The following is a 137500-nucleotide window of genomic DNA, read 5'->3' on the forward strand; positions in this document are numbered from 1 at the left end:
TATCACAGAAAAATCCTAGACTTCCACCCTCACCGTAACGGCTCCTCTCCTCCTGGGCTGGTGTCAGGGAGGCTGAGGGGGGTCAGACTTCTCTCCACTCCCAGGATAATCCACACACACCCCTCCCACACATCAGCAGAGGCCCATGGGGAGCAGGAACTCACACCTCCACCCAGGAGTGATGAAGAAACACCTCATTTCTTCTACTGGATCAGTGTTGAAGTAAATCTGCCAAAGCAGAACATTTAAATAATATCCAGGATACCATAACAGAATTTCCAGAAGAACCACAGGAAATTTTAGAACTAAAAATCTGATATAAACTTTAAAAACTCTGTGGATAAGCTCGACAAAAGAGTAGAAATGATAGAAGAAAGAATAAGTGAACTGGAAGGTAGAAAAAGAGAAATTACACCATAGGAGCAACAGAGAGAAAATAAGCTAGGGAAAAGTGTGTAGCACTCAGGCACCCATGGGGCAATAGCAGGAGATCTAACACGCCTACCGTGAGTCATAGGGGCTGGGAGTGGGCTGAAAAAGCATTTGAAGAAATGGCTTAAAGTTCCCAAAGTTTGAAAAAGACATAGACCTACATATTCAAAATGATGAACAAACCACAAACAAGAAAAACCGAAAGAAACACATGCCAAGACATATGATAATCAAGCTCCTGGAAGCTATGGATGAAAAGGCTTTCTACTGATGCCACATGTCACCTTCCTTCTACAGCCAAGCCCAAGCTAAATGGCAGAGTTAATGCTTGGTCACAGGAGGGGTCTCCCAAAGCCTCATTTTCCCCCTCTTTGAATTAGGACCTCCACAGTTATGGGGATTCAGTAAATCCACGTCAATAAAGAACCTAACCCAGCGCCTGACACATTGTAAACACGGAGAAAACACTGGCTATATTTAAAAATCAAATTTTCCTTCCTGAATTAGCCTATGGGCCACTGTTTTTCCACCACAGCTCATAGAAGTGAAGGCAGCTCAGTACTCACATGGGACACCTTCTCATGTCCACACTGAATCCACACCACGTGTCGTTCTTTCCCACAGATAACGGGGCAGGTATCCACTGAATCCCACGGGGTCTAATTCTTCAACAGCAACAACAAAACCAAAAAGCTAGAAGAATTTTTAGTGATTAAATAATGATGTTAAAAAGAATACTGTGCTCAGAAGAGCCATATCCTTGAATTATACTGTGCTATTTAATTATTGGTGAATTATCATAATATCGATAAAGCATGTAAAACATGATATTGCTGCTGTCTTAGAAATATTTGTGCATTGTTTGGATCTTTCTCCCTTTACAGCTCCAGAGCATGCTGCATGACTAACCTCTGTCTACTTTTTTCAGAATAAGCACATTCAGTTACCGAATCTATGGTTTACGCATTTGAAAAGTGACAGGAAAGTGCACACTACTTTGGAGTTTTCTAAGCAGTGCTCCAGTGAGGAGGGCATTGTACCTGCAAACTGGTAGAATATTGTACTCAACCCTGAAAACCCGGCTGGGAGCCCATGTATGAACTTGGAACATTCTGGAGAGTCAGTACATCACTCTTCATGCCTCTCGTACCTATGAGAGAGCTAAAGGAAAACAAGGATACAATCCTCAGAGAAAACGAGTAAAATCCTGAACTTACATTCCCATATTTCTTTCTCAAGTCTGACAGCATTAGCAGGGCTATTTCCTTTCCTGCCTCAGTGATATGATTATGCAATGTTGGTGCTGACATTGTTTCCAAAACATGGAAAGGAAATTTGAAATAAAATGTAGAGACTGAATATAGATGATACATAAAGCTTATGGAAGCATGGGCTTAGAAATTCTTGTCTATATTTGAGAGAAGAAAGTGAGAGAGGGATTTAGAGTAGTTTACTATTTTGTTTTTAATCTTGCCAGTTTTATGCCCTTAAATAATTTTAGGATTCTATGTGACATGGGCATTTCTTCAACACTACCTAAGAATGAAAGGTACCTTTTTAAATCACTTGAGAGAAACTGACCTCCCCAACAGAGCTCTCAGAGTTTTTATAGATTAAAATTAAAAATTGTTTGTATATATTTAATTTAAAAATGTGAGAAGAGCTAGTACCAATCTTGAAAGAAAGCCATGATCCGTGATGTCTATAGACACATCAACACTTTTTGGATTGAAGTACGACCAGAAGTCTTATTTTTCTTACATATACAATAAGATTTTTATTTAAAGATTGGAAATCTCAAGTGTTGCCTTGCTTTGAACTGGATATTTTGAGTTTCAGTATCCTTTTCCTTCATGTCATATATGTGTATGTGTGTGTGTAAAACACATACGTGTCTGTGTCCATGTATGTGCATGATGAGATTTGAGTTGGTTCTGGGTTTTCATTATGCAGTTTGTTTCATGGACTCATAGACAGTGTGTAATAGGATAATTCATTTTCCTTTTTAGAAATATTTCCATGCCATGTTAGCCATATTTATAAACCTATTAATGAAACAAAATTAATGTGATCATGTTCAGCTTTCAAGAACATATACAAAATCGCTTCCTCCAAGAGGAAAGGCTAATAGAGACTTGAATCTTTCCTTCTAAGGGAAATATTATGGACTTCCATATGGATAGAGGAAAATACTCCAATCATACAATGTTGGAATGCTTTTGAAACTAGAAAAAACAGATATAATATTCATTACACACTTATTGAAAGCATCCTATGTGCCAGGAGTTATGCTGAGTTCTGAGAAAACAGCAATAAATTAACTTAAAAACACATCTATAATGACCTGAAAGACTTCTTGGTCTGATGGAGGTGGGTAATCCTTAATTATAATCTGGAAAGAATGGAAATAAGGTATGACCAAGACATGGAGAAAACTTAGAGAAGAGAGTAATTGGCTTTATATGCTGTGTAAGGGAAGGAGTTAGAGAGGAGGATGCCCTGGGGCTGAAGGATGGAGGGCTGGACAGGTGGATGTCAGGAAAATGGACAGGAAGCCATGGCAGGAAGAAAGAATGTGAGGGCATGAAGGAGCTTGACCTGTTCTGTGCATCTTTCTCCACATTTGCTAAATCATAAACCAGGGAAGGACCACTGGGGATGAGACTGGAAGCCGGCAGGATTCAGATCAGTGTGGGGTGAGTAGGCTGGGCTTTGGAGCCGAGTGGCCATGGTTTGAGACTTCACCAACTTTCCAAGACTCAACGTCCAAACTCTAGTGAGGGAACTCACAATAGGACTTACCTCATAAAGCAATCCATCATTTATCTTTATAATCACTATGATTATTAGGGATCTGGTGGGTCAGACTAAGAAACTTCAAGCTTCATTCTTTAGGCGATAGAGACCCAAAGAATCTAAGAGCCAGGCAGTGGCATGCTCCAGTTCACGTGTTGGAAGCCTCAGCTGGGGAGATGCTGGAGGCATGAAGACCAGCGAGGCCATGCGGGAGCCCAGAGACGGGCGTGAGGAGCCCAGGGCACCACACACGCCGATTGCTCTGCAGCCAGGTTGACTCAAAGCTATGGATCTGAAATTTTTTCAATGTCCACAGTGTCCAGGAATTACATCAGAATTCTCACCTTAACTATTTCTGACATTTCTCAAAGGATCCTGTCACAAAACAACTGTTTTCTCTAACATTCAATTAACTGTAAATGTCCCATCAAAGATGGGGAGAAAGTTTGAAAGTCACTAATTTACTCTTTTAAAGTTTGAATGACATTCTATAAAAGTAATAAAACACCAAAAACAAGGTACATGTAAAAATATAACTTCATTTACTTTGACTATGAAAGAATATAGTGTTTTAAAACAGATTTATTGAGGTATCTTTGACATATAAAAATTATATATTTAAAGTGTACAAAGTAAGGTTTCAATATACATATATGTTGTGAGATGATCAACACGATCAACTAATTAACATATCCAGGTTACATAGTTACCATTGTGTGTGTGTGTGTGTGTGTGTGTGTGTGTTTGTGTGTAGGAAGAATATAGACATTTTTCTTTTAGGAAGATTAGCCCTGAGCTAACATCCCTGCCCATCTTCCACTATTTTATATGTGGGAAGCCTGCCACAGCATGTCTTGACAAGCAGTGCATGGATCTGCACCTGGGATCTGAACCAGCAAACCCCGGGCCACTGAAGTGCAACGTGTGAACTTAACTGCTGTGCCACCGGGCCAGCCCCAAGAATATAAACTTTTAAATAAAAGAATAAAAGAGGTATTTGTGTATTGGTAGACTTATTACTCTAGGCTAGATTCTCTTATTTTTAACCTAGGTGGTCTGTTCTCTCTCTGTCTCTATCTCACACACACACACAGAAACACACACAGAAACACAAACCATCTTGGGTATACCCATTGGGCGTATCTTTGCAAACTTAATCCTAACATTGCTAATCTATTTATCTGAGAGCAGGAAAAGGAATAAATGTTACAACAGATTGGAATTTCTGCTCTCTCAGCGTTTAACTCGGAACCAAATTACTGCAAATCAGGTAGAGTAAATTCGGTACCTCAACAGAGTTGTGCAAGTTTTCTTGTAACAAAGGGCACTGGGAGGTTATTTGGGACAAATACGACGTACAGAATCCTGAAGTGTAGGGAGAAGATATATTTATTATAACCTCTTTTCCTTAGAATAAACAGAAGGAGGTAAGACATTGTGTACTTACTGAAAGCTAGCACTGTGCCTCGTGTTTACACGTGCAATCTCATGTTTTAAAATATCTCTAATCTACATGGACCCCGATGAGATATTTCCATCCCTATTTTACAGTTAGGAAGAGACTTAGAAGAATGGGGATCCACATAGGCAGCAACTGTGGAGCTGGTGGCCAAGGCCACGTCTGGATGCACGTCCTGTGGTGGTGCACCCATCAGAAGTGAGAGTGGATGTTAGTTACAAACAGGGTCTTTGGTTCTGATACGACTGAGTTTAAACCCATTCACAAGCTCTAACACCTCGATATAGTTACTTATGCTCTCAAGACCCATTTTCTTCATGTTCAAGGTGTGAATAGCTGAGATTTATCACAAGGATTAATAAATATGCATGGAAAACATGCAGTGCAGTTCCCAACAGAGTAAGTACTGTTATCAAGATAAGTGCTTGATGTTTATTATGATTTCACTGTTGTTCTGAGCTGCATCCTTTTTGTGGATGTTTTGTTTCTTCTGCAACAAAAGCCGCATTTTACAGCACTGGCCTCTGAGATTTCTGATTTAAGGCCTAGGTCCAGCGAGAGGGCAATAAAGAGACTTTAGTGGCCCAAGAATCTAGGAAAGAAAAAGTGTGGCCAGCCCCATGTTCTCCGTGACATATGTGAGCACTCTCAAACTCATCTCCACTCGAAGCTATCTGAATTGAAGATTTGTGTGTATTCCAACGTGCATACCAGTAACGTGTGGTGCAGTTCTATTTGATCAGAGGCAAAGAAGAAATAAAACAAGGGAGAAGACATAACAAACGTTTATTCTACAACTAAAACCTCAACAGAAGTAGCCTAAGCTAATTTTTCTTCTTTGTTTAATGATATTCTAAACCTATATGTTGAATAAGATCATTACATCTTTACATTAATACCCGTTTGATTTTCCACGCACTTTTTGTTTCAAAGCAAAAACCTGAAAATAGGATCAGGTCTTCAGAAATGACTCTTTGTTCTACTTCTGAAGTGTAGAGAACAACTCGACGCTGCCAGGGCCAGAGGTAGCTCGTATGCTGTCTGTCTTGTCACATGATCAATTTTTCTGTTGGCCTAGCTCAACATCTGGTGATACTTATTTTAATAAATTAGTACACTGCAGCCAAGTTAACAATAATGAAAATTCTGTACAAGAACTCCAATAGCAGATGATTTCCAGTGCACATCTGCCATTAGAGAACAGGACGGTGGAATGGGGGTGGGAATAACCCTGAAGTGGCACTAGCTTCAGTCCCCCGCCTGGGCCTCCTCGGGACCCGATATCAGTAAGTTTCTCACGGCTTTAGTTTCCTCATCTTTAGAATGATGAGGGTATAATTCCTACCTTGTCGGGTCCCTAATAGTGTCAGGGATAGACAAAGAATGGGTACGGGGTCTGACGTCCCAGACCCCACTACACGAGCACTTCTCCATGCTAGTGATCATGTACCAGGCAAGGACAGCTCCCCTCCAGGAGGCCTCTTCCACCTCGTGTTTGGAGAGGGAGCTCCCTCAGGCAGAAAGTCCTCTCTGCCTCCATCTCCAGCTTGTACCTCTCCTGGACATTCAAGTCTCCCTTACTATGCCTGAAAAGAAAGGCAACTGTGGTTCTTTCTGATACACCAACCACAGCCACCCAATACAGCGCTTTTCTGCAACGTTGTCAGGGAAAATGGACCTGCCATTTAACTCTACGTAATTTAAATCAAGTTGAATAGAATGACTCTTGGAAAAGAAGTTTGAAACCTGAAATTTTAATGTCTGCATTTGGACAAGCACTTCCAGGTTATCCTTCATACTCATTAATACTTGAGAAGTGATAGATTGTATAATATCAGTATGACACTAACGCAGTTCCTGGCATGTAGGAAGCCCTCGGTAAATCATTTGAGTGAATGACATCACAAAACCGGAACCTGTGAGACTGTGTTGTTTTCCATCGTAGTTTAACATTGTGTTGCACGCCGCCTTGCATGCTTCCATTTCTCCTGAGCCTCGCTAATGCCTCCTGCCCTCCAGCCTGTCACATCATCTCCTCCTTGAACCAGCCTGCTTGGTCTCATGCACAGGTTCCAGATGGAAGACGGAGCTGCCTGATGAAGACAGACCATCCCTGGTAAAGTGCAGCCAGCACCTCGAGCCAGTAACACAGGCTTCTCCACATGACGCTTGGTTGTGATGCCGTTTCCTGTGTGCCTGGGAAGCATGGGTCTTAGATGCGTTTCCATGTCATTTCTGTAGCTCACTTTTAATTCATGTCCCAGGAGGACTTGAGGGCTTGGGAGGCAGGTGGGGCTGAGCGGTAATTGGTGATGGGAGGGGGTAGAAGAAAGAGGAGTGGCGATGGACCAGCATCCATGGCTCCTGCCAGGCTGTGAGGAGTGGAGATGACAGCAAACAAGAGCGTGTGTTCCCCTTGTGGGGCTGACCTAACTAAGGTTTTGTGTGGCACTCTCCACACGTGGCAGAGTTCCCGCAGACCGCTGTGGTGGGTCCACAAACAGCTCACTACTTTCAGAAGCCGCTGCTCCTGGGTAAACTGTTGGCAGCTGAAGAGTTTAACCCAAAATGAACAAACAAACGTTTGTGTGTGTTTCTTGTTGAGGAGATAATTTAAATCTATTTGTAAGGCCTGTTCAGAATTCAGAGACCCGATGTGGCTTATTTATACAACATATGTTTACACGCACTCGTACAGTTGCACATGTCACTATCTGCAGGTCACTCTACCTGCCCCAGTGCGATTCTACAGAGAGGGCTGGTCATTTACAGCAAGTGTGAACAGCGTGTAATCTCCGTTCCTCACCACTTCCACCTGTGGGTTGATTCATCGTATTTTCTATAAGCTTAAAATCATAGTAATCAGAAATAAACAGTTTCAGATTCTGGTTAAAATTCAGGCATTTATCCAAGCCCTCATGCATTCGTTTTCAACAAGCGTTCTGGATGCTGAGGGCTGTGCTGGGCAGTGGGTGCAGCAGATCGGAGAGAGCATCTGTACACACATGCATGCATGAGGCTTCGGAGGTGCTTGCAGCAGAGCAGTCAGGAAAGGCCTCACGAAGGGATGCTTGGGGACAAGAGTTTGGTCGTGCATGAATCAGGACAGAGGTGACGGGAAGTAGCTGGAGACATCCATTTCCATGGGGTGTGAGGAGGACGGCATGTAGACGAGTATGGTTAGTGCGTTTAGGGAAAGGAAGGACACGAGAGGAAAGAGGAGGCAGGCAGAGACGGTGATGGAAGCTTTGTAAGCTGTGTGCAGCAGCGAGGCCTCTATTATACGAGGGTTCAGCAGGGCCCTAATGACACCTGCTCATCAGACAGACCGGCGGAGCACGGGGCATCTCAGCCCTGCTCACCCAGAGAATCACCCTCCAGCTCCTTAATAGGTACCATTCTCTGGTGAGTGTAGTAGTCCGCCTGGTGCTGAGGGATTTGTAGATGTTTAAGGAATGGCTTCTGTTGTGTGAAACTCATAAACTGTTCTTTAATTTATGTCAACCTTGGAAGAATTAACTAATACAGTGGTTTAAGAGATTTGTGGGGAAATACTAATATAAATCCATTTGATGAATTCCGCAGGAATTGTGAATATCAGAACAGTAGACTTTCTTTCTATCTACTTGCTCTAGCAAGCAGCATTTAAAGTTGAGTGTTAATTGTTTGGCTTAAAAGTGTAATTTATTTTTCAGTGCTGAATTAGCAATACTTAGGCATATGATGCATGCTTTAGTAAAGAGAGCAGATTAGTTAAGCTTTAGCACATGATTATGAGAGGTTTGTGTTTGAAATTTAATGTAAACAGCACAAGCCAGCCAACCTGTGACAAAGACAGGAGTTGTCATTACACAAATCAAGCATCTGTTTGTGCATTGCTGAAATTATTGAGTTTTATTCATAAAATATTTAGACACTATATTTATAGCTGTGATTGTGCAGTGCCAACTGAATGAATTTTCTATCTCAAGAAGCAAGTGAATTCTCAACTTGTTAAACTTAACCCTCAACGTCCATATGTTCCCTTTAATTTTGAGTGGTTCATGAATATGAAGTAATTTTCACTTTTTTATAGTCATCATTTAAGGATCAATGTGACTATATATGGAAAGATGGGTAAATTTAAGAATATGGTTTATTCATTTTTGGTAAAAGTATTAGAGGGAGTATTAGAGCAAAGGTTACTTGTGAAATCTGAAGATTTTTTTAGTGACTTTCAGGAAATCCAAGAACCTCCAGAAAATATGTACTCAATCATGCATTATAAATGCTCAAGCATATTTCAGAAATTCTAGGGGGCTAGATATGTAAAAAAGTCTTCACATTCTCAAGGAGCTATCTGATAAAGAAAAAGGGTGGTTAAGAACCACTTATCTCTTTGGTTGGAATGTGCATAATGCTAGGAAATGAAGATAAATTTGTAAAAATAAATCAGCAATCCAAGAAAATAGCACACCCTGATCGCAGCTCCACCGCTGATGCTCCATGAGTGTCCACACCTTCCCGGTGACTCACCACTGTTGGAAGTCTGGCCAGGAATCAGGTCTGGCAGGTACACAGGTTCCCAGCTGCGAATGATCACCTCATTATTATAACAGTGGGGAAATTAGGATAAACCTTAATATCCCTCAACAGGGGCCAGCAAATAAACCAGGACACTCCAGGAAGAACAGAGTAAGTGTGTTTATCGGTGGTAAGTTCCCTGAGACATAATGATCATTGAAAGAAGAAACTCCACAGCATTGCATGTGGTATAATCCCATTTATGCAGAAACAAGGAAATAAGCTCTTTGGTTTTATAATGTTTTCCATATTAAAATTTCTGAAAGGATAGATCCCAATATTGTAAAGGTTTTTACTGAGGAGGAGAGTTGAGTTTGACTGGGAGGATATTTTCAGTTTTTACTCTATAAATTTTGGATTTTACAAGGAACATGGATTCAGTGTTACTATTGTGATACAAAAATGAGAAAAGAAAAATCGAGGAAGACCGTTCTGGGCTTGATACAAACAGGTGATTTGAGTTTTAATATTTGTCCTATGAAACAATGCCAAAATGGCTGTTTTGCTATGTCAAAATGCAATACTATCAAGTGCCTCATATGACAAGTAGTTTATGTTTGATTTTAAGATTAGAGACGATTCGATTTATCTCCAAAACTCGGTCACATTTCGATAAGATTACTTGCATGAAGATGAAGACGTGGACCACAGCCCAGCAATCTGGAAATGGGCCATCCCTCCCACTCTTGGGAGTGCTGGGCACTAGAAGTCAGCTGTCACATTCTGGGAACGGGGTGAAAGACTGATGACCACAGGCAGCGAAGTTAACGCTTAGCAAGACACGCTTGTCCTCCAACCTGGAGAGGACACCCCACCCTTCTTCTCGGGCCAGAATCTTTCACTCCTCTTTCTAGTCCCCAGTTCAAACACTGTCTCTGTCATGCCATTCTCATTTCTTTCAGCAAAATCATTCAATAAGCCTCATTCTTTCCAAAGCATAGCATGGACTTTTTCATCCATATTTGTTTACAATATCTGTGTCTCTCTACTAAACCGTGAGCTCTTAAAAATGTGAATGGAATTTTTTCATCATCTTATGATCTTATTCTTCATCCTATTCCTTAAAAGGAGTTTGATAGCATATAATTAATAATTTTTTTAAACTTTTGTGTCTTCATGAAATACAAAATTCACTACAGAAATAAACTATTACTTCTTTAATAGAGCATTACGTGGAAAGATCAAATTCACCTGAAAAAGAATACATCAGTTTGATTGTAGTTGACTCTAACCTTATTGAGTATATTAATAGATCAACAGAAAAAATTCTTCATTCTGAGTGTACTCTGGTCAGCCATAAAAGCAGAGTTTAGAAGTAAACTGTGGCGTTAGTTGTTATAGAACTGTGCACTAGAGTGCTCTTCCACACCCTTTACAAGCCCTTGAGATAGATATGGTTCTCTTTATAACGTAACATACTGACATTCTGGTGGCAATCTCAGTTTCGTGTGCATCATAGCTGGAGTTAGTTCTCAGGATCTAACTGATCAAATCTGGATCCTGGCCAGAGCACGTCTCTAGGGCTTCATGTCGGGAAAATGTAAATCCCACCTGTGTCCCCCTAACCAGCAGAGTTCCCCATGGTGTGTCAGAGGGCCCTGGGGAGAAGGCCACGCACAGTTCTCTGGAGGTGTTCAGATGTGTTCCTGAGCATCAACACTGAAGTTTTCCCTTTATTTGTTGTTTTACTAATTTAGGTTTCCACATAGGAGAGATATTCAAAAGATTTGACAGCATGGGAATGAGTGCTGATCAGAGTCATTCATACGGGCATGTGCTGGATGAATTTTACCTTTGGTTCCACACGCAATTTCTCAGGGGCAAGGTGGGGTAGAGAGAAGGGAATGATTAACTGCTTAGAAATTTTGGAAAATCTTTGCTTTAGAATATTCTATGATTTTATTTATAGCTTTAATTCCTCTACCAATTTCTATGCTACAAAAATGTAAATTTGAATAATACAACTGACATTAGATGACTACTATAAAATTTAGGAAGACAGAATGTTACTACTGACTGAGTTGTTAAAAAAGGAAGTGGAGTGGATTTGAATCGTTTTTTTAAGGACAGACAGACTTGGAACAGTTAAATGTAGGGACTACGATACATTAAGCAGAAAGGAAGGAAATGTTGCCTCATGATTCTGGCATCAGCCTCTGGAGTGAGACTGTAAAGATTTTAATTCTGATTTTAATACCAACTGTAATTTTGGTAAGTTACACATTCCTCCTAAGTCTCCATTGATTCATCTCTACAATGGGAATATTTATAATTGCCTAATAGAACTACTGTGAGTGAAAATAGCTTGGACTTTATTCAATATCTAATGAGAAGTCTTGGGAATACTTTCAGTGAATGACACAGCAAAGGCAAGCTTGATAAGATACACAAACAAACACACAAACATACACACACACATATACACCAAAGTCTGTCTTACCCCAATTTTTGTAGAAAATATCTTCCAAAAATATATGAAATCAGCACCAAGCTACAGATGCCCTAGACACACCTTACATCACCTTCTTCTACATCTGCTCATCACAACTCCGACGTGTGCTTGGGCAGGAGACAAAGAGTATGGCCAAAGGCTCAATACGGTCACAAGAGCCACGTCAGATCAAGGGAAGCATCAGATGCTGAGGTGTGGACATCAACTGGGATGGATGTGTGCAGACTTCAGGAGTGTAGTCGTTTATTCGTTCTTCATAAAGTAGACTGTAAACTGTACTTGATTCTCTAAACACTACAGCTACGTCAGGAGATTTCCAGCTTCCAGCGGTAGCAAAGCAGATGGTATCAGATTAACTCCTTTGTTAACTGCAGTGATAAACTCTGTGCAAAATATTTAAAAATAATTATTTAAGGCACGTAAGAGTTACCAAAAACATGGGGCTGACCTTCTGGCCTAGTGGTTAAGTTCATGCTCCACTTCAGTAGTCCAGGGTTTGCCAGTTCAGATCCAGGGTGCAGACCTAGCACCACTCATCAAGCCATGCCGTGGTGATGTCCCACATAGAAGAACTGGAATGACTTACAGCTAGTATATATAACTACGTACTGGGGCTTTGGGGAGAAAAAAAATCAAAAGAAGATTGGCAATAGAAGTTAACTCAGTGCCAATCTTCCTCACCAAAAAAAAAAGTTACCCCAAACAGCAGAAATTGAAGAGAATTTTCACATTGAAAGAAGAGAACCACAGAAAAGAGAGATCTACATTTTTCTGTCTTTTCCCCCAGGCCACTTTCTAGTTTTTCTGGGTCATGGGGGATAGAGCTCAAGCAGGAGTCATCAGTATTCTTGGGCTTAGGAGGCAGAATTCAGATGCGGGGGGAGCCAGAACTGCTGAAATTGAGAGGAAGAATCCCAGAAAGGTGAGAGAGGCCAACCCCTAAGTCTGAGTGCAAACTCCCCTCAAATCACTGCTGACTCCCGACTACATATGCAAGGGATAAAACTTTAAGGATCCCACGTCAGTACATCAGCTGAAAGACTCAAAAATCTGAGGAGAAATCTTTCAGGATCCACCTGTCGCTGGGGAGCCATAGCTTTAAGTGCTTGACAAATTACAGGGACTTGCTGAATATTTCAGGCTTCCCATTAGATCCCAAAGAGAATTAAGTCTTATGAGTAAGGACCATGCTCTGGGACTAAGACCTATGTGTTAGGACTAGAGGATAAACCAAAATAGATCTACTGAAATAAACTGCAATACCAATCCACTTGTAAGGGATAGGCAAGTCACTGGTTATTTAACTGCCTGCTAGAAAAATAACAACAACTTTTAAAGAAAGAAAACAGAAATGCAGAATCCCTAGAAAGGATCATTCACAATAGCTAGTACACAGTAAAAACAAACAAACTAAACTAAACAGACAAATAAGCAAGAATATGAAATTTGCAGTCAAGGGAAAAAGCAGCCAATATCAACAGACCTACAAATAGTGCAGATTTTGTAATTGGTGAATAATGACTTTCAAATACTTATGACAGATATATTAAGGAGTCTACAGCATAGGAGGATAAAAAGATAAAATAAGTATAATAATGGAGAATTTAAGGAGAGATATGAGAGCTTTACAAAATTGCAAGTTGAGAAAAGGGAAATTCCAGAACTGAAAAATACAATACCTAAAATACACAATTTATTAGATGGGGTCAACAGAAGATAAAACACAGCAGAATGTGGAATCAGTGAACTGGAAGACAGATCAGTAGAAATTATCCAACCTAGTCACAGGGAGAAAAGTGCATTAAAACAAAACAAATGAACAATGACAGCAATGAAAAAGCCTCAGAGCTTAATGACCTTTGGGCAGTATCAAGTAGACAAACATATCAGGAACTTGAGTCCTAGAAGGAAAATCAAGAAAGAAGGATGGGGCAGAAAAATATACATATTTGAATAAATTATGACCAGAATTTTCCAAATTTCACCAAAAACATCAACCCACAGTTATGATAAACCCCTGCCACAAAAAATGTTAAAAAAAAATCTGCACTTAGGTACATCATAGCCAAACGCCTAAAAAATAGGCTAAAATACCTTATAAGCAGCCAGAGGGAAAAAGACACATTACATCCAAAAGAACAGAGATGTTTGTCATTAGATACAATTCAAACCAGAAGACAATGGAGGAACCTCTTTCAAAAGTTGAAAGAAAGAGAAAGAACACTGCCAATCTAGAATATAATATCTAGTAAATACGATTTTCAAAAATTCAGAAAAAATAAGAACATTTCCAGATAAGCAAAACTTAGAGAACTTGTTGTCAGTGGTCTTGAAGTAAAAGAAATGCTAAAGAAAATTCTTCTAGCAGGAGCAAAATGATGTCATATTGAAATAATGAGCTACAGGAATGAATGTAGATCACTGGACATTGTGAAAATGTGGGTAAGTATAATGGAATATTTTCTTAAGTATTGCTTGCTTTTTAAATGTTACTTAAAAGTAAAATTATTGTTTAAGCAAATAATAAAAACGAAAACAATGTAGTTTGGAGTTTATAACAATTTAAAAGTGAAATATATGACAATATTGGTACAGAAAGTGGGAGATATTGTGAAATTCTTACATTAAACATGCAGTGACATAATGTTAATTTAGTGATGACCATAACAAGTTAAGTTTCATCCCAAGTGCAACCACTTAAAAAAGGACAAAAATAGTTAAAAACCAATAGAGAGACAGAATTTAGTACTAAAAATTACTTGATTATCTGGAAGAAGGCAGGAAAAAAGAAACACAGCACTAGGGGACAAATAGCAAGAAAACAAATAGCAAGTGGTAAGCTTAAATCCAATCCTCTCAAGGATTACATTAAATGTTAATGGATTTGACACTACCATTAAAAGGAAGAGATTGTTGGAATGGACAAAAAAGGAAGACGAAAGTATGCATTATTTACAAAAAGACATTTAAATATAAAGACACAGCAATGTCAAGAGTAAAAATATGAAAAACACTCAGGGATAATGAATTTGGAATAGCTACATTAATATCCAGAAAAAAATATCACCCCAGGTAAATAGACTCATTTTATAAAGATAAAAGGTGAATACGTGAAGAAGATATAATAATATAATATCAGAGCTTTAATTTATTTGAAGCAAAATACAATCAAAGGAAGAAATAGACAAATCCTCAATCACAGTTGGAGATGTTAATACCCCTCTTCCTAGTTAAAACAGGTAAATAATTAAACATCAATAAGGATACAGAAGACATCACTGTGAACTGGCCTGACCGAATTGATGCATACAGAATCCTACGCAGCAATGGCGAGTACATAGCATTTTCAAGTGCAAATGGAACATACACCAGTATGGACCATATGTGGTGCCATAAAGCAAGTCTCCATCAACTGAAAAGGATTGAAGTCATACAGTCTGATCATAATAGAATTACATTAGAATCAATAAGAATAAAATATTTTTAAAATCACTAACATTTAAAAATCAAGGAAGATGCTTCTAAGAAATGCACAAATCCAACAGAAATCTCAAGGAATTAGAACGTATTTTGAGCTAAATGATATTGAAAAACAGCATATCAAAATTTTCAGGATGCAGCAACAGCAGTTCTTAAAGGAAAATGAGTAGCTTTAAATTTTTATATTATAAAGAACAGACTTAAAATATAAGATGTGAGGCTGGCCCCGTGGCTGAGTGGTTAAGTTCATGCACTCTGCTGCAGTGGCCCAGGGTTCAGATCCTGGTCATGGACATGGCACCACCTGTCAGGCCACGTTGAGGCAGCGTCCCATATGCCACAACCAGAGGGACCTGCAACTAGGATATACAACTGTGTACCAGGGGGGATTTGGGGAGATAAATGCAGGAAAAAAAAAAAAAGGATTGGCCACAGTTGTTAGCTCAGGTGCCAATCTTTAAAAAAAAATAAAATAAAAAAATAAGATGCATTATTAAAATGGTAAAAATAGAAGGAAAATTAAACCAAAACAAACAAAAGAAAGGAAGCAATAATAAAGTGGAAGATAATGAAGTGAAAAACAAAGAATAGAGAAAAAATAAAGGAAAGAGTTGGTTTTCAAAAGCAATTGATATAAGTCTAGTTAGAGTAAGACTAAAGAGGATACACAGATTACAGATATCAGGAATAAGAGAGATGATATCACTACATATCCTACAAATATTAAAAGGATAATGGAAATATAATGGAAATATACAAATATAAAGGTTAATGGAAATATATTAAAAGGCGATATAATGGGGAACTTGACAATTAATTAAACAACTTTGATGAAATGGCAAAATTCCTTGTAAAACATGGCAACAAAATTAACATTAATTGGAATATCAGCTGATCCAAGTTCAGCACAGTATACTTTCATCCTTTGTGGTCTAAATACACACATATAATTTTGAGATAAGAGGTCAAAAATCCAGGTTTTAAGTTTTACCTCACTCTTGAGAGCCTAACCCCACATATCAATGGCCTTATCAAGTTCCTAACCAGGAAATATAAACTGACCACTTAGAAATGTTCACATCAAATTTATTTCTTGAATCTGCTAACAAAATCATGGCAAAAAGCTTCTGGTAGCTCTGGAAGGCCCTCAAAGAGAGGATACCACTGCTAAAACGTGCAAATAGGAACAGATTGCATAGAAGGGAACACCTCTGTAAGTGCTCAATCCACGTTAGATGTTAAGCCTCCCAAAGTAGGCTAACTCTGTGGCAGCAAATGTAAGACAAAAATAAGAACTTCTCACCAATACATTATCAGAAAATTGAGTCAGTGCATTGGAGCAAAAATTTGAAACCCTTCTGAAGATGCACACAAAAATGAGACAGAAGACTAAACGTGATGAAAAGGTAAAGAATGGGCTACGAAACTTGCCCAAGATCACAAATAAAATAAGGAAAAAGAGTCTTCTGAAATCCAATTTGAGGAACTTTCAACTTCACAAATAGCCAATATTTAAACTTCTGCAGGGGTTGGGTTATTCTCTATCTTCCTGAAGAAGTTGGAGGCTCAAGAATTTATGTTCCGAGCCAAACCTGAGGATCTAGTGGTCAAAGTTTGGTGCTCTGACTATTTGGGCAGCCCAGGTTCATTTCCTGGTTGCACAACCACACCACCGGTCTGTCAGTAGCCATGCTGTGGCAGCAGCTCACACAGAAGAACTAGAAGGACTTGCAACTAGGATGTACATCCATGCACCAGGGCTTTGGGGAGGGAAAAACAGAGGTGGATTGGCAACAGATGTTAGCTTAGGGAGAATCCTTCCCTGCAAAAAAAAAATCTATTTTCTATTTTGTTTCTAGTTTTAAATTCATTATCAGACGTTTTATTAAAAAGTTGTTTTTATGTCTGAAAATTACTTAATAGTTTTCTTGAGGAATAATTTCTATACTAAAATATTCAACCACTATATGTGTACAACTCAATGATTTTCTGTGAATTTTTCAGAGTTGTGCAATCACCACCATAATACAATTTTACAGCATTTCAGTTACCCCAAAAAGATCCCCCATACTTACTTACAAGTCAGTCCCCATTCCTATCGCCCAAGTCCAGCCTAACACTTCTTCTTTCAGAATCTGTAGATTTGCCATTTTTAGAAATTTCGTAGAAATGGAAACATGCAACATGTGGTATTTTATGTCTGGCTCCTTCGACACAGTCTGATATTTTTTCAGTTCATCCATGTTGTAGCATGTGTCTTCCTTAACTACTTGAAGCATTATTTGGGTTTAATGGATATCGAGCACATTTGAAACTTTCACCATTAGATTCCTTAAAATGCTGTATGTCAAAGTCTTTTACTACAAAAACACACTAAGTTCCAGAGCAAAGCTGGAATGTCTGTTCCACCACTTTTATTGAACATTTTACTGGAGGTTCTAGCCAGCGCAATAAAGCAAGAAAAATAAATACCATATGGATAATACTTTATGAAATAGGAGTTTATATCATTTTCAAATATTTTTAAATGGAGATTTTAAAAAGCAATCGTTCGATTTTGTTAAAGTATCATTTTTCTTTTGTTGAGAAGTAACCATCCACATTTATTCCCAAATACAATGTCTTCAGAGTTGCCAATTTTATTTATTATTTATTTATTTATTTATTTTTGAGGAAGATTTGTCTTGAGCTAACGTCTGCTGCCAATCTTCTTTTTTTTTTTTGTATGTGAGCCACCACCACAGCAAGGCCACTGACAGACAAGTGGTGTAGGTCTGCACCCATGAACCAAATCCGGGCTGCCAAAGTGGAGCAAGACACAGTGAACCACCAGGTCGCCAGGGCTGGCCCCAGAGTTGCCAATTTTAGAACAAAATCTTATAGACTAAGTGTTATCTAAATACATACGCCCATGGTTATTATTTATGGCAGGAGTTTGAGTAAAGACATATGCTTTCAGGGTAATCACATTGATTTGCTAAGTATTAGCTTCGCAGCCTGATGGGGATCATTCTGAGCTCACCATCAGAACAGCCCTCCCTCCTGTACTGTGGAAGCTGCAGGTGCTCATCTCCAAGAGTGACCTTAAGACGGAAGTTGAGAATGACCTTCTGTGTCCCTGCCCTTCTCTGGGCCCCTGTACTCACCCTCAGGCCACCCCTGACCAGCCAGGGTTCCTCTGGATCTGTGGGGCCTCTGGAATGAGGAGGGGTTGAAATAAAGCTCCTTTGAGTCCATGTGTCTCAAACTGTGTTCATAAAACACTGGGTTTGCAAGAAGTTGACATATTTTTCCTGAATAAAAGGACTGTTTAACCTAGAAACGCTGGTTAAATAACTTAAGGAGATTCCTCTACCATAGGGTCTCTCAGCTTCTCTAATTTCCAAAAGTGCCCTATATGTCCCCAAGGCCTTCTGTACAGATGACTTCTTACTCTAATTTAACCATAAACATTATCCTCCCGTAGAAAATCTTCTGAAATTTACTCAAAGAGTACATTGCAGTTTGGGAAGTACGGCTGTATTGTTTTCCTTGAAGTATTGGGTTAGCTGTTGGCTTATGGTGTTTCTCACAGGGTGAAGGAAGCATCCAAGAAGCAGCTCTTTGAAGCAACTTATTCAAATATTTCTAGTGTTGGATTGAAGAAGCAGCTCCTTAAGTCGTCCTTGGTGTCTAAGGCAGCTTTTCTCTCTTCTGCTGTCCCCAGGGATTCCTCTCCTTGTCCCATAGGGTCCAAGTGATGCCCCAGGACAATAGACACTAGAGTTCACTGCCTCTTTCTGGAAGGAGCTAACCCGAGCAGTTGGCAGCTTGGCAACAGCCCCAGATGTCTCTCTGTAGGGCACTGCATCAGCTTAGGGGTCCACATGCAAATTAAGTAACTGCAAGAGCTCTGCAGAACATTGAAATATTTTCCATACGACAGCTCCACATAACACCCAAGGGTTGCAGAGACATATTTTTGCTCATACATGCACTGACTCTGCTCCCTCCACCTACCCCCTTCCTTGTTTCTCTGAGCATAGAACTGCAAGTTCATTTGCATTCCCTTTTATTAAGGCGGTGTGTTATGACATAAGATCAGAGAAAGGCTTTTCTCCCCTAGAACACCTCATGTATTCCGCACTCAAGAGCCTTAATTTCAAGACTTAATTCAGCAATTTTATTTGGAATTCATATACTCTTTGTTTTGCTACAGCTGCCTCCATTCCCCCTGCTGGGTAAGAAACCTGTGCTTGTTATTGCTGGAGAGAGCAGAGCGTCTCAGGCGCTCAGACAAAGACATGGTGACGGGCTTTCGTAAACAAGTGAAAACTTTCCAGACTCCATGCATACTTTTATTAGTCTTATTCCTCCATGGGTGACCTGCAAACTCTACCTTAACAGTCACCCACTTTACTTTCTCATTTCAGATTATTTCTTACACCAGGAAAATGGGAAAGTAGCTGCTTTCTGGGCTGCATGAGATGTCCCCAGTTTTCAGGTTCTGAAAAATGACCATGTCTGCTAGATCACAGCAGGTCAATTTCACTAGAAAGCAATTGATGGGGTAAAGAATGTGAAGGAGTTCCTGAAAAGACGTGATAGGCTCAGATCATTTCTCAGAAAAAGAATCTCACTCTGCTTAATTTCAAATTAAATTCTTGATGATTTTTATTCTTTTAATAAATTGAACATAAACTCTCACAGTAGTTTCCCTAAGTCCTTGAAGACTATTTCAAACAGTTTATTAAAAAAATAACAATAGTCTGTATTTGAATCATCTTATTGAAAAATCATACTCCTAGGATTTATGCAGATGTACAAAATTCTTATTGGGTGGGCCACTTTATGAATGAGATTTCAGCGTAATTTTCAAAGTCCTATGACGTTATATAACCAGTAGAACAGAATAGCTAAAGATGAATTTTCATTTGTTGATGCAATCATTTATGCATTGGGTTATTTGTTCATTGAAAATAATTTGTTTAGTTTGGAGTTTAACAATTTGCAACGGGTCTAGCATGCTGGGGAAGAAAGATGTGGGTGCAAACACGCACATCAGGATTCCAGCGTAAGTGGGTGTGGTTCTGGGACTCCAGAGGCTAAATAACTAATGTGGTCGTTGATCTTTCTAATCAAAAACAATTTTCCTGGTGTGGTAACTGGACAACTCTTCGGCAAATATTCACTTTGTTGTTCCTTCCTTCAAGGCTGAGGGCGCTTCACCACCTGCCAACAGTCAGCCGTCCACGTGACTTGTTCCGGCCATTGGAACTGGAGCAGACACAAGAGCGGAGGCAGTAGATGTGCCATCCTGGTCTGAGGCTCTTGCACTTCATTCATCTGCTGTGAGAAAAACATGCCCAGGGAGCCTTCGGTCCCAGAAAGGGAAATACATCGAACTGATCTGACCCGGGATGCGACATGAGGCAGAACATCCTCGCCAGGCAGCCTGCAGACTATGGGCAAGGAATGAACGCTTGTTCTGAGCCACAGAATAACTAACTAATGCGGCTGATGTCACGACATTGGCCAGGGTCACAGAGGTGGTTGTAGTCTGTATTGGGAGATAGAAATAGACACAAAAACTATGATGATACCAATAATATAAGGTAACACGCGTTCGGGGCTCACTGTACTCCAGGCACTGTTCTAAGCTGACTTCAACCTCAAGTACCACTATTCCCATCCTGATTTTAGTGAGGCCAAACTGAGGGCAATGGGACTTGCGTAAGGCCACACAGCAGGACAGGCCTGGAACCAGGAGGTTCAAGCCCCAAGCTGTACCTCATCAGCACTAGAACGTGCTGTGTGTGTCACCTTACCTGCAAAGAACGGTCACTGCTACAGGAGGGGCCCTGCTTTCTACTGCCTGGTTCCATCAAGGACGGGATGCGAGGTTTCTGTTGCACACACACACATAGCCTCTACATTTGATATGTATTATCTACAATGTGGGCCTATGTGTGTGCGTGTGAACTTATATTTGTATCAATTTATCTATCTGTACAGAAATAGACAGTCTCTCCTCAGCGGGCGTGAAAAGGAACAAGTCATTTCTTACTGCCAAAACAAATTACATTTTAAGCCGATTCTGTCACTTTGTCCTCCAGTGGCGGTTATGTTTCTTAGACATCGGATAATTGAACGCATCTGTAATGAGTATTGGTCCTATCTGAAATGTTTGTATTTGTCTATGACATACTATTATTTCCGTCCGCGACTCCATAGGTATCGCCCCTTTCTAAAGAGAACACAAAAGCTCCCAGGACAAGGGATGATGTGCCTTGCTATTAAATCTGTGTCTAAATATCCAAAATGCAAGGAGCAAGTGAGATGGTTCGCCACAAACTTAAAAATAATTATTTTGGCCTCAGTTTCAAGGATACTTCTATTTGTCTGGTTTAGGATCCTCTGCATAATTGCCCTAATTCTGCCTTTCACTTGACTTCTGTGGTCTTAGCCCGAACAATATACCTTCATCATTTTGTGTTTTGCAACTTCTCTTGACACTGCAGTGCAGACTCGAGTCTGTCTCTGAAATGCAGCTACGCTATTTGTTATACTTTGGGATCCAGTGTGAATTAAAACCATCCCTGGAAGGTTGTGCATCGAACCAGGAAGGAATGAATAACTTCCATCAGACATCCCTATATTTTATGTCAAGGCTTTGCCATGTCGTCTGAGGGAAAATCCATTTAATGAACGCGGCCCTCAGAATCTAGGAGAGTGGCAGAGGGGTGACGGGCTCCTGTGCAGGACATGGTTTGATACGTGGTGTTGGGCCACAGCTGAAAACATGGCTGGTGTACAGACCTCAGTGGAGCGGGGGGGGGAAGTGGGGACACCATGCACAGCTCCGGTTCATTAGGAGTGATGACAAAGGATCGCAGTGGCGAGCATCACGCTACAATTTCACCTGCTGCTGATGGAGTCACTTCTGAGTTCAGTCGGTTTCCACTGTCTCTATGAAGTTCCTTGCTCTCTGATTCCTGCAGACAGTCCATATTTAGCACACCGAGAAAGGATGAGGCTCAGAATGACCTCACACCCACACCCTCCGGGTTTTACAGAACCAGGGCTTCTGCCCTCTTTCCACTTCGCTGCCATTACTTGCAAACCCCCCTTGTCCTTTTTAATTTTTAATTACCATTGTCTGTTCACCTTTGTTTTACCCATGACATCTTCAATTTAAACAGTATCAGAGAGGTTGATGCGAACAGTTTTCTTTCTGGCTTAAGTGACTGCAGCTCGTTGAGTTGTTAATTATGCAGAGGGTTTGCATGGCTGAGGCTGGTAATTTGAATATGCTCTGATGTCAGGTCTGTGTCTGGGCGGCAGAGCTTGTAAAAGGATTATGATGATGTATATATGGTTCATGGCTAAGTGGGCTAATGAAAGGACCTCATTTAATCAAACACAATTAATTAAATTAACTTATGATATTAACCCATCTTTCTGTGCATGTATAATTTATATTAATTGATTTGCTGCATTCAAATTGACCAATCAGGTGGGTTGCTGACAGCCTAAGGAAGAAGGAGGTGTCATTAGCATTACTTTGATGCAAACCATAATTGATGGGTCAGTGTGTTTTAGGGATGTAGCAAAAGCTTTGCTAATTGTCATAAGAAGTTGAAATTGATTGTGTCTGCATTAGTACATAAATTTAAATTGATTAATGTTTTGTTCTAAAATTAATGTCCATTCTGGATTGGTGATACAATGCTTTATTTATTGGATTCATTAATGCAGTCTAAGGAAAAAATAGTGTTGAAGTTAGGTAACTGAGCAGAGATCATTAAGACGAGTTCAATGGAACCATCTAGAATCACCAGCATTCCCACACATGGCCTGCTCTTTAAAAACCTTTGAGCACAAAGCCCCAAGTGAGACCATCCAGGTCCAGCATTTAATTAAAGCTCTTTTACAGACAATTACGATGGAAAGCACCCTCAACGTGGTGAACAGCGTGGGGCACTGGAGGAGCCAGGGGAACAACTTCTAGAAACGTGATCACTTCCCAGCAGAGGCTTAGATGTTGAACGCCATCGCAGTTTATACCAACCTCTTCTACAAAAAAAGAAAATGCTCTCAAACTTGCTTGAATTGCAATTTATTCTTTACAGCCAATTGACAGAGATCATGAAATCTAAAATCACAGACGCTTTATTAGAGCATAGAATTTAAGCCTAGGCTGCATTTTTCATAGATGCTCTTACGTGGTGATTTTTATTCTGAAGATTCTCTAGTAAATGTGATTTGGAACCAAGTGGGTCTATGTCTTTAAAACCAGCATTGAATTTGGTGGACTTTCCTAACCTGGCCTCTGCTAAAGAAGAGCTGCCACAGTCATTTACATTAATAACAGGACTTTGAATTTCAGTTATTCCTAAAAACACAAATGCAGCGAGAACGAAGGGAGAGTAAGAGATCTACTGAAAAATCAGTTTAATTCATTTATAACTCCTTTTTTTCTTCTCAAGGAAAGCTTAACATCTGCTTCTTATAAACTGATTTAAATAGAAAATGTGTAATGCATCCTTTTACCAAATGGCTCTTTTTTTATGGACGGAATAAAGCGGTTTGCCTCTTCTGTTTTCACTACAGTGCATTCAAGCTCTCAGAAATGGGACATCTCTGTTTTCACAAGGAAACATTTTGAACTTCACACGCCAGAGAGAAGATTAGATATCTCTGTTTGCTGCCTTACTGAAGTATGCAAAGTATTATTTACAGACAGCTTCTTGAGTCTAAAACAGTTGAATTATATTCAAATATCACTCCATGTGGTGGCACTCTCGAGTAACAATAGTCGGTTCTGTGAAAGTAACTTCTTTTCAACTTTCGGGTAAGGGATGCCAAAGACTAGTTTTCTATTGTCAGATTTTAAGGACAGCAATTCCAAAAGAAGTCATATCATTCTGAGACAGCAGTGATGAGCTTTGTCATAGCTGCAATCGTATGTTCTGTGCGGGGAAATGAAGTTCTTATTACTTGTTTAAATTATGTTTAGTGCGCCTGCTATATTCCCGAGATTTATACATGCCTAGTATGCAACCACATAAAATATATCTGTATATGTGTCAGCTTGTGAAAAACTCAGGAAAAACTAACTTGGATTTGAATATTCCCACGTTCTGATTTTCTCTTCAAAATGAAAATGAGAAAGAGTTCATCGCTTATTCCATTGGTAATGTACAAATTAAATCTCTTCTATTTCTCACAAAAATGGTTTCTTGAAGACACACAATATAGGAAAAGAGTTATTTGCCCTAATATGGGATTCTTTGTCGATGCTTAACAGAATTGAAACCAACTGGAGATCCTGAAAGCCAGCCAGGAGAGAAGCGGAGGGCGGTGTGGTGTCACGGAGACTAATGATTTAAGAAAATGACCCCACAGATGGCTGTAGTTTTGCAACGTAAAAGTTTGCAGCATAACCACTTAAAATGTTAACCATTTATTAAAATTATTATTGTACTGTTGTTCTTTTGACGTTCCTTGAAAGCACACAAGGAGAAAAACCTACCGTAGACATCTTGCACGTCTGCAGGCGGAATTCAAATGAATACCTTGGGATTCATGGTCATGGATTTAAATATTTGCTGGCATGTCTTAAGGTTGGGAAGGTAAGGAAGAGGATGATTTAAAATAATATTGTCTTAATTTCGTAGTTTTGTGAATGGGTCACAGATGTTCTAAGAGAAAATTAACAACATTTTGTTAAAAAAAAACAAACCTGTAGCTCTATGCAGAATGTGGTGGCAGTTGGAATAATTATTTTCCTAATCAGGTGGTGGTTCGTCCTGCAGCAGAGCAGGGCTCTTTACGGATCACCGCTGCAGGGAGCTGGTGGCGTGGCTGAGGACGGCTGGAGGGGAGGAGAAACAGGGGCTTCTGAACGTGTCGCAGTTCCTTTGTTGGAGGGGATGGGGATCCAGGGTCCTCAGTCAAATGCCGTGATTTAGGTGTAACGTGCTTCCTTCCCACTTCAGAACTGTCCCCGGAACAAGCACTAGCTTTTCGGAGGAATTGCCTTTCAGACTCATAATTATCAGTTCATCTTCACATCCCTGACCGACATTCTGCGCTTCTGTCTCCAACCCCAGGGAGAACAATGCTGCCAGCAGTAGGTGTCACTGCAGGCAGTAAGAATTATGTTGGAGAGTTGCTACAGAAAAGGAAGTGATTTCCAAAGTCCAAAAAAAGAAATTATCATAAAATACTGGCAAAGGAGAATGGGAGTATCCTTTAACACATTGTCTTGAATATTGAGTTATTACAGTTTTATGATCAAGTGGAAATAAAACCACTCTTGAGATCCTTTTCTTGTGGCTTGAAGCCTGATATGCACAAACAGTGCATCCTGCCTGCATCCTGGGGGCAGGCGGGCTCCGCATCCTGCAGGATCAGGCATTCCTGGCATCCACTTTCTCCTTTCTTTCTGAAAGTGTCCAATGTAGTAGGACAAACAAGGGGATCACTTATGGAAGCATAACCTATAATGGAATACTGTCAAATGAAATCGGGCTTTTGGTTAGATATTTTTCAATGCACCCATGGAGCACAGCCGCACAGTAACTTTATTATACATCTACATAAAAACTTTTCAGAAAGAGAGAACACATCTCTTCTAAAGGATGGATATTCCATTATTACATGTTTATTTTTAGGGACACTTTACGAATGTACAAGAAATTAGATGGAGGGAATTATTCATGCCAATTTCATTGTGGGCATATGGGATTACTATCAGATGCTAAAGAAGCACGCTTTCCTCTTGCATATTAGATTCCCAGGTATAGACGATGCTCAGACATTCTAACATAGCCATGTAGATTCTGCTTCACATGAATACATACTTTGCCCATAGATGGTCAATTCTTCTTGGTTTATATTTCTCAGTGCTCTCAGGATAAAGTCTCATTTTATAATTCAGCCCTTTGAATTCAAACAGCCTGACCTTGCTCCTGTCGGGCCTGTGGCTTAGATAAAAGAACGTGCACAGTGAGGCATCATGGCCAGCCGAGCGAGGCCGTCAGGACTTGCTGCTTGAAGGTCACCTGTGCAAGAGGAACTGAGTTTTGTCATAGGTTGATTTGCCTTAAATATATGTACTGTTTATTCAAAAACATTTAAAAATGGATTTATTTTGTCCTCAGTCAGGCAGGCAACACTTTGGCCCATTCTTCCTCATAAACTGAAACTCTGAATTCTGTTGTATTTTCTACCACACCAAAAACAATCAGAGAAGGTCTGACCCCTGACTGACCCCCAGGCAGGTTAACGAGGCGATCCCAGTCAGTTCTACAGGGAAGGGCGATCTTGCATCCAAGGAGGCTGCCGCTGCTGAATTCCACCTGCAGTGAGCACAGACAAGTGTGCCTGCCACTGTTACTCTAAAGTTGCTTTCAGAGTCTGTGTTTTCTGCCAACTCTTGTAAGTACACAAGCAATACACTGAAAAAACACATACTTGTACCTCAAGTATACTTGAATAAATTGATAAGCAAGACAGGTCTACATAAAAATCAGAATTGCACACAAACACATAAATATATGCTACCAGAAAAAAAAAACTGTTGCGCTTTAATCTATCCTATTTTATGCTAAATTAAGCATTTGGCTGCTCTTAAAAACCTTTATTTTTAACTGGAATATTACTTTAAGAAATAGTATGCTACCATACCCCGAGAATATCAATTCCACGCTGAATTTAGAATACCCTGAATGTGAATCAAAAGTCGAAGTTTGCATTTCGTATTCTGACATCAAAGCTCGAAAGTCAGGTGGCTTCTGAGGCACGTTTCTACCATCCCTCGGACTGTTGGTCTGGGTGCGCTGCACACACGGTGGGACTGGTTGTAACTGTGTTCTCATCAGCTGGCCTAGTGGGAGGATCTTTATTTCTCAGCTGTGAAGAATGATGCATAAGGACTGTTAAATGTAGGGAAGGTTTTACTTCCACGTGTTGATAATAATGCTATGATTAATTAGTGTTGCTTAAACAGAGTGGGGATCATTTTTAAATGGCCCTTTAGATTTTTCTCATCAGTGTTAACTATCTAATGTTTGTAAACCCAGAGTCTCAATATGATTTTACGTGTTTCTAATATTTCTAGAAATTGACTTTTTTCAATAATTTGTCAGAAAACAAGCTACTGAATTATAAGAAGCCTGATGGATTTTGAACATAGACACATAGCAAGACGATGCTGCCGATTGTCTTTATAATCAGGACAGTCTCGGGGGCCACTAATGCTTCCCAGAGCCCAGAGAAGGGCAGTTCCTTCTCAGATTGTGCAGAAGACACCAGGGTGTGAGCTAATATTAACGTAAAAAATTCTGTAAAAGTTTAAAAAATAGTATTTGATTTTAAAAAAACTGAAAACTTGATAAAGCTAGAAATGCCCTCTGCTATTAAATGCAGAAAAAAGCAAACCAGCAAAAAAGATCCTTAGGATAATGGCATTTTTTTATGCCTCCTGCAAAAATGACTATAATTTGTTGGGGGAAAAAATCAATGATAAAGTATATACTTTGAAAAATGACAGCAAAGAATGTTGCCATTTTTCTACTATGAATATTCATTCTGCATTTTGATTAATTTTTTTCTGTTTGTAACATTTACAAATATTAGTAATAATGGGACACGCAAAATTTTACAGTGCCGATGGTAGTACGGTACTTCCATATTACTGTATTATAGGCGTACACGCGGCCCCAAAACAAATGGGATTGGCACAAGAATATTTAAACTGTATTTCTAGAGTCTTTGCTATGGAGTTTTGGAATATATTCTCCAACACAGAACTACTGCAATCATTAAGTTATGAAGAACCATGCTGACTTCACTTCTACCAGAATGTTATTTCACTTTGTCCTTGTTCTCATGTATAAATTTTATGAAGAAACCTCATTGTATTTGACGGCAGAATTTCCTTTAAGAATGTAATGCTAAGTATTAATGTTTTCAACTGTTAAAATTGTATTTCTAACACACATAACTATGTCTGTAAATATAATAATCAAAGAGTTCTTCAGTGGCTCCCTAAAGAAAATGCTAAGACAGAAGTCATGTCATCCTTGTGTACATTTTTGTGCAAAGATAAGGATGATATGTTTAGCTGATAATGAAATTTGAAATTCATGCATCAAAATAATGTAAAATCATAAATCTTTATTATCCTACCATAAAAATGTTAACCTTTAAAAATCAAATTTGAACCTCAAAAATTAGTATTGGGGTAAATCTGTATTTATAAACCTTTTGAAAAAAATATGGCATTGGAATTTCCCCAAATCATCAACATTTAGAAATCTGCAGAAAAAATAGAATTTCTTAAACTAACGATTGGTTAGGGTAATACCCAATAAGGTTTGTATTTATTTCCCAGTATCATGGCTAGTGAGCAAAGAAAGAGATTAGCCCCAAGTGTAAAAATTGGTTTTCTGTATAAATTGGCCCCAAAGGGAAATTCTCCAGATCGGTTTCCCGTTACCTGACATGATCCAGTCAAAATCATATTTGTTCCCTTGTCATGTTACTTTAGCAGGGTGAATTGAGTAAAGGGAACAGGTGCCCATGTGTATTGATCAGCAATCATGGCAAAGAGCTCTTATTAGATGTTGAAGGGTACCAGGAAGGCGTGAGAAATGAAGAGCACGTGGGACAGGTTATTGATGATGGCAATAACCGAGCTCGCGGGGCTCCCACACGGAAGCCGACGAGGGGGCCGGATGAGCACATCAGAATAGATATGTTGAAGGAACAGACAACATGAAGAAGTATGGAGCCCAACTCCTCACCTGGCAGAGTTATTAAAGTTCATTGAAGGAAGATGAACTGTTTCAATATGTTAAACACTCGAGGCTGTTAAGAGAGAGTTGCCGTCATGAGGAACACCACTGTTTGGGGAGCTTTCGTTGTCTGCTTTTTCTTTCTCCTTTTGGAAATTTGAATGTGTTTTCACTCCACAATACCTCTGTATCTTCACTCCCTGAACAGGCTTTGGAAAAGCAGAGAGACACAGCCCCTCTGCATGAACCTGGTTAGCCTCTAATTTCTGAAAGTTGCTGATCAACTTGACAGTCAACAAAGAACTTAGGGTTGGCTGTGTTGAATATGCTTTAAATATTAATTCACTCATCTGTTTGCTGTGACGGCCTCCCCAGCCAGCTTCCTTGCCCACAAAGGCCTGTCGAGGTATCAGGCTGAGCACATGGAGCCTTCCATGCTTCGGTCGGCGATGAAGACTCAAAGTTTAACCAACAGAATGTGGAGTCAGAAAATGCAATTTTAAATTACCCTAACATAATTAATTTGGAAGCCACAAAAGTTAAGAAAAATAATTCTACATTTTGCTGGAATCCAGAGAGCACTAAATTAAGAGACAGACAACTCTCCATATAAATTTTGCTTCAGGGTGAAACTTTCTTCCTCTGCTGAAAGGTCACAGCATGATTCAGTGTTTTTAATCCTACTACAATGTAATGACATTTTAGGGGGTGTTTGCAAATGTGTAGTAAGCTGTCCTATTTGGAACAGCATTTGATTTTAGTGTCTAAATTAGCCCCACCTGCCAAGGCTGGCATTCGTGTTAGGTGAAACCTAGACACAGAGATGAGCAGTAGCGTAAGGGGTCGATGGAATCACTGTGATGGTGCCAGCCAGGCACTAACAGGTGCCAGCTAGGCACTGCAAGGAATTCTCTGTCATATTTGGGTTGTAGTTCCCATCCTGTAATGGGAACCAACTCAACACACCTGCTTGCCTTTGTGGGCCTCCCACATTAAAGAGTTATCTTTCAAGAGTGCTGGTTGCTCAGTAGTTTTCATTCATTTAAAGACTATGCTATTTCTGAAGTTGCAGGTCCCATATTCTAGCATAAAACCTAACATTTCATATACTATTTCTTCTTCCAAATTGGCTTTTAGATTCATTCCATAGTCTCTTCTTGAATACGGGTCTATGGAGTTGTGCATTGTGTGTATCTATGGAGTTGTGTGTTATGTGTCTTCAGTACATGTGTGTTTTGACCAAGTTGGACAAAGCAGCATTCTAATAGACAACAGTACTTGGTGGGTTTCTTATTCCTTTTTCTTGAAAAAAGTGTAAGAAGTTTGAAAAATAACATGAAAATTATGCAATCATTTCTCACAACAGTGGTACCCAGTTTAGACTAGAGATTCCTGAGATCTGTTCACTGTCACTAAGGTAGAACTGGTGTAAGGAGTCTGTTCCACGCGGCCACAACCCCTTATAAATAAACCAATTTAACGCCATTTTCTGTCCTAACAAAAATAAAACGTGTCCCTGCTCAGTGAACCCAAGAGCAGCAACTCTATTTAAACACGTTTATCGCCGGCATCACTTAACCGTCGTATAGACTGGGCCTAAGAAGGGGCTCCACACAGCAGCGTGGAATTGTCTAATTAAAGCGCCAGCCAGGAGAGCCAGGTGGATGAATAGCTGCCATTAGCCGCAGCAATTACCAGGTGGTTAGAGAGCCAGGCACAGGCAGATTGGGTGCAGGCTGAGGCCCACCGACCACCACGTGGCCCAGCAAAATGCTCACAACTGGAGGTCTCTGTGAAATTGATTCCTTCAAGGAAGCGGGCATTCCGATGGCAGGATTCTTTTGTCTCTCAATACAAAAAGCAAGACAATGACAAAAGTAAGGAGTAATTTTGTTTGATTGAACTATTGCTTCTGTGACACAATATTCTTTCCGTAATAGGTGAATGGTGATGACTGGGAAATTCAGTTGCTAATCTACCTCTTCCACAGATGGGGATCATGCATATGCATACTTCCACCCTCAGTGCTTAAGGCAGCAGGCTGCTACAGAATCCATGCTCAACAAACAGGACCTGAGATATTGAACTTGCATGGCAGGCCAGGCCTCCCTGAGGAGCCACTCTGTCATAACGCCCTCTACCACTCTTTATCTGTCAGAACATTTGGCGCTGCCAGACATCCTATGTGGGGACTATCGGTATGCCAGCTCATGGTTTGTCTCTCCGGTAGAGGGTGAGCCCCCCCTACTGGAAGGACCTTGTTAGGTTTTCCCATGGTTGGAAACAAAGCAGAGTCTCTAAGACTGCCTGGCACACAGTAGGTGTTCAATGCTCCATAGCTAGATGAAGGAATGAGTCATCTCATCTGCAAAATAAACCTAAGAAATGGTGGGCAATACTGTCCCGGTTTCACTGATGAGAAAACTGAGTGTCCAAGAGGCGAATGTGCTCAACGTCATGTCCCTTCTCTTCTACGTTCTGTTTTTAAAATGAACATTGCCTAATTCTCTATGTCCTAAAATGGTTTGACTCCAACTGAATTCTTTACTTTGAACATGCCTTTTCTTGTTGATTCGTTTGTTGTTTTGTCCCGTAAATATTGTAATATTGACGCTTGAACACATGTGCAACGTTAAACCACTTTAGGAAGTGTGTAATTAAAACCTTGATGCTACAATAGATTAAACATCCTGTTTAAGAGATATAAAGAAATATTAGAACTATTACAGTTCCTTTCCGTTCTGACTCTTTTCCCATCACGCTATCATCCTTCAGGCCTGGAGTGAGCATTTTCTTCATGGCTGAATTGAATTCAAAATCTGCAAAATGGTAATCTCAAAATTTAAGAGAGTCTTGTAAGAATTTCACAATCATACAACAATTCCTTTTTTGCACTAAATTTTGACTAATTTTCTTAGGGATAAAAGGAGAGTAGACTGTCTCTTTACAATGATTTTTTTAAATCTTATACTTTAGGTTTAAAAAAAAAACAAAAGCACTCTGACAAAGCTCCATGTAGCTTGGAGCATTTGTTGCTCATCTCAGTTCATACACACAGAGGCACGTGTGTGTGCACAAAAGCACAAAATTTGTTCTTATGTGTGCTTTTCACTTAGCATTTTATCTCAAGAATTTACTGCACGTTTCCTAAGAATCTTACAAGCTTTAATGCTGAATAGCTTAATAAGTGTTGCATTTTTACCAAAGCTGTTAACCTATTGCCATATTCATCCCACACGTTACTTGTTATCTTTGAGTGAGAATACACTGTTCACACTCTTTTTTTCTTTGAGGAAGATTAGCCCTGAGCTAACATCTGCCGCCAATCCTCCTCTTTTTGCTGAGGAAGACTGGCCCTGAGCTAACATCCGTGCCCATCTTCCTCTACTTTATGTGTGGGATGCCTACCACAGCATGGCTTGCCAAGTGGTGCCATGTCCCCATCCGGGATCCAAACCGGCGAACCCTCAGGCCACCGAAGCAGAACGTGCGCACTCAACCGCTATGCCACTGGGCCAGCCCCTCACACTCTTAAATACTATGACTTTTCACGAGAAGTGGCTTTGGGAGGCAAATATCAAAACGACAAAGGATCAGAAGTGTTTGTCTGAGCCCGTGAAGGTGGGCAGTACACGGAGCTGGTGAGAGTTCCCGGGCCCGACGTCTGGATGTGCACCACGCCAAGGCCTGGCCATACTGCACATTCCCCATGAATTTTAACCAACCCATCCTTGCTAGGGAGCTGCGGACTGCCCCTGCACTAGGAAACCCATCTGGGCAGCCTTCATTGCTGAGAAACAACAATGATGAGTTAGAATTCTGGTCCTTGCAGATAGTCGCCAATTCTAAAGAAATGTATTTTCTTTAAACTCTAAAGAAATATATTGACTTAAGCTACCTCGTGGTGGGGTACATCTTTCTACGTTTTCACCATTCCTTATACACAACATCATATCTCATTTCAGCAGTTCTAATAATTCTACTAATTCAACAAGATATCCTATGATTTCTTAATTAAACGACAAAAATTCTTCTTTTATATGGTGTTTGTTTTCCTGTGCCTGCTGCAAGCACATGTGACTTCTAGCCACATACTTCACATGTAGCAATGGTGGAAATTGTCCTTCAAAGAAAAGGAGTGTAGGAGGGGGAAGAGAGATTTAAAGAAAAAACAGAAACAAAACCTTAGTGTTTACGTGATAAAAATGGACCACCCTCAAGAAAGAGTCAGCGACGTGAGTCTTTGGCATCCAGTGGGCCAGCTGCATGCAGGACTCTTACCCGCCTTGCTAGGGAATCCGTCTGCCTGCTGGTGCAGTGACATCTCTGACCCTCGGCTGAGTGACATGGGTGAGGGCCCCTTGCCATTGCAACAGATGGGTGTGCTGCGGCCCAGAGTTCGTCTCTCACGTGTCTCTCGAGGGCAGCTTCTCCGCTAGAGAGAATCTTGTTTATTTGAGAGAAATTTTGCTCACAGACTGCGTGGAATATTTGTTCATGGGCCCCATTAAGTTTTGTTTCCGCGTTTTTACTCAGTGCATAAAATGGGGATTGAACTGTGTGCAGTAGGTGAAGTGATGTCCAAGAGTGAAAGCACCTTTCTCTAGAAGAGGGGACACCTGCATTCAGCCCGCCCGCCCCCACACGCAAACTGCCCAGCAACGCTGCCTCCTGTGGGTGAACCCTCCGCCCCTCCCACCAGAGCTTCCTTTTTCTGTCTACAGATTGACATCTTTTGTTTTTCTTCTTATTTCATTTTTTTTTGGGGGGGGTAGACATAGGAAGGGAAAGGTGGGATATATTATATTTATTTAAGGGAACTAGTAAGATGAATGATACCAAGGATGGTGGCATTTTTGTTGCAGCCACAAGGAAGTCTATTTTAACGTGGCTTTTAGGGATTTTGAAATGTATCAAGAAATTAGAAATAATCAAGTTCCAAGCGCCACCGTCGTTGATGGCATGCATGTCACTGAGCATTGATTTTGTGCCCATGCTAGGTACACAGGAAGAGTCAAAAACAAAGACCTGATCTCAGCCCCGAAGGATTCTGCAGGCTGCATCTGCAGGAGCAAGACGCATTTCTCAGGCACGTCCCGCTGAACGCTCCGTATTTATGGTTTTCTTCTCTTTCCCCATCTCTTCCTTTCCTGGGATAAAATATGGAGTTCCTGAGAATAAGCCCACTGAGTTTTAAGACCAGTTGTTTCAGATACTCGCTGAAGTTAAAAACTGTGCTTGGCCCTGAAACACTAAAAAAATGCCACAGTCAGCCTGTCCCTGCCCCCTGCATACTGGGCACTGTCTTCTAAGAAAGGCCCTTTGCTTTGCTGCCCCCCACCGTGCAGACTCTGCTTCTGGCTGCATCCCAGCTAAAAAGGAAGGGTATGTATTTGTCTCAGCCCGAAGTGAGGCTGGAACTGCTGTCCTGTCATTTTGAAGACGAGATGCCCAGATGCTCCCAACAGGATTTGTAAATTACCATGGATTGTAAATAGAAAGAACTTCACGTTATCCTTACCAATCCTCCAAAGGATTGAAGCACAAATTCTGGGTCTTCCTATTCTACCCTTTACCACGTTGAGTCATTCATTTGTTCATTCATTCATTCACCTCTCATTCATTCAATAAATATCTATTACTACCCGGCCAAGCCCTACATTGAAAGATGCCACACCAGCCCCTGCCTTCCAGGAGTTTCTGTTCCCTGGGTTGAAATGAGCTGCTATCAGCTGTAACAAAGAAGGATCTGATAGACTAATTCAGGATGAGGTGTTAATTACTGATAAGTACTTAATGTGCTGGCTTTCTTAGGATTTTTGCATTTGAATGGGAGCAATTCCTTAACTGAGAGGAATGAATTTCCAAGGGTGGTTGCTCCAGGGTGTTAAAAATGAAATTTTGGGGGAATGAAGATGCTTCTAATATGATCCAAAAGGCCTTTCTAGTGCTTTCTCTGTATATGTTTAAGCCTGGACTTTTAAAATACAATAGCATTTTGATAAAGATGTTATTCACTCTTCCACCTGTCATAAAAGGTACATTGAATCCTAGTCTTATGCTACAAAGATGAGAGGTTTAAACGGTGGGATGACATTTCTGTTTTAGGGAGACCACATAGCTGTGGAGGAGGGAGCAAAGGGAGAAGAAAGATTCGGAAGAGCTGAAAGGTGTTAATGGCAAAAGTACCAAAGGACATACAGGTGTGTCACATCCGCGTTGGCTTGGCCAGGCCCCGCCCTTCCTCGGGATCATCACCCTCATCCAAACCCAGCCGACACCTGGCACACGCGGCCCCGGCGATGGACGGACTCACCCTTTTACAAACCCCATGCAGCTGAGTAACATGCGTCTATTTGCTGTATCAAGTGCAATGTTGGTTATTGTTATTTCATTTATATATATGTAGTCTTACATCTAAGATTATTTAAGAAGAGTGCTGAATATCTTTTCAGAACATCCTGATGTTGGCTTCTCTGGGCGTGTAGAGAGAAGCTGGGGAGTCCTTACTTCCTTTTATATGTGCATGCCACCACGGGTGCACAATCAGTAGAAGGGAATTTGAGCAGGAGCGAGTTCGACTGGGCGTCTCCCTAATTACCTTAAACTTTCATTTCTCCTTATAAGGTGAGTAAGACTAGATGACCTAAATTCAAACAAAAACCCACAGTGAATTAGCTGAATTCAAAGAGCAGATGTGGCCCGCTGTGCCTTACGTTGTACAGCGAGTTCAATGGCCCTGCGTTTCCCAGGTCTGGTGACCTGTCTGCAGTGACCCCAAGACCCCTCCTGGAAGCGCTTCTGCTCCCGGATGGATGCTCCTAAGCATCGCACTCCACAGTGAGCTGTGCTGCGTTTGTTGTCTTATATAAAACGTTTCCCGTGATCTATGATTCTTGTGTTCTGTTACCCAATTTCTACTCATTCAGCATTTTCATGCTCTTTGAACAGAGATTTTAAAGACCAGTGAGGAAGGGGGAGGGTAGCACAGAATGGGAAAGACTGCTCATCCATTTTCAAGCAAACCCACTGCCGTCATCAGACACAACGTCTTTGAAAGAACCAGCATCTTTCAAACGTCTATTTCTTTAATAGCCAATCATTCACGAGGATTACTTTGTGATGAAACATGTGGCTAGTTGATTTTTCTATTGAAGGACATTTTCTGCTCTTGTGAATATATATGTATGTTCCTTTGTATATGTGTGTATGCACATGGATGTATGATGTGTGCCTGTGTGTTGACAAGCAAGTTAAGAGAAGGGTGAATCCAGTAGCCTACTCCCCTGCCTATAGTTTCGTTGGGGTGTCTTCAAGGTGTACGCAATTGCCCAGCAGCTCAGCCAGTGGTCCTGGCCCACAGTGGGTAAGTCAGGCCTGGCTTCACGCCTTTGCTCTTAAGGTCGCTGCTAGTGGGTCGCTGATGCAAGTACCAAATCGGTCCAAGGCTCTATTTTTCCATTTGTGACAGGAGGATATCAGTACCCACCTGGGGTGTGGTTATGAGGCTTAAGAATAGGCAAAATGGATGAAGATGGTCAAAAGGTACAAACCTCCAGTTAAAATATAAATAGGTTCTGGACAGGTAACGTACAGCACGGTGACTATGGTTAACACTGCTGTATGGCGTATTTAAAACCTGCTAAGAGAGTAGATCTTAAAAGTTCTCATCACAAAAAGAAAATGTAACTATGTGAGGTGATGAGCGTCAGCTAAACTTAGTGTGGCAATCATTTCATAATATATACGTAGATCAAACCATTATGTTGTGTGCCTTAAACTTACACAACGTTACCTGTCAATTGTGTCTCAATAAAGCGGAAAAAAGTGTTAAAAAATGTAAAAAGAGGCAGAGGATGCGAGCAGCCCAGAGTTGGAGTTCAGGAGCCTTTGGTTCCAAGTCCCAGGCAGCTGCATCCTATGACCTGCGTTCCCTGGTCAGGGCGATTTAGATGTGTGACACCGAGGCCCACAGTCGCTCCACACTGCCCTTCAGTCCCCAAGGTGCATATGTGTCTGCCTGGGAACAAAGCCGTGACCAGGCCGTGAGCTGGCCTGGGCTGCGTGTGTAGTGTTGAGAAGGTCTGTCATCCCCACAGAGGAGCTCAGGGGGAATTTATGTGAACAGCTGAAAGCAGTTTTGCTTATGAAAAGTCCTGAGTGACTGCTGCTAGTCCAATGACCTTCCCAAAGATATATGCATGCATAATGGAGGTGCAACAATTTTCTAAGGAAAGAAGCTGTGAAAGCCACACAAGGCTCAGGGGTCTAGATCCCGCTTTTGTCATCCCCTGTGGGCAGGGAGCAGCCTCACTTTTCTCCTGGCGGACCCTGGGTGGGGATCACCTCGGATCAGTTCTGAACTTAGTGAGCCTGGATCCCTCCCACTGTTAATACCTGCATTATTCTGAACACATTTTAAGAGGCGGTCTTATTCCAAAGTAGAGCAAATGTGTGCACAGTGGGTGGACATTGCTGCACCCGGTGACTTCGCCTTGGAGAATGACATGCCAAGAATTGAAAACAAGAATACAATTGATTAAAATATTTATGACCCTTGAGGGAAGACTTGTGGGGACAGAGAGACGAGAAATGTCCCAGCTGTGCAGTGAGCGCTCAGCGCCATCCTCAGTCCGTCTCCCACTCTGTAGACACAAAGGGCTGTGTTTGGCCAGTACATGATTTCGTCCCTTTCTCATTAGGAATAAGGTTTCAGAAGACAGTGTCCAGTGGGGCGGATGCTTCCTCACACTCAAGTCTACTGTGAGTTGCACTGTTTTCTTTTTCTACTCTGTACTGTGTGCGGCTGCTCTGTTCATTTCTCTACCACTGCTTTGCTGTATAATGAAATGGGGCCCAACGAGGCAGAGCCCGCACCCAGAGACACTCATTCATCTTTATTTGATTCTTGCCTGACACCAGTGTTGCCCTGTGACACAGGTCAGGTCACGGCGTGGCCATTACCCCTCGTTTGCACACTCATGTTCCTCCTAACCGCCCTCCTCAAGTCAAATCCAGATGATTTGTGCCAATTTCATGGGGCACGGACTGGAACGTCTGATAACTTTCTACATGGCTGAGTTTATACCATCCTGATTGTACATCTCAAGCTGCCATGTCTGTCAAAACACCATTTTCCCCTCCTTCTTAGGGGCTTAGATAGAGCCATGAGAACTGCAGGTCTCTATTATGAAATGTCATGACACACCGCACAGTTTTCCACAGTCATTTCACAGTGTCACTCTGTGGTTACTCCAGAGCCTCTCTGAACTACGACCGAAGACAACTGTGGCCTCTGTACAGGCAAACTGTTGGCCAGCAGTGGACTGTGCCGACACAGGGAGACGAGGGTATTCCAAAATTCAAATATGGGAGAAGAGAGGAAAAAGGTCAAGAGAAAATCACCATCAGTGTTTTCTGCGTTCAATCCTGATATTAGCCACACACCTTCCAAGGGCCTGCACAGACGCCTGTCCATTAGCACTGAGTGTCTTCTGTGAAAACTTGTTTAAAAGGAGAACCAGAGAGAGAATGGGAGAGAGGGAGAGAAGGAGGGAGCAGAAGAGAGAAAAGGAGAGGGAGAGAGAGAGGAGGACAGGGTCTTTCATTGTTAAAAAATGGGGAGCATCATATGTTACTCCTCCAAAATATCTTGAGTCTTCACAACAAAAGTCAATACCACTTCTAATCCTTTACATATTACCTCAAGTAGTTTTTATATAAAAAATTGTTCCCAAAGTATAGTTTATGTTTTTTAATTGCCAAAATCTACATAGCTGGGTCTCTTTCCTAATTTTGTGACCAAATATCCCACAAGGGAGTTGATCTTTTAAACCAAGAAACACATTTTGAAGTCCATAAACAGGCACACTGAAATATGTAGTTTTGATGGGCATACCTTGTGAAATGCTTTTACAAGGTGTTCGTAAGAGCTAAGTTCTCATGTGACTACATGATAGAAAGAAATGACAGGCTTAGGGTGACTTTCTCCATTAGTATTTCATTTTTTTTATAGTTAAGTTTTGACCTTGAGCTAAAGGGAGACGAGAATGAATAAAATGGTTCTAGTAAGAGGTTTTGATCCTTAAACTTTCGTGCTGGTAACGCATTGAAGCCTCTACCCCTGCGGGTACTGGGCGAGAGCACTGCCAGTGAGCATCTTACCCGCGAGAACGCCTGCATCTACATGTGTCCTTAGATGCGAATACTGAAGACCTGCATTCGCTCCATCTCTCAAATAGTCAGGTCTTTGCCACTCAAATGTCGTCTTGGGACCACCAGCATCTCCCACCTTGGAGTTGCTTAGACTAGCCCTCCCTCAGGCCCCCGCCCCAGGCCTTCTGATCCGGAATGGAAGTGTTCACCAGGTTCCGGGTGACGGGCATCCACACTCAAGTCTGAGAGGCTCCGGTTTCCCCAACTCTGTTGTTTCAGCCTTAAGGAAAGTGGGAGCCCTACCTGCTCTGTACCTGGGACGTTCCCCTGCCAGCATCTTCAGTTAAGAACAGCAAGAATCACCATATTGAGGACCACCATCTCCTTTTTCAGATTGCCTTCCAATTAGGTGAATTCTTGACCATAATCTTCTATAATAAAGTGCCTCCTGCTCATCTTAGCTAATTACTTTCATCTTTCCTGACTCCGTATATTATCAAAGCCACACTCTTCCAGCTCCCTGATATTTCCTACTACTCTGAAATTTCTGTCTCTCTTCTTTCTGCCAAACCAGTTTCACCGTGTTCTTGCAGCTGAAGAAGACAAGAAAGAAAGATATTGAGAAGAGATCAATGTGCCAGTGATTAATGAGCTTTCATTTGGATTAAAAAGCATCACTCCTTAAGTAAAGGGTTGATTGAACCAGTGACATTTCTGGAACCAGTGAGAGCACACAAGAATGAGAGTTCCCTGTGCCTTTCCTGAATCAGCTGGATGTCTACCTCAGCAAGCTGATTATGACATCACATTTACAGTTTAATTTACATGTACACTCCTGTTAAAAGTGACTGGGCATTAGAGTCGTGTGTGTGTCTGCTTCTGTTTTCACTTTATTTTGCTTTTACCTATAAACATATGCAATTTAAAAACAGATTCTACTTGTTGAGAGTAGATGATCATCTTATTATCTGCCTCTTCCCATTATGGTACCGTTAATTTACAGTGCCTTTTTATTCTTACATAGAATGTGGATAACCTTCTTACATCAAAAATTCTTGTGCAACCTTACAAGAAAATCCAATTAATCATTTAGAATAGCATACTCAAATTACAGTGGAATTATGTGTTCCCTATGCTGAAAACCGTTGAAACTTGTGGTGCATTACATCAATTAAGAATACTGCATTTCAAAATGGCACAAATGAGCAAAGCATGAGTCATGGTGGACGGTCTCCTTAAAAGCCATCAGTGCTAATGGTTTTGTAACCTGTATAAACTTGATATGTGCTTCGTTTATATGGCAAGCTAACTCTCTGTCAATGGTGTAATATCTCTGCTCGTGCACATAGTGCCTTACGTGGTGTTACATTTAATTGCACAAAAATAAAGATAGCTTTTTACATAGTCTTCTCCGTTTATGAGGTTTGGGGAGCAGATACGATCATGCTTTGCTATCACAGTACAAGAAGTGCACTTAGGCCGATCAATAAGTAATGATTCATAACATTGGAAGTTATGATAATCAGAGATTAGGAAGAACAGCGAATTTCAGTGTCTAGAAAACCTATTTTTTGTTACTCACCCATCTGTCACATCTGGCTTGATCCCAGACTTGTCCATTTTACCTTTTTGTGCTGCAAGCTATCATAAACAAATTAGGCTACAGTGAGGTGTGTGCAAACACATTTCTCAAGCGTCCCAGAGCTTCAGGCTTCTTTTCCCAAGTTCCTTGTGTCCAGGCCATCCATTACGATCATCCTGAGATAATAGGACCCCTACGTGGAAAGAACCGTCTGTTCACCACGATGAGTTCCTACCTTGTCCCAGTTCAAAGGCCCTGAGCCTTTCTCTCTTCCAGCCTCCTTATCTCCACTGACATTCAGCAAGGGATTGTCTGTCTCCTCAGCAAATCGCGTTAGTACATTAGCTGTACAGTATTGATACATACTCAAAATATAAGTCCATATCAGTTCTATCTATCAATAATGATTTTTTGTTAAAAGCGAGTACACAAAAAAAAGAATAGTAAGAGAAAATAAGAGAACATAGAAGATACTTAAAAATCAATATTAGATGTAATATTCTTATTTCCTCCCCGATATTTTATATCAAAATATTTATATTGACTATTCTTTCCAAATTACTGTCTCCATTCCCTAAAGATTGAATTTGCTTTCAGTTTCCAATGATCAAATGGTATACTTAGCTTAAATTAACTTCTTAAAAATGCAAACACTTGATTCAGTAAAGATTTTCCCTAATTTGGCTAAAACAGATAATTTTACCGAAATAAAGGATATATTCTTCTGCTTCTGTCAGAAGGTCTTAAGAGAATTTCCTCTCAGTTCTCTCTCTTACAATAAACTCCCCTCATGCAAAGGAGGTGGCCCATGGTGGACCGAGCGACTCCAGGTCCAAAGGCCAGCACCGCGGAGAGAATCTGAACGGACGGGAAGTCAACCTTGGAGAGAGTCTTACGGTGATCCAGCCACGCTGCCAGACGCTCTGATGTGTCCTCGCTGACCCACTCTGCAGACTTGAGACCAGTCCCGTGACTAGGCCCTTAGGGACCCTGAGAACAAGTGGCACACAAGCACTGCAGACACAAGTGACCTCTCAGGCCTGACCCCAGGGAATCACCTGGAACCACGGACTCAGAAGCAGAAGCACTTTAGAGCTGGGCCCCAGTGTCCTCGAACAAGCCCTCAGGCTGGGCTGTGCTCTTCACAGAGACTCTCCCTGATGGAACGAACTCCAGGCAGGCCCCTCCGGCCTCCAGGCCGGGCCTCCAGTGTCCGTCCTTGTGGGGCCTACCTCCCCAGGTGGAGCCAGAATCCTGTTAAATCAGTTTAGAAAGAACCCTCACCCTTGCCTCCAACAAATCCCTCATTCCCACCCCCCAGCCCCCCAGGGAATATTTGATCCCCCGGGGCCCACCTTCAGCAAGGTGGGGCAATAGGATGTATTTTATGTGTTTGCTTTTTATCTTGCTGTATAACTTTTAAATGTGTAGATATATGACAAATGGGTCTGCTTTGTACTTGGTCCTGGGGCCCCACATAATTAGGGGCAGGCCTGCCATTAGGCTTCCTAGGCTGGACGAGAGTTCTTGCTCTGTCCCAACACTGCTTTAGAATCCTCTAAGTGTCATCCTTTTCCTGGCTTATTTAGACTTTAACGCTATACCAGTATCTGTAATGCAAGGCAGGCTGGGGGCTTCTAGGTATTATTTAAAAATCTGCACAACAGTTGCATGCCACGGGCTGAGCGATTGGATTATTAGTTTTATGTTTTTTCGAATGCCAGCTGAGAAGAATGAATCGCTCACGTATGATTTGGTAATATATTGCTTAGTTCTCACCCTTGAGAGGCTATTTTCTTGAATCTATAATCCAAGCCATTGTTGATAATATAAACATTCTTGGAGGCAATATTAAAGTATGTAATTTGAATCCACTTTTGTCAGCTGTGGTTTGTGGTCGAAACTATTTAATTCTGTACAAATGCAAAAATGATAACCTTGACTTTGTTCTTTGGGAGCAAGCTCATACCCAATCTGGGGGCGGCCCATGACTTTGGGCTCAGGATATAAGGGAATAAGCTGGGTTACTGTTCTAACCCTCCTTTTGTTTCCTCATCTATGAAACATGAGAACTAAGTGTGAGAATGTACACACTCGTCATGTCTACTCACGTCTGTGTTGTGTCCTCTGATCCCTTCAGCTCCTTAGTCTGAAGTCCCTGGAGGTGGAGATATTAACGCTCAGCCTTGCAAATCAGCTCCGAGTGCCGACCTGACCCAGTGCTTCTGTTCTGAGGACACTGAGTGGTGCGTTTTGAAACATGAATAGTTACATCATTGCTAATGGCACTACCCAAATCCCCAGAACTAGACGTCAACGTGGGTAAAATACTGAGAATTAAAATTCATAAGCCACTTGTCCTGTAGTGTTTGTTACCTGTGTAGACGTGGTTGTTTACATCATTTTCCCACCCCGATGGGGCATGCTAAGAGTAAGAGCTCATTGTAGGGTGGGCAAAACATTGAGAGGCTTTGATAAACTTGATTTCAAGTAGTGTGTTAATGACATTTCCAAATTACAGCTCAATATATTTGTCTTTGTCCTCTGGATGTCTTCTCCAATAAAGTCCTGCCAAATTAAAAATAATGGGTCCCTTTGTTAATCTGAAAAAATGGCCCTGTTTGCGTTGTGTTTCTAGAATATTTGGACATGATCTTGTATGTATATTGTCATTTTTTTTCAGCTTGACAACTGGTTTCCTTATTTTAAATTTAAAGGAACCTAACCTTAAAAACTATCTGGAAGTTGGCAAAATATATTGAACATAATATTTGAAAATATAACTAATAGTGTGTGAGGACAATTTTACTGTGTGTTCCCCACTGTGCAGACACACGGTGTATCTTGATTTCGCATCCCCAGCAGCACCCAGCATCACGCTTTGCTCTCATGGAGAAGGCCATTTTATTGTCTGCATGTGCGTGTTTCATCATTTATCTATGTAGAAACCAAACCATTTCTCATTTTACATATCTTTGAGAAATGGTGTGCATTTGGGGGAAAACATGAATTTATTAATGTGACGTGGTGGCTATAAATATCAAAACAGGGGGCTCATCCCCAGAGTACAGACTCCACCACTTTCTCTTCCCCTTAAGTTGCCAGCAAACTATTTTCAGATTGCAATAAAGAACTTTCCAAAGTAGGTTATTTTCTGAGGTTGACAGTTCCTGTTACCCAGCTTTAAACCTCATCTTAATTCGGAGGAAGAATTCTATCAAAGTGGGCCCAGTCAGCTTCTTATGTTGTGTTTCTAATTAGAATTTAAGTTGCTTTTAATGTCAGTCCGAAAGAATACATGGTGGAGAATTGGGTGCTACCTGTAGAAATAAAACATAAGGATGATGCCCGGACAACGTGAGCCACAAGATATTTGGCCTTTATTTTACAGGAAATGTTCACCGCACGGGGCTTGGGGCTAGACTGGGTGGTGGTGGGCACCTGTGGATTAGGTAGGGAACTGTGGTGGGATAACCTGATTAAAAATTAAACTAACCAACAACACACTTATTTGACCCTGATGCCTGAACATTCTCTGGCACCCGCACTAATTTCTCCTTTGCTTACCATCAGTGGCTAATCTCCCAGCTCATGTCTTCTTTTTTTCTCCCAGTGAAAAATTACTTGCTTATCAAATAGACGACTCTATTCAGCCTGCTCTATAACGACCTTGGTGAGAATGAGCTTTCAGGAATATATTAAGCACAAAATAGCAAACCCTCTTTCCTAAATGAGTGTTGCGTCATTGTACATTGATGTTCTTTCCTGACAAAGGGGAGATGTGCAATGAAGCTTTTTAATATTTGCCAAAAAAGTGCAAAAGAAAACTAGGAATTGCCTAAATCTATAGCCTGAAAATTGTTATCTACGCCTTGGTTGATTAGAAAAGCATTAAACTTTGAAGTTAGTTTATCGAAACTTTATTTACTATCCTAGAGAGTGGGATCATTTGGAGAATCATGAAAATTTTGTAATTGTAAATAGTAAAGTCAGGGAAAGTTGATGTTGATTAAGGTAAAAGTTGATTTTTTTTTTTAATTTGTCAAATTTCTATGAAAGGCAGCAGGTGTAGTGAGAAAGCAAAGAACTGTTGAAATGATAGATTAGAATCTGGCCATTTGTGAGTGTGAGCTTGGGCAAGGTATTAAGCTGTTTTTAGCTCCAATATATGTATCTATCAAACTGCGATTAAAAAGAAGACTTTTTGTGAGGATCAGAGATAATTATATGACTTGCCTAGCAAAATTTTTGTCAGTGAATGCTTATTAACTATTATTTTGCAAGCAATGCATTAAGGTACACTGAGGCCTTGACATTTTCCAAAATGTTGTAAAATTTAAAAAAAACAGATCATAACATTGTTTAAAGTATGAATATTAATAAATATTTTACAAAAGTATCAAATTGCTAACTATTACAAAACTTAGCTCCCAATAACCCAAGTTAAATTTTTGCAAAAACACAATAACCAGAAAAAACATCCTGAACAGCAGCTGGCCCCTTAGGGAAGTTGAGTCAGCTAAAACACAGGATCTGTTGAGGAAAGATCTAGACCAACAATAAGATCTGTCCTTTGCGAGGGTGAAAGACATCCATATCATGATTTTCAGAATCGAGCTGTTGGTTTTCAATAATGCAGGCCATCTTCAGGGCAGGCTTCCCTCATGACCATCAGTGTCTCTACCCTGTGAAAGGTGATGGGGCCATTTGGAAATCAGGAATGGAAGAACAGATGGAAGAAGAGGCAGTGGTGGGAGAAGGGATAGAGAGAAGCGATGACATGGACACGTGCAGGTTAAGGAAGCCTGTGAGGCGTCAGCAAGCAGCAGATGTGATGACTGGGGAGGGACCAGCCTAAAGAAAAGAGGTGTGAGAGTCACCAGCAAATAGATGGTGGTTAAACTCATCCCCTTAGATGACAGGGTCCTAGAAGAGAGTGAAGAATGAGGAAAAAGAAGAGGCGCAATCTACAAATGCCATCTAAGGAGCAAGCAAGAGGTCGTGAGCCCATGAATGGCACTGAGGAGGAGCCGACTGGAAAGGAAAGCAAGCCGAGAGAAAGGGCAGCTCCAAGGAGGAGGGGATATTCAGTAACATTGTTAGGATTCAATGAAAACAGAACATTGAAGAGAGTCTTGTGGTCCTGACCCTCAGAGGCAGACTTTGGTGACACGCAGAGAGTAGCCTCAAGGAGGTCCTTAATCCAAAGCTATATTGCAAGGGAAGGACTGAACAGCATGCGAGGAAACAGAAGTAGAGACAGACTGCTGGCTCTGAAATGTAGTCGGAAGCTAGGGCAGGTGGTCTGAGGTGGATATAAAGGCACCAGTAAATTATTGTTATTGGTTCAAAAAATTATTATCCCTCTCTAAAAGCGATCTCAAGCCCACAGCTATTTTTAATGTATCAATATTCTCATTTTCAGTTCAGGAGATATAGATAATTGTACCCGTGGAGAACACGCACCCTTATATTTTCATTTGGGTGCAATGCAGAGTTTTAAGACCTACAGGAATTAAATTTAGATGACTTAAAATATAACCAAATCATATCTCACTAACTCAAATTGAAATAATACCCTGCCATTTTCCAAAACATCACCTCATTTCATTTTGAATTAATTTTCTTAAATATGTCAAGTTAATTGAATGAAAGAAATATCACTGAAAAGCGGCCTTCTTTCACATTTGGGCCTTTATTTTCCAAATATAAAATTCATATATTTTCTCAACAATTCATTAGCTGGAGACCCCCTCCAGGGATGGGAAGTCTAGCAAGGAAATTAATTCCTAAATGAGAAGTTCCTGCCGAAACCTCTCCCACATGACACCTAGAGTTATGGGAGAAAGACTCCCTCAAATATATGATCCTAGTCAAGAAATTCACCAAAAGTGTGAATATTTATAAGGCAGCTCTCGAGAACAAGCAGCCAATCATCATTAGATCCTTTGGTATTCATTATAATAAAATTAATCTTGATTAATTCATTCATTATTAATCTTGCATTCAAATGCAATTCCATAGAAATTGCAGTGCGATTTAGCAATTAATTTACATGCCAAGATTGAGAAGCATTTCTTTGGTCCTCCAAGGCATAGCTCTCCATTGTGTCAGAGTCAAACGCAGGCCCAAAAGATCCATTTGTCTAAAAACATTCCAGGAAAAAAAAAATTAAAGGAAATGTCTATGTTAGAAATGCTGAAGCAGAGGAGGATCTCTCCTGCCACGTGTTGTACACTCTTAAAGAAAAAGAAATTCTCAGCCTCTGGTAGGGAGGAAAAGTACCTGCTTGCTTCAAATGTCCCAATGAAGTTTAGGTCTGTAAGAAGTTTAATTGAATTTTGAAAGTTCCTTGTTTCTGCTCATCATGTAAATGAGCTTTTAAAGAAATGTGGTTGTATAAGAAATTCAGAAATAACAAATAGTGGGCCCACAGCATCAAGCCATGGAGCCCTCTGCTCGTCGGAGGGTGATGTCCAAGACGTCAAGTGTTTGGTAAACACACGGAGGGTTGGTTGCAGCCTGTGGTGGGTGTCGTGGGCTGACTTCAAAAGAGGAGCTGCGTCACTGAATCACAAGAAGAGGTGATATAAAGCCCTCCTAATTTCTACTCAACATTGTTTCATTATTTAGTTTCTTCAAGCCTTTCTCAATTTGTGTATGCTTTAGAATTAAGACTTAGTGCTGTATTGACGAGAACTTGACCGATTGACTGACAGTCAGTTAAGAAGCTTTGGTTTGTGAAGATGTCTGTCCATCTACAAAAGCACTAGGGTTTTCATTATTCATCCCCACCTTTAAAGGAAATGAACAGGCTTCAGAACTCTTTTGCTATCCCTCTGCTTTGTCCAAAATTTATATATCCAAAAAGCTGCTGGCAAACTGTATTCATTCTGTCCGAAAGAAGGAAAAAAAAAGGTGAACCAAGTTCTCAAACAGGACTTGGAACCACTCCAGGCTTAGGATGTTTACACAGGGTTTCTTGATTGCATAGGAAACAAATGTTCCCATTTGATCTGAGCAGCCCTGTCTCATACATCTAAGGCCATTGTGAAAGAAATGAGAACTTTCACCGACCCGTGAAAGCTATAAACTAGAATTTCCAAGTCAAACGGAAAATAAACCAAAGCTTCAGTTTCCAGGATAGGGGATCCGCTAATACATTGCATCAGAATGTGTAAGTTGCTGTGGACTGTTGGACCCAATCACAAAGCCGACCTTCCGTCCCCCCAGAAGGGTCTGTCCATGGCAAATGCGTGTTTGTTGCAGCAAGATGCTACCCTCCTGGGCTAGGACAGGAGCTCAGTTTTTGTAGCCGCTAACTGCGAATAAGGTACTTCTCCGTCAACCACTCTCACGGGCCAGTCTGGAAGAATAAAGACACAGGAACCATGGCTGTTAACCCCATCCAAACATTCGGGACAGGAGCATATTTCCAAAGCGAAGTGGAAAAGGGACACGTTATCCTGGCATTCCAGTCTACGCGTTTACCTAAAATATCCCGGTGATTGAGACACAGATTACCAGCCTGGCGCATCCCTTGTGGGCTCCAGGTTTTTCTAGAGGACTTCGAGGTTTGTCCTGTAAAGAACGATTGGTATCTCACTGTTATATCAATTTCGTTTTTTTTTGTTGTTGAGGAAGATTAGCCCTGAGCTAACTACTGCCAGTCCTCCCCTTTTTTGCTGAGGAAGCCTGGCCCTGAGCTAACATTGTGCCCATCTTCCTCTACTTTATACTTGGGACGCCTACCACAGCATGGTATGCCAAGCGGTGCCATGTCCGCACCCGGGATCCGAACCAGCGAACCCCGGGCTGCCGAGAAGCGGAACGTGCGAACTTAACCGCTGCGCCACCGGGCCTGCCCCTATATCAATTTCTTAAGCATCTCTTCTCAAACAAGCATTTATTTTATGCAGGGAGGAATGTAGTTGCATCTTAATGCACAGTTATAAATAATCCAGTGTTTATAAAACATTATAATGATTTGACTGCATTTTTTTCCCTTTTTTCTCAATGTTTTTTATCATGCCTCTCTTTTCAAATTTTCTTGGAACCCAGTCCAGCTATTTATTGTTAGCTTACAAGTTGTGACATCCATCAGTTTGCCGTAATAAGACACAAAAAATATATGAAATTGTCTATATATACACCCACATACATATATATGTAAGTGTATGCACACACATGTTAGACAGCTACATATGGAGAGAGAGTGGAGAGTGCCTTCTCTACACGACAGTCCACATCCCAAAGGACAGCATGTCTGAAGATCCTGTCACATCACCACTCTGATGAGTGGACGGGACTTCTGAGGGAAGTACAAGGTAACCATCGTCTAAGCAGGAGGAGGGACACTGCTTCAGGGCATTCTTTCGATGTATCATCCCTCTTGCTTGCCGACATCAGACATCAGACATCTCCTATCTCGATTGAACTTCAGCCAGTTGGTGTGTAAGCCACGCACTTTCGACGTTGGTATCTGATGGGGGTGAAATGGAGAAGGGACATGTTCAGCATACTGATGATTGTGCGATCCCAAACGCAGACAACTGCACGTCCTACCCTTTAGATGTTGTGACTGCCCACGGCTGGGTTGAATGCCCAAGGACGCTGCAGACACACAGAGGGCGAGTCAGTGCTCAGGGCTGTCCAGGGGCTGATTGCTGTCTAGGGAAAGCTTGAACCCGACCCCAAACATGCCGGTTTCAGAACTCTGCCTCTTAAGCACCATTCACTTTCATACCCATTAATCCCACAGGTCCAATTTTAGACAAAAATAAATACCCTGCAGAGGAAAAACAGTGACGCGGAGATGGTGCTTTGTTTGCTCTTTATAAAACATCTATCAGTGACCACACCTGTGTCCTATTACGGACGCCGTTTTGGACTGGGGTGCTTGCTTCTTCTCTACACTCTCTCCTTAAGCAAGCTTGGCCGTGTCTAGAGCTTCAATCACCCTACATGGAGATATGTAGACACACTTAGATCTGAAGCTCAGAATTCCTTCCCTTCAGACCTTTCTGTCCAACTGCAGACTCAATGTCTCCTCTTGACAGCTTGAAGATGCTTCATGCACAACGCAGCCAAACCTAACCGTCGACCTACCCCCTGACAGTGGTTCTTTCCAGCTTCCCATCACAGGGATGGCACTCCATCCCTCTGGTTGCTGGAACCTGGAGTTAGGGCAGATGGCTGTGGTCCAGAGGTTCAGAGGGGTAAGAAGGGAAGTGATGAGGGGCAGAGCTGGGAAGGGAAATTTAGAGTCACGCTGCCTCGCATTACTCCCATTCACGTGGCAAGCGTTTCTTATGGCAATTTCTCATTTCTAACGTGTTCTAACTTTGCTCAAGTTGTATTACTAAGAATGGATCTTTAGTAACAACGTCTATTTGGTTCCAAAATGCAAATGTCTTATGTCACAGTGTGGCAAATAGATTCCAACAGCTCGTTGAGTGGAGGGTTCTCAAATGCTGACTCTGTCCTGCTGTTGGTGTGGTGTCCAGAGACTCTCAAGCACCGTGATGACCAGCAGGAAAAAGTACTGTCATCAATTAGCCGTTTCTTTCTTGGCTCTGGTAACAGGGGCCGGACCACGAGGAGTGAAGGACCCCGGCCACATGTGAGTCATTGCTGACATACCGCACTGCTGCTCGAGTCCATTGACCATAAAGCTAGATGGGGCCTGACCAAGGACCCTGGCATTTATTTTCCTCAGTGATGTAATTGGAAAAATAGTAATAATATCACAAAGAATAAATAAGTACATATGTACGAAAACCACTTGAGCCAAAACCCACTCTATTAACAATTATATACATGACCTGTGTTTGTTCGTTTATGTCATTGAACGATATCTTCCGAAGAACATTTTCCAACTACCAGAAAAAAATTAAAGGAGCAGACTAATCCTTCGGAGGGCTTCGAAGCAGGGGAGTTTTCTTTGCGATATTGGCACCCAGGGCATAAATTAAAGTAAGTTGATGTTTTACATCTCTTATTAGATGTGGTCAAAGTGACGAATAAGCTATTCCAAATTGTAAAGGATTAATGATTTCTCAGAGCATGGAAGTTTTACCCAAGTGTTGAGAGTTATGCTATAATTGAATAAGTTAAAATTAGTGTGGTTTGTGAGATTGTGAGAGTCAGGTTGTGTTTCCACTGAGTGTTTAGTTGTATGTGTGAACGAGAGACTGCGGGCTGTGGTACCAGGACCCCCGGGCTTGGAGGCCCTGGGCCATCCCCGCTTCCCCACCAAGCTCGGATCTGAGTAACTTGCTTGACGGGACCTGGGCTCAACATTCGGGAATACTTGAGCAATAGATGTCTAAGAGCATCCAATAGTAAGTCTGTGACTCCGTGGTGATGCACTTCTCACATTCTGTCTGTCTGCACACGTGATAACCAGAAGAGGCTTCTCGTTGTTTATCATGATGTTTATGTCCTTTATTTTTTAAGTCTCCAGAGATGAAGGGAGAAGACACACTCATAATGTGGACCCTGTGTCCCTGTGAGGAGGTCAGATGCCCAATGTAGTGTCAGCCCAGCCCAAAACGTGAGCCCAATATTGCTGTGAATCCTCAGAGCAGACTGAAATGGGTGGCCTGCCAAACCCTCCTTCAGAAAGTGACACTGTTTCTGTGAGAATACGGTGTGGCACCCGATTGTTCTAACGCCCCCTGCCCACACTGTGGAATCCTTGAAGCTGAAGTCAGTTGAGGTCTCACGTCGTGTGGCTTCCCTTTGGGGAGTGGAAGAATCTGAGACGTACTCTCAAGTAGTCGTCCACGGTCTCTCCTGCATTGTGGGCAGAGAAACCACAAGCAGTTTCATGTGACTTGATACAATGTAGAGCTCCCCCTGTCAGCAAATGTGGACTTTAATCTGGATCACCTGCTTGCAGCTAGGTGACCACATCCTGCACTTCTGAACTGTGCATCTCTAGATGGAAATCCAGAGACTGCATGGCTGTAAGGAGGGAAAGCCGGGGCATGCAGCACCATGCTGTCGCTCAGTGCCAGCACCAGTCGGCCTTTCTCTGTGAATCCGATTTCTCCAAGGCCTCAGGTGCCCAGACGGTGCAGGTTTCCCAGGCGGCTTTCTCAGTGGGTCACGGTAGAACCTTTGCCTACTGCCGTGGAGTACAGGGCATGTCTGAAGATACAAGCAACGGACAGTCTTGGACTCAGTGTGAAAATGTTTTTATTCGAGGAAAAAATCAGGTATTCATTATTAGACACAAATAACAATAGCTTAGAATTACTAGCTCTTAAAGTTCAAACAGAGTACAAAAAGGAAATAATTTATTATACAATATGTAAATCTCTTTATCTGGTTTGAAAATAAAGTTACTTATCTTAAATTAAAAAAAATATTACTCCAAATACAGAGACATATTGGAATGAAATAAATTAAAGAGGAATTTAAATATTTTTAAGAGGGTTATTTTCAAATGTAGGCAGTTAAATTGAGTATCCAATGAGGCAAGAGGAATAATTGCTTATAATGACCCTTTCAAACATCAAATATGAAAATCAGGATATTAGACAATGTTCTCTGATGTAATAATCACTTCAAACATTTTGATTTGTTTTTTGAGGAAGACTGGCCCTGAGTAACATCCATGCCCATCTTCCTCTACTTTATATGTGGGACACTTGCCACAGCACGGCTTGCCAAGTAGTGCGTAGGTCCAGGCCTGGGATCCGAACCGGCGAACCCCCAGCTCCCGAAGCCAAATGTGTGACCTTAACCGCTGCACCACCAGGGTGGCCCCTCACTTCATGCATTTTGGTTGTTTTGACTTATTCTTAAGGTGACACTCTTAATTGCCCATCAACACTTAAAATCACTTAAAATATTCTTTGCACAGTACCTGACTAACATATTCCTTGCAGTTAACTTTGAAACTGTTTAGCAGTGTCCACACTGATTTTCTGAATGCCTACTGATTCTTTGTAATTTTCAGTGTTAATAGTTTGTATAGCGGGTGAAACATTAGTGTTGGGGGGATTCAGCCCCAGTGCTGGAGGCCACGCTCCCGCTTCCTGAGATACTGATGGGGCTGCTGCTGTGGTCATCATGGGCTCCCCTTGGCTCTGTCAGAGCCCAGGCTTCTGGTTTCAGAACAGTTTTCAAGGCAAAAACACTCAGGATTATTTTTCTCGTTGGAAATCCTTTTTTTTTCTTGATGAGCATTCTGATTTACTGCTTTTTGTTGTCTTGCCTGAGTTGGAAGCAGAAGAGGAGGAAAAATGGCTCTGGTGGCTTTTACTGCCTGAGGAAGACACAACCACTGACTGAGAGGAGGGCGTGCCCACGGCTCCCTTAGGAACCCGAACAGCGATGTTGGGGATGAGTGATGTGGCAACACCTGCGGGAGTCTGAGATCTTCCTGAACCACCTGAAGGTTTGCACCCACCTGTACTGGAAGGGGAGGTCAAAGGTCGGTTCCAGGCACTGTGAGACGAGACTCTCCCTCAGCGTCTGCCTCCTTCCACTTCGGAGGCTTCTCTTGGCTTCTGCCATCGTTAGAAGGGGTCCGACTGCGCTTCTCTGGTTGGCTGTCTAATCTCAGCCCCAACAGGCCACTGCTGCTGGTGCCTTTGCCTTCCTTTCCCCTCTTTTGAGTCTTTTCTTTCCCTGAGTGCCCAGCGGTCAATAAAGGACTCTGGCTACCTCTGTGATCCTCTATAAGATCTGCAGGACCCAAAGGCTTACCAGCCACTGCTATAATACTGGAATCAACTATTTCAGCATGGCTATTGCCTTTAAACTCAGAATCCCCAATAACATCTCCAACCATTGGCACCCCAAAAATATTTAGTGCCTGAGATGCAAATCCTTTGAAATTATCATTATCTCCACTTTGGCTGCTGCGTTAAAAAAAAAAAAAAAAAAAAATCCTTATATATCCTAGTCTGTTCCAGTTTCCTTACTGTTCATTCAGGCAACACTTTCCATTTTTCCAGTGTTATGCTAATTCCTGAAGAGGCAAAAAAGAAAAAGAGTCAGAAGTTTGCTTTCCAAAAAGCGTTCCCATTTCCATTGGCTGTAGAGATAGAAAGATCCCATCTGTGCATGTGGAGCATGCGCTGCGCTTGGTGGGCGTGGTCAACGCAAGACTGGCTAGGCTCAGGGACGAGGTTTGACTGGAGCTTGTTGAAGAGAGGAGTTTACCAGAGAGCAAGGCAAGGGTCGGGTTTACACAGTTCAGATACTGCCTGGAGCTCAGTGCCTCGGCTCCATCCTTGCAGATGCTCAAGATAAGATGTCGTTTCTCCCCTTTCCATGTGCCTCCTCCCTGCAGTTGGAAGAGAGTCCTAACCAAACCTCACAGCACGTCAGGACCATCCTCAGCACAGATGGAGCTCAGGAAAGGATAGCCACTGTCCTCCCAAGCCATGTGGAAATTTCTAGATCAACAGGAAAGGACCTTGATTTTCACTCAAATTTACCCCAAAGGGCAGAGACAATACACAATGGAAAGAGTGTAACCTCTCGTGTTAGGCAGATCTCCACCTCTTAGTAGTTGATCGATGTAGGATTATTTAGGAGGGCTACCTGAGCCTCAGTTCCCTTCTCTGTAAAATGGAGACAACAGTGACATGGTGGTACTCTGGGTACAAGATAGAACAAAACTGCAAAGTGTTACCAGCAGGACTCAAGAGATAATATCTGGTAAGTCCTTCCATGTGCTCTGTTCATGCTGGTCCCTCTTTTAGATTCCGGACCCGACCTTCATTCCTTCTCTCTTCACCTCTCTTGTGCTGCCAACGACTACAATTATGACATTTTCCAGGAGACATCCTCTGTCATGCCTTACCTACCAAATTAATTACTCAGAACCCAGATCAAGGGATGGGATTCAGACCAAGGCAAAAGCACCCCTCCTTCGGTCATGGTTTGTGCTACAGGTCCAGCACTCAACCAGTGCTAAGGCCAGCCTAGCCTGGTGTGCAGCTCAGTGAAAGTCTAGCCTTCCTGGCTAACAACGGATAAGTGATTGATGGCATTACAAGAAATGACATCAGAGATGAAATACCAGGGCATGTGTCAGAAGACCTGAAAATGAATATGGCATAAATTATGCATTAGTGAGCTCTTACTAAGTGATGCCACATAACAAAACGCCCCCATTTCAGTGTCCTGCAACAACACGCCCCCATTTCAGTGGCCTGCTTTCCAAAAAGCGTTCCCATTTCCATTGGCTGTAGAGATAGAAAGATCCCATCTGTGCATGTGGAGCATGCGCTGCATGGTATAGATTTATTTCTTACTCAAGCTCCACGTTGGCTCGGGGTTAGCTGAGGCTCTGTGACTCTGCTGCACCTGTCTTTCCATCTCAAATCCAGGATGAGAGAGAGTGTACCTTTCCTTTCTAATGACTTTGTTACACAAACTCCACCTATTTCCAGCATGCAATCTGATGATTTTCAGTAAATCAACTGTTGTGCGTCGGGACATCTTCATCATGCACAAATTACCTGTTCCAAGTTACTTCTATTCTTGCTTCAGCCCAGGCAACCACTCATCTACTTTCTGTCTCTGTAGAGTTTCCATTTCTGGACATTTTCTATAAAGGAAACCATATCTTATGAGGCCTTTTGTGACTAGCTTCTTTCACTGAGCATAACGTTTTCAAGGTTCATCCATGTTGTGGCATGTGCCATACTTCAATCCTTTTTATGGTGGGATAACATTCCATTGTGTGGATATACTACATTTTGTTTATCCATTCATCTGTTGATGGACGTTTGGGGGATTTCTATTTTGGGAGTATTGTGAATAGTGCTGACATGAGCATTCACGTGCACATCTTCATATGGACATATGTGTTCATTTCTCTTGAGTAGGTCTGGAATTACTGGGTCTTATGATAAACTGACAATTAACTTTTTAAAAAACTCAAATTGTTTTCTGAAATGGTTATACCATTTTGCACTCCCGTGTGGGAAGGGTCCTGTTTCTCCACACCCTCACCAGGATTGAGCATTGCCTGTCTTTTTTATTATAGCCGTTATTGAGCATAGAACATGACCTTTCTTGATCATGGCAGGCAGAAAAAAAGCAATGTTTAACAGAGGGAAAGGCTCCCAAATGTGCTGTCCTGACGTGACATGTGTCGTGTTTCCTTCACATATACATACACATACACATACATGCATGCATGCATGCATGTGTCATATTTCGCTCTTACACACATCATATGCCATTGGCCAATGTAAGTCACATGGCCAAGCCCAAAATCAGTGGGACAGGGATGTCTCGCCTCCCTCAACAGGCGCTGCAGGTTACACAGGAATGGTTGAAGTGCGCACAATCCTGTCGCAGAGATGGGGAGCAAGCAGCTGTGAAAAATAATCAAATCTAACACAGTACCCACGTGCTCTGTGGCCTAAAGTGGGGACTGATTCATCCAGGAACAACATGGTCCTGAGTGGAAAGCAGGAAACCTGACACTAGAATCTGCCAGACGATTAATCACAGTATTTACAAATGTGTTTGCTGAGATGCTCTGGAGAGAACAGTGTTCAATGATGAAGCATGTTTGGGAAATGCTACATACCATCTTCTATTTTTGGAGATTCACATGTGTTTTTAAATATTAAAGATTCTGCATGGTCTTGTAATAAGAAAACCTGTTTATCTTTGAGCCAGAATCTCTAAAACTGGCTTAGTCATGGAGTCCTGTCTTTGCACAGAGACTTGTGTGTGAGCTACATCCCTGTGCAGAGATAGGGTTGGCCTTGGGGTCTCTGGTGGAACCCATCAATTCAACAGACGATTGTCCTGTCTCTGTTTAAACTCCTGGCCATGTCTTCTGGGGAGAATTCTCATGGGACAGTTTATGATTATATCTCATAAGCCTCATTCTAAGGCAAGTGAAATATAATTTCAATGTGCTATAAGCCACCATAAGGTGGATTCTCCTTGGATTTTGGAAAAAATATAACACAAATGGTCCAATATTTAAAAAGGAAAATCTATTCTTTAATGTATATATTTCTTCTCAAATAACTGTTTTCTCAGAAAGAAACAGATATTCTTGTTGAGGAATAGAGGGAAGCAAATGAACAGAGACTAGGAAAACTTTATTGAATTTAAATAACAACAAAGTCTTTCTCAAGGGCACCTGCCATAGCACATCTAGGCTCTAGGGAAAGCTGTGCTATTGACACATGAGATGACAGAGGATCCATATGAAAAAAAACTACTCCAATTATTGGCTACTTTTGTAATTAGAAGCAGACAGTATCAAACCTTTTGTTTAGATTGATAGATAGGGAATGTATGATACAAAGAGATATAAAGGTTAGTGTCGTATCCACACAGTTAAATAAAACAGACCGGCTGTTCACCAGGAACCCAGTTGCAGCACTGAACAAGAATATGCTATTTTCCTTTTTTATTACGGGAATAAGTAGATTCACTCACAGACCTTTGCTGCATGACACAGAATCTAATTTATGGTACCTGTAATGTAAAGAGACTGTGCTGGGGTAATGATACGGGCATTTTTGGTGAAGTCTTTTAAATAACAATTTTTAATTCTTATATTGTTTATAGTGACTTCCATAAGAGAAATACTGTCACTTTTCATCACAACAGATTTGTTAAATATAAATATAAAACATGATCTATTTAAGCTATGTCAAATGCATCTTTATTTATGTGACATTATACCTGTATTATGTCCATTGCTGAGGGAAAATACTTGACCAGCATTTAGATCTTGGATTATTCTTGAGCTTTTTAAATCAAGGAGACAATGAGAGACAACCAAGAGCCTAGTGTATTTTTCACTTTGAAAGAAAATAAAGACAAGCTTTACTAATAGTATTATTGGGGGGAAAAAAACCACTAATTTTGATGTGTTATAGAGACAATATGTATTTAATGATGTCAGTTGAGCAACATTTTTTAAATGATTTGTTTCCACATAGAAACTTTGGAGGGTAGGTGCGAATCACACCTGCCAAAGTATACAGGGGATTTTAACTGTGGTATCGGCACAGAGGCCCAGGAGCAGACTTGCAGGACTGGCTCCATGTGTCCCCACCAGGTGCCAGGGTTCTCAAGACAACATAGCTATGTGGAAGTTGTTGGACTTCGTGACGGGCACATGTGAATGACACTGATCACCATGTGTGCACTAAAGGACAGACCATGCATGTGGAGCCACCTTCATTTTCTTGTCTTTAATAAAGGGTGAGGTCAATTGGTTTAACGTCCTCGTCCTACTCATTTGGACTCTGAACACCTGAAGGACAAAGAGTCATTGATGCAATCTTACTATCTGGTGACAAGGAAATATCAGCCCAAAGGAATCTGCAGTGGATCTCTTCCTGCTGCATTTCCAATGCCCACAATTGCCTAAAATCCTGTGTCTAGACCCATTCTACATCTCTGAGATTAAGCTTTGTTATTGCTACTGTGAGCTCTCCTGACCCCAACATACCCAATGTTAGCCTCATTTATGTATTAGCCTAACTTACCCTTGGCCTCTGGAGCCCTGGCCCTGGCCTCTCCATCTTGCCCAGGGATCACAGTGAAGGTGGGCAGACAAAGCCCAGCCCATGTCTGTGAAGTTTTGCCAGAATGTAAGCCCCATGGGCAGGCACTGCTTGTCCTCGTCTCCATCAGAGACAAGAGCCTTGACGAGATCGCAGAGTAAGAACTCAATAAATACATCTGGATGGACAGAGTGAGCTCTCAGGATCCAGTTAAGGGGACACCAGGAAGAGGAAACCTCTTCGGACCCAATGTCACCTAAGACACTCATTAGCCCGCATAAGAGGAAACCTCCCATATCCCTGTCATCATGTCAGTCATCTCCAGCCTCCTGACCTCTGTGTGCCTTCACCAAAATCGGCACATATTAGGATTGCCCATCCTCCTCTCTTGTGGCAAAGTGGGGCCATGGGTGATCCTGGCCAGTGAGCTTGGGAACACGTGACAGTTATGGACTGAGAACAGTACTTCTGGGGGATGAGGACACTTCAGTGTTCTCCTTTCTTGCATGTATGGCCAACTCCACCTTTGAGATACTGGCTGTTCCGTCAGGCTGGATCCCCAAGCAACCGTAATGAGCAGAGCTCATAGTGGTCTGAGAAAAACAAAACTGACCTTTGTAGCTTTAAGGCACAGATAGTCAGGATTATTTGTTACCACAGCAAAGCCTAGCCTCTGTTGACTGGCAGACAAATGTATGGCGGCTCCTGCCCCCAGGCCTGACACTGGCTCCAGCTGACTCTCCTCCCACTCTTTGAACGTCTTGGGGTTATCTCTAATGATGATTTCACAATGTCCTGGGTGAACATGCCCCGGGGTGACCAGATCACCCTGGGACTTCCTCACTCAGCCCAGCATCTCCAGTAGGCAAGGACCACTCTCCTCCAAATCTACATGGAAAAAACTATTCATTTCCTTCTTGACTCTAAATACAGTTGAATAGGCAAGATTTTATTTATAAGGAAAAGAAAACTGTGCTAATCTTATAGAACTAAAATAAAAAACCAAGAATCTTCGAGATGCATGAAAGGCTAGGGCTTGTCTCACTCCACATGCTGACTCCTAGGATTATTTTAGACCTAAAGAACATTCAACATCATCTGTGCTACAATGTGTTTTGGGCTTTTAGCCTTAGGTTTCTGCTTGGAAACAAATTTTTTCCTACTTTCTACTCATTCATTCAAAAATTATTGGGATTGTTTATTAAGTGTCAAACATACAATAATAAATAAGACAAAAGCCCTTCTCATTTGGTTGGGTGGGAAGATGTCTTAAGGATAATGATATTTAAACTCATTTTTAGACAAAAACTAGGAGCTCACAGAAAGAAAATAGAGAGGTAACAGACATGTGCAAGGATGGAGCAGTTTATTGGCGGAGTGTGGGGTGAGACAGAGGCTGGCGCCTGACCCACGCCTGCTCCTCCCAGCTCCTCACCACCTCGGCTTCCTGCACACTCTGCTCCCCCAGCTGCAGCAGTCTAACACTCTTTTTCAAGGAGAGAGAAACACCAAGAGGCATAAACTGAGAGTACGCCTACGCCTTTGCACCTTACATCATATTATTGCTTCTACTCGAAGGTTCCCTTCACACTAACTTCCTGTCTCTTCCCTTCATTCTGCCTGTCTTAACTGGATCCATTCAAAGCTGGGGAAACTGCCAGTTTCTATGGGGGGATTCTCTTTTCTGCAAAGTTCTGCTGCTTTATTTAGATGGCTTTTGACCTTGGCCATATTATCCCTGTTATTATAAGTGACTATGAGTAACAGGATGCAAACTCAGAAGTTTTGACCAACTGACCATATGCAAAATGAGACGCCAGAAAAGAGAAAGGAACATTTTCTCGTAGCTGCAAGAACCCGCTTACGGCTCTTGAAACTGGCCGCCCTCTTTGAGTGTATCAATCAGCTTTCTAGTGGAGTTTGAAAGGGAGGATTTTGTGAGAAAACTTTCTTTGGGGGAGAAGGTGTTTAGGGAGGAACCACCCCCACACTTTAAATCCACGAGGGAGCACCATCCTGCTCTGAGTTGGGAAGCCATTGCAGCGCAGCACCCTTTCAGCTAAGTCTCCCTGACACCACACTTTCTTCTTCCCCAACTTAAGGGGTCAGCAGTTAAATCCCACGTGGAGCCTGAGAAGAACAGTGGTGCAGCAGGGCAGGCAGACCCTAGCGCCCTCCCTGCCCGAGGACAGGTGCGTGGGCTCCTTAGGCATGGAGAAGTTTTTATCAGTGCCAGGAACAGTTTTCACTATTGCATTGAGAATATGTTTGCAACTTAGACTACAGATCATTGCAGTCCCTCAGAATTAACCCCAAATCCATGGATCTGTAGTCTTCTCCTGGTAATAAGGGAGAAAACTTCCCTACTATCTACATTTGCAAAGCACACTGTGAGACTAGACTGAGTTGCATTGTGATGTTACACACCTGGTCATCCACTTAACAGGCAGGTTCTTGAAGTGCTCCATGAGGACCGGACAGCTTCAACGTGTCTGTGCAGGCTCTACCCAGAACCTGGAACGTTCTCAGTCCTCAACAAACAGCTGCTGGTTTTTAACTTTCAGATGAAAGCTGTTTCCAGCACTACTCTCGGGCAATATTTTCAGACTTGGGCAGTTTTTTTAGGTAAAAGGAGAAGAACCTCTAGTTCAATGAAGGCAGAGTAAAGATTGCGATTCAATATTAACTTCCTTATTTTGTGAAGTGTTTGAATTCATTGTTCTGAGTAGAGAAGGAGTCAGTAGCTGCCACACTGTCATAACATGTGCAGCATAAAGTAATAAATCAGTTCTGACAGCAGCAGGTATGTGACACACGGTCAAGGAGAGACGGCTGTGTTTTAGGAGCTCAATAGTGCAATCTCCTCATTTTCCTACTGAGAGATGAGAAACAATCAAAGCTTCCCTCACACAGAGGGCCTCGAACCCACGGTGCACAGCAGGCCAGGGAGAGAGCCCCAGCTAGTTGAAGGATTCACATGCGTGGGTGCACACACCTGCAGTATACATAATGTATACACGCAGACACACTCCATTGTTCCTCTGCCTATGAAGATAATGTCAGTCCTCCTGTGGGAACTTGTATCTGGCAAAATCACTATCAGCTGGATTTCTGCCTCTAGAAACCAAGCCTTACATCACTCTTTTTCTCCATTCAGTCAGGAACCCAGAGAAAAAATACAGATTAAATTGCCAATTCGAAACAAAAATTTCATCTTGGTGAGTACAGTATTCTCAAGAATATATGCGACAACAGCAACAACTCCCAGCCTCGCTCCCCTAACCCATCTGGAGGGTTTGCAGGCACAAATGTACTTTAGACAGCATGACAGAAGTACACTGCCACTTCAGTTAATGGATTTATCAAATACCTTATTTCATGCTTTCTGCTTTTGATTTATGAATTTTGATCCTGGAGACAAGGACCCTGTGAGTATTGATTGTGGGAAATGTCAGACTAACAGAAGTTAATTTCACTTGTGCATGTGGAAGTCTCCCATTCTCTGACAGCGCTGTCTAGGGAGGATCAGCTGTCAGGAGCTCAGTGACACGGTACTGTCACCATGGTGCTGTCACTTTGGTGCTGTCACCATGGGCAGCCGTCCCATCCAGCAGAGCCGAGCGGCACCGTGTTATGGATTGAAGTGACACACAAATATGTACCTGGAAGAGGGCGCATGGTGAGCCTCTGGTTGTGGGCGAAGATGAAGAAGTTAGACGGCTGGGGGATGCCACGCAGAGGAGGGGGATGCAAGCCAGCGAGGTGGGCAGGGTGGCCTGCCCTTTGAGGCTTCACACTTTTGATTACAGTATGCCTGACAGAATAATGGAATGTCATTCTGCCAGCTCTTGAGCTGGTTAGGGACAGTTTATTTATTGATTGACTTTCTCTGTAAATTATCAATCTTTTTTATACTCCAGTCAACGCGTCATTACTTATGCAATAATATACTAATGTGGTGTCATGCAGCAGGCGCATCTGTAGTCTAGGTCTCATGTGTCTCGGAGGTTGCATCACTAGAAATGAAATGGTTTTCTAAGCTGTGGACTTAAGATTCTTCACACAGGCTCACCTACAAGACACAACGTCTTGGCGACATTTCGTAGTGCATCGTACAGTTAAATTAACACACAGACACAGGTGCAAAGGAGTATGTGTTAGTAGAATGAGCACTGATGCCTTCTTAAGTTGGAAAAAAACCCAAAGGGAAAGCAAAGTAGATGTATGTATAATAAACAGTATGTTGTTTTCTGTTGCAATGACAGTGAGGTTAATTAAATCTTAATTGCACTATAACCTTTTACTCAATAGCTCTTTATTCTTGGGCAAAAAGTATCTAAATCCGAAGGTCAAATATTAGAAAGTCTGACTGAATTAGTCAATGACACTAGCCCACTATATTATGAGTTTCTTGAAGAACATTGACTTATTTTAATACAATTTATTTTTACATCAGTTTTAGGTTCACAGCAAAATTGAGGGGAAGCTGCAGCGATTTCCCATATACCCCTTTCCCCACATGTGCACATGCTCCCCCATTATCAACATCCCCATCAGGTGGGACATTTGTTACAACTGATGAACCAACACTGACACATCATTATCGCCCAAAGGCCATAGCCTACACTAGGGATCATTCTTGGTGCTATGTATTCTATGGGTTTGGACAAATGTATAATGATGTGTGTCCATAATGTAGCATCATACAGAGTATTTTCACTGCCCTAAATATCCTCTGTGCTCCATCTATTCTTCTCTCCCTCCCTCCTAATTTCCATTAACACTGATCTTTTCACTGTCTCTATAGTTTTCCCTTTTCCATAATGTCTTATAGTTGGAATCATTCAGTATATGGGCTTTTCAGATTGGCGTCTTTCAGTCAGCAATGTACATTTACGGTTCCTCCATGTCTTTTCATTCTTTTCATGGCTTGGTAGCTCATTTCTTTTTAACACTGAATAATATTCCGTTTTCTGCATGTAGGATGTAGGATGTCACCTACTGCAGGACATCTGGGTTGCTTCCAAATTTTGGCAATCATGAATAACACTGCTCTAAATATCCATGTGCAAGTTCTTGTGTGGACATAAATTTTCAGCTCATTTGGATAGATACCAAGGAGCATAATTGCTGGATCACATGGTAAGAGCATATTTAGTTCTATAAGAAACTACCAAACTGTCTTCCAAAGTGGCTGCACCATTTTGCATTCCCATCAGCCATGAATGAGAGTTCCTGTTGCTCCACATCCTCACCAGCATTTGGTGTTGTCACTGGATTTCATACATGAAATACTATATTGATGCCAAATAAAGACAATTTTGCTGCCTCTCTTCTATTCTGGATGCCTTTCATCTCTTTTTCTTGAATTATCACACCGGCTAGAACCCCCAGTACTATGTTGAATTCAAATGATGAGAGAGGACATTTTTGTCTTGTTCCTAATCTTAGTGGGAAAGCCTTCAGTCTCTCACTATTAAGTATGATATTAGCTGAAATTTTTCATAAATTCCCTTTATCAAGTTAAGGAAAGTCCCCTCTATTCTTAGTTTGCTGAGACTGTTTATCAAGTATGGATGTTGGATTTTGTCAAATGACTTTTCTCTATGGGGATAATAACATAGTTTTTTTGTTTTAGTTTTTTAATTAATTTTCAAATGTTAAGTCATCCTTGCATTTGGAGATAAACCCACTCTATCTCTATATGTTATCCCATAGTTTGGGTTTGGATTTGCTAAAAATTTGTTTGGAATATTTATATGTATGTTCATGAGGGGTCTTGGTTTGTAGGTTTCTTGAAAAATCCTTTTCTGGTTTTAGTACCCGAGTAAAACTGGCTTCAAATAATTAGTTGGGGAGTATTCTCTCCCTTCCTTAAATGTTTTCTCAGAATTCACCTGTGAAGCTATATGTGCCTGGAGTTTTCTTTGTGGGAAAGTTTTCTTTAACAATAAATTCAATTACTTTATTAAGCATAAGGCTATTAAGTTTTCCTGTTTCTTCTTAAGTGAGTGTTGGTAATGTGTGTCTTTCGTGAAGTTGCCCATCTCGCCTTTCATCTAGGTTTTAAAATTTGTTGGTATAAAGTTATTCATAATGTGTCTCATAATCCTCCTAACATCCGTAGTATCTTTAGTGGTGTCAACGCTCTCATTCTTGATGTTGGTAAGTTGTCTGCTTTGTTTTTTTCTTGATCGTCCTATCTAGAGATTTACCAGTTTTATCAATCTCAAAAAAAGCTTTTGGTTTCAATGATCTTCTCTATTATATTTCTGTTTTTTATTCCATCAATGTCTACTCTGACTGATATTTATCATTTCTTTTCTGCTTACTTGAATTTAATCTGCTCTTCTTTCTCTACTTTCTTGAGGTGGAGGTTGAGGTCAATGAGTTGGGATCATTCTTTATTTCCAATATATCCATGCAGTGCTGTGCATTTCACCCTAAACACTGCTTTAGCCACATCTAATTTTTAGCAGCATCTAGCATTTTCCCATTTCCTTTTGATTCTTCCTTGGCCCATGGGCTTTCTAGAAATGCGTTGTTTCATTTCCAAATAGTTGGGAATTCTCCAGACTTCTTTCTGTCACTGATTTCTGAGTTAATTCCATTGTTGCTAGAGAGCTAAACTGTATGTCTTGATTCCTTTAAATATATTCAGGTTTTTTAATGGCCTAGCCTGGAGTCTATCTTGATCAGTTCCCTGTGTGCACTTGAAAAGAATGTGTATTCTGTTGTTGTTGGGTGGAATGTTCTGTTAGTATCAGTGAGGTCAAGTTGGTCAATAATGTCAGCCAATTTTTCTATATCCCTACTGATTTTCTGTCTAATTCTTCTAGAAATGACTGAGAGGAGGTAAGGAAATCTCTAACATTAATTGTTGAAGTGTCTGTTTCTCCTGCAGTGCCATGAGACTTTGCTTCCTGTATTGTGAAGCTATGTTATTAGGTGTATAAATGTTTAGAATTGTTATGTCCTCCTGTTCAATTGAGCTTTATTATTATGAAATGAACTACTTTTACTCTCACAACTCTTTTCTCTGAAATCAACTTTTATATTTGTATACTGACACCAAATTTCTTCCAATCAGTGTTAGAATGGTATACAGTTTTCCCTCCTTTTATTTTCCATCTATTTGCATCTTTAAATTTAAGGCATGGGGTGGGGGTATCCAATCTGAAAATCTCTATCTTTTCATTGTTATTTTGACTGACTCAGTTTCATGTAATTACTGGTCTTGTGAGGGTTTCCCTTATCTTGCTACATCTTCTGTCTGTGTAGCATTTGTCTCTGCTCTCCTTTACTTCTTGATCTAATCTGGTTCTCTTTGTATTAAATGAGTGTATTTTATGATTTCATTTAATTTTTCTTGACTAATTAGCTATAGCTCTTTGTTTTCTTATTTCAGTGGTTGTCTTAGGTTTTATAGTATGTATGGTAGGCAGAATAATGGCCTCCCAAAGATGTTCATGTTATGATCCCTGAAACCTATGAATACGTTATGTTACATAGCAAAGTGGGATTATGCTGAAGGTGGGATTGAAGTTGCTAATCAGCTGACCTTCTGATAGCGAAATTATCCTGGATTTTCCTCTGACCAATGTAATCACAAGTCTTTAAACATGGAATCAGTGGGAGCAAAACAGCAATGTTAAAGGAATGTGGTGCTTGAAAGACTCAACTGGCCATTTTTGGCTTTGAAGATGGAGGGAGCCATGAGACAGAGAATGTGGGCAGCCTCTAGAAGCTGGAAAAGGCAAGAAAATGCATTCTCCCATAGAGACTCCAGAAGGAATGCAACCTACTGAGACCTTTATTTCAGCCCAGGGAGACCCATTTTAGACATAACTTCAAGGACTCTAAGATAATAGATCAGTCTTCTTTAAGACTCTGAGTTTTCTTGGTAGTTTGTTACAGCAGCAATAGGAAACTAACACAGCAGGCATCCGTAACTTACCGAAGTCTCTCCACGTTCAAAAGTCATCATTCTATTTAACACATGAGAAACTTATAATAGTTTACTTCCATTTCTCCCCTCTCAGCCTGTGAGCTATTATTGTCAAACATTTGCTTATATGTATGGTATAAATTTGACATTCCATTATTTTAATAGCCAAATATTTTTAAAGGAGATTTAAATAAGAAAAAGAAAATCTCACCTATTTACCCATGTAGCCACCATTTCAAGTGTCTTCTTCCTTTGTGGAGATCTATATTTCAATCTGACATCATTTCCTTTCAGTCCAAAGAACTTTAAACAAATTGCAGGGCTACCTTCTCACTTGCATTGTTTCTGACAAAAAAATCTCCTGTCATCCTTCTCTTTATTCTTCTCTAGGTAGCCCATTTTTCTCTTTAATATAGAATAAAAATTTATTGCAATGTGTATTTCTTATTTTAACTTTTCTTTTTTATCGCTGTTTTTCAGCAATTTAATTATGCTGTGCCTTGTGGCTTTTTCTCTTACTTTTTGTCTTTTCCTTTTTTTTGTTCGATTTTATAGAGCTTCTTGAACTTATATGTATATATCTTTTTCATTAAATGTGGCACATTTTTGTCCATTATTTCTTCAAATATTTTTCCTTTCCCGTTTATCTCTTCTCTCCAATGATAACTCCAATTACACGTATCACAGGCTGCTTGATGTGGTCTCCTGGCTCACTTGTGCTCTGTTCTTTTTTTATAATTCTTTTTTCTCTGTTTCATTTGGGTCCGTTCTACTGTTACGTCTTCGGGCACACTCATCTGATTTTATGTAATGTTTATCTGTCGTTAATCCCATTCGCTGTATTTTTCATCTCATATTTGGTGATCTTTTTCTTTGCTCAGGAAGATTCACCCTGAGCTAACAGCTGTGCTAGTCTTCTTCTATTTCGTATGTGGGTTACTGCCACAACAAGACTGCCAATGAACGGTGTAGGTCCACACCCAGGAGCCAAACCCGCACTGCTGAAACGGAGCACACTGAACGCAACCACCGGGTGCAGGGCCAGCCCCTCATATGTTGTGGTCTTGATCTTTAGAAATGACCTTTGGATTATTAAAAATATATTTCATATTTATAACTATTTCAACATACGAATTGCAGTTTTAATTACTTTTGAATGTCTTTGTCTACTAATTCTAACATCTATGTCAGTTCTGGGTTGTTTTAGTTGATGGTGTTTTATCATGATGTGTTGTATTTTCCTTTTTATTTGTGTGTATGGTAATTTTTGATTGATTGCCATTCATTGTGAATTGCCACTCAATGGACCCTGTATTTGGTGCATGTGAAACCACTTTGATTCCCATGGGTCTTGCTTTTAAAATTTGTCAAATGAGGCCAGATAATGTTTATTCTGGGGCTCACTGCTCCTCTCTAATAAGGGAAGATCCTTCTGTGTACTCTCCCAGGTTTCCCATAAAAGATGACATTTTCTAGGCTGGGTGTTGTAATCAGTGCTGTTCCTGGCCCTCTGTGAACTCTGGGCATTGTTATCACAAATCCTCCAAGGTGTGTGGGTATTTCCTCATATGCAGGTGCTAAATACGTGAATAAGACCCTTGACAGACCTCACGAGTACTCTCTTCTGTCTAGTACTCTGTCCTCTGAGCTCCAGCCACCCTGCTGTCTCCAGACTTTCAGCATCACCTCCCCAACTCAGGGAGACCACCTGACTCCACCCAGTTGCCTCTCCTGAGGCCATAGCCTAAAACCTCTCATAAAACCATTAACTGGGGTAAATACAGGGATTTACTTCATTAGTGTCTTACTTAATATCAGTGATCAATGTCCTCTGTTGCCTGATGACCAGTTTCTTGAAAACCATCATTTCATCTATTTTGCCTGGTGTTTGGTTGTTCGTGCAGAAGGTGGATCCAGTCCCTCTGCCCTGGCTCAGCCTGAAGCAGCAATTCCTCTCTGCATGTATGAATTCTCATCTTAACATATCTCCCAAGATTCATGACTGCTCCTATGGGCGGACCATGAGACTAGGAAAAACAGAAACCATTTAATTAAAAGTCGGAAGAAATTTAATACTGTGGCAGGCAGTTTTGCAAATAAATAAAGTAATTTATTTTATAGTAAAATAGGAAGTTTATATATTTACAGCATTCACCAATAATATAACAAATATAAACTAATCCAAAGGCTGACATAATATTTGTTACACTTAGTAAAACTCCATATAATCCATATTTATTTGTAAAATTTATTAGAAGCTTCTTTACTTTCTCTCGGCCTTATAACTGGCATGATGAAATGGTCAGAGCATGAAGCCGTGATTGCAATCTCGTGTTGGGAGATAAGTTTGATGGGAATTAAAACCAGTTTGGAAAGTTTTCGCTCACATGGTAATGGAAGGGGCAGTGGGCTCCAGTCTGGTGGGTCTGAAATCGCTGTACAACTTTGGCTAGATTAGCAATGAGACAACCCCCACCCCGGGGTGAGCAAGGTTTTTCTGTTCGTCATCACATCTCTTTTGGTAGATTCTGGAGATTGAAGTGTAGATTTGTGACTCAGTTCTGGTCAATAAGTCATTAAAAGAAGTTTGTTGAGAGTACTCTGGGAAATAGTTTCCATTTCGAGGAAAAAAACACAGGAGAAGCCACAATTTCTTTTTCTCTTTTTTCTCTGCCTGATTTGGTGAAGTTGTGATGCCTTGAGTTCCTGAGGCACCTTGACCATGAGGAGGTCCAGGCCAAGGCACGAAGGACCAGTGAGCCAAAGCATGGAGAGACCTGGGTACCACAAGATGTTTTTAAGCCACTGACTAAATCAACACTAGCATCACACACCTCTGGACATCTTGCTACATGGGATCATAAATTATCTATCACCTGAGCCAGCTGAATCATTTTCTATTGGTTTTTCTATAGTACACCAGTTAGGATGCTGCATGCTGGCTTAATGACAAAAGAATGAGGAGTCAAAATATGTGTATGTGGTTGCCTCTCCTCTATGTCTTAAGGCCAATGTTTTAAATATTATGGTAGAAACATAAGTGTAATGAGCTTGTACGGCTTTTTAGTGAGTTACTGACCATGGGATGTCAGGCAGCTCACTCAAATGCTTCAGGCCTCAGTTTCCTCACAGTGACTTATTACACAGGGGTCCAGTAATGAACCACTCAGAGTCGTAAACCACTTAGAAAATGTAAAGCACAACATAAATTCTAGATAACAGCATGATCAATCCCATCCTGTTGAAAGCCATTAGCGGTGCTGTCAAATGTAAGAGGGCATAAGGCTTGATTTTTTTTTTTGACTGTACATCAATTTTCAAAGGCCTTCTTGAATGTCATTAAATTTTATAATTGTGACCATCAGTCTGCAATTTTCTGGCTATCTTCTTTTAGAAATATAAAGGTACGAAAAATAAAGGAAATTCCTGTAGTTCTAGAATAGACTTCGCTATATGTACCTCTCAATTAATCTGCCAAATATTTATAATTTATGCATATCTGCATTATCAATAAGGTACAAGAAAGGATTTTAAATAAAAACTTGTATTAAGCATGAATATGAAAGGATTGTTTTCAGGGTGTGGAACCATGTTGGGCTGTTCAAAAAATCTTGTTTGGTTAGCCCTTAGTTATAGCTCCACAGAGGTCCAGAAACGTTCTTTGAGGGACCAGATGACAGAACGTCTTTGCTTTAAGCAGTAGCATTTTCAGGAGCTGCTGAACAAAGCCGTCAGCTCCAGCGGGTGCAGTGAACATCAGTGAGTCTCTCGTTACCTCCTTTCCCTTCCCTGATTTCCCAGGGGAGCCCTGTGGTCCTGGGAAGCCTTCCCCACAACAAGTTCCAAAGTTGTCCCCTATTACAGCTACCCCACTTCCCCTGGCATTAGTTTAAAGGTACCCATAAAACCCAAGCTTAAATTATCTCAAAACACTTCCTATACTCAGTGGGAGACATTGGTCTCTGTTGTTGGACACAATTGAAGCATATGGCCACCATCTTGCAACTACCATGGGATGGAAGTTGCAGGTGGAGCGGTCACCATGGGGAGAGGACAGAGATGGAGGAAACAAAGTCCTGGTGGGCATCGTGGCCCAGATGAAACTGGCTTTCACACCCCCTGCCTCCCATGGGCACAAGTCACAGCAGATCAGAGTCCACTCTATGACCTCATTTGACCTTAATCACCTCCCTAAGGCCCACCTCCAATACAGTCACATGGGGGTTAGGGCTTCAGTATGTGAATGGGGTCAGGGGACAATTCAGCCCATAACAATGATTAATTTAAGTGGGAGACATTTCACTGGGCTGGGAGGGGCTTCAATGGGTAAAATCACTTGGGAGCAGGATGTCAAATAAATGCATCAAAACATTCATTTAGTACTTATTGTATGCCTTCCATTGCGTATATTGTAGAAAGGATATTTGTTCTCTCCGAACATACAGCTTGTTGTAAACACAGAACTGATCCCACATGAAATGAGTAGAGCAGTGTTATTACTCACCAAACGTTTGACAGGATTCAAAATACAGCAGAAGTTCAGAGATGGGAGGGTGCCTTCTCTGCAAGTTTGGGAGGTGAAAGGAAGCTATGGGACTCTGATCCTAGGCTGGTCCCCCCGCGAGTTCCTCCTGACATCATGGGACCCACCGCAATCCCACTGAGTCCCAGATGGCTCCCAGGGTGCATCTGACCTGAGGAATGCTAAAAGGTGGCCTCTAAAAGTCTCTGGAGCTATACAGCCCCATAAGTGTTCACCCTTCCCTGAGGTGCTTGACCTTTCCATAACCACCGGGTTGGATTTCCCTCAGTGCCCTACCTGTGGGTTGACTCTTTGTGTCTTACCTTGCACCCCTAGATTCCCATTTTTTGTCAGGTCATGACCTCGCCTGCATGGAACCTAACCCCTCCATCCACAGTGTCTTCAACATCTGAGGGATGCCTCCTGGCGCCCCCGCCTTCTTTGAGGGACGTTCCATTGGGGTCCTCAACTGTCACAGCCTTCCCTGTCCCCTCAGGCCGAGCTGACCACCTACACGGAGTGAGTTTGCCTCTCCAGAACAGGAAGGAAGGGTTGGGGTTCGGTAAGAACGCAGCCCCCTGAGAACAGCAGAATGATTGTGCTGCACTGGATCTGGAATACAGCGGGAAGGACTGAGGGCGCTCCAGGAAGCCCAGGCAGGCCATGGCCCTGGTGTCACACAAAGACCCACTCAAAAAGGCAGGATGAGGAGAATGAAATGAGCATCATTGACTGGACATCCAACCCCAGGTCAGAGGCGTGCTTACAGCAGAGTGGAAGTGCTGCGTGTCACCAAAGGAGGAGGGGGCTTCGGTTGGGCAAGAGGAGGAACTGAGTATTGATGACATGGAGCTTTTTTGCGGGAAAAACCTTGTTTGGCCATTGAGCTCTTCCAAATGAGGCCATCAAGCCTAATGACCATTCGTGCCTTCACTGGGCATGGCCTTCTTGACTTTACACCCAGAAGGAGTCGATGGCATTTTCTGTGTGTCCAGTAAAGTGAGAAAGGTCACAGGTAGATAAATAGACAGGTGTGTCTTCTGTTCCGGGAAAATGGCGCCACAGAGACTGTTCAGCAGCTGGGACATGTGGACCAGAAGCAGACGTGTGATCTTAGGGATGGGTCTTGAAGAGCAGTCTGGGGGGAGCTGCCTCAGGTCATACCCAGTGCCTCTGAAAAAGACAGATTTCAGGGCTCACCCAGGGAACCGCCAAAGCAGAACCTCTGGGGTGGGGCCAGGACATCTGCAATTTTAACAAATTGCCCTGGAGTTGGTGCTTGTGAACTTGGTACACAAGAGCCAACTTGGTGCAAGTATGGTAGGATGGCACTACTGTTGGGAGAGGTTGGGGGCACTAAGGGGAGGACTGAATTCTGGAAAGACCACAAGTATTTAGTCTGATCTTTATTTTGACACTTATCTACATCCTTGCAACAGGTTTTCCTTTTTGGCTTTATTTTATCCTGCTGGTTGTCTCAAATTGAAATGGTAATGTTAAAGGTTCAAATAAAATGCAGCCACACACACACAATACGTGAAATGATTCAATTCCACAAGTCAGAGTAGGTTTTTGCCCTAAAATTCCCAGGGTCTTTTCCTGAGGGAGCTCCAGCTCTGGGTGCCAGCTTCCAGCTCCCACAGATGAAGGCTCCACCTCCCGACTGCCTGGGGCAGCTTGCACGTCCGGGCAGGTGTCCTGAGGAAGAGCACTAGGGGAGCAGTGCAGGTTTCTCCTTCTGCGTCCAGAGCTCCTTCAGTGCACGTTGCACGCCCTGCTCTGCTCTGCTCTCAGAAGCCACTCAACAGGGCCGAGGCGAGCACTGCCCTTGCCCAGCACCAGGGTGGCTCACTCCGAACTTGGCCTTGGCGGTTTACTGCCAAGTTTACTCACTTATTGATTGTGAGTTAGATTTAAAAAATAAAACCAGACTTATGATTCTTCTTCCTTATGGAGTGAAGGCAAGAACTCCTATCACTAACTTACAGCAACTGATTATCCTGTATCGTAATGATTCCTGAACCATTTGTGAAACACAAAGACAGTCTGCTGTTATCAAAGAGATAAGTATTGGCTAAGAAGAATCACATTTAAAAATTCTTGAATTGGCAATGATCATAAAAAGGGTCCCAGAGAATGTTTTCCAGATGTAGAAATTGGAGACCTAAAAGTGCAATTCTTCAAGGGCTTGAGTGATAAAGAGATGAACAAGTCATGGGAAAAATAACTCCAGCCATCATGTTTAAACATGCCTGTGAGTGTGAGAATGCATGTGTGTGCACGTGTGTGCATGCTTGCGGATGTATTCTCACACGCATTGCTTGTTGCTTAGATTGTGTGTGTGTGTAAATGTGTGCATATGAATGTATGCCCACATGCATGTGCCTGCTGCTTGGGCTGTGTGTGCAAGTGTGCACGTTTGTGCATGCAGATGTGTCTTTAATGTCCAATGCTCTCTTGTGCTTACTTTGGCCAGTCTACAGTAAAAAGACCAAACAATTTTTGTTTTTGTTCTTGCTAAACACACCAAATAGGAAGAAGATGTAAACACGTGCGCACAGCCCGGCCTCCTTGCTCGCAGTTCTGCCGACAGCTTGCGAGGTGGGCACGGTTAACAAGCCCTACAGCTGGTGGATCTGTGCAGACATAATTGCACATGAATGGCGGGGGAGCGGGAACCAAGGAAGAAATAAAACAGATAACAAGCGGAGGGAAAAGTAGCACTGTAAACAAGCAGCATATTTTCCCTCCGCAGAGCGAGCCTGTGTGGCTGGAGGCGGTGTCTGTGTGCAGCTTGACTCCTAATCCATATCTCAAACAGCTTCCAGATGCTTCCATCCCCAACCTTCTCGGGAACTCCTGCCCTTCACAGATGCCTCTCCATGAGGGGGGTCTGTCTATAAGTAAAATGGGGCGGATTTTACTAATCATTCATTTCCAATCTTCCTGACGGGACTTTTATTAATAAACTCATTTCATCTGTCTCTTTGATTAGGAAGAATTTAATCGCCTAGTCATGTGAAAGGAGAAAAGAGAGGGCTGGGGGTTGTTTGTTGTTGGTTGTGTGGGCGTGTTTGTGCTTTGCGCACACTCTCTTTGTTGACATGTGCTGGCGTGGAAGAGAATGCATGAGAAACGCAGAGCAATATCAGCACTGAGTGGTTCCAGCTGAGGACAACACAGGGGAGGAGCCCCAGAGAACCTGCTGTTGCCCTGGCCAGTAGGCAGGACCAAGTCTCCAGTGCCACCCGGGCAGCGGTGGCTTGGGGAGGGGCAGGGTGGTGCTCCTGGCAGGACTGAGGCATCCATCCTCCTGCTCTCCACCGGAGGGCCACCAGGCCAAGCCCTACAATTTGCCTCTAATGAAGGTTCTGTGTTTAAAGGGAAAACATGAAGGAAAATGTTCCTGGGTCCTAATGCTCAGCTGGAATTGCAAGAATCGTGGACTTTTTCCTTCTTCCTTTTCTAGGTCCTCTTTTTGTTAATTTCAACCTGCTCTTCTAATGTGTGTAGAAATGATAACTTTCAGAACTGGAAGAGAGGAAAGGTCAGCACTGGTTAACTCCATCACAGTTAAGCACCCCAGTCAGTTTCACCCTGACCAGGTAGGACCTCTCAGTATCTCTCTGGGCAGCTGCTCTCCCTTTCTCTGGAGACCACATCCCACTCTGTTTCCTGATTAGTCTCCAAAGGACAGAAGTCCTTTTAAGGATTGGTTTAGCTTCCTGATTCCAAGGAACGCAGGTCTGAGTAAGTCAAACTCTCCCCTTACACCTACGAGCGGTGACTCTCTTGGTTCACGCTCCATCTTGTCTCGGAACCTCCCCACTCATCCCCATCACCTCTCTGTGGGCTGCAGCACAGAATAGCCCCTGCTTTCAAACACTGGGTCTCCCCCTTCTCCCAACCCTCGAGGCTCAGCCCCCTGCTTTGCATCTCAGGGGAGCCACCGTCTCTCCCTCTGAATGCCCTGGCTCCACTTCTGCTCTCTCATTACCACAGCCAGGAGCAACTTTGAGTTCTGAGTCAAGTCCCTCTCTGTTCCCAGCCGCTTCTCACAGTGTCGTCTGGATTCTTCTTCCAGAACACAGCCCTCATGTGCTCACTCCCCGGGGCTACTCTTGTGCCCAGGGCAGCCACACCCTCAAGTGCTCTGCCAGCCGTTACCTAAGTGCTGTTTCCACCTGCTCCACACACCCCAAGGCCACACCAGGGGCTGTTCCAAAATGTGCCCTGTGATTGACAGCCACCTCTGCTCTTTGTTCATGCTCCCTCCACTGCAGGAACCCCGGTAGCTCTCACCTCAAGAGATTCCTCTCACATGTCACCACCTCTTGGTTGTTCCCCTGATGTGACCCAACCCTCAGCAGCGCAAGAGAAATCATTTTCCACGTATCTGGTTTCTTTCATGACTTCCACACATTGTCTTGTCACACGGAGTTGGCTGACGCTCATGGGTGATCTGTTTCTTCAGGGCAGAGCCCCTGCCCAGAACATAGGAACTTTGAAGTAAATATTTGTCGAGTAATTTTCTTGAAAATACACGGTCTCAGGAAGTTTAAGTGACTTTCCTAAGGCCCTAGAGCTGGGAGGTTTGAAGCCAGGAAACGCGAGGTCCTCTGTCTCAAGATGACAGCTGTGTGCCCTGACCCACTCTACCTCGTGCCTTCAGACGTCATAGCGCAGGTCTCAGCATCATTACTTCTTTGTCAAAGACCACTGCTGCCCTTAACAGAAAAAAGACTTTATCTTTCAAATAAAGCAGCATGTCTTTAATACATTCCTGTGTCATCCAACTGTACCGGGTTCAATACAGTCCACCCTAAATCCACGTCCACCCAGAACCTCAGAATGTGGCCTCAGAAATAGAGTCTTTGCGGATGTAATCAAGCTTGGATGAGGTCACAATGCATGTGGTTGGACCCCAATCCGATGACTGGTGTCCTCTGATGAAAAGAGGAAGGTGGATGCAGACACAGAGAGGGGAACGCCCTGTGAAGACACAGGGATGCTCACTGACGGCGGAAGGCCACGTGGAGGGGGCGGATCCGAGTGATGCCTCCGTAAGCTGAGGGCTGCTAGAGCCTCCGGGAGCTGGACAAGGCCAGGAAGGATGTCTCAGGGGGAGTGACTGTCGCCCTGCTGACACTTGGATGTCAAATTTTCAGCCTTACAACTGTGAGAGAATAAATTTGTGTTGTTTTAAGTCACCTGGTTTGTGCCAATTTATTACGACAGTCCTAGGAATCTGCACCAATTAAATCATCACAAGTAAGGCCTCGTTCTAAGATTCTTTTCAGTCACCAAGATATCAACTTTAACATTGAAAACTTATCCTGAAATGATGCTCCAAAGTCAGCCAGGAACTTAATGAAGACGATGATATTTGGAAAGTGGAATAAAGTACTCACATTTGCTTGGTGACTGAGATCAGTGTGGAGGAAATAGAAATACCAGCTGAAGCGAAGTTTTGAGAACTCTGGTTTGCTTCTTGGAAGAGAAGGGCATATATAAATGTCCAGACATTTCAGCGAGAGCCAGTGACAGCCCCGGAGTCCCCAGTGTTAGCATCAGCAGGCATGAGCTACTGTACGTGCAACGTGCATCGACTGAATTCCTGTAGGACCATCTACCGAGAGCACTGTCCATTGTGCCCACAGCGAAAAAGCTCATGAGAAACACGTGTGAGTCTTCCTTTCCGGAAATTGATTCTGGGAAGCTCGTGTTTCATTTCTTGCCTCGGACCATAGGAAATTCTGAAATTAGGTTGGTCCTTCATCGCGGTTCCTATATTTTCTTCCAGATGAGAGCACTTGCTCCTTTTTCCCTTTCACAGCCTTGACTGCCATTCCTCTTTCTCTTACTGCACATACAGTCATGTTAATAAGTCAGTGAAATCCTTGCAGGGAGAGGTGGATTATAAATCTAAGTTTTGACAGTTACGTGAGCAAATACAACAAAGCATGGATTGGGAGCTGGTCCTGTGAACTCCATATGAACAGGTACTCAGTCCTGGTGTGAGGGTAGGTAGCCCAGGGGCAGGGAGCACAGAGGCAGTGTGACGTGAGCTGGTGCCTAAGGTGGATGAGCAGAGGACAAGACAGACTCTTACAAGCAGAGGTGGAGAGGAGGGCTGTGCTGCCTGGCAAGGCTGGGAGCAGGGAGTACCCCAGCCTGGCCGCCACAGAGGGTTTGTGTATGAGATATGCAGAGGGTGGGGCTGGAAAGGGGAGTGGGGTCCACCCCGGGTAGGACTTCTACCGTGGGGTCAGAGAAGCCTGGCTTCCAGCAGCAGGGATAAACGCTCACAGTGCACCCTGGCTGTGGAGTTTCTGGAAATCCTTTAGCAGATGACTGCACCGGTGGGGCTGTGAGGGACCTGCCCTGTGTCAGTGCAGGGCTTCTTCTGAACTAACAGAACAAATGAGATGACATCCAGCCTCCCTTGCGTGGACCCAGGTCAGCCTTCAAATCTTGAACTGTCACTTCTTATTCCTCATGAAAAAGTTATAGATAAGAGAGAAACAAACAAACAAGGTAAAATACACTAGAAAAAAATGACTCAATAAAAGGCAAAGGAAAAGCAGTAAAAATAAGCAGCCACAGTGAGAACAAAAATGCCCGACTGGACAGAACCATCACCGGGGGCCAGGCAGGGTCCCCCGTCCAGATGAGAAACAAATAAGGCAATAAAGCATGTCTCCAGTGTCAGGCCCGAGGTCCAACGTGCGGCCCAATCTCAGGGAGGGTCACAAGTGAAGGTCCTGGCAGGTGGCCGTCCCTCAGATAACCACAGGCAGAGGGCGCTGGCCCTGACCGCGGTGTACTGATGGGCGGGCTGGCAGCTCCAAGGGCAGCGGGTGGATTCCACTGAGCCTCTGGACTCGGAGCTCTCGGGGAGCCGAGCACAGATGCAGCGCCTCACTTTGCCTCTGTCACTCAGACCCCAGGACACTTCCTAGTGGACTCTGGACGGCAGAAGCACACACAGACCCACAGATTCCGAGGCTCCAGAATCAGACTGACCAGTTCGAATCCTTCCTCCACCTCTTCGCTGACTTCTAACTTGAACTCAATCAAGTTACCTTTTTTCACTCAATTTCTTTCCCTGTCATACTGGATTAATAAAGACACCCACATCGAAAGGTTTCTCTGAGATAAAATTTATACACTTAGCAGAGTGTCCAACACATAGAATGTTCTAAATAAATCATAGCTGCTGTTACGTGTTAAAATACTCACGTGCACATATGACACGTTGCGATGAGCACGGTGATAGAACAGAACAGACAGGAAAAGGCAGGCTTTTCAGACAAAAGGATCAGTTTGGTCCTCTTGGCCTCATCCCTTATTTTCTGTTGAGTAAACTGTTAACCCCCTTTGAGCCTTAGTTTCCACATCAGTAAAAATACTTAGAAAGGAACTCTTTGCAGACAAAAAACAAGAGCATCCCCCTGCTTGTAGGACCTCACGTACTCCACAAATGTTACGTCCTTCTTTCTCCCAAGTAGTGTGGTAGAGAGGTATTATGTTGGTTATATAACAGCATAGCTGCCCCACTAGCAGAAATCAACATTCAACACATTTTAATCATTTGCCTTGTTTATTAAAACTCCAAACATCCTTCAAATATTGAGCTCTGCATAGGTAGTTTGCCTCATTCATCTTTTGGATTATAGTTTAAATACCCAAAGTGATGTTTCACATGTCTGTAAAGTTGTATCTATTTGTATCAATATGTGTGTGTGTTTATAATATAAAAATGAAAAGACCTCAATTGGCCTGAAATAATTTTATTCTTGAGAGATTCTGGAGATATAATTTGGGGAAGATTGGTTTCAAAAGAGTTTATAAAAACTCTGAGGGGTACTTCTATTCCCCCATAATCTCTCTCTTTCTCTCTCTCTGCTCACATATTAACACTCACACACACACACACATATATGTATCCAGTTGATGTCCCTAATAGTATCTTTAAGGAAGAAGCTTTGAAAACGAGAGCAAACATTGAAGATCCCAAGCCACACAAGGGAACACCTCGGATTGCTGTCCTGAGGGGCTGGGTGCAGCTCGGGAAGCTGAGCCGAACGAGCCTCCCTTCTTGCACACAGCAGAATATGTCTCAAGTGATCTTCTCTGTCCTTATCTTTGATTTTGTTTCTGGATTTTGATGAAAAAAAAGGAGTGAATGAACATTTAACTTACCTGTTCATGCTTACCTTCTCTTATCCAGAAAATTTTAGGATCTATCCTTAAAGAAGTGTCACAAAAGACATCAGATTATCATTAACAACTTGAAAGGATTTTCAGTCTTTCTTTTTTTGAAAAGAATTCATTTTAAGGAGATTAATTGTGATGACAAGAAAGGAAGTAGAAAGGATAAAGGGAGGGGACAAAATGAAAATATATGCTTCTACTTTTATTTTTTTAAATATATGCAGTTTTATTTAATACATAATTATAAATACTTCATCAAGTCTAGACATAGAATAGTCCAGTCCAGAAGCCAAAGCCAAACCAATGACAAAAATTCCCTTGCCATCTTTGTCTTTAGTAGATTGCTTTTGAAGACCAAATACTGATCATAGCACAGGAAGATATGGTCCTGAGATGCACCATCTCCTTGTGGAACCGATGCTCTGGAGAAGCATGTGATTGCATCAACTTTCCAAGAGCTTGCTTGTGCAAGGCAGGTTTAACCATCCAGTTCGAAACCAGACATAGTGGTAGTTTATGCAATTCTTGCAAAACTGGTGTCCAGATAAGGCTGGCTTAGGAGGTTCTGAATTAAACCCAAGCTCTGCCACACAGTGTTACAGAAAAGACAGGATGACATGGCATGGCATGGGCACCAGGACTTGGACCGGACAGTTGGTGCAAAGCAACTAGTTCAGTCACTGCAACGTTAACAATAAATGGTGCTCTGCAAATTGGAACTTGAGAAACAAGTGAATTTATGATTCAATTGACTGTCCTTTTCTTTTATAGAATCAGTATATGTTCAAATTTAACCAATATTTATTTAGGGACTGTGCTGTAGTAGGCACTGAACCAGAAACGGGAATATGATAATAGATAAAGAGTATTCGGTTCCACTGCAGCCTCTGACTACAGGACGAAGTGATCTGTAGGTGGTCCTTCTACATTCACTTAGGTTTGCATGTTGAGTGTCTAGAACTTTCTGTGTGCCTCTCTGGCTTGGTCTCCCTCATTAACCTATCTTTTTTTTTCTGTCTTTTTGTCTCCACGTCTGTGGAGTTCAGGGCCAATTGTACAGTTTTATGGAAAAGTCCCCAAGACTACCTGACTTCTGACACTGACGACAAGTTTGGGGCCCCAAAAGCACCCTCAGTTTTGAGAATTCTCTAGAAGGACTTGCAGAGCTCAGAGAAAGCTGCTATACTCACGGTTACAGTTTATTCCAGTGAGAGCCTGAGACTGACATCAGCTAAGGAGAGAAGCCCATGGGACAGATTCCAAGGAAGTCCCAAACGTGGAGCTTCCATTGCCTTCTCCCCCTGGAGTCAAGTTACACCACTCTCCCAGCATTGATGTGTGACCACAGGCGTGGAGCATCGTCACCGAGCAAGGAAGCTTGCCCAAGCCCTTGTGTTCAAAGTTTGTACTGGGGCCCCATTATGTAGGCATGATTGGTTACTGGCTAAATGCCATGAGGCTAAGCACAGTCTCCAGGTAATTGATACCGTGTGTCCTAAAGACAAAGATTACCTCCCAGGAGCTGGGGCAAAGTTAACTTCTTCACTACACAATGTGCATTGCCACTAACTGAGAGGCCACGTACACCTCCACAACAGCAAACCCACCGTCCAGCAAAGCTGCATGACGTGAAGTCAGTCTCATCTGAGTTTGTCCCATGTTGTCTCTTAATAACTGTGTGATTTGGGGTTAGCTACTTAACTTCTCAGAGCCTCATTTTTTCACATTGATTGGCAAGGTACCTGGCATATCATAATGCTCAAAAGTAGTCACCATTGCTCCTAAAAATGCTCTATTTCCTCTGTCCTCCACTAACCACTTGTCTATCCTGGCCTGCATTTCAGCCATTCCTTTCTCCACTCAGCAAATACTCCTGGAGCATCTCGCATGAGCTAGCCCCTGTGTCAAGTGACTGATATTTAAAGAAAAGACAGTCTCTGCCCCCAAGGGGCTTGTAGTCTGGTGGACAGAGAGAGACTGTAAACAAACTAATGAGCACCTCTGACAAATGCAGTAACAGACGTTTGTACAAGGGCTTCATTTGTAAAGTCTCGGAAGGCTTCAATGGGAAGGAACCACTTGAATTAGACTAAAGGAAAAGCATTTTGTGAGATGGGGAAAATGGTGTGGGCAAGGAGAAAAGCCTGTGGGCAGAGAGTGGAAGATGCACACACTCTCGGTCATGCAGGTAGCCTGGATGCCTGTGTTCCCCCAAAACATGTGTGTGGAAGCCCTAATCCCCAGTGGGATGATGTTTGGAGGAGGGGCCTCTGGGAGGTCCTTAGGCTTATATGAGGTCATGAGCACAGAGCCCCCATGATGAGATTAGTGCCTTCATAAGAAGAGGGAGAACCCTTCCTGCCTCCCCTGTGTGAGGACACAAAGGGAAGGCAGCGTCTGCACGCCAGGAAGAGCGTCTCATGAGGAGCCAAACCTGCCAGCACCTTGAGCTTGGACTCCCAGCCTCCACTACTGTGAGAAGAAACGTCTGCTGTTTGAACAGCCCATCTACGGTGTCCTGTTAGAGCAGCCCCGAGCTGACTGAGACATAGGGGAGATAAAATTATCTCAACAGTGAAGAGTAAAATAAAACAGACCGAGAACCTCTGTTCTAAGCTACGAGAAACACTTAGAAACTTTTAAACAGAGGAGTTGTAAGTCCTCCAACCATGGGGTCAGCCACAGACAGGGGCCAGGGCAGGAGCCTAAATGGGTCTGACATGGGCCTCAACCAGGCCAAGGGGGAGGCATGCAGGTGATGGGAAGGACACAAGAGATGGAAGAAGGAAGAACTCTGTGACGAGTGCATTTGGCTGGTGAAGGAGGTGAGAGATTTCCAGCAGCACAATTCATCATGTGACTTTCTCTGTGTGTAGAAGAGGATAATATGTGGATGGAAAAGAACCAAGGGCGGGGGCTGGGGGCGCAGGGAGATGTGTGCAGCAGTTAGGAACTTCACAGAGAGCCTGGGTTCAATCCTAGCTCTGGTGCTGACCCTCAGTGTGACAGCAGTGACCCCGTGCACCTGTTCATCCCAAGAGCCACCCCTCAAGGGGAGTAGGTAAGTGTGCTTCTCCCTTCCTGGCTGGCTGAGAGGGAGGCTTAGAGAGTTCAGAGTGAAAAGGTCAGCACTCTGTTCCGTCCACGCTGACCATCTTGGCAGCGAGTGCTCTTTGCTCCCTTAGGTGATGCACTTCCCTGACGCCCTGGGGAGACCGGGCTGGCTTCCCCTCCTCTTAGAGCCAAGTCAGATACACAGTACTTCCCTAAGAGCCTTGTTTCAGTGGGGTGACCCTGGTGAGGGGAGGGAGCTGTATGTGCCTGTGACATTGTGATTTATAATGAGAATATATGTTTGGTCTTCAAACCACACCTGAGTTTCTGCTGACGAGGTGACTTTGGAGAGCCCCTAACGGTGGGACTGGTTGCCAGAAGCAGGATTAGGGGCTGGAGATTCAGCCCAGACAGCAATGGCTAAGGATTTAATCAATCACACCTACGTAATGAAGCCTCCCTAAAACCCCAAGGACGGGGTTCGGAGAGCTTCCAGGTTGGTGACTGCGTGGAGGTGCTGCGAGGGTGGTGCATTTAGAGAGCACAGAAGCTCCGAGCCTCTTTCCACGTGTCTCGCTCTGTGTCCTTTTCACCTGGCTTTTCCTCTGTGTCCTCTATAATATCCTTTGTGGTAAATTGGTAAAGGGAAAAAATGTTTTTTTGAGTTCTGTGAGCCGTTCTAGCAAATCAGTGGAACTCCAGGAGGTGGTGCGGGGACCTCTGACTTACAGCTGATTGGTCGAAGCACAGGACACAGCCCGGGCTCACGAGTGGTTTCTGGAGTGGGGGGCAGTCTTGTGGGACCCAGCCCTTCACCTCTGGGATCTGACACCATCACTCAGGCTGAGTGGGAAACTCAATGCCCCTTTTCTACGGCCTTTGCGAAGTTCTTTTTTACAGACTGTCCTTCTACTCTGACAAAGCTGCTGTGCCTAACAGGCAAAGCTAAGAAGGTTGCTTTACCCCCCAAACCCCTTCCAGCTCTTTCAAACCTTAAGGCTTTTCAACGTCTCACCACTGGTACTTCTCCTTCCTTTCAAGACACCTCGACCCAGCAGAGGTAGAAATGATCACTATTTCAGGAGTGGAATCTACAGGAAGTCACAAAAGATACAGACATAATTTCAGTGCGTTTACATTTTAAAATTACACATCTTTACTCCTTTCAGAAAACATCTCAATACACTCAACTTATTTTAAGAAAAGCTACAAAAGTATTTTACAAACTTAACAATCAAGGGTAACTCCTCCTAATACTTCGTAATCAAATATACCTTCTTTGAATTCCCAACTTATTTTATTCCATTCCTATCAGGGAATCATTTTAGTTCCTACTTGGTAATCACTTGCACTTTCGTCAAGAAAAGTTTTTTGTTGTTATCTCTCTTCGTGGAAACATATGGCTGATGGTGGGAAATTTATTATTTCCTGATTTGAAAAACAAAGCTATGACGTCAACGCACCTCTGAATAGGATCCGTAGACTGAACTCCTGTTCATTACGAGTGGCTGAATCGGAGGAGGACCACGACTCGCGGGAGTTAAGCATATATTAAAAGCCACAAGTGGGGAACCGGGACATGTGCAGCAGATGGCCCCGCACACAGAGCCACCATGAAAGGCTATTCAAAACAATTAACTCCTATTCACGCTAAGCAGAAATAAACAATCGCCCATTCAAGAGGGAATTAGTTCCACTATCTTTATCCAAGTCATCAAAACAAACTTCTCCACGTTGGGGTGCCTCGGAGGAGTACCTTAGCAGCGCAGCGCCACAAAACGTGGAGTTGTTTTGTCTGCGTCTGTAACCCAAGCCAGAGATAACTTGACATTTGCATTACTAATTGCCCTCTTCCAAAACGTGTTGACACTTGGGTTGCTTCTGAATAGACCTCTAAGTGGCTCTCCAGTCTTGAGAAGGGTCCATCTCACCAACGGCAAACAAGAGCGCCTGTCCCTGAGCAGGCTTCCGCTTGCGTGCTCCGGGACACAGACAGAAAGTCCCCTCAAAACACTTGACAGATGAAGGATCTGTACAAAGGAATCACGGGCTGCTCCTCACTCCCTCCTCTTTTTCCACTCTGGGTTTGCCGCCCCTGGGGATACGGAAGCTGTGGTTGGGGGGCGCCCGTGGACCTGCAGCCCTGCCGGAGGTGCCCAATCCAGGGAGCCCACGTGTCTCCCGTCCCCTTTACTGGACGCCTTGCCTTATCCCTCCCCTGCAGAGGGAATGGTGTAGTCCCCCTAAGTCTCCTTGTTAATGAAATGCTGTGACTGACTGTATGGTTGCTCTGCTTCGTCTCGGTGCCCCCTAAAAGCCTCACCTTTGAACTTCAGAACATGTAGATGAGGTTGGTAAATACAAATCAGTGGTACAATTAAATGTTTGGCTTTATATAGCTCTCTTCTTTAGAGTTCTTTGCTCAGAAACAAGGATTTTCTGTCTGTAGCAACCAGGATCATGAATTTGAAAAATTGCGGTGTACAGAGGAAGGGTAGAGGGTGTGAGGATTACAACAGGCAGGGAGCCACCTCAGGGTCACGGCTGAAATACACGCTCAAGTAGCAACCGCGTTAGGCATCCTCCAGACCGTTAGACTCGCTGTGCCACTGATGGGGTTGGGGTGACAAGGACCCCATAATCTACCCCAAACAGCCTTTCGCCGCCGAAGCCAACGCCTGAGCAAGTGTCTCTGACTTCATTTGTTTTCTAGGCCTGTTTCATAATCTGTATTTTTGCTCTGCTTAATGCATTCTTTGCCGCAGTTGCCAGATATCCAGTGGCGACAGAATGAATAAGAGGATGGCAGGGACAAACCCGGCATTAAATGGCAATCATTAAGGAAGCGCACTTCCAAGTTAGGCAGGGCCTACCCCGGCTATCCTCCCTGCCCCTCACGAAGAGGCAACTTCCCTTCCCCACCGGCCTCCCTCCAAATTCTCTCTCTAAATCCTGCGTGTCCACAAATCTCGGCTTGAATTCGACATCTGCAAAAAGGCTTTCCGTCCGGACCCCTCCCCTGGATCTCGGCGTCGAAGAGCGGGACACATCTACTGGAGCCCTCGCAGGGGCGCCTGGCCATCCATCCACTTCTGCCTTTCACAGCCCAAGTGGAGGCTCCTTGCGAGAGGACCACTGGGCTTCAGCCCCCAGAACCTAGAACTTCTGCATTAATTAGGCACTCAATGAATGTTCGGAATAAGGGAATCTCTGGGGCTTCTCTCCTTCCAGTTTGGCACCAGAAGATTTCCCTTGTTTTTGTTTCCATTTTCTGTGTCTTGAAGATGAAGTGACAGTTGCTCCCTCACAGACTGAAATAAACTGAAATATATATCCCTCCAAAACACTTTTTCAAATGCTCAGGCTGTAGAAGATTTACTGTATAAAATGACAAATAAGTATCATGCAAATCATTTAGAAACCTTCCTGATGATTTGGTGAAGTTAAAAAGTGCTAAGTCACTGTCATTTCAGTGTATTTGTGTATTCATTTTCTGTTTCATTGAGTGGAAAAACTTGCTTTAATTCTGGGACAGAGGAGACTCACTGTCTTGATCAGACTCATTCTAATGAAATCAGCCTGGATGTAACCATCTCCTCCACTGACATTATCATTACCTCTTGTGAGGGAATGCGACGGAGCTCAAAAGAATTTCTTTTAAAAAATCAAGAAATAGGTGCAGTAATTTTAGATATGAAATCAAAGTAGGCAAAGAAAACAACTTACCTCAACGGACGTGATCAGGGCTAAACAATGGTCCTTGACATCAGTTTTGGAAAGAGTTCACAGTCTGAAGAAGTTGATTTCTAATTAGACGTGAATTATACTGTTTTCTATATTATGTTTAATTAAAGAATGAGCAAATAGTTGTGACAACTGGCAAGATGGTTATTTTGTACCATCTCGGGCTCAGCTACAGCTACAAAAGGGGCATGCAATCAGCAATTGTCTTTAAAAAGAGCACTTAGTATAAAATGATTAGTTTCATCAATTTAGACCTATTTTCTTAAACAAATAGAAGTACTAGAATAGCTTTGTCTGTTCAGATTGGGAGACCCTTTTCTAACTGGAAAGGAGGGCTATTTAGATACCATGCGTTCTTCTTAAGAGGGCAAATCGCTTCATTTCACAGGATTAACATTTATCACATTTACCACGGCACTGGGGAAGTTTCTAGTCTCTTGCCAGATACTGAATCACCTAGTTTTAGTGTCCTACTAGATAGAAACCTTACATATTATGCATTTTAATTAAAATATTATTTTTTAACATCCTAATTCTTTATTATTCAAAAGAAAATTGCATTTGTAAAATCATGATCAATGATTTAATATAGTTGGAAAAATATTTGTGTTAATATAAATAAAGAAAATTTAACCTATAACGGACGGGAAGGAAGCAGGCTAGCAAACTCATCTCCACTTGAAGTAGCAATGATGCACACACACACATATACAGTATATATACACATATAAAGGCACACATCCACATGTGAGCTTTTTGCATGTTTGGGTATATATAAGTGAATGTTTCTTTTTAAAACCAACTTCTGACAATCAGGGTAAGTATAAATAATTTGAAAATCACCATGCTCTGCATAAATTGTACAATTTCATAGGTTTGTATGCTGTGTATAAAGAGTTACACACACACGCAATCATCATATTTAGAGTGCAGAGGAAAGAAGACCCCAGGAAGAAGCAGATCTAGTGCTTTGGATAATATTGTGAGAAATAAATGCTGACAATATCAGGAGATAATATTTGCACTTAAAGTCAAGTAATGTAGAGAAAAAATCTCTCAATTTCAAATAAAATTAAACATTGTAATATGTCATTTTTAAAAATGTAGACCAACCTAACAAAGACAGGGTCATGAAACGTATTGCTAAAATCACTGGATTTTGTATCACGTTATTCAGTCTATTTTCGTCCATGCAGAGGCTTCTGGGTTATGCAAATATGTATATACCTATGGTAGACTCATTTCAGATGGTCTAGAGAAGAACACAAAGAGTTTAGACGGACTCTGTGACGTAAAACCAAATACCTTCCTAGAGTCAAGAGAAACTTAAAATCATCCTGCTTAAATACTATTGTGAAGCTAATATTAATTACGTTTTCTTAGATCAGGTATTTTACTGTATCTTGTTTTATCATCATAATAATATATCTAAAAATGGTTAAGGATAATCTAATTTGTTGGTTTGTTGCATTAGCAAGGTATTCATATCCAGCAATCTGCAATGTACAGAGGCTGCTACATTACACTCTTTTAATGAACAGAGCCTGTGTTCTTATCGGTACATTTTGCATTATGATGGAAGACATTGATTAAGTCGTGCTTAATGGATTATCAGATATTATCTTCTGTGCAATTCGTAAAGAATTAGGTTAATAATTTTCCAATCTTAAGGTCCAGAAAATTTGGTTTCTTTAATAGGGCATGATTTATTACTTGCACTATGATTAGTTGGATATAGAGTGTGGGAATTAAATTTAGGAAGGTTGTTTGGCCATCTAGGAAAGAACAAACACACACACAATGAACATAACCAAGGGCAAATATTTCCCAGTCAGTATTTTATCAGTATAAAATAAATGCATTTAAAGCAAAATGGCAATCAGCTAAATTTAGAGAAAAAGAATACGGCTAAAAACCCTCAGGTGATGAATGCAAATCTGTGAGGATTTCAAAACAGCTTATTAAATGCATCTAAGGGAATGATAAATATAATTAAAAAAAGACACAGGCTTCTTAGTGGATAGTTTAGTAGAATCAACTAATCCAACACGTTTTACAAAAGAAAAAGAAATCAAAAAGCCCATCAGAGGAAAAATTTGTCACACTAGGCAAGGTGGTATTTCTTTTCATCAAGACACTTTTTTTTTTTAAAGATTTTATTTTTTCCCCTTTTTCTCCCCAAAGCCCCCCGGTACATAGCTGTATGTTCTTTGTTGTGGGTCCTTCTAGTTGTGGCATGTGGGACGCTGCCTCAGCGTGGTCTGATGAGCAGTGCCATGTCCGCGCCCAGGATTCAAACCAACGAAACACTGGGCCGCCTGCAGCGGAGCGCGCGAAATTAACCACTCGGCCACAGGGCCGGCCCCAAGACACTTTTTAATACGTGTAGAGAAACTTGGAATCTTAAAAATAGGAAGTATAGTGAATCTCTCAGGTCTGCAAAGATTTCAATCCACGTTTAATATCAGTTGCTTTTTTCCCAAATATTTTCTTTACCCCTTAATTCTATGGCATTACTTCTAAAATTACCTCCTATTCATTACTTTTGTAAAATATAAGAAATATCTTAAAAATGCATAGCATTTTTTATCCCGTAATTCTTTTTAACTACATAACTCATTAAGTTTACTCTGAGCCCACTCTTCAAACTGCGCACACAACCATTCACATTGGAATATCATCGAATACAAGAAAATATAGCATTGGCCATGCTAAATATAACCAATCTGAGATTAATCATATAAGTTACATACCCTGAATACACCTGGATAAAAATTAAAAATTCATTTGACGAGATCAGAATCTCAATGTCCAAATGGCTGGCCTTGTAGAGATTAATCATTTGGACAATTAAATGTTTTACTTTTCACCTGCATGTTTCTCCCTAGGTTAATTATAATTATAGCATAAGACACATTAAGTGAACTGCAAGTTTTTGTGTATGTAAACATAATTTTGGGTTGAAATTATTATTCTAATTAGGATGAATTGTTTGTAGCCATAGCAGAACACAAAACGGAATGCACAGTGAATTTCTCAGACACCCAGATGCAGGCCCTCAGTGATCTAAATGGCCTTCTCCTCCAGGTGGTCAAAATTCGCCAACTCCCACAAAAGCAAGTACAGCATAGACCATCCTAGTGGAGAGGATGCTGAATTTAGCCAAAAACTAAAACGTAGTGGATTACGAAAGGAAAATTTCCTGAAGGTGATTTTTTTTGACACTTAAGTTTCCCATGAGAGTGAAAACCAGTTTTGTTGAAGCCCACATATAAATCTCCAATGTGTTTTTTGGGTGTTTCACGTTTGTATTAGAGCATTTATTTAAAAAAAAAAAACAGAAAAAAGCAAGCTTCCCCTTGAAAGTGTGATTACCGCCAACAATCGATTCCGCTCTAAACACCTGAAACCGTATACGAAATGACAGCTGCGTTTGGGTGAATACATCAAATATACAGAAATATATAAAACTTAATCATGTCATTTATCGTGTGGCTGTTAAGCTGCAAATTGCATTGGAAAACATGTTAAAGAAAAAAATAAGGGAGTCACCTCAACAATCCGCCCTCATAGCTCTCTTACATTAAACTGGAAACTGATTCCCCACCAGCGTGAAATGAGTTAGATCTGGCTGGTCACCAGGACTCGAATGTCACTGGGTCCTCACCCATGGCTCACGCAGGGCTGGCGTCGCCTCAGTCACAGATCACGGGGGTGTTCTAGAGCTGAGACCCAGAACTGTCTCCGTCAGTTCAGCGTAAACTGCACCTGTAGCCCCAAGATACAGGCAGGTCGCCTGCAGGCATCATTAGGGAGCAAAAGAGAGCCCGGTGGACAACGACCCCTGGTTTAGCGGGATGGGGCAATGCTGAGGACACCTCCCCAGTATGGAATAGACATTCCTGGGTCACTTGCTTCTCTTGCCAGAATTCTGAGACTTGCCAGTAGAGTAACAGACAAGCTCACCGTGTTCCCACATTAGAGTGTTGGGTTCACTGAATGTGGTTACCACTCACCTGTGTTGAAACACAAGATACTCGTTTAATAGCTTCCGATTCTTATATTTATTTGAATCTCCTTCTCAGGCCAAGAACATCCCAGCATATATGTCACCACTTCCGTAGCCACTCCCAGTTTCTAGGATCCCCATCCAAGCAAGAGCACAGGCTGCTGGGAGGAAGCAAGCACTGCCACATTTTATCTCGTCTTAGATTGTGCTTCCATCTCCCATCCAGGCACAGGGAAGGTCATCTATCAGTGCGGGCTGCGTAGGAAGCCACTGTCTACACTGGACGTTTTTCACCATGTTTTTGATTTCTGGACAATCGGGGAAGAGCAGAGAGCTGCATCTCTTTATTTGGAAATAAAAATGTAGGACATATTTGTAAAATGACTTTCAAAGACTCTACTCTGGTAGTCAGATATATTTTCTGGGTTTGTACACCAAACCTGGCCCAACATTTAAGGCCCATAAGGTTAAATCCAAGATTTTTTTTTTAGTTAAGTATAAATTTGATGATTACTGACTTCCTAATGCCAGGATGCAATGAAGACACATCCATCTCGATTTGTATTTGTTATATAATCACTGGCATTTACTGAAGTCTTCTGATATGCCAGGCACTGTTTTAATGCTTTGCACGTAGTAAATCATTTCACTCCCATGTGAACACTATGAGATGGATAGTGCTTCTTTCTGCCTTTAGCTGAGGAAATAAGAACCAGTGAAGTTAAGAGACTTGTCCAGTGTCTTACAAATAACTGTGCAGCCAGGACATGGGCCAATCGCCCTCATTCTACATGGCTTCTCAGGTTACAAACCCCAGGTATGGGGAGTCTACTCCCCGAAGCACCTGTGCGCCCCTTTGGGAAGTCTATGCATCACGTGGAGCCAGATGCTTTTCCTGGGAAACAGACGATCAAGTCAGCACACTGAAATCTTTCGCGGTAGAAAGTATTGATTGGGTCAAACTAGATTTGTGTATCTGAGCTTTTGAGGTATCACTGGGCTTCACAGTGAGAACCACGGGACGACACTGCTTTCACAAACGCCCGGCCCCCTCAGAAATGCTTTGCCCTGGAGGACCTGTCAAGCAAGGATGTAAGAAGTGCTCCTGGCAGTCGCCCAGAGAGGGTTCCATGGGGGACCTTCCTTTGTATTTCTGGAACAAGTCAGGAACGTTGAGTGCTTCTGGGGTTCTCCTCTGAACCAACTGCTAGGACTTGACCAATTGCATCCACCAGCACCGTGTCTTGGGGCAGACAGTAGGGAACAAAAAAATCCCCCACGAGGGCTGCAAACACAAACAGCGCCCAGCGTGCAGAGATTGCCTTGGCGTGCGGGTCATTGGTGATTTCATTTGTAAGTAATGTTTTGATTGTCACAGATTATATGTTGCTCTCCTCCCCTGACATTTGTTGTACAGCGGGATTGATTTTTGTGCTCCAGTATGAAAAGGTCACTTTGATCAATGCAGTGTAATTGGCACTAAATTAGGATCATATCAGGTTATTTTGCTATTTAATGATGAAATATTAAAGAAAAGCCCGGTCAGATTGCAAGCACTCACATGCACTTTAAACCTGCTGTGATGACGCTTGATTTTGTAAGAAAAATGGAGAGAAAAACAACTCAAGTGCCGAAAATGACTGTGCTGCATTGGAAGGGCGGCCTGGGATTATATTTTCGTTTGAGATAGGCTGAAAGCCCCAGATACAGAGCAGGAGACCCGGCAGTCAGTCCTGCTCTGCTGCACAGAGAGAAGCCTTATAAGGAAGCCTATTGACGATGGCGCTCATTACGTGCTAGTTAGAAATGCGAAGGCTTTTCACTCTGCATATAGTAATTATGTTTAAAAACATTCATGTGCCCTGCATCCACTTATTAGACAAACCTCAGCTTTTGAAAATCTGCAGCTTGGTTATGGCCCCCCAAGTTCAAATGCTGTTCTGCTTCTGGAGGGTGTTTCAAGGCCCTTGCCTGCTTTTTCAGGTTTGCACCTAAAGTAATTATAAGCATCATAAGGAGCATTAAATACTGTGTGTTATTTTCTCCATTGTAAATAGACGCATTCCCCCGTTATTCTGAAACGTGTTGAGCAAGAAAAAGCTGCATAAGATTATACTTCTAAATGCAGCTAATGTTGCAGGAAATTTGCTGGGCGCTTTGCTGCCCTTAAGCATATTGTCTGGCTGCTGCATGAACTTAAACGGCTACTCAAAGATGTTAACCTTTTTAACAGCTAGAAATACGGTACCGCAAATATTGATAAAATAATTCAGGGTGTTGTGTGATAGGGAAGGAGGGGGGCAGCAGCAATGGCAAGACTCTGCCACAGTGGGTGACCTGCAGCAGAGCGAGCACCAGGAGCCCACGACCTTGGTGCTGAAGGCCACCGTCCCTTTCCAAGGAGATTTGGAGCAGGAGTTCTGGACGTCCCTCCTGGGCTCGAAGACACAGAAGAATGACATTGTAAAGAGAATGTTTCATAGCGGCATCTGAACTGTGTGAGCTCCTTTTCTCCAGAAATGAAAATGCCAGCAATCATTTGGGGTCAGGAAGACAGTTTGTTTGTATTAATGTCTGTTGTAGGTTGAATTGTGTCCCCCCGTGTTAAAGTCCTAACTCCTAGTACCTATGAATGTGGCTTTATTTAGAAGTAGGGTCTTTGAAGACATCACTAAGTTAAGATGAGGTCTTACGGGGTTAGGGTGGGCCCTGACCCAATGACTGCGGTTCTCATAAGAGAAAGAACAGGGAGATTTGGACAGAGGACCAGAGTAGACACGGGGAGGAGGCCACGTGAGGACAGACACAGAGATTGGGGTGATACCGCCACAAGCCAGGAAGTGCCAGAGATCTCCGCCAACACCAGATACTTAGAGAGGCAGGAAGCATCCTCCTGTAGGGCCCTCAGAGGGAGTGTGGCCCCGCCCATGCCGTGATGGTGGACCTCCGACCTCCAGAACTGGGAATCAGTTCCTCTTGTTTTAAGGCATCCAATTTGTGGAACTTTGTTATGGCAGCCCTGGAAACTAATACAATATTATATTTTAGCTGAAAAGGACCAGTGCTATTACATTTCACCCAAAACCAATCATCTGAAAGCCATCCCAGGGGTAGGCCTTGTGGCCCGAGTGGTTAAGTTTGTGAGCTCCTCTTCGGCGGTCCAGGGTTGGCAGGTTCAGATCCAGGCGTGGATCTGGCACTGCTCATCAGGCCATGCTAAGGCAGCATCCCACATAGCACAACCAGAGGCACTCACAACTGGAATATATAACTACGTACTGAGGCAGTGTCCCACATAGCAGAGCAAAAAGGACCTACAGCTAGACTGTGCAGCTATGTACCGGGGAGCTTCAGGGAGAGGAAGAAAGATAAAGCCACCCCATTTGTTTTGTCGGTTATGTTTGGTTGCTATTTACATTCATAGGGGTTTAATGGGAAGCATCCTTGAAATGTGCTGGTCCAAGGACACTACAGTCCCTTGTGGTGATCTTCAGAATTCTCTGCATGACTCAGTCATTCACCATTTGGCACATATTTATTGAATATCTACTATGTGCCAGGTGTCACACTTGTGCTGGAACTGGAACAGTGAATAGCAAACAGTCCTTTGCAAGTTTGCGTGGAAGCACACAAGTAAAATGTTAACTTAAATATAATGTGATATGTGCCTGATGGGAACAAAGTTTTGGGGCACGCTATACTCTTTAGAACCAAGGATGGCCTTTAGCTGGAAGTGAGAACACTCTGAATGCTGGAGAAGACCCCAGAGCCAAGAGAAGTCTCCATGCACATGTGTGTGCAAGCACACCCAGAAATGTGCGCTCATGGGGAGAGTGGGGCTGGGTCGGATCTGAGCAAGTGAAGTCAAGGGAATGCACAGAGGAACTGGGCTCTGGAAGCCTGGAAGAAGGAGAGATGCACCTTGAGCTTCAAGTCAAGCACAGCTGGAAGTTGGCAGGGCAGTCACGGTTAGGACTGAGCAAAGAGAGAAGTCAGTTCAATGTGCAGATCCTGAGGGCTGTGTGTGTCGGGCTAAGGGACTTGGCTTTGTGTTGAACAGAGAGCCCCTGAAGCTTTCAAACATAGTTCAGACATGGCCAATGAATACTTAGAACAATCCTCTGATTTCAGGTTGGGGAATAGATGGCAGTGGAAGGAGGCAGACAAGGGTGAGCCAGGTCAGATCATGGGCTGGAACAGGTCAATGAAAGGAAGTGTGTGTGATGGTTACTTATGTGTCAGCTTGGCGATGGTTCCCGGGGGTTTGGTCAAGCACCTGTGTAGATGTCACCATGAAGATAACTTTTAGATATGATTAACATTTGAATCAACAGACTTTGAGTAAAGCTGATTATCCTCCATAATGTGGTGGACCTCATCTAGCCATCAGAAGGCCTTAAGAGCAAAGATTGAGTTTCCCCGAGAAGAGGGGATTCTGCTTCTGGACAACCTTCCAGTCTGAGCTGCAACATCTCCTCTTCCCTGGGTCTCCAGTCTGCTGGTCTACCCTGTGATCACAGATTTGTCCACCCCTACAGTCTTGTGAGCCAATTCCTTAAAATCTCTCTCTCTCTCTCTATACACATGTAATGTGTATATGTGTATATAGATGTAAATAAATATAAATTTATATTATGTAAATTGTTTATTTTTGTACATTTGGAAGAATATATATATATATATCTATACTTCCTTTTGGTTCTGCTTCTCTGGAGAACCCTGGCTGATACAGTGTGCAAAGCCATGAGCAGATTCATGAAAGAAGGAGAAATGGAAGTGGCTCTGACCGGGAGGCTCAGAGCCAAACCGTGTTGGAGGCAGCTCAGTTCTCCAGAATAGGGAATGTGTGGAGTGAAGGTTTGGGGAGAAGACACTGAGTTTGGCCATGAGCAGTTTGTGCTATGATCCCACAAGACGTCCAAATAGAGGTGCCCAAGAAGAGGCAGCTGGCAGTGAAAGAAGCTATAGGCAAGGCCAGGGCTGACTTGTCACTTGCTCCCAAGGAACCCTCTGGATTTAAAGAAAAGAAATCCACAGAGAAGTCAACCGAGTTGGATCTACTCAGAGAAAATCTTTGGAATCCAAACGCAGAGTGCGAGCTGAGCTAACAGGGATGTGGAGATGGGGACCTCAGCCCCTGCCCATGGCAGTCACAGGCCCTGGTCCTGATTCTTTTGGGGCACCTGAGGCTTTCCTCTGTGGGTGTGTTTTTCCTCCTTTCTCACTGCCTGTGGCTTCCTCATAAATCGGGGATTTGGCTTGATAACCTGTGTTAGGGGATGGTTGGTGCTCTATAAATAGTCCAAAAATATCTACGGTCTCAAAGACGATTGAATTTATTTTTTTCATTCTTCTAACAGAAAGAAGCAAGTGTTCTTGGTCGAGAGCAGCTCGTACTGACTCATTCAAAGACCCAGGCTGCTTCCCTCTGTGCCATCAGCCCCTGGTGCCTTGTGGGCCTTATTTAAGGTGGTGGATGGGGAGAGAGGGTGAAAAGGGCAAACCTATTCTTAAAGCCTTGGCCCTAAAGGTGACGAGCATCATTTTTGCTCACATTGCCCTGGAGAGACATAGTCACATGAACCCACCTGCATGTGGTAAATCAGCTCCTGGCTGAGCTGACCCTTCCGAAGACAATTCAATACTGCGGATGGGTATGTGCATCTCCAAGGATGCCAGCTGTCTCCAGAACCGGAGATGCCAGCTTTACTTCTGGCCCATCCTGCTGTGTGTTTGAAAGGAAATTCTTGGCAAAGAATGAAAGAGTAAGAGGGAGAGAGGAAGAGAGAGGGGTGGGTGGGGTTAACTGGCTAATGTGTAGACTGCTGGGTTAGCTCAGATTTTGAACTCTGATCAAACTGCTATGAAGAGTGGCTGAGGCCACAAACTACAGGCAACAGAGTATGCCTTTGGGGCAATTCTCAGAGAAGGGGCTGTGTCGGGAGGTGAGAATCAACATGTGTTTTAACTGAGTTCCCCCAAAGGCAGCATCTAGGAAAAGAAGTTGGGTGAAGACAGTTTGACAGGGAGCTGATCCCAGGAACAGAAGTGGAGAGAGGGATGTGAGGAGGGAGGAAAAGCCAACTCTGGGCGCTCTATTGATGCTGCCATAGAAACAGCGCTGCACCCACACAAAGTTGTCCACCTGAGGGAGAGGAGCTGGAGCCTTTAGCCACCTGTTTCTGCACCTGTTGTTTGAGGGTCACCTCTGGAGGTGTTGATGCTCCTACACGTGGGCTGAGCAGGCCTCACAGCTTTGGAGGAGGCCCTGAGGCTGAAGAGGAAAGGGAGGTGAGCACTGAACCAGGCACGTTAACAAAGAGCGGGTGATGAGTTATGGGAACAGCCACATCCATGTCTGGAATCAGAGGTTGGGAGAGGATGGATGCTTGGTGACAGCATTGTCAACCACATGGACTTCTCGCATCACATCTGCCTGTGCCCCACCCTGGTGTCCTTGCAGGTGACTTAGTGGGAGAAGCCATGACCTGTTGCTGCAATTGGTTTCAAGGTCCTAGTCCCATTTTTCACTCCCCTGTCCACCCTCCATTTAAATCTCCCTTGTCCTTGAACAGCACCTCAGCAGGTCTACCTTGCTTTATTGCTGGCGTGACTGGACTTTCATCTTTGGAGGATCTGAGCTTTCCGTCGCCTTACCCTAGTCAGGCGTTGGTTGCTGCAACTGCATTTACCATTATTACTGAGATGGAAGAACCAGGAGGTGCACCATGTGTCCCGTGCATCTCCATATACACGTACACCTCTGCTCTGGGTGTGCAGCAGCAATCCTGACTCCTTGTGATAACCAGGTTGGATTATCCTGGCTCTGTAAGACACTTCTATACAGGAATGAAATTTCTATACAATACATTTCACAGGATAGCTAGCCTGCCAGCCCACCAGCACAGGGACCACACAGGGACAGGTGGCGAGTTCGTGGGATCCTTCTTTGTTCCCTGGTGGAAGTATCTTCCCTCTTCCAACAAGACTCAAACCCAGCTGAGCCTCAGGCTGCACAGATCTCCTGGTGAGGTCACTGGGAGAGATGGGGAACAGGGCATTTCTACTTCCACCTCTGTGTGTTCTCACTACTGTGGAATTCTATATAATGCCATTGGTTCCAATGGAATTCGTATCTTGGAGAACAGCTTCCAGAAAGCCCCTGTTGTCTGGAGTTGGCCACTTCTCTGAGCACTTATCAGGTTGCGCCCAGCTCTTACAGGCTTGCTATATCTGGGTGATACCGCATGTGGTAGGCCCAAGAGGGGACATGTTCTTGCACTCTTGTTACAACCCCTTCAATATCCAACAGGCCCCTTGCTCTGAGGTGCAGTTATTCAGAGTCCCATGTTAGTCAGTTAGGAACTCCACACATCCTGGCATAGGGTTGCTGACATCGACAGTGCAGACAGGGGAGGCAAACCTATATAAGATGTAGGTACAGATTCCAGTAGGGATTAACACAATCTTTCTCCAGAGAGAAAGGGGTGTAACGTCATTAACTTCAACCTAATGACGATGGTCTCCTTGGGCCACAGTGATGGGCCAGCATTAGTCTCTGTAGCTACCCCATTAGACAGATACCAGGAAACTGGATATAAGAGGAAGCCCAGGCTGTTGGACTCCACAGAGCCTCCAACACACGCCCCCATTCCAGGGGCCATTGGCAAGCTCAGAGCAGCAGCCGGCTGAGATGCAAAGGCCAGTCGTGCTGTTCACCTACTGTCTGGATGGTTCCTCTATGGTGCCTTCCTTCAGCTGACACAGATATGAGACCCCAGAGTCTGCATGCTTTCTTCCCACTCCCACAGCCCACCACTCTGCTCCTTGCCCAGAACTTTGCATCTCTTCTTATTTCATCTGTTCAGCCTGATCCAAATATGCCATTTCCAATGGCTAGGGATTGCTGTGATGTCTTTGGAATTGGTGGATCTGACGACACTTAGCTTATGATGGTAACTCTGGGCTCCTATTGCCCATCGCATGACCAGACCCCTCTGTCTTTACCAGCAGGTCCCAGTAGGATGTCAGGAGCTTTTTATGAAAGAGCAAACAGTTCAGGGCCTTAGGGTCTACAGCATGACTCTCCAATCAGGGCTCGCCAGAGACCCATCCAGCGCATGGTCATCGTAATAGACCTGGCACCTTGTATGTTCCAGCGCACAGGATCTGTGTGGCAAGAGGGCTCGCACCACAGTCGACGGAAACCCATGTAAAACTCTGTGACCCACGTGTCTACATGCTATCCTTGTCCTTGCTCTTATTCTCATCCAATCCATATTTTCCCTGCAGCACATATTTTTTTCTATTTTATTGAATTGTTGACATTCTGAACCACCTGCTTGATTTGTACAGTGTGACATGTTCTAAGGAAATGTGAATTCCCCAAGGCCAGAGGTGCTCCAACTTAGGCTTAGTGGCCACTTGGTGGGGATTTTGCAGAGGGTGTCTGGGCATTGAATGGATTTGCACTAGGTCACTCTTCCTGCCCAAATGTGCTGTGACCAAGACACCATCTGAGTTCTCTAACATCTTCCAGGTTTGTGAGGAGATAAAAGAGGAGGCGAGGGGGTCAGGGAGCCACGTCCAGGGACTAGAAGTGCTCAACATGAGAGTAAGGGAGTGAGATTGCAGAACAGGCCCACACTTGGCTTTGGGAAAGAACGCACTGGGTCAGCAGCGATTTCTTCGTTTGCCTGAGTTGTGTTTCAGGTTCATTCTCCTGCCCCTCATCCTGAATTTTTTCTTCAGTTTGGGCTCCAAGCCCTTTCCAGAAGCTAAATCTTCCCCTTTTTTTGTGAGGAAGATTGTTGCTGAGCTAACATCTGTGCTAATCTTCCTCTACTTTATGTGGGATGCTGCCACAGAGTGGCTTAATGAGCAATGCTAGGTCCATACCTGGGATCCAATCCTGTGAATCCAGGGCAGCCAAAGCGGAGCACGTGAACTTAACCACTACGCCACAGGGCTGGCCCCATGAAGCTAAATCTTACGAAGAATTCAGATGAGCAGAGAGATTCCAGCAGGAGCATTGTGGTGAAGCAGAGTGAGAGCCTAGATTCCTTTTCACTGAGCAGCCGCATCCCACTCCCAGCCTTCAGTGGCCCCAAGACACCAAGAAATCCTACAACTGCGTGAGACACAGAAAACCACCTGCATTAAGGTCTGTGACTCCCCAACAAGCAATGGTATGTATCTCTGGAGCTAACAGTTGTGCGTCATCTTTTTACAATGAAATGTTCACACGATAAGGGTCAATGACATGATGTGACTCACCAACCAAGAATGGGATTTCTCCACTGCTTATGTGCAAAGTACCCCCCAGAGGGCTTAAAGCCCCAAGCCTGACACTGACATGCCTCAGTGTCTATGGTTCCAATCCCCACATCCACATGGCATGACACCAGGAGGCGCGCAGGTGGAGAACCGTTGTTGTACATTGGCCTAGAGAGCAACGATTCCACTTAATCACTCAGGGCCACTAGTCTGATGTCCAGATGATGCCCCTTGACTAAGCTGGCATCTCTGTTTTGGACTCACGCAGATTCAGCTGCCCCTGCTCTGCTGTCCGCCCATGAGGTGGGGGAAGCTCCTTTGATCTCATATGGTGCTAGGCTGTGTGGTGAGTCCTGGGGGATCCCTGAAAGCACGGATGTGCCTAGAAACCAGTCTCCATCAGCGACTAGCTGTGCAACCTTGGCTCGACTTCTTCACAAGTATAGAGCTTAGTTTCACTTGCCAATATAGAAGTGAGCACAGCACATGAACTTAACCACTCTGCCAGTGAGCACAACTTGAAAGGGTGGAGGGCATAGTGCCTGGCACATAGTGAGTCCTCAGGAATGCTGGTTTCCTTCTCTCTTCCTTACAGAAGTTTTCATCTGCATCAACTCTTCTTTGCTCTGGCCAGAAGATGAGGGTGGTCCTGCCAGTGATAAACTCATTACATAATCCTATGGGTTCTAGGGGTTCATGAATTTATGGCAGGGAATCCTTACATTTCACAATATTTCTTTTCTCCAGTTTCCTAGGGATGGTAGACTTATCTTGCCACAGCTGGGAGTAGCGAAGTCAGTAACAGCTGCACACAGGCACAGCCCTCCCCAGTTGACCAGCAATGACTGGAGGGCATGGTCCACCCATTCTATTCATTCAGTGCTTTATCCCTGTCCCTCTACCCATGGGCTGTCCACCCAAGCATTCAAACAGCCAGCTCTCTTTGTCATGACGGAGGATGGTAGCCAGCTGTTCCCTGGGCTCCCCAGACCCTGGAGGGTAGGGGCGTTTGTGTATAACTTCATGGAATTCAGTACTTCCACGCCCCTCCCACCAGACCCTGTCCTTACTTTTGCATGATGGAGAGCCATTTCATTGACTCTTCTTTATGAAACAGCTGGCTTTTAGAAACTGTCTGTGATAACTTCATATACCGACAACCTTTGAGCTAGAAAATACTGGTAACCTTTGAGATCCACCTAAGAAATTAGGATTCCTGCACATTCTTATCCTCAAAGCCTCACTCAGGTGAATTTAGTAAATAAATGAAATTCATAAACAAAAGAATAAGTTGTTTTTTGGGAGTTCCAATCTAGTGTCAACTCTTTCCTCAGTGAATTCTCTTGAGGTGTGAAGGGGCAGTGACTGTGGGCTCTGCTGTATGGTCTTTCCCTGGCTCAACCTTGCTCTTCTCTGTAGTCAACAGCTTCACAGGTTACTGGCATTTTCCTGTCTCCTCCTCTGTAATGAGCTTGGAATCCTCACATCAGAACAGCTGGTCTCCAAGAGGACCGAGCTCTGGTCCTCCAAACTGTGTTCCTCCATGCTAGTGTCCACTCTTCCAGCGTCTTGGCCGTGTACACATCCTGCAAAGCTGGCACTTCTATCCTCAGATCCTGGCATTGCAAAGAGATTTGGAGACCTTTTATAGTGGAAAATACATTTGCTCTAAAACTGTTGGTGTATATCCAGAGTATTAGAATTCCTTATTTGTAGCTTTTCCAAGCGTCTTCAAAATTGAAGCAGAAAAGCGAAGGGAATGAGCAAATGTACCCTTTGATGTCAGTGGGCAGAAAGTACAAAATAAATGCACTTTTATAATTGTGGTTATATAAGACGTCTTCTGATATCTCTTACTATTAAAGTTGACTCATAGCGTGTTGTAAACAAATTAGAAACAAACAGGCAGTTTCCAAAGTGGAAATTCTGTTTATCTACTTTATAGCCCATGCGATTCTTAGGTTTTTGACTTTTTAATACACAGACACGCACAAAGTATTTAGAAAAATTGTATGGTTTCACTCATCCAGAATGTGAGGCTACAAAAACTAGAGTCAACTGGTGATAATTTGGTATTGGAAATAAAACATTTGTGGAAAAATGTTGCATTTTTTGAATTGAATTAATTTACTTTTATAGAAAAAGTATAGTTGTATTAAGAATGTACTTCACAGACTTTTCTATATACTGCTTTATTATTTAGTTCCATGGTTTGTACTTACACACTTAAACAATATCTATTTCAGTCACTTAAAAGACATTTTAATTATATACTAAAGTACAAACAGACACATTGATCATGTGGAAATCAGCCTATCTACATGAAAATGGATAGCTGGCCCTAGCCCAGTTTGGAAAGATCATTTATGATCACTGGAAACTTCTTTGAAAAGAAGATATTAGTGATTCACATGTTGCTACTTCTGACTTTTCATAAGAAGAAGCAAGCTGATGGCAATACATGGGGTCATTTCTACATGTGGAATTACCCTTCCTATTCCAAAACTTTAAAAAATGTTATTTTTTCTTATGACGAAAGACATATATATAATTTGAAAAATAAAATAAAATTATGCAAATTATTTTAAAATTAAATAATATAAAATAGCACAAGAAATAACGCAAACATATTCCATAACTCACGTCTCAAATATAACCACTATTCCTGTTCTGGTGTAAAATTATTTAATATATTTTCATCTTATACCACATATTACTTGGTTCTTTTACTTTTTAAAATGATTTTATTTTTATTAAGATATACGTAATTGCAAAATAGCTCTGCAAGGATTGTTATCAACACAGCAGGATCCTGACGATGCCCTTCCTCCCGGTGTCCCATTCCCTGGAGGCAACCGCTTTGAACTCTTTCAGCGAATCATTTTCTTATCTAACTTCAGGTCTCCAAACAGAATCGTTCCACAGGTCCACCTTGGCTCTCCTGTTCTGGCATCACTATTACACCAGCCCCTGTGGAGCAGGAGGACTTAGCTTTCGTTTAGAACCCTCTTCCCATAAACTTTCCCTTTCTCTTCTTCTAACCAGAATTACAACCTAATTTTATTTTGTTTATTTATTGTGGTAACATTGGTTTATAACATTATATAAATTTCAGGGGAACATCATTGTATTTCGATTTTTGTGTAGGTCACATCACTTTCACCACCCACACAAATGTGCCTAATCACCCTTTCCCCCTCCTCCCTCCCCGCTTCTTCTCTCGTAACCACCCATCCAATCTCTTTCTCTGTGTGTTTGTTTGTTGTTGTTTTTATCTTCTAATATGAGTGAGACCATATGGTATTTGACCTTCTCCATCTGACTTATTTCGCATAGCATCATACCCTCAAGGTCCATCCACATTGTCATAAATGGCCAGATTGCATCCTTTATTATGGTGAAGTAGTGTTCCATTGTGTATATACCACATCTTCATTATCCATTCATGCCTTGATGGGCACCTATGTTGCTTCCAGGTCTTGGCTATTATGAACAATGCTGTGATGAACATAGCAGTGCATGTATCTTTACACATTCATGTTTTCATGTTCTTTGGATAAATACCCAGCAGTGGACATACGGTAGCTGGATCATATGGTAGATCTATTCTAATTTTTCAAAGAAGCTCCATACTGTTTTCCATAGTGACTGCACCAGTTTGCACTCCCACCAGCAGTGTATTAGAGTTCCCTTTCCTCCACATCCTCTCCAACACTTGTTATATCTTGTCTTGTTAATTATAGCCATTCTGATGGGAGTGAGGTGATACCTCATAGTTTTGATTTGCATCTCGCTGATAGTTAATGATGTTGAACATCTTTTCATGTGCCTGTTGGACATCTGTGTATCTTCTGTGGAGAAATGTCTGTTCAGATCTTTTGCCTATTTTTAACTGGGTTGTTAGTATTTTTGTTGTTGACATGTATGAGCTCTTTATATATTTTGGATATTAACCCCTTATCAGATATATCATTTACAAATATCTTCTCCCAATTGTAAGGCTGTCTTTTCATTTTATTGATGGTTTCCTTTTCCTTGCAGAAGCTTTTTAGTTTGATGTAGTCCCATTATGTATTTTTTCTATTGTTTCCCTAGCATGGTCAGACATGGTAGTTGAAAATATGCTGCTAAGGCTGAGCTCGAAGAGCATACTACCTATGCTTTCTTCTAGAAAACTGGTTTCAGGTCTTTAATCCATTTTGAGTTAATTTTTGGGTATGGTGTAAGATAATGGTCTACTTTCATTCTTTTGCCTGCGGCTGTCCAGTTTTCTCAACACCATTTATTGAAAAGACTTCCCTTTGTCCACTGTATGTTCTTGGTTCCCTTGTCAAATATTAGCTGTCCATACATGTGTGGGTTTATTTCTGAGCTCTCAAATCTTTCCATTGATCCCTGCATCTGTCTTTGTGCCAGTACCATGCTGTTTTGATTACTGTAGCTTTGTAGTATATTTTGAAATCAGGGAGTGTGATACCTCCAGCTTTGTTCTTTTTTCTCACAATTCCATTGGGAATTCATGGTCTTTCGTTGTTCCATATAAATTTTAGGATTTTTTTCCATTTCTGTGAAAAATGTCATTGGAACTTTGAGAGGGATTGCATTGAATCTGTAGATGGCTTTAGGAAGTAGAGACATTTTGCTATGTTAGTTCTTCCAATCCAAGAGCACAGAATATCTTTCCATTTCTGTGTCTTCTTCAATTTCTTTCAACAACATCTTATAGTTTTCACTTTAAAGCTTTCACTTCTTCAGTTAAGCTTATTCCTAGGTATTTTATTATTTTTGTTGCAATAGGAAATGGGATTGCATTCTTAATTTCTCTTTCTTTACTTTGTTCTTAGTGTATAGAAACACAACTAATTTTTGTATGTTGATTCTGTACACTGCCACTTTATTGTATTCATTTATTATTTCCAAGAGTTTTTTGGTAGATTTAGGGTTTTCTATATATAAAATCACACCATCTGCTAATAATGACAATTTCACTTTTCCTTTCCAAAATTTGGATCCTTTTTATTTCTTTTTCTTGCCTGATTGCTCTGGCTAGGACTTATAATACTATGTTAAATAAGAGTGGTGACAGTGTGCATCCTTATCTGGTTCCTGTTCTTAGATAGTTTTCAGTTTTTCCCCATTGAGAATGATATTAACTGTGGGTTTGTCATATATTGCCTCTATTATGTTGAGGTACTTTCCTTCTGTACCCATTTTATTTGTAATTTTCATATAAATGGATGCTGTATCTTGTTTAATGCTTTCTCTGCATCTATTGAGATGATCATGTGATTTTTATTCTTCATTTTGTTAATGTGGTGTATCACATTGATTGATTTGTGGATATTGGACCATCCCTGCATCCTTGGAATAAATCCCACTTGATCATGGAGCATGATCTTTTTAATATATTCCTGTATTAGATTTGCCAGTATTTCATTGAGGATTTTTGCACTGATGTTGATCAGTGCTTTTGGCCTGTAATTTTCTTTTTTTGTTTTGTCCTTGTCTGGTTTGGGTGTCATGGTAGTTTTGGCTTCATAGAATGAGTTAGGAAACTTCCCCTTCCTAATTTTTTGGAAGAGTTTGAGAAGACTAGGTGTTAAGTCTTCTTTGAATGTTTGGTAGAATTCACTAGGGAAGCCGTCTGGTCTTGGACTTTTATTTTTTGTGAGGTTTTTGATTGCTGTTTCAATCTCCTCACTGTTGATTGGTCTATTCTTCTCTATTTCTTCTTGATTCAGTTTTGGAAGGTTGTGTGATTCTAAGAATTTATCCATTTCTTCTAGATTACTCATTTTGTTGGTGTATAGCTTTTCACAGTATTCTCTTATAATCTTTTGTGTTTCTGAGGTGTCCATTGTAATTTCTCCTCTTTTGTTTCTGATTTTATTTATTTGAGCCTTCTCTCTTTTTTTCTTGGTGAGTCTAGCTAAAGGTTTGTCAATTTCGTTTCTCTTTTCAAAGAACCAACTCTTAGTTTCATTGATTTTTCTCTATTGCTATTTTAGTCTCTATTTCATTTTTCTGCTCTGGTTTTTATTATTTCTTTCCTTCTCCTGATTTTGAGCCTTGTTTCTTCCTCTTTTTCCAGTTCCTTTAGGTGTACTGTTAGATTGTTTATTTGAGATTTTCCTTATTAGTTGAAGTAGGCCAGTATTGCTATAAACTTCCCACTTAGAACCACTTTTCCTGTATTCTATAAATTTTGGCATGTCGCATTTTCATCTTCATTTGTCTCCAGGTGCTTCTGGCTTTCTCCTTTGAGTCCTTCATTGACCCATTTGTTCTTCAGTACCATTTTATTTAATCTCCACGTATTTGCTGCTTTTCAGATTTTCTTCCTGTAGTTGATTTCTAGTATCATACTGTTGTGGTCAGAAAAGACACATTGTATTCTTTCAATCCTCTTAAATTTATTGAGACTTGTTTTGTGGCCTAATATGTCATCTATCCTGGAGAATGGTCCATGTGCATTTGAAAAGAATGTGTCTTCTGCAGTTTTTGGATGGAATGTTCTGTATATATCTACTAAGTCCATCTAGTCTAATGTGTCATTTAAGGCCAATGTTTCTTTAATTGATCTTCTATTTGGATGATCTATCCATTGGTGTAAGTGAAGTGTTAAAATCTCCTACTATTATTGTGCTGCCATCTATTTCCCTTTTTGTGTCTGTTAACAATTTCTTTATATATTTAGGTGCTCCTATGTTGGGTGCATAGTTACTTACAAGTGCTATATCCTCTTGTTTCATTGTTCCCTTTATCACTACATAGTGCCCTGTTGTTGCAGTTTTTGTTTTAAAGTCTATTTTGTCTCATATAAGTATAGCTACCCAAGCTTTCTTTTCATTGTCATGTTCACAGAGTATCTTTTCCCATCCCTTCACTCTCAGTTTGTGAGTGTCTTTAGGTCTGAAGTGTGTCTCTTGTGTGCAGCATATATTTGGGTCTTGTTTTTTTATCCAGTTGGCCACCTTATGCTTTTTGATTGGAGCATTTAGTCCATGGACATTTAAAGCAGCTATTGATAAGCATGTACTTATTGCCATTTTGTTAATTTTTTTCTGGATGTTTTAGTAATTCTCCTGTTCCTTTCTTCTTCTCTTGCTCTCTTCCTTTGCTGTTTGGTGGCTTTCTTTAGTAATATGTTTTATTTCATTTCTCCTAATTTTTTGGTATTGATTATACATTTCTGGTTTGTGATTACCATGAGTTTCATATACAATAACCTATGTATATAGCAGTCAGTATTAAGTTGATGGTCCCTTTAGTTTGACTTCGTGCTAAAAGCTCCACTCTTTTACTCCCCTCCTCCCTCATTTTAGGTTTTTGATATCATATTTGACCTCTTTTTTGTGCATTTGTATCTGTTATCCTCTTAACATAGAAATAGATAATTTTAGTACTTTTGTCTTTTGACCTTTATATTAGGTTCATAAGCAATTGATATGCTACTTTTACTGTATTTTTGCCTTTACCTGTGATTTTATTGGGGTTTTTTTTGGATAATTTTCTTATTCTTATTTGTGGTCTTCTCTTTTCCGCTTAAGTCCTTTTAGCATTTCTTGTAAGGCTGTTTTCTTGGTGATAAATTCCTTTAGTTTCTGCTTGTCTGGGAAACTCTTTATCTCTCCTTCCATTCTGATTGATAACCTTGCTGGGTAGAGAAATTTTTCCTTTCAGCACTTTAAATATATTGTGCCACTCTCTTCTAGCCTGTAAAGTTTCTGCTGAGAAGTCAGCTGATAGCCTTGTGTGGTTTCTTTTGTATGTAACTTGTCTTTTGTATGTACCTTGTTGCCTTTCTCTTGCAGCTTTTAGTATTCTTTATTTATCTTTAATTTTGGACATTTTAATTATAATGTTTCTTGGTATGTGCCTCTTTGGGTTTATCTTGTTTGGTGTTCTCTGTGCTTCCTGCACCTGGATGTTTGTTTTCTCCCTTAGATTAGGAAAGTTTTCAGCTATTATTTCCTCAAGTAGATTTTCTGCCCCTTTGCCTCTCTCTTCTCCTTCTGAGACACCTATAATATGAATGTTAGTGTGCTTGATGTTGTCCCAGAGGTCCTTTGGACTGTCCTCATTCTTTTTAATTCTTTTTTCTTTTATCTGTTCATCTTGGGTGATTTCCTCTGGTCTTTTTCCAGCTCACTGATCCTTTCTTCTGCATCATCTACTCTGCAATTGAGTCCCTCTAGTGAATTTTTCATTTCCAGTATTATATTCTTCAATTCTGATTGGTTCTTCTTTTTTTTTTTCCTGCTTTACCTCCCCAAACCCCCCCATACATAGTTGTATATCTTAGTTGCAGGCCCTTCTAGTTGTGGGATGTGGGATGTCACCTTAACGTGGCCTGACAAGCAGTGCCATGTAGGCCCCCAGGATCCGAACCCTGGGCTGCCACAGTGGAGTGTGCGAACTTAACCACTCGGCCATGGAGCCAGCCCCTGATTGGTTCTTCTTTATATTTTCAATTCTTTGTTGAAATTCTCACTGAGTTCAACCATTCTTCTCCCAAGATCAGTGAGCATCCTTACAATTATTAGTTTTTACTCTTTGTCAAGTAGACTGTTTATTTTTGCTCCATTTAGTTCCTTTTTTAGGGTTTTGTCCTGTTCCCTTACTTGAAATGTCTCCTTATTTTGCCTCTTTCTCTGGGCTTATATCTATGTATTAGGTGGGTCAGCTACATCTCCTGATCTTGGAGAGCTGGCCTTATGTAAGAGATGCCTTATGAGGCTCAGCAGTGTGATTCCCTCTCATCACCAGTTACAATGTTCCAGTAGTGTCCCCTGTGTGGGCTATGTTTGTCCTTCTTTTGTGGCAGCATTGCTCTTACTGCAGGTACCCGGGGAGGCTAGGCTGTTCCTCTGACCAGCTGGTTGTAATGCTCAGCTGCTTGTGGCTGCTATGGACCCTTCAGTCACTTTATCAGGGGTGGGGTGCCCCAGCACAGTTGGCTGCAAGGTCTAATAGCACATCCTTGGTTCAGCTTTCTGTTAAGTGAGTAGGCCCCCAGCATGGTTGGTTGCTAGGCTCAGAGGCTCACAATTGCTGTAGGTCTCTGGCCTGCAAGGCTGTTGTCAGCTCTCAGTAGTGCAGTGGGGTGGGGCCATCCCCAGGTGTGGCAGTACACAATTGTTTCAGGCTTTTGAAAGGTGGAGTCCATCCCCTAAGTGACTGTTTAAGAAGCACAAGTCTGCTGCAGCTGACAAGCCCCACCACCCATAGGGCCACACACTGTCAACACAGTCCTGCCTCAGGTGCACACCCTGACCCACTAAAGTGGACCCAGTCACCCTGCTGCAGAGGCCCCAGACACTCCACCAATGCCCCACACACTCCACCTGCTCCTCGCTCACACCCTGCGTCACAGAGGTGCACCCACTCGCCTGGCTTCAGAAGATCCAGGCACCCTGCCTATGTGGGCCTACCAGATATGCTAGGGTTTGCTGTTAGGTGGGGTAGTCCCTAGGGTGGGCTGCCTGCCCTGGCTGAGCTGCATTAATTCTGCACTCTAGTGGGTGGGGCACACCCCTACACTAACTGGCCAGGGGAAGAACTCCAATGGCGTCTGCCAGCATCTGGGTCAGCACGCTTATCCTAGGTCCCAGTAATGGCTGCTGCCAATGTCTCAGTCCCTGGAGAGGTCTCACCTCTCACAGAGACACACCCAGAACCTATCAGGTGAATCTCTTTCCATCAAAGGACTGTGCACCTTTCTTTCTGGTGATTTTAGGTTGCTTTTTGAAACTGGTGAATTTATGCATGGGCCTTTTAAGAACAGGCTTTTTTCCCCCTTACATGTGAAAACTTTCCTAGGGGTATTTCCCATTGTTGTTAATAGGCAGTCAAGCCAGATATTATGACACTTGTCCTGATTGTGCTGCGTCCAAAAGCTGCTTATTGTAGTAATGCTCCCCCGCTCATATCCCTCACTCCTCCAAGGAATGCTGCATACCTTGGGATTGCTTCCAGCCGGCTGTGAAGCACCATGCCTTCAAGGTGGCTTTTTTCTCTCCAGAAAGGGATTTCTGCCTCTTTCACTTCAGTCAGTACTGTCCCTTGTTGTGGGAGTTCTTTTTATCCTGTTTTCAGTTCTCTCTCAGGGGTAATTGTTCCCAGAGTAGTTGTAAATTTGTTGTGTTCATGGGAGGAGATGAGTCCAGAGTCCACCTATGCTGCCATATTGACACCATCTCCTGCAACCTAATCTTATATGGATATATTTTCAGTGCTTATAATAGTCTGGTAAATTATTACATGCAAAGGTAGTTTACAACTGAGCCATATATTACATTGAGCCATATAATAATATTTTCCCTTTTTACAAAACATTTTCCCCCCAAAATCACTAAATTAAAATAACAGACCAGAAATTCCAACTCTTTTTTTAAATTAACGATCCATAAAGTTAATATTTTTCTGGTGTACACTTCTGGGAGTTTAAACACATATATATGTTCATTTAACCAGTGGCAAAATCAGGACAGAGTAGTTCTATCACCCCAAATAATACCCTCTTGCTTTTCCCTTGTAGTCAAAGCCCCCTACTGATTTGTTCTCAGTCCCTAAAGTTTTCTTTTGTCAGAATGTCATAAAAATAGAATCATGAAGTACATCACTTCTGGCTCCTCTCATTTGGCACAATTCTTTCAAGATCCATCCATCTTTGTCTTATACATTGACAGTTCTTTTCTGGGTGGTGTTGCATTGTGTATCCTTTCCTCCATTTGAGGAAATTGGGTTGTTTCCACTTCTTGGCCATTATAAATATAGCTGCTGTAGACATTCGTTTGCAGGCTTTTTGTGTGAACATTTAGTTAAGGCAAATGCCTAGGAGCAGTATTACTGGGTCACATGGTGGGTACCTGTTTAATTTTGTGAGAAATGGACACCATTCTGCCTTTCCACCAGCAATGTCTGGGAGTTGCACTTCTCCATATCTTCACCAGTGCATGCAGTTCTCGAGTTGCAGGGCTCTGATATGCACTAGTTCAGTTATTGTTGTCTAACTAGATAACACCTGCTCCCAAACAGCATGGTCAAAATTCAGTTACCAAGGTCTAGTCATTGTGAGTAATCACATAAAGGACAAACTCTGCTCGTGGCTCATTGGTCCACACATCACTCCATAAACAACACACGTGCATCATGGTCAGTGACCACTCACATCACACCCTTAAAATCTGTTGGTGATTGGTCAGTGCTCACCTGTGACCAAGTTCATGCACAGACAGCAAAGTGTCTAGTTGCATCATCTGCCTGCCTGCTAGTGTTAAATTCATGTAACACTTTGCAAAATCAGCTGATGAAAAGGGAAACTGGCCAAAAGAGATACCTGTACAAAAAGAAAGAAGTGATAATGTTGGGAGTGAAATTTTAATCAAAGGTAAATGGTGTTATAGAAAATAAAGACTGACCATGAAAATGTCAGCTGTGCTGTCCTTGGAGAGGCTGCAGACATGCAGCCAGAGGAACTCAGGGACACAAAGTCACTGGTTGTGACTACAAATGAAGGTATCCCAGAGGAAGTGACACCAGCACAAGCTTCACACTAAACGAATATGGGAGCTACTTCACCACATTGAAAGGAAAGGATACAAAGTTGGAAGCTGGTCCAAACTGAGCAAGGAGCGTGACAGTCCACCTTGGCACAGAAAGGATGCTGGCTCTGCTTTGTAAGTTGTACAAAGAAAAGGCTGCAAGTACTGCTCCATTACTCTTGACAATTTTTTTCACAAGGAAGTAAAACATTTTAATTCCCAATGTTTTAAATTACAGTTTTACTATTATTTTAATATTAGTTTTACTATTATTTTAATTTTCCTGTGCATTTAATACCAAGAAGTAAGAGGGTTTTTTAATGTCATGATGAACGTGCTCAAAGGTCATGGAAGTATCTTAATTTTCCCATTGATTATTGAGGCTGCTCTGCATCTTTTCCACTTTCACAGTCCTTTTGTGCTCCTCTGCCACCAGGGAAAGCAAGAACTGACTGTACTTTGTATTGCCAGATTGGCTTTTTCTTTTTTAAAAATATATGCTATGCTAATCAATGTGCAGTAGTACCTCATGATAGTTTTATCTTTGCGTTTCCTTAATGGTTAAAATGATGAGCATCCTTCCTTGTGCTTATTTGTCATATGTGTACTTTATTTGCTGAAGCGTCTGTGCAAATCTTTAGCCCAATTTTTAATAGATTTTTTCTTACATTGAGTTTTGAGTGTTCTTTATGTTCTCTGGATATTCTGGGCATAAGTTCTTCATTAGATTTGTGGTTGTCAAGAACCTTGAAGACGTGAGAATTTAACCTACCAAGGAGCGAACAAGTTAACCTACCACCGTCTGGTGGAGACTGGCTGACTCAAAGATTGGAGATGAAGAACTGGTCCCAGGACACTGCGAGTTGCAGGAGCTTTGTGTTCTCACCTTCCCCTTGGCCCCACAGATCTCACAGGGGGACTCGGAGGGTCCAGGTAGAAGCTGTGCACACAGTGCTTTTGTGTCTGAGGGACTCGACCTTAGAAAACCAGAATGTTTACTAATGAACAGCATGGAAAACTGCCCTTTGCCCCAGAGACAGGCATCAGGTTGTTATGATCTAGATAATAAATAATAAAGACACAAAGGACTTTAAGTAGCAAATATACTCCCCCCTTTTCTTTTCAGTTTTCCACAGTGCCTAAAACCATTGTTACTAATATTATGAATTCCTGAGTCTCACATTACGAAAATATTAATTGAATGCCAATTATGTGATAGGTACTATTCTAAGAGTTATAGGAAATATAATAATGAAAAAATGAGGTCTTATATTTTGGTAGTGATAATACGGCACTGTAACACAAATTTTGTTGCAATAAACCCCAAACAATTTTCTAAGAATGAGTGAGGGCCTAGGCAAGTGTCCTCTGTCAGCCCATCCCCATGGAGTGGTTACCCATGCAAGCTACAGCTCAAGATGGTAGATCAGCAAGGCACGAGGGCACTTCTTTAATTAGCAACAATTCTGTGTTTTACCTGACAAAACAACCTTGAAATTTCTCTTTTCTAATCTTCATAAAATGCCTGATTATAAGAAATCACGTTTACAGAAGCTATTGTGAACATCACACATTTCGTTTATCCAAGAGCTTGGAAGGAGGCACTCACCCTAGCAGATCCTGAAACTTTATAAGAGTATCTTACATCATAACGGAGAGCTCACTATGACTCATTTCACCACACTCTCTACGCTATTTTTCCTGAAAACTGACCACGAACTTATGGAGTAATTATCATAATAACAATTTTATCAACAAGTAAAGTGAAGCTTAAGCAGTTAAATACCAATTCTAGGGTCTTAAATCTAAGAGGCAAACTGGGAGTTTCATGCTGACTCTCTGAATACATATTCTGCATTTTCAGCCACTCTGCTACACTTTGAAAACACATGATTTTCCTTGTATTTTTGAAAATCTTTTTTGTTATCTCTACTACTAAAAATAATTTATACACTTTACCCAAAAAAAAGCAGTACAATGCATATTTACATAAACAATCCACCACAGAGTTGACTCAAATGAACAAAGGGAAGTTAAAACATCAACATCTAAAAGAAAACATCCATTCTGGGAGCAGGAGATGACCCCGTCTCTTAGGCAAATCTCTTCTGGGCAGAAACAGCTAGGATGTAACTGATGTATAAGTAGGCATCATCCTGACTCCTCTTTCCCTCTTTCTGGATAATGAGATGAAAAGGCTGCAGGGGTACCACCCTAGGACCACTTGTCTCCACTGAAACTCCAAGAGCAAACCAGAATGCATAGACTGAGGAGCAGGAAGAGAGCAGGAGGATGCGCAGAACTGGGTGAACAAGGGGAAAGCTGAGGAGGAAATTAGTTTTATGCAGAACATAAAACGCATGCTTAGAAGAAGCAAAAAGCAATTCTATCTACATCAGAAGCAACACAAGTTATCTTTCCCTTATTTACTATTTTTAACTTTCTTCTGGAAGTACTGGCCAAGGCAATTCCTCAAGACAGAAGTACTGAGGGATAAATATTGACAAAGGAGAAAACAGTATCGTTAACAGAGAATCATCAAAAATTTTTTCAAAAATATATATGGAGGGAAAACTTTGTTACCAATTGGGAATCACAGCTGTGTGTAGATATATACACACCCACGTGCATATTTGCATACGTAGAAGTTTAATAGTGATGGAGATGGTTTCAAAACAAACGGGCATGAAATTAATTTGGTTATATATAAAAACAGATAAAAGAAAGAGAGAATACACTTATAATATCATGTAAATGTATATTACATAATTATGTTTATATAATATATACTATGTACAGTAATATGTAGGGAAGAAAACCCAACAAAGCCACCAGAAACAACTTTTATGTGAGAAAAGTGTAACACAATTTTGAGAGGCATAAAATAAATCTTGAATAAATAAAATAGTTTATTTGGGGCTGGAAAAGCTCAATATCAAAAGGACATCAGATGCCAACTATCACATACAAACTGATATATTTAATAGAATACCAATGAAAATTCCAACCCATTCACATGGGGTTAATGTGGAATTTTATGAAATTGTTTCTAAAATTTATCTGGAAGGAGAAGCACATTTGAATAACCAGGAAAAGTAGCAATCATCAACCATGAGAAGCTGTGTGGCTGACTTATGTGTCCATTTTCCTTCTTGTATCGGCCAGTCCTCGCAGAAAAGCCATCTGTGGGGCAGGTACAATTACCACGCCCACTTCAGAGACTGAGCAACAGAGATTGGCATTAACGTCCATTACAAAGTTTCAATAAGGAAAATAATGTGGCCACGTGGAGAAAACAATATCCTCAGATATGGGCTTAGCACAACAAGAAATTTATTAGGTGAAACAGACTCATCTCAGATCATCAGGAACAAAATATCGGTTAATAAATGAGGCTGTAAAAATTAAAGCTGGACCTCTGCACCGCCTTTCATACTAAAGTAGATTTAGTGTCAGCAAAGATTTCAGGGTAAACAGCACCGTGTGACCAGACATACTAGAAGCCTTAAATATTAATAAACAGGAGCCAACTCTCTAATTGCAGAGTATGCAAAATGCAAATTGTAGAGAATTCACAAAAGAAGAAATATGAATGGCCAATAATATGTGGAAAGCTATTCACTTCTCTGGTAATCAAATAACTACAAATAAAAATGACCTTGAAATTTATTTTGTCCTATGTCATCCTGGAGGACAAGACAAAAAAAAGTTGATAACCTCTCTCACGTGGGCCACAATGGGAATGAATCCAGAGAGACAGTTTCTGAATGATTTGACAAAACATATCAAAATGATCAAAATTTTAAAGAAGCTTATCTTTAACAGTCAAGTTTGATTCTGAGATATTTAAAGAGTCAGATGTGTCAAAAAAAGATATAAGCACAATAATGTTCATTACGACATTATTTATATTAGAGGAAATTGGAATCGATCTAAATGTTCATCAAAGGAAATCTGTTAAATAAATTAGAGAACATCCATACATTCAGCTATTAAAAAGAATGATGTAAATCCACATTCGCTGACTTGGAAAAATGTCGGTGAGCAAATGAAGCAGGTTGCAGAACGGCCTGCGGTGCACAGCCCCGTACACACACACGTGCGAGGGAGAGAGAGAAACTGAAAATAAAAACGCCCAGCTTTCGCCTTTAGCTTTTCACAGGTGTGAGGTTTGAGTCGTACCAGTTGGTTACTTTGATAAGATATTCTGCAGTCACTTTTTTGAGGCTGTTGGCCAGAGTCTGGTAATTTTGAGATAATTTTATCGTATTTCTTTATTTTGGTGATACTCCCTGCTTTCTCCTACTTAAAAAAATGCAATATTGTATTCCTGTTTAAAACCTATGAAAGCAACACAACATCTAGTGTGATTCATCTGAGGTGGGCATGGTCGTCAAAAACACAATCCAACTTTAAGTAAATACTATACTGACATGTTAATTATAATTTCAATACTGGTCTTGATTATTTATATAGAATTAAATACTTTCTTTTTATATAATCTGCTATTTTTCTGGTAGAATATTGAATTTGCATAATGTATTGATACAATTTGAAAAAGTTAAATGTGTTCTCTGTCGCAAATATTTTATTCGTTAGAGTGAAATGATAACCTGGAAATCAGCTCTTTACTGTGGCCCAAGGGTGAGAAATAAAAGCTTCTATAAGGTTCCTTCTTCTCTGTACTTGGTCTGCGTGTAGGGAGAGACAGTCGTGACGCATATTTATAGATTTGCTTGTGCAAACAGAGAAGCATGGCAGTCTCCTCATGCAGCAAATCTTATTTCCGATACAAATTTGAAAGTCTGTGAAGCATGACAATATTAACTCTAGGATCTATGACCTCCCATAAAACAAAAGGAGCGTGAGTGGTGGGTTAAAAGGATTCGAATGATGCCTTTGGACTCGAGCGTTCCCATAATGACTGGGGAAGATTTATATGCTCTCTCTAGGTATAATTAGACACCCACAAACCCATCTGACCCTGCTGGGGTGAAGAGCTCTTCTGCTTTTTGTTTCAGCAGATGAATCAATACTCACACGCTTTACCACTGTGGAGTGAAATTGAGGAAATGAAAATCGGATAATTTTGCTCCCTGTGCAGTCTAGACAGAGCAGAGCCCTGTTAGCCTTTGACAGCAAGATCTATTTCCAGTTTCTCAAAAGGCTACTGTCAATTTTGAAACTTCTCCTATTATTGATTTTCAGTTTTGTTAAAAAAAGATGCTTTATTAGGAATATTAGTCCCTGAGCCCATGTAAGCTCATATCTAGTTCACAAGGAGGAGAATATGGATTTTAATTTGGAGTCTGGGTGGGTTCAAATTGCAGACCCTTCTGTGCGATTACTGTGTGATCCCCAGTCACATTTTGGTGGTCAGCTGCCCTTTTACCTATTAAATGCGCAGGTCAAAATTTCCCTATGTATCACTATTGGTAGCCCATATTTAGCTAGTGATGAGTTCTTTGAATTGCTCTTTTCTCGTATAAATATTTTACAATCAGTTTTCTGACGTTTTATAAACGTATATTCTGTTTCACAACTCATTGTTGGCACTGGTGCTTGCAAGCTGTTAATTTTAGCATCCTCAAAACAGATGCATTTCATTGAAACGTATTGAATATTTCTTGAATACTAGGAAGCACTGCCAGGGTTCACTTCAGCACTAGCTGGGTGACAAACCAGCACCGTCCTTCTTATCCCAGAATTCTCCATTGTCTGTGAGTCCCACTGTGATTTCCCCATGCGATCCTGACCACTCCTTTTCCCATGATCCTTCTGGGCTTTCTGCACCCCCATCACCAGTACTTACCCCCTGTGTCGAAATGCTCTGTTTACCAGGTTCTGTGTCTTCCCTAAACTGTAAGGTCCTCGAGAGAAGAAGTGTTTTCATTCCTCCAAGTTGGTTGGTACAGAATCAGAACTCAACATCATTAATCAATGGTAAATCTATCTTTGGTCTCCATCGTATTATGAGGTATTCAGCTTAAAGAATATATGTGAGTTATTACTGAATCTCGTTTGTACTTTTTACTCCTGAGAAATAAAAGGTTGCAGGACCATGTGAATTTTGAGTAGCCTATTGGACGCTCGTCTTAGTCCGTTCAGGCTGCTGGAGCAGAACGCCACAGACTGGGCGGCTTATGGCCAACATTTCTCTCTGGCGGTCCTGGAGGTCGGAAATCCAAGATCCAGGTGCCGGCAGATGAGGGTCTGGGAAGGGCCTGCACCCTGGGTCATACACAGCCATCATCTTGCTGTATCTTCACAGGGCAGAGACGGGGAGCAGTTCTCTCATAACCTCTAAAAGGGCACTAATTACATTCGTGAGGGCTCCACCTTCATGACTTAATCTCCTCCAAATACCATCACATTGGGCATTACAATTTCAACCTATGCATTTTGGGGGGACACAAACATTCAGTCCATAGCAACATTGTTGAGAAGAATTGTGTGTTTGGTATAATTTTATATGTTGGCCTTTATGAGATAAAAACAGGATACTGACGATAACATTACTAATAAGGTGAACCCCTGAAAGCGTAAAGTGAGACCTTTCTTTTCTCCAATTCTTTCATTGTTATTTTTTTTTTTTGAGGAAGATTAGCCCTGAGCTAACATCTGCTCCCAATCCTCCTCTTTTTGCTGAGGAAGACTGGCCATGAGCTAACATCCCTGCCCATCTTCCTCTACTTTATATGTGGGACACCTGCCACAGCATGGCGTGCCAAGTGGTGCCACTGTCCGCACCCAGGATCCGAACCGGCGAACCCGGGGCCACCAAAGTGGAATGTGCGAACCTAACCACTGGACCACCAGGCTGGCCCCTCTTTCATTGTACTTTTTAATTAGTGGTAAAGTTGATGAGCAAATTCCCTAGGATCACAGAATCCCTTAGGAAAAAGTTTTATATAGAACATTGTGGATAAGTCTTGAGAAGAAGGATTTATGCAAACCATCGTCTGTTTCTTTCCTAAAGAGACACGACTTCAGTTTCTTCAGAAATTCATATGAAATACAGACACATTGGTACCTTAGAACCCTACTTCTTGCCGATGGGATTTGATACACTTGCAAATTAATAATAAAGCTGAAGAAGCACAGTGCCTTTCTGTCCAGAGGAACTAAAACTTCCCTCATTTTGTGCTGCATCACTCAATTGCAGGGCTGCAAAGATACCAACTTCTGGATGTTTTGAAAGATGGAGCAGAAATCTGTGTGTGGACTGTATGGATCATTTCCATTTGGATCTATTTGAAATCATAAGCGTGGTGTGACGCCTTCGCTAGAATGTGGTTACTGACAAGCTGTTGTGAATTTATGTTAATTATAAACCCTAAACCTTGCTCCTTTAATCACATCTATTTATTTACCTAATGTGGTGAAGATGCCTCCTCTGAGTCCGGAGGTGAACTGAAATCTAACCAATCCTTGTTTTGTTTTGTTTTCTAATTTTCCATGCTGCTGCCTGCAAGGACTCCCGACTCACGGTCAAATTATTTTATACACATTAGCGCTTAACAGGTTAAGTGCGCCCTCCCGATTGGCACATTCCGGTGGGTGGCCGGGGGTTTCTATCTGATTCAAGTTTTTGTTCCTCACCTGTAAACCACGAGGTTCCACCCGGACATGCTAAATTACTTGAGTGACATTTTTAATGTTTTCCCATTCCTCGTTTTACAAAATAAGGATATTCTTGCAATTTGTTTTTATTGTGCCTTTTTAAACATCAAAAGTTCCAATGAGCCCCACGGTTAAGAAGTCTATTTGCATGAGGGTCACATTCTTTCAGTAAATTGCTCTCTAGCAATTCGAAATGTGATTTTATTTTTGCTTTTGTCTCCCACAAGTTATTTCAGAATCAAAATTCCCTCTAATGGCAGGAGAAGGGGGTCATTGCGGGGACCCTGCATAAAGCAGATGAGACAACAGGAAGAAACTAACTCACTCTAACCAATCACTTTTAGAAAATGCACGATAAAATTTTCAAATTTGGGACCAGACACTTTTCCTGTATCATCTGAGGACCTAACAGAATTATAGATTCTCCTTTTTTCTGTCTTTGTGACCGCTCTTTTTCTTCCTCCCAAGGCACTGAAATAGCAGACTGGTAAATGCTTGGAAAATTCCATGCCAGTGAGAGCCAGGTTTTTAATTTAATTTAACTCTCATCCTCGCCTCTGAGTATTTCCCGACCACGGTTTCCAACACATGGATCCACACACAGCTCCCACCCAGTGATGGGTGACCACACTTGACAAGGGAAATAATGTGGGAGGTAGAAGGAGGAATTGACGGCCTCCGAGGGGGCTGGGTGGTTATCCCAACTGACCCACTAACAAATGCTGTTACCAGGACAAGTCATTCAACCTGCCTGGCCTTTTGTGAACTAAAGGATTTGACTAAACGTATTTCTCCTTCGTTGAGGGCTCCTCTTTGAGAATACATCACCCTTTTGCAGAAATGCCAGAAGACGTGAACTTTACTCATCTTGGACCAGGTCATCTTTGTGTGTGATGGGCAGCATTCCCATATTCTAAAAATGTCTTTAAGACAAGTTTCTGCAGGAAGTGCCTACCACGTGAGGATCCTAAATTCAACAAAAAATTAAAAGAAGTGCATGTAGGGCTCTCTCTTGAAAACAGGTTTGGATGTCAGTGACCTTGTTCAGTGATCCTCCTAAGGGCAGTGGCCGTGGTGGCCATGTTTAACCTGGACACTTTGTTGAAGCAACACATATATTAACATTTACAAATGAACTAACTTTCCTTTCAGATATTTTAAAGAAATTATTTTGGGGTAAATATGTGGTTTATAGTCCAAAGCATTGTTAAAGACAAACTACAACCGTATCATTTTCTTCATTCATGCTGATAGCCCCACTTTCATGAGTCCTGTAGAAGATGATTTATTGCAGTTGGTGGACAATCCTCACGTGGCCCAGGACCACGGCCAGTCAGCTCCTGCTTTCCAGCAGATGGGTGAAAGACCCAGAACATTCTTGGAGTAGATCTTGACACAACACACTATAATGGCTCAAATTATTGCATAAATAGCATGCACTTTATAATGTCCCTAATTATACAATTGCACAATAGTCCATAACAGCTCCTTATGGACTATGGAGTAAACAATATGCATTTCTAAAAGTCCATAATTATGTAATTATGTGATAGTCTATAATTAAGGACTATTGGGTAAATATATAATTGGGGAGTTTTAAAAATCCATTGTAAAGTACTTTTAAAAATGTGACTGCAATAAAGGAAGACAAAAAGAGACTCAACCCCCGAAAACCACGTTTGAATATTTTAGATTTTAGTGAATTTCACTAAATCTAAATCCAAGTAATTAATACTGGGAAAATGTTTCCCATCTCCTTCACAGCCTTTATCTTTGCGTCAGTCACAGCTTTTGGGAGCTCATACTTGGTACTGGTGTGACAGAAGCACAGTGATAAGAGTATGACACCAAAGTTTCCATCACGGCAGGAGAAATGGATGGAGCAAGGGTAACCACCACACCTTCCATCTGCCCGCTGACCAGCAGACAGCTCTCTGCCTTCAGGACTGTAAGAAGCTCTTATCCTGCCAGGGTTTCTCCCAGTCTTTACTAGTACCACACTCCGTGGCAATCTAGCTGAGGAATGAAGGAAAAGAGGAAAATGTCTAAGTATTCTGCAGGAATTACAAAAAGGCACTGGAATTGAATTTCTGAGCATGAGGGTATGTAAAAGCAAAGACTCGTCTCTTGTATTCCCCATCACACACCTCAAGCTGTGAATGGGAGAGGAAACCCCGAGATAGATATTTGAGAGGAAGCATGGAAGTTGTGAAATTCAACCAGTTTCTGTGGCTTCCCTTTAAATTCTCTAATCCTCGGTCCAATTTGTTCACAACCCCCTCAGCTAATCCTCTCTAGCCAAGTCTTCTTTTTTCCTGCTTTGTCCTTTTACTTGCCACAAACACCAAAATGGAGGGACAGGAGGAATCCCAGAGTCCTGCCCTGCTGAGCAGAGCATCTCAGCAGGAGTGCACACCCCGGGCCACGGTGCTGGGGAGCGTGAAATTCAGAGCACACGACCCAGAACAGTGTCTGTCAGGGACCATCCACCGAGCTGCACATGTGAAATCACAAAGTGGATAGTAAAGCATTAATTTTGTCTACCATATACATTTTTTTAAACTTTTCTGAAAATCTCCCATTCTTTTGGGCTCCTGCTGTCCTACCTGAAGTTGCACTAATTGTGACCTACTTACTTAATCACACCGATGTGCCCAGCTATACAAATAGCTTCTCAGCCAGACCCTGAGTACTAATTTTAGATGCTCTGCACTAGCAGTGCCCTATATGGCATGAAATTAGAACTCTGTGCTGCCCCAAATCCAGCTCCGCTAGAGGTGACCGAGGTAAAGTGTGGGGCGCCTCTCCAGGGGAGGGAGGTTGTCACAGGGGGGACAGGTAAATAAAAGCTAGATACTTAGCCAATGATTGTGAGGTCAGAAAACATACAAGCCAACGTTTCTCCTTATACGAAAGTTTAGGAAGTGCTCCTAAAACAGGCTGTGAAAATGAAGTAACCAAGAGATAATAAAAAAGGTTTGTGAAAAGAAAAATCACTGCAGATAGTGTCCAGTAAGCCTGCGTCTATCCGGCCCCTCAGTGTGCGCGGGAATCGCTGTGTGCACAGGGAAGGCGCCTGGTTCTTATTCAGCCTACTTGGGAAACTAGGAACCTGCACTGGAACAGGCACACGTCATCCTGATTCGACCACTGGATCCGCCAGAGTCATTGAACCGTAAGTGACGTTCCTGAGGACTTGTTAAAGGAAAAAGCGCAAAACCTGGAAATGGCAAGTTTGTGAAAGTCTGCTCATATTAAGAACTAGCTGCTTCTCATGCTCTTAGGAGGAATTAGTTAAGGGGGAGGTAGTTATATAAGGAATGTGTCTCATTTCTGATAAACTGATTCCAGGCAGAGAGAGCTCTCCCCGGGTTTGCGTGGTCAGTCATGAGTATTTGGGGTATTGGTACTAGAAGAGGAATGTCAAGCGTTCTAAGATATTTTTGAGTAATTCATACTGTGCCTTCTTACAATAAAGATTGTGGTGAGCTTGGGAACTATATTTAGAAAACCTCTTGGCCAATTTCATGGATTGCTAGATATTTGTTTTATATTTAGGGTCTCATTTTCAGTTAATAGATTATTCAAGATTTGTTCTATTTTTTCCCCTTCATTTATGGACTTTTTAAAATTACACAACCAGGGAATCACCTCTCCGCAGATTTTGAAGGTTCCTGCAAGGAAAAGGACAATTTCTTGCACAAAATAGTCATTTATATGAGTGCTTCCTCCAACATGGCAGGGGAACAGAACTCGAGAAATGCTCTCGACATCTCCAAGGAAATGCTCTCCAGAGAAAGAGATCGACATGAGTTACTGATTAGCAACCACTTGGTTGTATTTGTAGAGTTTTTAGCTTTTTCGTGTGCTTTTTACAGATGTTTTAACTCATTGGTTATGATCATCAAGGGACACATCAGGATCCCATTATGTAGATGAGGAAACTGAGGCTGATGTGGTTCTCCTGAGTCGTAAGTAAAGCTACTTAGTGGCAAAGACTGGAATCCAAGGGTGGTCTGTCCAGAGAAGACATGTCTGAGACTGAAAGGGTGTCTTATTAATAATTTACTGAGAAATTAGGTCAGAAATGGATTGTCGGTCTAAGCAGGACTGAGGGCGTTGTAAGTATCTAGGTGTTCTGACCAGCAGCCCAGAGTGTTCCGGCGGCAAGTATTCCAGCTATGAGACTGTGGACAGGAAGTGCTGTCTTTGCAGCATGGCCTGCCAGAATCCAGAAGCTGGGCCTGAGAGCCACAGGGAGGGTATTAAAGAACCAGGGAAAATTTCCAGTGTCTTAAATCTTACCGAGTCTCTGACTTATCACCTCAGTAACCAAGTCAAAGTCAAAAACAAAAAGAAAAGAAAGAAGGACTTCAGAGTTGAAACTCTACAAGCCATGTGCTTCTGTAGGAGTTTTCCAAGGCTGCAGAAACAAAGTAAAAAGTGTGGTTCAAAGCAGCAGAAGTTTATTTCTCACAGCCCTGGAAGCCGGAAGTCTGAAACGGAGGTGTCGGCAGGGTTGGTTCCTTCTGGGGGCCTTCAGGAAGAATCCATTTCTTGTTTCTTTTCCCGCTTCTGGTGGCTCCTGGCAACTGTTGGTTTTCCTTGGTTTACAGACCCATCCTTCTAATGTCTGCCTCCATCTTCACATGGCCCTCCCCTCTGTGTGTGTACAAATTTCCTTCTTCTTATAAGGACACCAGTCATTGGATTAGAGCCCACCCTAATCCAGATTAACTTCATCGTAACTTCATTGCATCTGCAAAGACTTTTTTTCCAAATAAGGTCACAGTCACAGTTTCCAGGTGGACATGAACTTTTGGGGGACATCATCCAATCCATTGTCCTTCCTCAAGAAACAAATTCTTTTTTAAAAAATTTTTTATTTTTTTTTAATTGCAGTAACATTGGATTATAACAATATATAGCTTTCAGATGTACATCATAATATATTTCGAATTCTGTGTAGATTATATCATGTTCACCAACCAAAAACTAATCATAGTCCATCCCCTCACATGTGAGCCTAATCACCTCTTTTGCCCTCCCCCCGACTTCCTCTATGGTAACCACCAATCTAATCTCCATTGCTATGTGTTTGTTTGTCATTGTTTTTATCTTCTACATATGAGTGAGATCATACGGTATTTGACTTTCTCCCTCTGACTTATTTCACTTAGCATAATATCCTCAAGGACCATCCATGTTGTCTCAAATGGCCAGATTTCATCATTTCTCAAGGCTGAGTAGTATTCCATTGTGTATATATACCACATCTTCTTTATCCATTCGTCCCTTGATGGGTACCTAGGTTTCTTCCAAGTCTTGGCTATTGTGTATAATGCTGCGATGAACATAGGGGTGCATGTATCTTTATGCATTCATGTTTTCAAGTTCTTTGGATAAATACCCAGCAGTGGGATAGCTGGGTCACATGGTAGATCTATTCTTAATTTTATGAGGAAACTCCATACTGCTTTCCATAGTGTCTGCACCAGTTTGCACTCCCACCAGCAGTGTATGAGTGTTCCCTTCTCTCCACACCCTCTCCAACACTTGTTGTTTCCTGTCTTGATAATTATAGCCATTCTGACTAGAGTGAGGTGATACCTCATTGTACTTTTGATTTGCATTTCCTTGATAGCTAATGATGTGGAGCATCTTTTCATATGCCTGTTGGCCATCCATATATCTTCTTTGGGGAAATCTCTGTTCAGATCTTTTGCCCATTTTTAACTGGGTTGTTGGTTTTTTCGTTATTGAGATGTATGAGTTCTTTGTATATTTTGGATATTCACCCCTTACCTGATACATGGTTTGCAAATATCTTCCCCCAATTGTTAGGTTGTCTTTTCGTTTTGTTGATGGTTTCCTTTGCTGTGCGGAAGACTTAGTTTGATGTCCCATTTGTTCATTTTCTCAACAAAAAACTTCTATTTGCTCCACAATAGAGACCAAGACTTCTAGCTGCTAAGTCCTCTAGGTTTGTGTCTGATTCAAGGCTGACTCACGATTCTAATTTAGTTCGGGATCACTTAAGCACCCATTTGTAATGCCCTCTCCTCAAAGAAATGGATTAATTTTAATACCTGATGCAGTCCTGGAATTTGCTGGGTTTTTGAGATTTTTCTGACTAGCATTAAGCTAAGGCCAGACCAACTCTTTAGAGTTTCCTAAATTTATTTGACCAGCTACAGCCACTTGGAACTAGATCGCATTATGGGATGGACTTCCACTCAGCAATCCTTGGTGGGAATTTATTACATGACTAGCCCCACAAATGGACTGCAAAACCAATCCGCTCTGCTGATATGATTGTGGCTGGTGGACCATAATGTCATCATTTAAACATTGACGTCATTTAAACACCCAGTAAAAAATGTTAACCTTTCTAACTTCCACAATTCTTCATCCTAGAGCCATATTTAAACAAATGTTATTTTTATCCAGGAAAAATGAAAATGTAATTGATACAAAAACCAAATATAAGCCCTTCAACTGGGGAATTGATTGCCAGTGAAGTTCTAGAGACTCTTTCCAGACACTCTGCAACCTACTTCCAGTCCACATTTATAGTGTTACTCCTAGAGATGTCCCTGAGTGAAAACTTTCATTCACCACAAGTTACGCCATTCACTGTCTCTTGAAAACTCCCATTCCTGGGATATTCTCAACTTATTTCATTATTCACTCATTCAACTAAGAGATATTTCTGCATTTGTAAAGTATGCCAGAAACAGGGAAAATTGTCATTTCCCTGATCAAATAAATTCTATACATATTTCAAAATTCATGCTCAATATTAATTTTTGAAGTTTTCCAAGCCCCACTCAGTTTAAAATTACCTCTCTATTCTTTAAGAAATAATTAAGTGCACTAAACTCTTTATCTGTCATATGGGAGAATTACTCTGGGCTTTAATGATTACGTAAATTAATAACGAAAGAAAATTTTTGATAAAACTAATGCAGCAGAATTAAATAGAAGACAATTATTTTCTAAACTACTTCAGAAGACGCAGAAGATGCATCACGAGAGTCCCCATACGATCATTTCACACCACAGCCATCTCTGTCCCCCTGGTTTCTCCAGTCTCTGGCAACCATGAATCTGTTCTCCATCTCCATACACTGGTAATTTTGAGGATGTTATATAAATGGAATCATACAGAATGTAAGCTTTTGAGACTGGCTTTATCCACCGCGCATAATGCCCCTGAGATCCAGCCAAGTTGCCGAGTGTAGCAACAGTCCCTTCCTTTCTGTCGCTGAGTAGAATTTCATGGTATGGCTGCACCATGGTTTCTGACAGTCAACTGCAGAAGGACGGGGAGGTCGTTTCCAGTGTTTGGCTATTATGAGCAAAACTGCTGTGAACATTCCTGTACAGATTTTTGCTTGAACAGGTTTCCGTTTTTCTGGGATAAATGCCTAAGAGTACCAAACTGGGTCATATGGTGGTTGCATGTTTAGTTTTTTAAAGAAATTGCCAAACTGTTTTCCAGAGTGGCTGCACCAATATACATTCCCATTTTTGTGAAAATCAACTTCTGTTGGTTCCCTGAATTTTTTTTAACACTTCCTCAACATAAGCAATTATTTGGTTGCTTCCACTTTGTGTTAAGCTGTATGAGTAGTCCAACCAGTTGGCCCCATAGAAAACTTCCAATACAGCATTTTAATCCAGAAGGACAATTTCTAGATGTGAATAAAATATACACCTAGATATCTTTGTTTGGATAATGTAGTTCAAAAAATTTATATTTTGAATCTGAAAAGGTATCCTAAGGTTATGAAAAGGTAAATTAAGTTAGTTATATATTAGTGTCTCTATTATCTTGCAAAATTGTGAAATGTGTGGGGGTAAAAATGAAGTGGCTAATATGGGAAATTAAAAATACTTAATTTTTTAAAATTTTAACTTAAAACCTAGGTATCTACATTATTTTGTCAATCTTACCATGTAAGGCTGAGAGGTTTTTCTACTTATAATTATGGGACCAGGAACTTGAGGACTGCATAAGTTTATCTGCATAAATAACTCCATAATGCACCGTCTATAATTCATGAATTGAGTTTACTGACAGTAAGTTAAAGTCTAAAGATGCTGGCAAAGAAATCATGGAGCAGGAGTCTTTTATATTTTAATAAAAATTCTCAAGTCTTTTATAATTTTGTGGTACACACTGGTACTTTTTTAACCAATCAATTAAAAACGCTTAATTATCAAGTATTTATAGAACATTTAACCATGTGCTGATATGGAGCAGAATCTATGTTTTCATAGAAATAAAAAACATTTTTGCACTCTTATTTTAAAAGGTACTTATATTACTTTAATAAAAATGTCACCATTAAAACAACGTGGGTCACTGACATAGTCAAAATTGAGGGTAGACATACTGAACCGCCAAACGGCACGTCTGGCCCCCACCCCGGCCGTGGCATGCGAGGTGGGCGTTTAGAAGTGTGTGCATGAGAAACGTGTGTGTGCACCACATGTGCGTGGACAGCTCTGACTGTGGCTTCTGAAGCTGTCCATGAGTAAGTCACTGAGAGGGACTGGAGCATATCAGCTCATCCTGAGTTGGTAAAGTGGAGATGGCTAAAAGAGTTCAGGTATCATGTGCCTTGAAACAATAAAACAAGGGGACTGTATGATACCCTTAAATACTTAAAAATCACGCAGAACATTTAGCTTTCCATAATTATAATAGGGAAAGTTGATCCTAAAAACTGTCTTTTTTTCTCAACTTAAAATTGATCTCTGACATCTGTGATTCCAATAGTGTTCTGGGCACAGTGATCATGGTGCATGAGTGTCTGCCTGTGCAATTATGTTCACATATTTAATTGTTTCTTTGGTACATGAAGAAGATCATTTCAGAAATATTTACGCACTTTTAAGCAATACAATATAGTAGAAATCAAATTAGTTTTTAAAATATAAAACAATTTAAATAATTAAATTCATTATTAAATTAAAAGGTTTAACATCTTAAAAAGGAGCGATGGTGTTCTCCCTCCTGGTTACTTAGACAAAATATGACGGAGCATATTTCCTGGACTCTGATTTGTTACCCTGCCCATCTGCCTGCCCCCCTTTACTTTCTCAGTACCCTGAACTTGGTTCTTCTCTGCATTAAGTGTTTGGTGTTCAAATGTTAAATAACCACATTACCAGTTCGCTACCACTCAGTAGGAGCACTAACATCACATCTGGGACTCCCTTCAAACAGCTTAGCTTCGATTTTCTTTTTTACTCCAATAAAACCATTCTGGGTATTATTTTGAGGTTCAGTTCTGCTTCATGCTGCTTTTTCCCCTTCATCCTTTTTTGATCCCAATTGCTGAATCATCTTTCATGGTGAATATATAGGATATCATGATCTCTTAGCCAGAGCTGTTTCTAATTCCCTCTAGGGTCACATAAAAAGATGACCTCATTCTTTACAACCTAATGTTTTCAAAGTTTCTAGGTATTTAAATGAAGACACATCGATCAAAAGTGATTTCAATAAACAGAGAGAAGGTATTGGGGGAACTAGCTAGCAATCCATCTAGGGATATTTGTTCCTTGTGCTTTTCTCATTCCTTTGACGAATGACAAAATGTGAAAATGATAAAAATGTGAAAGTGAGTGAGAAATTGAGGAGAAAGGGAAATAAAGGCAGAGAAGTAAGATGAAGGCTCAGAGAAGTTGATTCCCACTGCAAGCCTGAACAACCAGAACACTTTCCAAGGGTGAATCATAAGTGTTACTTTGAATGCCCAGCATTCAAAATAAGGAATAAAATGCAGTCGACTGGAAGGTTCCCCGTATGTAAACGATAAAGACACATCAGTCGCTCAGGGGAAGGACTAAGCCTAGAGAGAAACCCTGCCGTGTGTCCTCAGCAGGGCCACACCATGTACATACACCACCCCAGTACTCTTCAGTGAGTAACATCTTGTATTTGTTACAGCTGATTTTTTAAAAATCTCCTAATGCAGCAAAAAATATTCCAACAACAACAAAATAAGAGGAGTTGAGTAAAGGAAAGATATCTTATAAGGTGCCAAACCAATGCTGCCCAGGTATGTGATTCTCTGTTGTTCTGGATTATTTTAAGACAAAAGTTGAATACATCCTTCAGGAAATTCACCAAAATATTACTGTTTTCACTATCAATAACTAAGATTCTGCTCCATATCAGCACAAAGAGAATAAGATCTCCTCAAAAAACAATCAGGGTCCTTTCTCAAAACACAAGCAAATGAGGAATGAGAGACCCAAATTTTTATGTTTAAATGAAAACTGCAATAATTTAGTTCAAGATGTTAGTAATTTATTTTCTTGACTCCAATATGCACATGTTGTCAGATTTTGAATAGTCTGTAAGCAGGAGGAAACTTACACAGTGTCAGAAGAAACTTGCCTGCTTCCAGGCAGAGAAGTCAGTATGAAATAGTTTATAGTTTTCATTGCGCTTTGTAGCCTGGGGTGGACACTCTCTGCTCGTCTGATTTTCACCCCATTTGTGTTATTTGCATTGGTAACACTACATGTGATTGAATTCTAAATCAGGTTTGAATCCCTAATTGTTGCTTAAAATGACTTCAGAAGAATTTCACCATGATGCAGCCCTTCAATAAAAAGATACTGGGTATAAAGCAAATTACCCTCGTGACTGTGCAGTGGTGGGAGAATTCTCTCAGGCAGCACATATTTGGCTTTGTTTCTGGAAATGTATCACTGAACTACAAAATACAGTCATCACTAGATTATTTGACTCCATAAAAGTAGGCACTCTGTCTGTTTTTGCTCATCATTATAGTCTCAGGTCTTAAAACTGTGCCAGACTCAGGGAAGATGCCCAGAATATTGTTGCAAGACTTTCATTTTTTATTTTCCATAATAATTCCATCAAATTCATAGGGGATTTTTGCAGCAACTCCACTATGTCATTTTGATCTACTCTTCCCTCTTTGAGTTTTTTAAAAAACCTGGGGTGGCAGCTTCAGTTAAAAAGGAGGTCACTGGATGTCCATCCACAGCCCCACCTGAGCAGAGAGAGGATTGATGGTCTACTGGTACCATTAATTCTCATTGCCCCATGATGTGGAAGACCTGATCTGCATAGTCTGACAATAACATTCATCTTCTACAGTGGCTATATGTCACGAATACAGTTCCAGGCATAGCTATAGTTTTTGAGAAGGGGTCATCCCTACCCCCATATCAAACTTATTATCCTAAGTTGACATCCCAATCTTGGGTTCTCAGTTCAAACTTTGCTCAGTTCTTTCAACTGCAACATATAGCCAGCCTTCAGGGAACCAGCTGGTTTCAGGGGTATTAAATAAAAAGTTTTAAAATGAGTGACGTAAGGGGCTGGCCCCATGGCCGAGTGGTTAAGTTCACGCACTCCACTGCAGGTGGCCCAGTGTTTCGTTGGTTTGAATCCTGGGCGCGGACATGGCACTGCACGTCAAGCCACGCTGAGGCAGCATCCCACATGCCACAACTAGAAGGACCCACAACGAAGAATATACAACTATGTACCAGGGGACTTTGGGGAGAAAAAGGAAAAAAATAAAATCTTTTAAAAAAAAAATGAATGATGTAAACTTTTAACTTGGAGAAGCTAGGAAAGAAAAGAACAATTCAAACAAGAACCAAAAGATGGAAATCATAAAAACAAGAATATAAATTAACGTAATGGAAAGCAAACATGGAGAGCAGAAATGTTCAAAAAGCAGAATTGTTTCTTAGAAAATATTATTAAAATGATAAACACAGAACACGACTATTTAAGAAAAGTAAAAGAGAAAACGTAAATGGCAAATATCAGTAATGAAAAAGGAACAACACCCCGGATCAATAACTAAAACAGTGAGGGAATATTTTAACATATTTTATATCCATAGATTTAACAATTTAAAGGAAATAGACATTTAAACAAATTCATTTTGCCCAAACTGACCCAAGAAAAAATAGAAAATCTAGGGGCTGGCCCCGTGGCCGAGTGGTTAAGTTTGCGCGCTCTGCTGCAGGCGGCCCAGTGTTTCGTTGGTTCAAATCTTGGGCGCGGACATGGCACTGGTCGTCAAACCACGCTGAGGCGGTGTCCCACGGTGCCACAGCTAGAAGGACCCACAACGAAGAATATACAACTATGTACTGGGGGGCTTTGGGAAGAAAAAGGAAAAAAAAATAAAATACAATCTTAAAAAAAAATAGAAAATCTACAGAATTCTATAGCAAACAAAGAAATTGAGTCTATAATTAAAACCTTCTCCTAAAAACTCTAGGACCAGATAGCTTTACTCTAAATTCTTTCAAATATTTAAGGAATAAATAATATCCATCTGACACAAATCATTTCAGAATATACGAAAAGAGAAAATACTTTTCAATCTGTTTTATGAAGCCAATGCAAACTTGGAACCAAAACTTGTTAAAGACATTAAAAAGAACGTACAAGCCAATCTCTCAGTGAACATAGACCCAACATCCTAAAGAAATATTAGTAAATTTAACCCAGGAATATGTAAAAAGTTAATACATCATGACCAATGAGTAGTATTCCATGAAGACAGAGTTGATTTAACATTGGAAAATCAATGTATGTATTCACTATGTTAACAGAATAAAGGGAAAAAACACATGATCCCAGAAATGCAAGAAAAATAATTTACAAAATTCAACATTAATTTATGGTAGGCTCTCAGAAAACTAGGAAATAGAAGTAAAGCCCTTTAATCTGACAAAGGATGCCTACAGCCAAGAAGGTGCTTAATGAATTTTCCCTTGAGTTTGGGAACAAAACGAGAATGTCCAGAATCGACCTCTGCCATCCTGAACAGGAGGCTCTATCCAGTACAACAGGAAAGAAAAGAAGACAGAAGACCTAACATTGGAAAGAGGAAAACAAAAGTTTCTTTGATTGTAGACATGATTGCATAAAAATAAAATACCCGAAAAAGGCTATATTATTGTCATAAATAAGTTAGCAAGTTTACGGCATATAGGTTTCATATATAAGAATTAGTTGTATTTCTACATACTAGAAACAAAAAGTTAGAACAAGAAATTTTAAACACCACACTTTTAAAATAACATAAAAAGGAGTCATATGTCTACAAATAATATAATGAAAGTAGTAAAAGACCTCTATACTGAAAGCTACAAAACATTTCAGAGAGAAACTAAAGCTCAATTAAACAAATGCAAGTATGTACCGTGTTTATAAATCTGAAGACTCCATAGCGTTACGGTGTCAGTTCTCCCCCAAACGATCCATATATTCAATGCATTCCATTCAAATTCTAGCATTTTCATGGTGATTGATAAGCTGATTATAAAATTTATGTAGAAATAAAATTCCATGAAAGGGAAAGGACCTATATTAGCAAAGACCACGCTGGAAAAGCACAATGGAGTCAAAAGACTTATATTACCAGATATCAACATTACTATAGAACATAGTAATTAAAACAGCATGGCATTGTATAACTATAGAAAAATAGACGACAGTTAAAGAATATAAATTCAAGAAAGCAATCTACACTGTTACAGTAAAATAATTTATAACAAAGGTATTGGAGCAATGCAATGGAAAAGAATGGTCTTTTTAGTAAATGGTGCTGGATCAATTAGTTATCTACCTAGTTGGGAAAAGGTAAATCTCAACACCAATCTCACACCTACATAAAATTTAATTGAAAAAAAGGAGTAAGTTTAAAAGTAAATTTTAATTAATAAATCTTCTGGAAGAAGGGGGAGAATATCTTGTCAACTTTGGGATAGACAGAGATTACTTAATCACCATATTTTAGACTTTATTAGATTTTAAAACTTCTGTTCTCTAAAAGATACTATTTTGAGAGTGAAAAGGCAAGCCACAGTCTAGGAGAATGTATGTACAATGCTGTCATTTGGCAAAGGACTTATTTTCAGAATATATAATGAACTCCTACAAACTAAGAAGAAAGGGACAGACAACCCACTTTGGAAAAAGGTAAAGGACCTGAGTTGTCAGTTTGCTAAAGGAGCTATCCCAACTGATAAGCATATCATTACTATCAGGGAAATTAAATCTACAGTGAGATATCACTCTAGTACCACTAAAGGGGCTAAAATTAAATAGATGACTATACCAAGAGTTGACAAGAATGAAGAACAACTGGAATGCGCACATGTTGCTGGTGGAAGTTTAAACTAGCATAACTACTTTGGAAATGTCTTGATAGTACCTACTGAAGTTAAACATGTGTGAACTCCAGGATCAAGCAATTATTTAGCTGGGTACACCTCAACACAAACAAACAGTATGTCCACCAAAAATGTGTACTAGAATGTTCACAGCAGCTTTATTCATAACATTCCAACATTGGAGACAATTCAAATGTATATCAATAATAGGATGGGTAAATAAATTGTCATATATAAGCATGGTAAAATATGGTGCAACAATAGAAAAGAATTGAAAAAATAGACATAATGTTGAGTAAAAGAAGCAGGAAACAAAAGAACACATACTGAATAATTCCATTTAGGTCCTATTCAGGGGTGAACAAGACAATCTATGGCAGCAGGGGCCATAATAGAGGTAACATTTGTGAGTGGGTATGACCTGTGAGAAGGCATGATGAAACTTGGGGGAGTGAAAATACACTACGCCCTGATCTAGGTAGCACTGGGATAAGATATTCTGTGGATTTTTTGTGTCTCCATTCATCTTCCTTGCAGAGAAATGGCTGCCTTTGATCCAGACTACCTTCTCAGGGTTACTTGTATGGTGAACAGTCTTGGAAAATAGAGACAGTGTCTTCCCCTGGAGCAAAAGACAGGCATGCTGACCGTCCATTATAAAAGATCCAGATCCACTAAGATCAGGATTTCTCAGCACTACCCATAGTGTGTGCAGGTAACATCTGCCCTTTCACATTGCCTGGGAGGAGTCAGGTCTCAGAGAAGGATAGTCTTGCTGACACGCTGATTAATTCTCTTACTGTGAGTGATAAACTGTCCTTCGTCTCTGACCCGGGAGTTTCCTGTCTTCTGCCAGCATCCATGAAACTGTAGCAGGGCAACTTGTTAGCTAGCAAGGGGGTAACATTTCCAACTCTTCAGAGTTCTTGACAAGTGGTCGTTTCTGGCTGCATAAAGGTGTACAATTAAAATTTATGTTCTTTACTATATGCAAAAGCTACCTCAATAAAATGCAGCTTTTTAAAATGTTAACAAAAATTACTTAGAGCCTAATTACATTCCTATGTCATAGAAAATCTGGGTTCCTTATTCAAATGTGCAAATGAGATCCCCTAAATAACTATGTGGTGCCCTATACCTATCATTTTTGTGCCTGGAAATTGGTGGGCATGGTTCTTTCTAGAGAACAGAGTGAAATTATATGTATGTGTATGTACATATAAAATATTAATTATATATTAATAATTAATATGTAAATATATGTATTAATTAATTCATCTCCGATGTCTTTACAAAATTCTAGGTTCTGTGCAAGCTTTTCTTCTTTAAAGCAAATGAATATACAATAACAAACATAACATGACTATGCCAGTGGGGAAAATGTAACCTTGTATATAAATAGCCAAGTAGGCAATAGTATTATTTTCTCTTATCATTCACAATGTTATTCAGGGAATTAAAACCACACTAACATTTTCCTTTATTAAACTAATAATTTGAGAAGCTAAGCAAAAGAAAAAATTGCTGTGGAATTGTAATGAAAATAATGGTACCTTTCTTTTTCAACCAGATTAAGGTAGCTTGCAATGAAAAAAAATATGAGATTGTTCACCAGGGAATGTAGCATTAGAATTCCAATTTTATAATTCGAAACCTTGGTTTAAACATGAAAGATTGTAAGGCTTTTTGGCTGTGCTCAGTTTGTTGTCAATACTACAAAGTTCTTGCTAATATTCTTAGGAAATTCACACGCGAACAGCTCTGATTTGTCTTTCACATCATTAGCTACAAATTGTTCCTCACTATAAAAATATATGAATCAAGTGTCTACATTTTCCTTTTGATTTGGAAATTTACTCTCATGCACCACTTCAAATAAATTACAAAGAGCTCACAAAACACATGATGAGCATTTACAGATTGCGCTTAGCAATGTATTACTTGTTTTTTGAATGTCATGAATACCAAGAAGATTTTTCTAAGTGATGTCACTGTGTCTGTAACTCCCTGCTCAACATAAAAAATATTTCTACTTTCATATTTCTGATAAAGAGTTACCTAGTTTATTTTATTTTATTTTTTTTGCTGAGGAAGATTCACCCTGAGCTAACATCTATTGCCAATCTTCCTCTTTTTGTATGTGAGCCTCCACCATAGCATGGCCACTAACAGATGAATGGTGTAGGTCTGCACCCAAGAACCCAACTCACGTCAATGAGGTGGAGTCCAGCAAACTTAACCGCTAGGCCATGGGAGCCGGCCCCAAAAGTCAGCTATTTTAAAATTCCAAAATGCAACTAGAGGTCAGAGAAACAATTTTATACTTTCTTTCTTCTTCAATTATATATAGCATTAATACTAATCACAACAGCTGAAATACTATTGCATTTTACATTTTAAAACATGTGTTCTATCATCTCTTTTTTAATTCATGAACTCCTTTTAAAGCTAACCAAAGATGAAAGAGGATATTACTGCTCTTTTACAGATAGATACACTGAAGTGCATAAACGGTAAGCAACTTGCCCGAGGTCTAGCAGCTGGTAAACCACACAATCGACTCTGCGTCTCCTGCCAGCAAACCCAGCCACTCCACAACACTTCATTCTGAAGCGATCACGGGTCCTCCAGCTGCCAAAGCACAAAGAAGATGGGAGTGAGGATAGTGGGCCGGGTGGTGACGCACGTACCTTGAAAGGCTGACTTGGGATTCCCAGCAACCACTCAACGTCCTAGCGGCATGCCGGTTTCCTTTGAGGAAATTGCCTCTTCTTCATCATGTGCAGATCTTGCTGAAGGGTAAATTTACCTGCCTGCCTCCTGCTATGGAAGCTGCATACCCGCTTTCAACCCAGTACACTCAGAAGGAGGGTCCAATAGTTAAGCCCCAGGAGCTGGCTGTTCTTGAGTCTTGAGGACATGACTCAAGGGCGGCAGGAAGAGTTGGGGCCAGGACGCAGACAGAATGCTCTGGCTTTGAGATATTTTCTGTCCTTCTTATTCTTCTACTCAGCCCTCCAGATCTTTCCAAGTTGGACTTACCTCCTACTGAAAAGTCTACAATGATCTAACAACTCCCCAGATTCCCTTTTGCTCAAGTTAGCCAGAGTTGATTCTGTTCCTCTCAGCCCAGGACCCCATGCAGCTAAGGAGTCTGCGGTTTCTGGGGACACAGGGATTCGCTCATGCCTCGTCTGTCCTCTCCTTTCACCGTCAATGTTCTAGCCCGGTTTCTTTCACCTCAGGCCTGGACGTCAGCCTTATTCTCATACAGAACATGCTACACATCACTTTGAGGTTGAAAATAAAAGTACCACAGGTCTTCATCTTATGCAAAAACCTACCACAGTGTCTTCCCTGTCAGTGACAAATGAAGGTGTTTTAATGTAGAAATGCTTGCCCTGAGCTGTACTGTCTCTTTATGCCATCATCTGATGTCCAGAAACATCACAGAAAGAAAATATGATCATATGAAATTTGTCACTTTTTATTATTTTTTATTTTGGGAATACTGATAAGGTCATTATCACCTGCATTATTGGATATCTGCTTAATAGAAGATCATGGAGAAGACCCATCCTGGCTTCGGTGCTGGAAAATGCCAAGTGCCTCTTGAATAACTTTGAGAATCCTGCTAACCTTATAATCTGACATCTTTTCCTCTCTATTCTGGTTGAATAGAAAATGAGAGAACAAGGTCTGGTGTGACCTGATGAGCTGTCGAAGCATGTGGTCCCAGCTTGTAGGAGGACCTCAACCCTGCTCTTCCCTCCTTAGCTACCTGTACTTTCCCATAAACCAAAGCCTGTCCCTCACCACAATCACTCCCAAGTACCTGCCTGCCCCTGCTGTGTCCTCACGTGCATTATTTTTCCTCCCATTATAACACAGCTTGCATAGATTGGACAGATGCAGTAGATACAAGAGATTGCTAATGAGTTGGGTGGATAGTTATGTAAAGACTGGTGCTTTGGCCAGACCCATTCTCCAGCTTTCCCTGTTACCACCACTTGTAGTCCTCATCCTCTTGTCTTTTCTTGCTCTTTTTCCTCATTTTCAGTGTGCCCTGTCATCTTCGTCCAGTCCTTCTCTATTCATCAAGGCCGATTTCAAATTCCAACGCTCGTATGATCAATACTCAGACACAAGACCTCGCGTACTTTCTCCCCATCAGCTGATTGCTTATACCCGTGCCTTGCCGATGTCATGATGGACACTTTGCCATTACCCATTGCATTGTGTTGAGGAGATATTTTTACTTTTTATGTATCTATTTCTATTTCTCACCCATCAATACTAGTTTCTGGTATAGTGTGCATTGTGTTTGAGAGCTCACACCCTAGAATCACGGCCATATTCTGAGTGCATCACTTCCAAGGTGGGTGACATGGTACACCATGTGGTGTGACCCCTGTGTCTTCACCTACAAAGCAGAGACGACAGAATGACTTCCCTTCTGTGGGTATGGTGAATGTTGAATGGGATAATCCACGTAAGGCACTTGGAGTATGTGTGACACAGTGAGCATTTTATAAATGTGAGAGATTATCATAATTGGTAATTTGGTTGTGAGTGCAACGTGGAGTCACAGAGCTGCTGAGAAAGTAACAGCTCATCTAGCTCTGGCGACAAGGTTTGCCCGAGGACACATAGAGAGTTCAGGGCAGACTGGACAAGAATTTGAGTCTTTCCAGATATATTTCCCTATTCTCAATCCAGTTCTCCTTTTATTACAAAAAGCACAACTTCGTCCATTTCTAGAGCTAATATATGTGAAAGAAAGATAACTTTTTTATTGCCCTTTAGCACCTAAAAATGAACTTCTAGTTTAGTTTAAGCCTGAGAATTTCTTTCCAGATTGTGACATCTCAAAGTTAACGGCCACTATTCCTGTTATAAAAGTTGCCAACGTTGCCTTTCCCCCAAGGAACTCATTATCCGTGTTTCTCTACCGACAGCACTAACGTCAATTATGAATCTTACTCATGCTTTGGTGAAAAAGGAGTTGCTTTCAGATAAAATGAAATGCCATTCCATTCTAGGTAGGATGAGGAGTGTTGTAAAAATTAAGAAATGCATGTTCAACACAAGTCTCACCTTCTTCTGACTGTAACCAAGTTTACGATACTAGAAATGGGGACATATA

At 41.7% G+C, this 137500-nt stretch overlaps 3 long non-coding RNA genes across 4 annotated transcripts; 1 reads left to right on the plus strand and 2 right to left on the minus strand.

Annotated features, from left to right (window-relative positions):
• Positions 1–25734: 25734 nt before the first annotated feature.
• On the minus strand, positions 25735–39308 carry LOC111774573 (uncharacterized). Its single transcript, XR_002809569.2, has 3 exons — positions 39131–39308; positions 26856–27080; positions 25735–26230 (listed from the first exon to the last, which is right to left on the minus strand). It is a non-coding gene; the product is annotated as an uncharacterized lncRNA (long non-coding RNA).
• Positions 39309–39342: 34 nt separating this feature from the next.
• Positions 39343–39979, plus strand: LOC138915342 (uncharacterized). Its single transcript, XR_011421154.1, has 2 exons — positions 39343–39530; positions 39696–39979. It is a non-coding gene; the product is annotated as an uncharacterized lncRNA (long non-coding RNA).
• A 27957-nt stretch (positions 39980–67936) lies between these two features.
• Positions 67937–76644, minus strand: LOC138915343 (uncharacterized). Of its 2 annotated transcripts, none has more exons than XR_011421155.1 (3): positions 74992–76644; positions 71013–71862; positions 67937–68194 (listed from the first exon to the last, which is right to left on the minus strand). It is a non-coding gene; the product is annotated as an uncharacterized lncRNA (long non-coding RNA). The 2 variants fall into 2 exon arrangements; XR_011421156.1 differs by lacking the exon at positions 67937–68194 and adding an exon at positions 68387–68944.
• Positions 76645–137500: the final 60856 nt, after the last annotated feature.

Source organism: Equus caballus, chromosome 8, assembly GCF_041296265.1.
Source record: "Equus caballus isolate H_3958 breed thoroughbred chromosome 8, TB-T2T, whole genome shotgun sequence".
Classification (NCBI taxonomy): domain Eukaryota; kingdom Metazoa; phylum Chordata; class Mammalia; order Perissodactyla; family Equidae; genus Equus; species Equus caballus.